Raw genomic sequence first — 144,179 nt, 5'->3', positions numbered from 1 at the left:
GGGCTTGGACTTTGAGGAAAAATATGCACCAATGGCAAGACTTGAAGCAATCCAAATGCTTCTAGCCTATGCCGCTCATCACAATTTCAAGCTATATAAAATGGACATGAAGAGTGCATTCCTCAATGGCCCCATTCAAGAAATTGTCTATGTTGAGCAACCACCGGGTTTTGAAGATCCCAAGTTCCACAACCACATCTACAAACTCCAAAGGGCACTCTATGGGCTTAAGCAAGCACCAAGAGCATGGTATGAATGCCTCAAGGATTTCTTGCTTAAACAAGGCTTTGAAATAGGCAAAGCTGACCCTACCCTTTTCACTCATAAAGTTGGCAAAGATATATTTGTGTGCCAAATATATGTCGATGACATAATATTTGGTAGTACTAATCATTCTTTTTGTGAGGAATTTAGTAGAATCATGACCAAGAGATTTGAGATATCCATGATGGGTGAATTGAAGTTCTTCCTTGGATTTCAAATCAAGCAAGTGAAGGATAAAACTTTTATTAGTCAAACGAAGTACACCCATGATATGCTTAAGAAGTTTGACATGGTGAATGCCAAGCCTATCAAAACTCCCATGCCAACCAATAGACATCTAGATCTCAATGATGAAGGGAAAGCCATGGATACCAAGGCATATCATTCTATGATCGGCTCTCTACTTTATTTGTGCGCATCTAGGCCCGATATTATGCTTAGCGTGTGCGTGTGTGCTAGATTTCAAGCTAACCCGAGTGTCACTTGGTGGCCATTAAGAGAATCCTGAGATATTTAGTATACACTCCTAACCTTGGTTTGTGGTATCCTAAGGGCTCTAAGTTTGATCTACTTGGGTATTCAGATTCCGATTACATCGGTTGCAAAGTAGATTGAAAAAGCACTTTAGGGACATGTCAATTCCTTGGACAATCCCTAGTGTCTTGGAGTTCTAAAAAGCAAAATTGTGTAGCCCTTTCCACTACCAAGGCTAAGTACATTGCAGCCGGTGCACGTTGTGCCCAACTACTTAGGAAGAGGCAAACTCTTTGTGATTTTGGATGTCATTTTACCAAAATCCCATTATTATGTGATAATGAGAGTGCCATTAAGCTTGCAAACAATCACGTAAGACACTCTAGAACCAAGCACATAGACATCTGTCATCACTTCTTGAGAGACCACGAAACCAAAGGAGATATCGAAATTTGTTATGTGAGCACCAAAAAGCAACTAATCGATATCTTCACAAAGCCCCTCGATGAGTCAAGGTTTTATGCTTTGCGTAGTGAGCTAAATATACTTGATTCTCGTAATGTGGTTTGAATTTTAGCATGCCTCTATTTGATAAACTAGCATCTAGGCAAAAGAGTTGTAAATTTTCATATTGTGCACAAAAATGATTTATAAAAGGCAACTTATGTATCATGATCAAGGTCTATATTGATTGTTTGTTTCTGGTCATGATATATAGGTGATATGTGTCCATATCTTATACAGAGAAAGTCATATAGATTATAGCTAACTCCCACTGTTTTGGGAAGCGCGGTAGTGCCGCGCCTGCCGTGCAGAAGTGCCGCTATGCGGTAGTGCCGGGCTAGGCATGTGGCAGTACCGCACTTTGAATCTCAATTGAGATTCCGCCCAAATGGTTTTACTGCGAGGCCCATTTGTTCTTCATCTTATCATAAGGTCTGCAGCAACTTATTTTCCTCTCTCTCTTCCCCCCAACACCGATGCCTACGTCTCTCTCTCCTCTCGGGCCCACACCGTTATCGTTGTTTGGCCACGTGTTGTCGATCTTTGGCAGTGTCGCAGCAGCTACCAGCCCTCCCTCAACTTTGCTACTACCCCTGGCCAAGTAGTTTCTTCCCTCTTGTCTCCATTCCTTGTTTGAGAAGATGGAGCATGGAGACAATGACCGAAGGGGGAAAAGGAAGATGAATGAGCAAAGAGAAAAGGATCCACCTCGCCATGGTCGAGGAAGGTCAAAAGCAGTAGGCAGTAGTGCAGCTCCAAGGGGACTTGGTGATAGGGGGAGGTGCGAGCAATACATTGAAGATGAGGAGAGGCTGGAGATGATAGGTCATATCATTGATGCCATTTCTAACACCCCACAGCATCTCTCTGAGTTTGATGGCAAATACATGAGAGATTTTGAGGGTGAGATCATCATGAGACCTGCTGATGACTCCCGCCAACATGTAGTTGTCAACTATTCCAAGAGTTGGAAGCTGGTGGAAGAGGCAAGGAGGATCAATCCCTATGTAGTGCATAAGGATTTGGGCATTGATTATAGATTCTAGAATGAGTTTCATTCCAACTTTTATGCCATTGCCATTCTTGCATCCAAGAAAACCAAGATAATCAAGATGTAGTACATTGATTGGGATGAGATGCAGGAGAAGGAGCCTGAGTTTGATAAGGTAATCAAAATTTGTGATAGGTTCTAGCTTTCAGACATCATGGGTTTCTAGTATAACTAGAATGAGGAGGTCCTTGCACAGTTTCATTCCACATACTTCTATGACTAGACCTCTAATGAGATTCACTGGATGACTAATGGTCGACACTACCAAGTCGACTTTGTCACTTTCAGCTGGATTTTTGGCTTTGGGGAGGAGCACAGAGGTTACACTTACATTCATGATGAGCGTTGAGCTGAGATCCATGACATCAGTTACATGTGGAGAGATAGAAGGATTGCAGATGGCAAGAGAAGTGGTCTACATAGCTTCTATTACATCCTCAACAACCTCATCAGGAACACCATCAACCCAAAGGATGAAGCAGCCTTCGATATTAATGGTTATGTGAGAAATGTGTTGGCTAGATTTGCTCTAGGTGGGGATAGGTTCAATGTCCCTAGATTCATGTGGACTAAGTTGAGATTTGCAGTGGGGTCTACCCTATGCCCCTTACCTCATGTTCATGATTGAGAGGGTCACTGGATTTTATTTTCTAAAGGACGGGATGCATACCGTCTACAAAATTGCAAAGACCCAGCCAGCTGTAGCTACTCAGGGAGTGGGGAGCTCTTATGCTCATGTAGATATCCCTAAGTCTTCCCACTCTAGACCTCACAGAGGAGGCAAGATGAAGAAGTTTGGCAAGTGGTTGAAGGCAATCTTTGTCAAGTGCACCTATGTAGCCGATAGAGCGTATGAGACATAGCTTGAGCAATGTCAGCAGCGTGGACAAGACCTTCCACCACTTCCTCCTATTCCACCTCTTCCACAATATGACCTTCCGAGTCTCTCCGACATAGATTCAGATGATGAGGATGATGATGAGGAGGAGGAGCAGCAGGGACGAGCAGCAGATTGGGATGAGACCCTAGAGGGATACCATCAAAGACAAGAGCCAAGGCATTCCACTCGTTCCACTCGCTACACCACCACTACTTACCATCAGGGCCATGCATGTATTGACTCTGACAATGATAATGGTGATGGTGGTGCCGACACTGCTACAGGAGGTGATGATATTGATTGGACGAACATCCAGGGAGATGACGAGTAGTTGTTGATCTTTCTTCTCTTCTTCTCTTTTTGGTGCTTTATGCCAAAGGGGGGGAAATTAGAGATGTCAACAACTTTTCAAAGCCATGGTCAGCAGCTGCGTTTCATGTCCTATTCAATGAGTGTTAGTCCTCGCTAGGTGGAAAGTTTGAGAGTCGCTCAAAACTCTAAATTGTGAAATAATGCTACTATTTGACTCTTTGTTTATCGAATATGGACATGTGATCGTTTGTGTGGATTAGAAGCCATCTTATTGTGCTAGGTTGCACTTTTTATCTAAGCTAGCTGTGTGGTGCTTGACTCTATGTTGCTCGTACAGTCAAGTGCAGTAGTGCCGCACTTAGCTGCAGCAGCAAACACATGTGTGCATAAACTGTCATACGCATCATGTATATATTTTCTTGACATGATATGCAACACCCCAAAGGAGCATGGATGTATGGGGAGCCCCATCACTTTCACTAAAATGTGAATTTTGGCTTCTTATGCCAATTTGAGAATTCAATTCCCTATTCACATACTTAGGGGAAGTCTCAACACCCATGGCTCAAAAATCTCAGTATTTATTTCATATCTTTTGTAAGCTCTAATTGGGTTGTCATCAATCACCAAAAAGGGGGAGATTGAAAGTGCAATCAAGCCCTAGTTGTGGGTTTTGGTGATAATGACCACGCAATTAGAGATCTAATAAAATTTATCGAGATGACAAGTAGTGAATTTATATTCGAGGATGCTATACGAAATGGAGGAGCCCCCAATTAGAAATATAGATGGCTTCAAACTCAAAGGAGGTTTAAATTCTTTTATATATTGAATTTGAGTATAAGAAAAGTCGTACTATAAAGGGGGCACAATGCTTAAGCTAATATGTGCTACCAAGTGCTCAAACAACCCAAGCATCCTTAGATTCACAGCCAAGACAGTCTACACTTCACTATTACCCTTACTGTCTTGCGGGATGTAAGCTCCAACTCGCCTGACCCCTTGGGTGCGAGCTCCGACTCGCCCGACCCCTTGGGTGCTAGCACTGACTCGCCTGACCCCTTGGGTGTGAGCTCTGACTCCCCCAACCCCTTAGGTGCGAGCTCCGTCTCGCTTGACCGTTTGGTCGTGGGCTCCGGCTCGCCCGACCCCAACGTCACGGGCTCCGTCTCACCTGACCCTTTGGTCGTAGGATCCGTCTTGGCCGACCCCAAGGTCACGGGCTCTGTCTCGCTCGACCCTAAGGTCGCAGGCTCTGTCTCACCTGACCCCAAGGTCGCAGGCTCTGGCTCGCCCGACACTTTGGTCACGGTCTCATCTCGCCTAACCTCTTGGATGCAGTGTCCATTGAGGGATGGGGGTATATATATTTTTCCCTTTCCTCACCGACAGCTATCTATGATTTAAAGTGACCATTGGGGGCTAGGGGTATATATACCTTTCCCCTTCCTCCCCAATGGTATAAAAAATGAACCAACCTACTCTCTTCTTCCTCACCTAAGCACGCCTAATAAGGAGCAGGAGCTCTCTCTCTCTGTCTCTAACTCCATTGTTGACCTAAGCCCCCAAGAAAATCCATTGATTTCCCCATCAATCCTTGAGGGAAAAAGGGTCCAAAACTTGATTAGAGAGCAACTCCATTGATTCCCAAATTCTAAAGAGCACTTGGTTCATATTTTAGCTGGCGGTTGTGTTTGTTACTCTTGGAGCTTGGCTCCTAGCCGGCTAGAGTGTCACCCGTGGTTCTTGCCAACTTGAGTGGCAGCCCCGGGAGGTTTGTAACCACCTCTTATAGCAAGTAAAATCACCCCTCATCTCAAGAGTTCACTCTCTTGACATGAGAATGAGATAGGGTTGCACAGCCCTAACACCTTAGTGGTATACCTCAACAACATGGACTTAGGTAAGCCTTAGTGGCGAGCTGAACCACAGGATAAATCCTTGTGTTATCTTATGCTTGTGTTGCTACACTTGTGTTCTTGTTGTTTTTAGGTGATTTCTAGGATTGAGGTCAATCTACTTGTGTGTGGTGTTCCCACCACTTTCAGCTATCGATCTGTGATCTACTACTCTACAGGAAGCTAAGAAATTTGCTCGATCTAAATTTTGTTGGGAAGATTTTGAACTATGAACTAATCTCTCCTATAGGTGCGATAGTGCCATGCTCACAAAGCAGTAGTGTCGTGGGTGAATTTGACTTCGGTTTGAGTTGAATTTTTTATAGGCCTATTCCCCCCTCTAGGCGTACCAAAGATCCTTCATTAAGGACTCCCAACAACTATGAATTTACATTCATGGGTCTAAATAAAACAATATCAAATGATTATCATGGTGTTTTCTCCTTTATTTTTTCATTGGGTTTTTAGTGAGTTTTATCCTAATATATCGAAGTATTCCTTAGTTTTTCCCACAAGATGTTGAAGGAATTATAATGGTTATAATTATGATGAACATTAGAGTTCTAGGGGCATGGGGATCATGGGAGCGGGGCTCTCCCATGAGTCTAAAAACTATCCAAAGTGGGGCTTGCCTGGGCCGCTATTCAAGCCTAATAAGCATAGCATCCATCCACCAAACACCCTAACCCTATCATTATTGTAAGTCAAAGTGTCTATTGGGACTCACATCTATCCCTAATACTAAAGAGGCAAAATTTCTAGCATAATTTTTCATCCAACCCCCACTTTCCTAATCTTTTAGGATCTAAAAGTACGGCTTCAAGATTTCCTATAGGTCACAAAGGTGTGTTGGAGTTAAACTTAAAATAGAGTTAGAGAACAAGTTGGAGACAGACAAGGTGTCTCATATACAACATGTACAAATCAAACCATCTAAAAGGATCAAGATGCCAAAGAGGGGGGTGAATTGGGCTAATCTCAAATTTCTTGCAATAATTCTAAGACTTCTTTCACCTCTACCTAAATGTGTTCTCTATTGTTCTACCACACAAAAGTTTTGCACCCTAGGTTCCAATTCTACTCTACCACAACAATTCTAAGAATGTAAAGACATGAATTGAATTGCTCAAAAGTAAATGGTCAAAGTAAAGAGAGAGAGGAATGTGGCGATGTTTTTCTGAAGTATCAGAGAGTCGCCACTCCCCACTAGTCCTCATTGGAGCACCCGCACAAGCATGTAGCTCCCCCTTGATCCGCGCAAGGATTAAGTGCTCTCTACGGGCTGATTCTTTGACACTCCATTGTGGTGAATCGCCCACAACCGCTCACACCATGACTTGGGTCATCCATAAGCTCCGCCGGATGATCACCAAGCTTCCAATCACCACTGAGCCATCTAGGTGATGGCAATCACCATGACTAACAAGCATGAACTCTCACTTGACCCAACCAAGCCTAATGAAAAGAGTGCATGCACAATTGCTACTCTCTATGCACTAATGAGGTCCTTATTCTTAGATTAGCAAATCTCAATCACCCCACTAGGCTCTTGCTCTCCCTTGCACTCTAAAGTGTTTCCTCAGCTAAAAAATGGGTAGAGAGCTAAGTTAAATGAGTAGTAGAAGTATTTATACCCCCCAATTCAAAACACACCCGTTGGGGTCCAACTTAGCAAATTTGGGGTGACCGGACGCACCTGTCAAAGTGACCAGACGTGTTCAGTCAGTAGCCAATGGCTATAGTGACGCTAGCCTCAAAAGTTGACCTTTAGAGTGACCAAACTCATTGCAGAGTTCGGTCCACCCTTACCTGACACATCAAGTCCACAAAAATGCTCTTTGGTGCCTTTCTGATGTTGACTGGACTCGAGGTACTCAGCGTCTGGTCACTTACCTCCCCTATATCATGTCCTCCTTAATACTAAAGCTCTGCTGCTATAGTTGAAGCCAGCTGCACGTCCGGTCGTGGCCCTGCCCCTAGCATCCGGTCCTAGCTAAGGCCTCCACTACGCTGACTATCAACTGACCTGACTGTGTCCGGACCTACCAGGACCAGCATTTGGTCCCTCTGTCACACCTCCATTCACCTCCAAATCAAAACACTTTGTTAACGAAGTTGACTCCAAATGATCTTTGGGCTGTCCCTATGCTACCTGGTGCTAAATTTGATAAGTGTGCATCACACCAACACCATTAGACTCACCTAGGTGAAGCTACTAGGTCAAACCCCTTAATAGTATGGCCAAAGGAAAAACAAAGTCCTAAACTACATTAAATGTCTCTCCAATGCCAAATGACACTTAGAACTAGTCCATCCTTAACATTGTCATCCATCCTTTGAAAACTGAAACGATTTCCATAGATAGGGGCATGAAAACCATAGATTACCCAATCAATCATCATTACCATGACATAACTCTAATTGCCTCTGAAAAACTCACGTTAGTCAAAGTAATCTTGTGTCATCATTAATCACCTGAAACCCAACTAGGGGCCTCAATGCTTTCAATCTCCCCCTTTTTCATGATTGATGACAACAAAATCTCGAGTATGAGTAAAAGAGAGATTTGAGGTTTTCAACCACTTGGTTTGCATGAACTTGTGGCAATAAGATCACAAACATTAGAACAAGTTCATGCATACCAAGTCCACAACATGTACTCAAAATATATGAAATAAGCACGAGTATGAAACATAGATCTCATTTGAATCAAAATATAACACGGAAGCAAAACAAATGAGCAAAAACAAGTGACATGACACATATTAGTCAAAGTAGAGAGCACACAGTGTAACATAAGTCTCATAATCACACACATATCACATATATCACAATGCATGAAAGTAAAAAAGATATGCATGAAAGTATCACACACAAAAGAACTGAGTCCATCTCACACGCTCCCCCTAAGTCTAACATACTCGCTCCCTCTCCCCCTTTGGCTTCAAGCATCAAAACCTAAGGGTCGGTCAGAGGGATAGGAGCTGGCGAGTCAAGCACTAAGGTACTGGTGAGAGATCTAAAACTGAGTAGCACCATCATCTAACTCTGGACTCCAAACTATCAAACCTACTAGAGCTAGCTGAGGACCCTCTGACTCTGAATGTGCAAGTGAAGCAGGTCTAAGTCTGCTCCATGGTCTCGGTAACTAGGTCGGCTAGCTATGAAGTGGAGGTTGATACTATAGCCTGACCCTATGGCTCTAAAGCTATCTCTGTAGGAGCCATAATTGTCATTGTCTCTATCGCTAAGGCCTCAAGTGTAGGAGTGACTATCAGAGGTAGCTCAGACAAAGCAATAGAAGATGGAATCATCTATGTAGCCCCTATGACTAGGAGCTGCTATAGAAGTAAGAGCCACTTGGAACTCTAGAGGTGTGGGCTGCCTAGTAATCTCACTTAAAGTAGCACCCAAACACCATGAAACTAGAGTGTCTATCACTAGCATGGCCTCTGACTGATTAGAGTGAAACCCATGACAATCAGAGTGAAATCCTGAGCCTCTGTCCCTAATGTAGCAAACCACTATGAAACCTGCTTGGTGGGCGAGGCAAACTAGTGCAGCCATCTGTCCCTGACTCTAAAGCCCACTAGGACTATAACTGCTAGAGTCACTAGGGTAGTAGTAATTGTCAGCAACTAGCTGCCGCATCAGCAAATAAGTGGCAACACCTATAGAGGTGAGGACTGCACTACATGAATCCAAAGGCCATCTGCTGAAAAGAGAAAACTACAGCTAAATGGCCTACTGCTGCTGCTGCAGTGGCCTATGCCTAGGTGTGTCTGCTCTAGCTGCATCCTATCAAGTATGGCTATTAGAGCAGGATCTGTCTATGATGGTTGAGGTGGAGCTAAGCTAGAGCCACTAGCCTCTCTATCCGTGTGCTTATGGAGGCATCTTTGAAATAGGCTAGTAGTCCTTATCTATGCTATTAGACAGTGTCGTCCTCGACCTAGGTCGTCCTGTTGTGCCTCTAACTGCTCAAGCTCTATGTCAGCAACAGTCCTGATAGCCTCATCCTGCTCTACCTCTATCTCTGGCACCTCTAGTCTTTGATGGTGCTGCTGCCTTGGTGTACTACCCCTAATACTAGAACCCATCAGCTAGTGCATGTTGTACTCAAGGAACTCAGTAGTACTACCACTCAACTCAACCTGCAACCTCAGGAGGTATATAAAAAACTGCCTTATAGATGAGGAAGCAAATCCAATGTGCATACGGTAGCTAACGGTGGCCCTTTAAACCCTTCGCTAGAGTATCCTCTATCTTTGAGAGTATCACATCCCAAATATCAAACTCTATCTGAGAGATCAGATGGTGAACTAACCACAACTATATGCGAGTCAATCCCTCATGGAAGCCACTCCTCAGGAGAAAAGTCCTCCTCATGACTGCATCTAGGAGATGAGCCATAGGTGTAAGGTCACTCAAAGTACATCTCGAACCCTCTTCCGAATGGCTCATGAAGGTAGGCTCTGACTGTCTCTAGTAGGTGGCACTTCTCCACCATGGGGTACGTCTTGATGGTTGTGTCTGTCCATAGCAGATCTAGTGGATCCTGGTAGGAGACTCTAGAATCCTCAGTATCTCTCTGACCCTATTACTGTACAACCTACAGTCACATCCTCTAAATGTGAAGTGAATATATCTATGACCTAGATCAATCCACAACAAAGCATAGAACTCTCTGACCCAAGATGCAACATATCTGCCAATTCGCCCTAAGAGATCTTCCAAGCCAGGCTAGGTAGGTGAGGTGGGGATGGACCTGCTCTCCTCTAGCTACCACTATAGCCTCTAGGGGGCACACTCGCTGAGATCTAAAGAAAACACCACTGTTAACATAGGCATTATAGAAATCCTCCTGCAACACTATGTAGAAGCCCTTTGAAGCTCTCTCATCTCGCTGAGGTGGGAACCACTACTCGACCTCCATAAAGCAAAGCTGCTAAACCTACCGAGCTATGGTTGACCTCAAGTCTAGGTGGGTCACTGGCAGCGGGCCTCGTGACCTAGGAGGTGCACGAGAACCATGTATCTATCCCTCTAACCTACGTGTCACCTGAGCAGTGAACATGACCTGAGTGTCATAGCAGCTGCTTGGATTACGACTGCTCAGTCTCCTAAACTAGGATCAGCAAGAGAGACAAGCCTACCACTAAGCATGGTAGTCCCACATGTACTACCACTCATTGTCGCATCCTCCTCCAATGCTCTCCTCTGAGCTGGTGTCAAGTGATCACCAATACGAACACCAACACCTCCCTTAGCACGCTTAGCTACTACTACCTCTATTGCTGCCATCTCTGCATCTATGTCACCATGCTTGCACTTCTTTGCATGTTTCTTCATTTTTCCCTTCGCCTTCTCCTGTGCTGATAGACAGGACAACCGTCTCTCATCGTTGTCGGGATCACGAAAGGCATTCCTACATCAAACCATACTGCCACTGCAAGAGATCAACTATCACAACCCAACCAATCAAGCAAGTACTTCCCCTAACTCAGAGAAACACTACCAAGACCAATTGCCCACTGACAAGAAGTCCACTATCATTGAGAATCAATCACTGACTCCATCTATCGCTGACAATCACTGCCTAATTGACACTCGTGAGGCTTGGCCTCAATCCATACTCATGGGCTTAGCCCAAGTTTATCTACCACTAAAACACTGACCAAGTCACCTCACTACCACATAGACCATGACTCGCTACAATAGATAGATAGGAGGATATATATAAGCAACAACAATATAGAGATAAGCGAGCCCTAATGAGAATCAAGCAATTGGGATAAGAAAATAGAAACAAAGGCTTGCTACCTTTAGATAGGGTGAGGACCTATGAAGAGGAAAGTCGTTAAGCACGGGGGCACCATGAGGTCAAGTAAAGGCACTACAGGAAGATATAGCGAGGAAATAGAGTGAGAACATGGTTGCTGGTGCCATTCAGACAAGTCATCGAGGAATTTGAAATGCAGAGGGGGTGCCCACCAAGGGAAATGGAGCAGTCGGCCAAGGATTTGCCGAAGAGGAGCCCTGGACACAAAAGAAACACCACAAGGAGTCGACAATAGTCCCTACATTAGCAAGGGCAAAGAGCAAGATCAGAGAATTAGAGTCTAGGCCGGTTTAGACAAAACACCGAACACCTGGTGGGTAGAGGGGTTGCTCACCTTGGTGGAAACTGTTGTGGACCATGAAATCGTTGTAGATGAGGCTCTAGAAGCTAAGGTGATGAGCATGGGGTTGCTAGTGTCGAAGGAAACAATGGTAAGGTCAAAGGAGGAACTCCTAACAATGGTGGTGAATGCCCACTGGTGAGCAAGGGCACGGCTAGGCGCAGACGTGGCACAGGCGCTGAGGGCACAGTGAGAGCATAGATGACTATGGTGGTGAGGGCATGAGCTTTGAGAAGGCAAGGGCACAGCAGAGCATGAAGGTGCAGGCTTGATGGCGTGGATGGAATTGCACGACTGCGGTTAGGGTTAGGACCAATGGTGTAACACCCAAAAATTCCTACTACAAATTAGCAATTTATTCATAACCTTTATTACATTTTCTAGATATTTTTAACTTAGGCCAAATAATAAATATTACATAAATAAAATACACTATAAGGATTAGAAACAATGGTTGTTGCATTCATGTCGAAGCATATGGTTTTGATTGAGTGTAGGGTTAGATGATTTGAAGTTGAATTCAAATCCCATTTGAATTTGGCTTAGAATTGAAAATAGAGGAAATAGATTTGGAAAAGGATTTGATTTTTAAAAAAAATTCATCTTCTTCCATTCTGGCCCAACCCTGGGTTTAGGCCCAGGCCTTTTCTTTTTTTTTTTTGCCTGCCCACACTGGCCCACAGGCAGCCCAGCAGCGCCCTTCCTCCCTTCTCTCTTTTCCCCGCACCGGCCTGCTACCGCACGCGACCCAGCCAGGCGCACCAGCCCACTTGGTGGCCTGCCGCACCGGCCTTCTCCCATGTGCTACGCGCCCTCCTCCGCAGTGCACCGCACGCTAGCACCAGCCCAGCTGGGCATCGCGGCCCGCAACGCTGCGCTCACCGCTCTCTTTCTTCTCTCCCTCACTACCCCACAGGACCCTCTCGTCAGCGCCGGCCCTTTCCTTCTTCCTCATGCTGCTTCTTTCCTTTCTTGCTCCTAGTAATGGCGCTCCCAAATGGCAAGCCACCACGTCGTCGCCCATAGAAGGAAAGCGGCAAATCCCACCCGTATCCACCCGAGAATGCCCCCATCCGACTCGCGGTGAGCTCCCGACCCTTCCCGTACCTTCCATTCTCGGTTTCACACCCTAGAACACCATACTGGCAATCCCCAATCATTGCTGGCCATGGCGCCGCCATCAGGTATTTCTTCCCCGGTGACCCGCTGCCCCCGTACATGCCTGCGCCATCAGATCGTAAAGGAGCGGTCCAGATTAGATACCCCTTCGGGGAGTATAACCGATCCACCAGATGGGCCATGGACCCGGTCCACCCTACCACATCAGCCCGCCCACGCGTGCGTGGTGCACCACGCCAACTAGAGGGCGCCACGCATTCGCCCAGTCCGCCGCAGGTCAAACACGCAGTCAGCCGCACGCATTTTGCAGAAAAACCCCTCTATTTTTGTAGAATCAACCCGCGGTACTCATCAGTTCAAAAGAATTTCTATTCAGTCCTATTTTTATTCAATTTAGACCCTATACTTTCTAGATTTAGTGCCTATAGTCCTATAACCGTGAGTATTTATATTTTTAATTATTTTAATTCAAAAATAGGTTCAGTTTATTTATATAAATGCCATTACATCTTATTTCATGCATAACTTTCACGTTTTTAAGTCTGATTTGAGTGATTCTTTTGCTCACGTGTTTCGTAGCAATGCGTAGAATAGATTTATAAGCTTTTCAACTTATGTTTTTACTATTTGGTGTACTGTTCTAATGAAAGTCTATCTTGTATGCATGTAATGATTGGTATGATGCCTTGATTGATGATTGGATCACGATTAGAGGGTGAGCCATTTGAGGTGACTGAGGACCCCCAGCAGCATCAGCAGTACTTCCAGGATGACTTTGAGGAAGGCAAGTGTACCAAAGGCCCCTTGTTACCTATGAACTATTAACATTCATATTCATGCATGTGTTTAATTTGAAATGCCTTTAAGGACTTTACCTAGATGATTACTTGTACCACATATCCTTGATACCTAGGATTATTGGGTAGGCATTTTGGATAGATGCTGTAGCGCTTAACATGAAATAATTGTTAAACATGATTAAAGGCCATTTGCAATGTGATAAAATGGAGCTTTTTAGCAACAGGTAGGGGGCTAGAGTACGGGGTTGAGTACTCTAGTGTCTCTCCATAAGGACTTAATCCTGAAGCGGCAACCCAGGAGGGACCGTACAACCCCGAGTCTTACATGGCTCTAACTTTAACCTATTAACTAGATTGTACTAGCTCGTCTGTAGCTCTAGTAAGGGGTAAGAGGGTATCTTTCCTTTTTCTGTTAGGGTGTGCACCGTGCTGTGATGCCCACATGTGCCATTCCTTTGTAGCTATGACCTATTAGTGCAACTAGCTAAGGGTTTCATAGTGAAACTCTGCCACACTTCCTAGGAAGAGGTGTAGTGGGTCTTGTGAACCTCGGCATTGGGAATCATAGCTCGATGGGTAAAGTTGTATAATTTCTACAGAAATAATTAACCTGTTATAACAGCCGTGCTCACGGATACGAGCGGTCTGGATCCTTTGAGATTAGTGGTTACTGTGGATGATGTATGGTTGGGAATTGAGAGAAACATGACTATACTTTGATATCACTTGGGAATTGGGACTTTTCATTAAAGTAGTGAATCAGGATGCTAAAATTTGATCAACTAAAATTGTGAACCACTAGTCAAACAGTGTCAAGCCTTTTTGAGCCTCATAGATCCCTTTGATATACTTGCTAAGCATGGTGAGCTTACACTTGCTTTACATCCAATGAAAATCCCAGATGGGTAACAGATAATGGATATGAAGAGTTTCCGGAGGATGTCCAGGACTACTAGGGAGACGTTCACCAGTTGGAGTCCCTATGGCAGTTGGGCTAGTTATTCACTATGATTGTAATAATATTGCCTTTGAGCAAACATTGTATTAACTTTATGATGAGATATGCGATGTAATAAGTACTTTACTTTGATACTATTGCAATTTGTGATATATGTGTGTGTTTGGACATCATGGGCGCATATATATGAGTACTTGGTTTTGCTATGCAAAATTGGGTGCGTTACAAATTGGTATCAGAGCTATAACTGACTGTAGGACGAACAACCTAGTTAGAAATGGACATTTCTAGGATCACATTATCTTTATTTTACTACCTTTAATTTGCTATAAAATTTTGCTTATATTCTATTCTTTATCTGTTGCCAAAAATTATTTTGTTCTAATACTCAACCTTTTCATTCTTGTAGATGGCCTGTACCAAGCAGACCCCGCGCAAGAGGACCATCCTGATGCCCACTAGGAGGACTAGGTTCACATTGGGCAAGCGTGTCCCGGCACATCTGGTGGAAGCTCTGAGGAACCAGGAGGAGGAACAACCTGTGGAGGTGCCCATGGGGGAACCTCTGGAGGACTTGCTGGAGGATCCAATGGATGAAGAAATAGAAGAGGGACCCATGTTCGAGGAGCCCATTGAGATAGAGGAGTCTGATGAGGATCCTGTGGAGGAGCATGAACAAGGTGGCCAGGAGGGAGCTGGTGACCCCGACGATGGAGATGACTCTGATGATTCTGATGCTGATGGAGGTGATGATGGTGGAGATGGTGGAGACGATGGAGATGGTGGTGGTGATGGAGGAGACGGTGGAAATGGGGGTGATGACAGCGATGATGATCACAATGCACTGTTGGCTCAAGGATGGACCGTGGAGATCCACTATGACTTGGAGGGTGATGCCTACTACCACCCCAAGCTTCTCACACTTGTGCATCGCTACCACCCCGGAGGCACTGTTTAGTATAGGACGGAGCATTGGACCCACCCCGACTACACCGGCTTCTAGGAGACAGAAGTGTACATCCAAGAGGGGACTCAGGTGCACTACATCCACTGTGCCACCACTACATAGCTCACACGTGTGGCCATCATCAGGGACGCAGCTCGACAGGCATTGATGGTGAACCGCGACCGCCACTTTGACGACATCGCCTGGGAGGACGACCACTATCTTCCCCGCCGTCGGAGCGGCCAGTCTACATGCAACATCGCTGCACCACTTGGAGAGGCGAACCTAAGGCTGAGGCCTACCTTGTTGTGCTTGGCTGAGACCAACACTGACTTGGATCAGACCCTAGATGAGCTCGATGTCATGGGGAAGGCCTACATGCAGCTGGCCCATGAAAACGCTACACTGAAGCAGCAGCTAGGAGGTTCAGATGTGGAAGAGCCAGGAGTACCTACTCAGTCACCCCTGAGGAACAGAGGAGAGTTTGGGGACCCTAGCACTAGAACCAACGTCGACCCGTACCCATAGGAGAGTTTTAAAATATGTAATAAACACGCGTAGTTACATGAGAGAGTGTTTAGTTTCTTTTAATGGTTGAACAAGTGTTAGTTGCATGGTTGGATGTTTATCATTATGAATAATGTTTGATTTGGATCTTTGATATGATTGTGATGACTTGTGGGTATGTCCACGGTCATTTAGTTAAGGTTTAAGGATATAATGAATAAATAGTTGGGTTTCATTTTATCATGCTGTCCATTCTGTATCATTCTGAGCAGTCTGTCTTTATCAGTTCATATTTCATAATCTAGATGTCCAATGATCATGAAATTTTTATGGAGATAAGTAGACTTCAACATATTTCTTTTGGCTATGGAATCACCTCAATACCTATTATAAATTGTGAGATACAGCTGTTGTAAGTTGAGGTTTCTGTGCTGTCAGAATTCTAGAACAGTACTGCTTATCGTCTGTATTTTACTAAGTAAACGTCAGAATCTAGAAAAGTGTTCTAAATGAAAGTTGTAGAGAATTTCATAAGCTTTCCAGAAAGGTAAAATAGAAATCATATGATAAACAGAGAGTGGGATATGCTTGTTTTACTGCACTGCTGATTCCAACTCGCCGGAAAAATCAGCACAATTATCCTCTTGTATACCCTACATATATCTCTTGTCTACACCTACTCTTGTTACACAAGTATCTTTTAAGAGTTATATGCTTGGACATGTGAGACTTATATGATGCATCTACAGATGGTGAACACCAGGAGGAACAACCAGGGAGGCGAGGAACTGCCACCACCACCCCCAATCACCATGGAGCAGCTGATGATGATGCAGACACAGTTGCTTCAGTAGATGGCCTAGAACATGTAGAACATGGGGCAAGGGAATGGGAATGCACCCCCTCATGCTAGAGATAAGAGGGGAGAGTTCTTGAAAGGACACCCACCTATATTCAAGCACTCTACCGACCCACTCTAGGCTAATGACTAGCTACGTGCCATTGAGAGACAACTGGAGATTGCCTAGTGTGACGATAAGGAGAAGGTTTTATATGCTTCTGGACAGTTGCAAGGAGCTGCACTAGATTGGTGGGACTCATTCTACTTCGGCCATACCGAAGCTAATCCCATCGCTTGGGCTGAGTTCCATAGTGCCTTTCACTCTCACCACTGTGCCTACGGGACTGATGAAGCTAAAGAAGAAGGAGTTCTTGGCTCTCAAGCAGGGAAGCATGACTGTTGCTGAATATCATGACAAGTTCATACAATTGTCACTGGTATGCACCGATGGAGGTAGATGAGGACGGAAAGAGGTAGGAGCTATTTATGGAGGGCTTGAATGATGGTCTCTAGTACCTAGTTGTTGTCTCACACTTTTGCTAACTTCCAGCAGCTGGTGGATAAGGCTTTAGTGATCGAGAACAAGCGCCGCCAGATGGAGGACAAAAAGAGGAAATTCTAAGGACAGCAATCCGGGAGCAACTCTCGCTTCTGTGCCAACCCTCAACAAGCTCAACCTCAGTAGCGCTATCAAGGTCAGATAGATCCCAACCGCAACCGGCAACCCCAGCGTGCATAGCAGCAGCAGCTGTTCAAGGCACCAGCTCAGCACCAGCAGTAGCCCAACAATGTACCTGTGAGGAACAATGCCCCCAATGCTCCACAGAGGAATGGCACACCAAAAGTGCCAAATGCAGTTAATGATAATAAATGCTTTAATTGTGGAGAGCTAGGACATTACTCCAACAGATGCCCTAAGAAGACGGCTAACTCATAGCAGAATTATGTTCGGGGAAAGGTGAACCATATGACTGCTAAAACAGCTCAGGAGGCACCAGATGTGGTGATCGGTACGTTTCTGATCAACTCAAACTTAGCTACAGTACTTTTTGATTCTGGTGCTTCGCATTCCTTCATAGCATATACATTCATAAAGAAGCATGGTATTCCAGTAAGTGTTATGAAGAAACACATGTTAGTAAGCTCACTTGGAGGGGTAATGAAAGCAGAGTGGATATGCTTAGCTGCTAGTCTCAGCATAAGGGGGTAGAATTTCAAGCAAATCTTGTAGTCATAAACTCCACTGGTATTGATGTCATCTTGGGTATGGATTGGTTAAGGTTGTAGAAAGCAGTTATTAATTGTGGTAATAGTTCTATGAATCTTACCACTTCATCTAGAGAGGAAGTTGTGTATATGGCAACTCAGTCAGCTACAGAAATTTGTCAGGTTAATCAGTTGGAGGGCACAACCTTAGAAGATATAAGGATAGTAAATGAGTACCCAGATGTCTTCCTTGAGGAATTGCCTAGGTATGCCACCTGAATAAGACATCGAGTTTATAATTGAACTTTTACCTAGAACTGTACCCATAGCTAAGAGACCCTATAGAATGGGAGTGAATGAATTAGCAGAACTTAAGAAACAATTAAGGGAATTGTTAGATAAGGGTTATGTTCAACCTAGTTCTTCACCTTGGGGTGCACCAGTACTATTTGTAGAAAAGAAGGATGGTACACAGAGGATGTGCATAGATTACAGGTCACTTAATGAGGTCACAATTAAGAACAAGTACCCACTGCCTAGAATTGATGACCTATTTGACCAGTTGAAAGGGGCTTGTGTGTTTTCCAAGATCGACCTTTCGATCTGGATACCATCAGTTGAGGATAAGACGTACTGACATCCCCAAGACTGCTTTTGTGACCCGATATGGACTATATGAGTTCACAGTCATATCTTTTGGTCTGACAAATGCACCTGCTTACTTCATGTATCTGATGAACAAAGTGTTCATGGAGTACCTTGACAAGTTTGTCGTCGTGTTCATTGATGACATATTAGTGTACTCTAAGAATGAAGAAGAACATGAAGAACATTTGAGGTTGGTGTTGTAGAAGCTCAGAGAACATCAGCTTTATGCCAAGTTTAGCAAATGTGAGTTCTGGCTAAAAGAAGTATCTTTCCTTGGTCACATAATCTCTAATGGGGGAGTAGCAGTAGATCCCAAGAAAGTTAGAGATGTGTTGAGTTGGAAGCCACCTAAGGATGTTAGTGAGATTTGGAGTTTTCTAGGTATGGCTGGGTACTACAGGAGATTCATCGAGGGATTCTCTAAGTTAGCCAAGCCCATGACTGCCTTGTTAGAAAAGAATGCCAAATTTGTATGGACTAAGCAATGTCAGGACAGTTTTGAGGAGTTGAAGAAGAGATTGACTTCTACCCTAGTGCTCATCTTACCTGATCTCACCAAAAGCTTCTCTATCTACTGTGATGCCTCATGGCAAGGTCTAGGTGGTGTTCTTATGCAAGAAGGCAGAGTTGTTGCCTATGCATCCAGATAGCTGAGAAAACATGAGCTAAATTATCCAACTCATGATCTAGAATTAGCAGCTGTGGTGCATGCTCTCAAGATTTGGAGGCATTACTTGATTGGTCATAAGTGTGAGATTTATACGGATCATAAGAGTTTGAAGTACATATTCACATAGTTAGATCTAAATCTGAGGCAACGTAGATGGCTAGAGTTAATCAAGGATTATGATTTGGATATACACTATCACCCGAGAAAGGCTAATGTTGTAGCAGACGCCTTGAGTAGAAGGAGTTATGTGAATATGGCCTATACAACTCAACTACCTGAAGAGTTGTGTGAGGAGTTCAAATACCTGAATTTGGGTATTGTGGCCAACACCATGGAGTTAGAGGTAGAACCTACTCTGGAACAAGAGATTCGTAAGGGACAGCTGAATGATGAGAGGATCAAGGATATTGTGGAGCATATAGTGATTGGTAAAGCCCTAGGATTCCACATGGATGATCAAGGGATAGTATGGTTTGGCAAAAGGATTTCTGTGCCAGAAGTAAAATCTATTAGGGAGTCTATCTTGAGGGAAGCTCATGACTCAGCCTATTCCATACACCCAGGAAGTACTAAAATGTATCTTGATCTTAAAGAGAGATACTGGTGGTATGGACTAAAGAGAGATGTAGCTGAACATGTGGCCATATGTGACACAGTCCCAAAGAGTAAAAGCAGAACATCAGAGGCCAGCAAGTTTGCTACAGCCTATGAAGATACCCGAGTGGAAATGGGAAGAAGTTGGAATGGACTTTATAGTTGGATTACCCCGTACACAGAGAGGATTTGACTCTATTTGGGTGATTGTAGACCGTCTGACAAAAGTGGCACATTTCATTTCGGTCAAGGTAACTTATTGGGTGCAAAGTTAGCAGAGTTATATATGGAAAGGATTGTATGTTTACATGGAGTACCAAAGAAGATTGTTTCGGATAGGGGTACACAGTTCACATCACATTTTTGGTAGAAATTGCATGAGTCCATGGATACAAAGTTGAACTTTAGCTCAGCTTACCATCCACAAATAGATGGACTAGACCGAGAGAACAAATTAGATCTTAGAGGATATGCTAAGAGCTTGTGCTCTATAGTATGGGACAAGTTGGGATAAGAGTTTACCTTATGCCGAATTCTCCTATAATAATAGCTACCAAAAGAGTCTTCAGATGGCACCGTTTGAAGCATTGTATGGTAGAAAGTGCAGAACCCCATTGTTTTGGAATCAAACGGGGGAAAGTCAAGTCTTTGGACCAGATGTTTTGCAACTGGCAGAAAAACAAGTACAAACAATAAGGCAAAACTTGAAGGTTGCACAGTCTCGATAAAAAAGCTATGCAGACACGAGGAGAAGAGATTTGGTGTTTGAAATCGGTGACTTTGTCTATCTCAAAGTCTCACCTATGAAAGGAGTTAAGAGATTTCATACCAAGGGAAAGTTGTCACCCAGGTTTGTGGGACCATTCAAGATCATCAACAGGAGAGGGGAAGTTGCTTACCAGCTAGAATTACTAGAGCAGCTCTCAGGTGTTCATGATGTCTTCCATGTGTCGCAACTTAAGAAATGTTTGAGAGTACCTGAGGAACAACTACCTTTGAAGAACTGGATATCTAAGGGGATCTATCATACAAAGAATACCTAGTGAGAATCTTGGAAACTAGCGGAGAGAATCACAAGGAGCAAAATAATAAGAATGTGCAAGGTTCAGTGGAATAGACATTCGGTGGATGAGGCAACTTGGGAAAGAGAGGAAGATCTAAGAACTGACTATCCCTAATCTCTTTGAACCATCTAAATCTCGAGGATAAGATTCATCTTAAGGGGGTAGGTTTGTAACACCCAAAAATTCTACTACAAATTAGCAATTTATTCTTAACCTTTATTACATTTTCTAGATATTTTTAACTTAGGGCCAAATAATAAATATTGGATAAATAAAATACACTATAAGGATTAGAAACAATGGCTTGTTGCATTCATGCCGAAGCATATGGTTTTTGGATTGAGTGTAGGGTTAGATGATTTGAAGTTGAATTCAAATCCCATTTGAATTTGGCTTAGAATTGAAAATAGAGGAAATAGATTTGGAAAAGGATTTGATTTTTTTTTTGAAAAAATTCATCTTCTTCCATTCTGGCCCAACCCTAGGTTCAGGCCCGGCCTTTTCTTTTTTTCCCTACCCGCACTGGCCCATAGGCAGCCCTAGCAGCACCATTCCTCCCTTCTCTCTTTTCCCCACACCGGCCTGCTACCGCACGCAGCCCAGCCAGGCGCACCAACCCACTCGGTGGCCTACCGCACCGGCCCTCTCCCACGCGCTACGCGCCCTCCTCCGCAGCACACCTGCACGCTAGCATCAGGCCCAGCTGGGCATCCGCGGCCCGCAATGCTGCTCTCACCACTCTCTTTCTTCTCTCCCTCACTGCCCCATGGGACCCGCCCGTCAGCACCAGCCCTTTCCTTCTTCCTCGCGCTGCTTCTTTCCTTTCTTGCTCCCGGTAAATGGCGCTCCCGTATGGCAAGCCACCGCACCATAGCCCACAGAAGGAAAGCGGCAAATCCCGCCCGTATCTGCCCGCTTCCCTTCCTTCTAGCGCTCACCGCCCAGCCTATAAATTCCTACGCCATCCTTTCTCCCTCTCCCATCCTCTGCCCATGGCTGAACTTCACCGCCGTCGTAGCACTCCCTCACCCGTGCCTCAAAGCTCGACGCCGACACTACTCGAAGCCCCGCAGTGACCTCCCATGCCCATAGGTACCTTCTATTTGAAGTTTTGGTTGTAGATTCCTTGGATTCCCCTTACTTGTGTGTACTTTCTCTCTCCAGAGCTTCGCCACCGTTGACCTAGCCCCCTGGAGCCCGTCCCGAACGCCAAGAACGCCCCCATCCGACTCGCAGTGAGCTCCCGACCCTCCCCGTACCTTCTATTCTCGATTTCACACCCTGGAACACCGTACCGGCGATCCCCAGTCATCGTCGGCCATGGTGCCGCTGTCGAGTATTTCTTCATCGGTGACCCACTGCCCCCATACATGCCTACGCCATCAGATCGTAAAGGAGCGGTCCAGATTAGATACCCCTTCGGGGAGTATAACCGATCCACCAGATGGGCTATGGACCCGGTCCACCCTACCACATCAGCGCGCCCACGCGTGCGTGGTGCACCATGCCAACCAGAGGGCGCCACGTGTTCTCCTAGTCAGCCACAGGTCAAACACGCAGTCAGCCACATGCATTTTGCAAAAAAAACCCCTCTGTTTTCGTAGAATCTACCCACGGTATGATGCTTGATTGATGATTGGATCATGATTAGAGGGTGAGCCATTTGAGGTGACTGAGGACCCCTAGCAGGATCAGCAGTACATCTAGGATGACTTTGAGGAAGGCAAGTGTACCAAAGGCCCCTTGTTACCTATGAACATTACCATTCATATTCATGCATGTGTTTAATTTGAAATGCCTTTAAGGGCTTTACCTAGATGATTACTTGTACCACATATCCTTGATACTTAGGATTATTGGGTAGGCATTTTGGATAGATGTTGTAGTGCTTAACATGAAATAATTGTTAAACATGATTAAAGGCTATAAGTAATGTGATAAAATGGAACTTTTTAGTAACAGATCGGGGGCTAGAGTACGGGGTTGAGTACTCTAGTGTCCTCTCCATAAGGACTTAATCCTGAAGCGGCAACCTAGGAGGGACCATACAACTCCGAGTGTCACATGGCTCTGACTTTAACCTATTAACTAGATTGTACTAGCTTGTCTATAGCTCTAGTAAGGGGTAAGAGGGTATCTTTCCTTTTTCTATTAGGGTGTGCACCAGTGATGCGATGCCCACGTGTGCCATTCCTTTGTAGCTACGACCTGTTAGTGCAACTAGCTAAGGTTTCATAGTGAAACTCTGCCACACTTCCTAGGAAGAGGTGTAGTGGGTCTCAGCGAACCTCAGCATTGGGAATCATGGCTCGGTGGGTAAAGTTATACAATTTCTGTTAGAAATAATTAACCTATTATAACAGCCGTGCTCACTGGATATGAGCGATCTAGATCCTTTGAGATTAGTGGTTACTGTGGATGATGGATGGTTGGGAATTGAGATAAACATGACTATACTTTGATATCACTTGGGAATTGGGACTGTTCTTTAAAGTAGTGAATCAGGATGCTAAAATTTGATCAACTAAAATTGTGAACCATAGTCAAACAGTGTCAAGCCTTTTTGAGCCTCATAGATCCCTTTGATATACTTGCTAAGCATGGTGAGCTTACACTTGCTTTACATCCAATGAAAATCCCAGATGGGTAACAGATAATGGATATGAAGAGTTTCCAGAGGATGTCCAGGACTACTAGGGAGACGTTCACCAGTTGGAGTCCCTGTGGCAGTTGGGCTAGTTATTCCGCTGTGATTGTAATAATATTGCCTTTGAGCAAACTTTGTATTAACTTTATGATGAGATATGCGATGTAATAAGTACTTTACTTTGATACTATTGCAATTTGTGATATATGTGTGTGTTTGGACATCCTAGGCGCACATATATGAGTACTTGGTTTTGCTATGCAAAATTAGGTGCGTTACAGATGGTGGCGTGACATACGAGTGAGAAGCCAGGCATGGGTGGGAGCCAATTACCAGATGAGGTAGGGAGATAGTGTGGCCCCACTTGATAGACAGAGATGGAGCACAGTGGAAGTTGCCAAAATGGGAAGGCATGGGCCCCATGCGTCAGCAAAAACTTTCAAACACCTTGCGCCTTTATTGTTATGACCAGACGCGATGGTGGAAATGACCTGATGTGGATGTTGCAAAGTTCGATCAACAACAGAGAGCCCCAAATGGCCTTTGCGATGACCTAATGTGTCTGACGCATGTGACCGGATGCTAGGTAGAGTCTGGTCATGTCCTGCGTTCCTTCCTCGTGATGACCGGACGCTACATCATTGACCGAATGGATGCTAACAAAACATTATTCACACATCAGTTCAATGGAGCACTGACCGGACGCTGCTGCTGTTGAGTCCGGTCCTAAGTATAGTCATCTTCCTACAACTGATTCTCCTCCCTTCTTCGTGGCACTTTCTCCTAATCGAGTCCCAACTTCAATAAGAGCCAAATAACCACCAATTGGGACTGATATGAGAGACCTCTCTCAAACTCTCAAAAATTTCAAAATAATTTGCCTTTGGTTGTAATCTTTTTAGCAAAATAAGCAACAAAAGGGATGAGGAGACATCATGTGGCCACCACATAGGGGACGTAATAATTAGGAGCTTCAAATGCTCCCCCTATTGGTGGATGAACACAACAGACGCTCAAAACTTAACCAAAAAGAAATGACAAAGCAACACAGATGCATATGTAATGCAATACAAGTAAAGTAGATCTAGTCACTTGTCAAGTTTGATCCAAGGTTAAACTTCTTCACATGCATTGAGTGTTATCTTAACCATGTTAGACAAGCCCTAAGTGCACTGCTAAAAATTATATATGTTTTATATTACAATGCAATGCATGGGTCAACACAAGCTCATTTTTTAGTGCAGTTACTTAGGTCAAGCACCTTCCATTCTCGGTTTCACACCCTAGAACACCATACCGGCAATCCCCAATCATCGCCGGCCATGGCGCCGCCGTCAGGTATTTCTTCCCCGGCGACCCGCTGCCCCCGTACATGCCTGCACCGTCAGATCGTAAAGGAGCGGTCCAGATTAGATACCCCTTCGGGGAGTATAACCGATCCACCAGATGGGCCATGGACCCGGTCCACCCCGCCACATCAGCCCGCCCACGCGTGCGTGGTGCACCACGCCAACCAGAGGGCGCCACGCATTTGCCCAGTCCGCCGTAGGTCAAACACGCAGTCAGCCGCATGCATTTTGCACAAAAACCCCTCTATTTTTGTAGAATCAACCCGCGGTACTCATCAGTTCAAAAGAATTTCTATTCAGTCCTATTTGTATTCAATTTAGACCCTATACTTTCCAGATTTAGTGCCTGCAGTCCTATAACCATGAGTATTTATATTTTTAATTGTTTTAATTCAAAAATAGGTTCAGTTTATTTATAGAAATGCCATTACATCTTATTTCATGTATAACTTTCGTGTTTTAAGTCCGATTTGAGTGATTCTTTTGCTCACGTGTTCGTAGCAATGCGTAGAATAGATTTATAAGCTTTTCAACTTATGTTTTTACTATTTGGTGTACTATTCTAATGAAAGTCTATCTTGTATGCATGTAATGATTGGTATGATGCTTGATTGATGATTGGATCATGATTAGAGGGTGAGCCATTTGAGGTGACTGAGGACCCCCAACAGCATCAGCAGTACTTCCAGGATGACTTTGAGGAAGGCAAGTGTACCAAAGGCCCCTTGTTACTTATGAACTATTAACATTCATATTCATGCATGTGTTTAATTTGAAATGCCTTTAAGGACTTTACCTAGATGATTACTTGTACCACATATCCTCGATACCTAGGATTATTGGGTAGGCATTTTGGATAGATGTTGTAGCGCTTAACATGAAATAATTGTTAAACATGATTAAAGGCCATTTGCAATGTGATAAAATGGAGCTTTTTAGCAACAGGTAGGGGGCTAGAGTACGGGGTTGAGTACTCTAGTGTCTCTCCATAAGGACTTAATCCTGAAGTGGCAACCCAGGAGGGACCATACAACCCTGAGTCTCACATGGCTCTGACTTTAACCTATTAACTAGATTGTACTAGCTCGTCTGTAGCTCTAGTAAGGGGTAAGAGGGTATCTTTCCTTTTTCTGTTAGGGTGTGCACCGTGCTGCGATGCCCACATGTGCCATTCCTTTGTAGCTACGACCTGTTAGTGCAACTAGCTAAGGGTTTCATAGTGAAACTCTACCACACTTTCTGGGAAGAGGTGTAGTGGGTCTTGTCAACCTCGGCATTGGGAATCACAGCTCGATGGGTAAAGTTGTATAATTTCTACAGAAATAATTAACCTGTTATAACAGCCGTGCTCACGGATACGAGCGGTCTGGATCCTTTGAGATTAGTGGTTACTGTGGATGATGGATGGTTGGGAATTGAGATAAACATGACTATACTTTGATATCACTTGGGAATTGGGACTTTTCATTAAAGTAGTGAATCAGGATGCTAAAATTTGATCAACTAAAATTGTGAACCACTGTCAAACAGTGTCAAGCCTTTTTGAGCCTCATAGATCCCTTTGATATACTTGCTAAGCATGGTGAGCTTACACTTGCTTTACATCCAATGAAAATCCCAGATGGGTAACAGATAATGGATATGAAGAGTTTCCGGAGGATGTCCAGGACTACTAGGGAGACGTTCACCAGTTGGAGTCCCTATGGCAGTTGGGCTAGTTATTCCAATGTGATTGTAATAATTTTGCCTTTGAGCAAACATTGTATTAACTTTATGATGAGATATGTGATGTAATAAGTACTTTACTTTGATACTATTGCAATTTGTGATATATGTGTGTGTTTGGACATCATGGGCGCATATATATGAGTACTTGGTTTTGCTATGCAAAATTGGGTGCGTTATAAATTGGTATCAGAGCTATAACTGACTGTAGGACAGACAACCTAGTTAGAAATGGACGTTTCTAGGATCACATTATCTTTATTTTACTACCTTTAATTTGCTATAAAATTTTGCTTATATTCTATTCTTTATCTGTTGCCAAAAATTATTTTGTTCTAATACTCAACCTTTTCATTCTTGTAGATGGCCTATACCAAGCAGACCCCGCGCAAGAGGACCATCCTGATGCCCACTAGGAGGACTAGGTTCACATTGGGCAAGCGTGTCTCGGCACATCTAGTGGAAGCTCTGAGGAACCAGGAGGAGGAACAACCTGTGGAGGTGCCCATGGGGGAACCTCTAGAGGACTTGCTGGAGGATCCAATGGATGAAGAAATAGAAGAGGGACCCATGTTCGAGGAGCCCATTGAGATAGAGGAGTCTGAGGAGGATCCTGTGGAGGAGCATGAACAAGGTGGCCAGGAGGGAGCTGGTGACCCCGATGATGGAGATGACTCTAATGATTCTGATGCTGATGGAGGTGATGATGGTGGAGATGGTGGTGGTGATGGAGGAGACGGTGGAAATGGGGGTGATGACAGTGATGATGATCACAATGCACTGTTAGCTCAGGGATGGACCGCGGAGATCCACTATGACTTGGAGGGTGATGCCTACTACCACCCTAAGCTTCTCACACTTGTGCATCACTACCACCCCAGAGGCACTGTTTAGTACAGGACAGAGCATTGGACCCACCCCGACTACACCGGCTTCTGGGAGACAGAAGTGTACATCCAAGAGGGGACTCGGGTGCACTACATCCACTATGCCACCACTACATGGCTCACACGTGTGGTCGTCATCAGGGACGCAGCTCGATAGCTGTTGATGGTGAACCGTGACCGCCACTTTGACGACATCGCCTGGGAGGACGACCACTATCTTCCCCATCGTTGGAGCAGCCAGTCTACATGCAACATCGCTGCACCACTTGGAGAGGCAAACCTAAGGCTGAGGCCTACCTTGTTGTGCTTGGCTGAGACCAACACCGACTTGGATCAGACCCTGGATGAGCTCGATGTCATGGGGAAGGCCTACATGCAGCTGGCCCATGAAAACGCTACACTGAAGCAGCAACTAGGAGGTTCAGATGTGGAAGAGCCAGGAGTACCTACTTAGTCACCCCTGAGGAATAGAGGAGAGTTTGGGGACCCTAGCACAAGAACCAACGTCGACCCGTACCCATAGGAGAGTTTTAAAATATGTAATAAACACGCGTAGTTACGTGAGAGAGTGTTTAGTTTCTTTTAATGGTTGAACAAGTGTTAGTTGCATGGTTGGATGTTTATCATTATGAATAATGTTTGATTTGGATCTTTGATATGATTGTGATGACTTGTGGGTATGTCCACGGTCATTTAGTTAATGTTTAAGGATATAATGAATAAATAGTTGGGTTTCATTTTATCATGCTGTCCATTCTGTATCATTCTGAGCAGTCTATCTTTATCAGTTCATATCTCATAATCTAGATGTCCAATGATCATGAAATTTTTATGGAGATAAGTAGACTTCAACATATTTCTTTTGGCTATGGAATCACCTCAATACCTATTATAAATTGTGAGATACAGCTGTTGTAAGTTGAGGTTTCTGTGCTGTCATAATTCTAGAACAGTACTGCTTATCGTCTGTATTTTACTAAGTAAACGTCAGAATCTAGAAAAGTGTTCTAAATGAAAGTTGTAGAGAATTTCATAAGCTTTCCAGAAAGGTAAAATAGAAATCATATGATAAACAGAGAGTGGGATATGCTTGTTTTACTGCACTGCTGATTCCAACTCGCCGGAAAAATCAGCACAATTATCCTCTTGTATACCCTACATATATCTCTTGTCTACACCTACTTTTGTTACACAAGTATCTTTTAAGAGTTATATTCTTGGACATGTGAGACTTATATGATGCATCTACAGACGGTGAACACCAGGAGGAACAACCAGGGAGGCGAGGAACTGCCACCACCACCCCCAGTCACCATGGAGCAGCTGATGATGATGCAAACATAGTTGCTTCAACAGATGGCCCAGAACATGCAGAACATGGGGCAAGGGAATGGGAATGCACCCCCTCATGCCAGAGATAAGAGGGGAGAGTTCTTGAAAGGACACCCACCTGTATTCAAGCACTCTACCGACCCACTCCAGGCTGATGACTGGCTACGTGCCATTGAGAGGCAACTGGAGATTGCCTAGTGTGACGATAAGGAGAAGGTTTTATATGCTTCTGGACAGTTGCAAGGAGCTGCACTAGATTGGTGGGACTCATTCCGCTTCGGCCATACCGAAGCTAATCCCATCGCTTGGGCTGAGTTCCATAGTGCCTTTCGCTCTCACCACGTGCCTACGGGACTGATGAAGCTAAAGAAGAAGTTCTTGGCTCTCAAGCAGGGAAGCATGACTGTTGCTGAATATCGTGACAAGTTCATACAATTGTCACGGTATGCACCGATGGAGGTAGATGAGGACGGAAAGAGGTAGGAGCTATTTATGGAGTGCTTGAATGATGGTCTCTAGTACCAGTTGTTGTCTCACACTTTTGCTAACTTCCAGCTGCTGGTGGATAAGGCTTTAGTGATCGAGAACAAGCACCGCCAGATGGAGGACAAAAAGAGGAAATTCCAAGGATAGCAATCCAGGAGCAACTCTCGCTTCCATGCCAACCCTCAACAAGCTCAACCTCAGCAGCGCTATCAAGGTCAGATAGGTCCCAACCGCAACTGGCAACCCCAGCGTGCACAGCAGCAGCAGCTGTTCAAGGCACCAGCTCAGCGCCAGCAGTAGCCCAACAATATACCTATGAGGAACAATGCCCCCAATGCTCCATAGAGGAATGGTGCACCAAAAGCGCCAAATGCAGTTAATGATAATAAATGCTTTAATTGTGGAGAGCCAGGACATTACTCCAACAGATGCCCTAAGAAGACGGCTAACTCATAGCAAAATTATGTTCAGGGAAAGGTGAACCATATGACTGCTAAAACAGCTCAGGAGGCACCAGATGTGGTGATCGGTACGTTTCCGATCAACTCAAACTCAGCTACAGTACTTTTGATTCTGGTGCTTTGCATTCCTTCATAGCATATACATTCATAAAGAAGCATGGTATTCCAGTAAGTGTTATGAAGAAACACATGTTAGTAAGCTCACTTGGAGGGGTAATGAAAGCAGAGTGGATATGCTTAGCTGCTAGTCTCAGCATAAGGGGGTAGAATTTCAAGCAAATCTTGTAGTCATAAACTCCACTGGTATTGATGTCATCTTGGGTATGGATTGGTTAAGGTTGCAGAAAGCAGTTATTAATTGTGGTAATAGTTCTATGAATCTTACCACTTCATCTGGAGAGGAACTTGTGTATATGGCAACTCAGTCAGCTATAGAAATTTGTCAAGTTAATCAGTTGGAGGCCACAACCTTAGAAGATATAAGGATAGTAAATGAGTACCTAGATGTCTTCCCTGAGGAATTGCCAGGTATGCCACCTGAACAAGACATCGAGTTTATAATTGAACTTTTACCTAGAACTGTACCCATAGCTAAGAGACCCTATAGAATGGGAGTAAATGAATTAGCAGAACTTAAGAAACAATTAAGGGAATTGTTAGATAAGGGTTATGTTCAACCTAGTTCTTCACCTTGGGGTGCACCAGTACTATTTGTAGAAAAGAAGGATGGTACATAGAGGATGTGCATAGATTACAGGTCACTTAATGAGGTCATAATTAAGAACAAGTACCCACTGCCTAGAATTGATGACCTATTTGACCAGTTGAAAGGGGCTTGTGTGTTTTCCAAGATTGACCTTCGATCTGGATACCATCAGTTAAGGATAAGATGTACTGACATCCCCAAGACTGCTTTTGTGACCCAATATGGACTATATGAGTTCACAGTCATATCTTTTGGTCTGACAAATGCACCTGCTTACTTCATGTATCTGATGAACAAAGTGTTCATGGGGTACCTTGACAAGTTTGTCGTCGTGTTCCTTGATGACATATTAGTGTACTCTAAGAATGAAGAACATGAAGAACATTTGAGGTTGGTGTTGTAGAAGCTCAGAGAACATCAGCTTTATGCCAAGTTTAGCAAATGTGAGTTCTGGCTAAAAGAAGTATCTTTCCTTGGTCACATAATCTCTAATGGGGGAGTAGCAGTAGATCCCAAGAAAGTTAGAGATGTGTTGAGTTGGAAGCCACCTAAGGATGTTAGTGAGATTTGGAGTTTTCTGGGTATGGCTGGGTACTACAGGAGATTCATCGAGGGATTCTCTAAGTTAGCCAAGCCCATGACAGCCTTGTTAGAAAAGAATGCCAAATTTGTATGGACTAAACAATGTCAGGACAGTTTTGAGGAGTTGAAGAAGAGATTGACTTCTACCCTAGTGCTCATCTTACCTGATCTCACCAAAAGCTTCTCTATCTACTGTGATGCCTCATGGCAAGGTCTAGGTGGTGTTCTTATGCAAGAAGGCAGAGTTGCTGCCTATGCATCCAGATAGCTGAGAAAACATGAGCTAAATTATCCAACTCATGATCTAGAATTAGCAGCTGTGGTGCATGCTCTCAAGATTTGGAGGCATTACTTGATTGGTCATAAGTGTGAGATTTATACGGATCATAAGAGTTTGAAGTACATATTCACATAGTTAGATCTAAATCTGAGGCAACGTAGATGGCTAGAGTTAATCAAGGATTATGATTTGGATATACACTATCACCCGAGAAAGGCTAATGTTGTAGCAGACGCCTTGAGTAGAAGGAGTTATGTGAATATGGCCTATACAACTCAACTACCTGAAGAGTTGTGTGAGGAGTTCAAATACCTGAATTTGGGTATTGTGGCCAACACCATGGAGTTAGAGGTAGAACCTACTCTGGAACAAGAGATTCGTAAGGGACAGCTGAATGATGAGAGGATCAAGGATATTGCGGAGCGTATAGTGATTGGTAAAGCTCTAGGATTCCACATGGATGATCAAGGGATAATATGGTTTGGCAAAAGGATTTCTATGCCAGAAGTAAAATCTATTAGGGAGTCTATCTTGAGGGAAGCTCATGACTCAGCCTATTCCATACACCCAGGAAGTACTAAAATGTATCTTGATCTTAAAGAGAGATACTGGTGGTATGGACTAAAGAGAGATGTAGCTGAACATGTGGCCATATGTGACACGTCCCAAAGAGTAAAAGCAGAACATCAGAGGCCAGCAAGTTTGCTACAGCCTATGAAGATACCCGAGTGGAAATAGGAAGAAGTTGGAATGGACTTTATAGTTGGATTACCCCGTACACAGAGAGGATTTGACTCTATTTGGGTGATTGTAGATCGTCTGACAAAAGTGGCACATTTCATTTTGGTCAAGGTAACTTATTTGGGTGCAAAGTTAGCAGAGATATATATGGAAAGGATTGTATGTTTACATGGAGTACCAAAGAAGATTGTTTCGGATAGGGGTACACAGTTCACATCACATTTTTGGCAAAAATTGCATGAGTCCATGGATACAAAGTTGAACGTTAGCTCAGCTTACCATCCACAAATAGATGGACAGACCGAGAGAACAAATCAGATCTTAGAGGATATGCTAAGAGCTTGTGCTCTATAGTATGGGACAAGTTGGGATAAGAGTTTACCTTATGCCGAATTCTCCTATAATAATAGCTACCAAAAGAGTCTTCAGATGGCACCGTTTGAAGCATTGTATGGTAGAAAGTGCAGAACCCCATTGTTTTGGAATCAAACGGGGGAAAGTCAAGTCTTTGGACCAGATGTTTTGCAACTGGCAGAAAAACAAGTACAAACAATAAGGCAAAACTTGAAGGTTGCACAGTCTCGACAAAAAAGCTATGTAGACACGAGGAGAAGAGATTTGGTGTTTGAAATCGGTGACTTTGTCTATCTCAAAGTCTCACCTATGAAAGGAGTTAAGAGATTTCATACCAAGGGAAAGTTGTCACCCAGGTTTGTGGGACCATTCAAGATCATCAACAGGAGAGGGGAAGTTGCTTACCAGCTAGAATTACTGGAGCAGCTCTCAGGTGTTCATGATGTCTTCCATGTGTCGCAACTTAAGAAATGTTTGAGAGTACCTGAGGAACAACTACCTTTGGAAGAACTAGATATCTAAGGGGATCTATCATACAAAGAATACCTAGTGAGAATCTTGGAAACTGTGGAGAGAATCACAAGGAGCAAAATAATAAGAATGTACAAGGTTCAGTGGAATAGACATTCGGTGGATGAGGCAACTTGGGAAAGAGAGGAAGATCTGAAAACTGACTATCCCAATCTCTTTGAACCATCTAAATCTCGAGGATAAGATTCATCTTAAGGGGGTAGGTTTGTAACACCCAAAAATTCTACTACAAATTAGCAATTTATTCTTAACCTTTATTACATTTTCTAGATATTTTTAACTTAGGCCAAATAATAAATATTGGATAAATAAAATACACTATAAGGATTAGAAACAATGGCTATTGCATTCATGCCAAAGCATATGGTTTTGATTGAGTGTAGGGTTAGATGATTTGAAGTTGAATTCAAATCCCATTTGAATTTGGCTTAGAATTGAAAATAGAGGAAATAGATTTGGAAAAGGATTTGATTTTTTTTTTGAAAAAAATTCATCTTCTTCCATTCTGGCCCAACCCTAGGTTCAGGCCCGGCCTTTTCTTTTTTTCCCTACCCGCACTGGCCCATAGGCAGCCTAGCAGCACCATTCCTCCCTTCTCTCTTTTCCCCACACCGGCCTGCTACCGCACGCAGCCCAGCCAGGCGCACCAACCCACTCGGTGGCCTACCGCACCGGCCCTCTCCCACGCGCTACGCGCCCTCCTCCGCAGCACACTGCACGCTAGCATCAGCCCAGCTGGGCACCGCGGCCCGCAATGCTGCTCTCACCACTCTCTTTCTTCTCTCCCTCACTGCCCCATGGGACCCGCCCGTCAGCACCGGCCCTTTCCTTCTTCCTCGCGCTGCTTCTTTCCTTTCTTGCTCCCGGTAATGGCGCTCCCGTATGGCAAGCCACCGCACCATCGCCCACAGAAGGAAAGCGGCAAATCCCGCCCGTATCTGCCCGCTTCCCTTCCTTCTAGCGCTCACCGCCCGGCCTATAAATTCCTACACCATACTTTCTCCCTCTCCCATCCTCTGCCCGTGGCCGAACTTCACCGCCGTCGTAGCACTCCCTCGCCCATGCCTCGAAGCTCGACGCCGACGCTACTCGAAGCCCCGCAGTGACCTCCCGCGCCCATAGGTACCTTCTATTTGAAGTTTTGGTTGTAGATTCCTTGGATTCCCCCTTACTTGTGTGTACTTTCTCTCTCCAAAGTTCCACCGCCATTGACCTAGCCCTGGAGCCCGTCCCGAACGCCGAGAACGCCCCCATCCGACTCGCGGTGAGCTCCCGACCCTCCCCATACCTTCTATTCTCGATTTCACACCCTGGAACGCCGTACCGGCGATCCCAGTCGTCGCCGGCCATGGTGCCACCGTCGGGTATTTCTTCACCGGTGACCCACTGCCCCCATACATGCCTGCGCCGTCAGATCGTAAAGGAGCGGTCCAGATTAGATACCCCTTCGGGGAGTATAACCGGTCCACCAGATGGGCTATGGACTTGGTCCACCCTGCCACATCAGTGCGCCCACGCGTGCGTGGTGCACCGCGCCAACCAGAGGGCGCCACGTGTTCTCCTAGTCAGCCGTAGGTCAAACACGCAGTCAGCCACACGCATTTTGTAGAAAACCCCCTCTGTTTTTGTAGAATCTACCCGCGGTACTCATCAGTTCAAAAGAATTTCTATTGAGTCCTGTTTTTATTCAATTTAGACCCTGTACTTTCCAGATTTAGTGCCCATAGTCCTATAACCGTGAGTATTTATATTTTTAATTGTTTTAATTCAAAAATACGTTTAGTTTATTTATAGAACTGCCATTACATCTTATTTCATGCATAACTTTCGTGTTTTAAGTCTGATTTGAGTGATTCTTTCGCTCACGTGTTCGTAGCAATGCGTAGAATAGATTTATAAGCTTTTCAACTTATGTTTTTACTCTTTTGTGTACTATTCTAATGAAAGTCTATCTTGTATGCATGTAATGATTGGTATGATGCTTGATTGATGATTGGATCACAATTAGAGGGTGAGCCATTTGAGGTGACTGAGGACCCCTAGCAGGATCAGCAGTACATCTAGGATGACTTTGAGGAAGGCAAGTGTACCAAAGGCCCCTTGTTACCTATGAACTATTACCATTCATATTCATGCATGTGTTTAATTTGAAATGCCTTTAAGGGCTTTACCTAGATGATTACTTGTACCACATATCCTTGATACTTGGGATTATTGGGTAGGCATTTTGGATAGATGTTGTAGTGCTTAACATGAAATAATTGTTAAACATGATTAAAGGCTATATGCAATGTGATAAAATGGAGCTTTTTAGTAACAGATCGAGGGCTAGAGTATGGGGTTGAGTACTCTAGTGCCTCTCCATAAGGACTTAACCCTAAAGCGGCAACCTAGGAGGGACCGTACAACTCCGAGTGTCACATGGCTCTGACTTTAACCTGTTAACTAGATTGTACTAGCTTGTCTATAGCTCTAGTAAGGGGTAAGAGGGTATCTTTCCTTTTTCTATTAGGGTGTGCACCATGCTGTGATGCCCACGTGTGCCATTCCTTTGTAGCTACGACCTGTTAGTGCAACTAGCTAAGGTTTCATAGTGAAACTCTGCCACACTTCCTAGGAAGAGGTGTAGTGGGTCTCGCGAACCTCAGCATTGGGAATCATGGCTCAGTGGGTAAAGTTATACAATTTCTGTAGAAATAATTAACCTGTTATAACAGCCGTGCTCACGGATATGAGCGATCTAGATCCTTTGAGATTAGTGGTTACCGTGGATGATGGATGGTTGGGAATTAAGATAAACATGACTATACTTTGATATCACTTGGGAATTGGGACTGTTCTTTAAAGTAGTGAATCAGGATGCTAAAATTTGATCAACTAAAATTGCGAACCATAGTCAAACAGTGTCAAGCCTTTTTGAGCCTCATAGATCCCTTTGATATACTTGCTAAGCATGGTGAGCTTACACTTGCTTTACATCCAATGAAAATCCCAGATGGGTAACAGATAATGGATATGAAGAGTTTCTAGAGGATGTCCAGGGCTACTAGGGAGATGTTCACCAGTTGGAGTCCCTGTGGCAGTTGGGCTAGTTATTCCACTGTGATTGTAATAATATTGCCTTTGAGCAAACTTTGTATTAACTTTATGATGAGATATGCGATGTAATAAGTACTTTACTTTGATACTATTGTAATTTGTGATATATGTGTGTGTTTGGACATCCTAGGCGCACATATATGAGTACTTGGTTTTGCTATGCAAAATTGGGTGTGTTACAGACGGTGGCGTGACATACGAGTGAGAAGCCAGGCACGGGTGGGAGCCAATTACCAAATGAGGTAGGGAGATAGTGTGGCCCCACTTGATAGACAGAGAGGGAGCATAGTGGAAGTTGCCAAAACAGGAAGGCATAGGCCCCATGCGTCAGCAAAAACTTTCAAACACCTTGCGCCTTTATTGTTACGACCAGACGCGATGGTGGAAATGACCTGACGTGGATGTTGCAAAGTTCGATCAACAACAGAGAGCCCCAAAATGGCCTTTGCGATGACCTAATGTGTCTGACGCATGTGACCGGATGCTAGGTAGAGTCTGGTCATGTCCTGCATTCCTTCCTCGTGATGACCGGACGCTGCATCATTGACCGAATGGATGCTAACAAAACATTATTCACACATCAGTTCAATGGAGCATTGACCGAACGCTACTGCTGTTGAGTCCAGTCCTGAGTATAGTCATCTTCCTACAACTGATTCTCCTCCCTTCTTCGTGGCACTTTCTCCTAATCGAGTCCCAACTTCAATAAGAGCCAAATAACCACCAATTGGGACTGATATGAGAGACCTCTCTCAAACTCTCAAAAATTTCAAAATAATTTGCCTTTGGTTGTAATCTTTTTAGCAAAATAAGCAACAAAAGGGATGAGGAGACATCATGTGGCCACCACATAGGGGACGTAATAATTAGGAGCTTCAAATGCTCCCCCTATCGGTGGATGAACACAACGGACGCTCAAAACTTAACCAAAAAGAAATGACAAAGCAACACAGATGCATATGCAATGCAATATAAGTAAAGTAGATCTAGTCACTTGTCAAGTTTGATCCAAGGTTAAACTTCTTCACATGCATTGAGCGTTATCTTAACCATGTTAGACAAGCCCTAAGTGCACTGCTAAAAATTATATATGTTTTATATTACAATGCAATGCATGGGTCAACACAAGCTCATTTTTTAGTGCAGTTACTTAGGTCAAGCACATTGAGCTCATTCCTCAACCTACAAAATGTAGCCTCATCCAATGGTTTTGTGAATATATCCGCCAATTGATCCTCAGTCCTTACACCTTCTAGTGAAATGTCATTTTTAGCAACATGATCTCTAAGAAAGTGATGACGGATATCTATGTGCTTGGTGCTAGAGTGTTGAACTGGGTTATTAGCAAGTTTTACCGCGCTCTCATTTTCACACAAAAGGGGTACCTTTTCTAGAACTACACCATAGTCTAGAAGAGTTTGCTTCATATAAAGGATTTATGCATAACAAGCACCCGCGGCAATGTATTCCACCTCAGCGGTGGAGAAGGCAACACTATTTTGCTTCTTAAAGGTCCAAGACACTAGTGATCTACCAAGCAAATGACACCCTCTGGATGTGCTTTTTCTATCAATCTTACAACCCGCGTAATCCGAATCAGAATAGCCAACTAGTTGGAATCTTGCTCCTTTGGGATACCAAAGACCAATGCTTGGTGTGTGCTTAAGGTACCTAAGGATTCTCTTAACGGCAACTAAGTGAGCTTCCTTAGGACTAGCTTGGAATATAGCACACATACACACACTAAACAAGATGTCGGGCCTAGATGCGGTTAGGTATAACAAGCTACCAATCATAGAACGGTAGAGAGTTTGATCAACCAATTTACCTCCCTCATCTCGGTTGAGATGTCCATTTGACATTGGTGTCTTGATTGGCTTACATTCATCCATTTTAAACCTCTTAAGAAGATCCTTGGTATACTTTTCTTGAGAGATAAAAATCCCTTCTCTTATTTGCATGATCTAAAAACCAAGAAAGAATGTAAGATCCCCAATCATAGACATCTCGAACTCCTTCGACGTTGATTCACCAAACCCTTTGCAATAATCTTCATTCATGGAGCCAAATAAGATATCATCAACATACACTTGACAAATGAAGATCTCTTCATTAAGCTTCTTGGTGAATAGTATGGTGTCAACCTTCCTAGTGGTGAAGCCCTTCTCAATGAGGAAATCCCGAAAACACTCATACCATGCTCTTGGGGCTTGCTTTAGCCCATATAGCGCCTTGGACAACCTATAAACATGATTAGCATATCTAGGGTCTTCAAACTTGGGAGGTTGATCAACATAGACTATTCATTTATGAATCCATTCAAAAAATGCACTTTTAACATCCATTTGAAATAATTTCATTTTATGATGAGATGCATATGCAAGGATGATATGAATGGCTTCAAGTTCTACAATCGGTGCAAAGGTCTCTCCAAAATCCAAAACTTCAACTTGAGAGAACCCCTTTGCAACTAGCCTTGCCTTGTTCCTCACAACAATGCCTTGATCATCTTGCTTGTTGCGGAACACCCACTTTGTTCCAATAACTCTTGCATCTTGTGGTCACTTTTTAAGTGTCCAAACTTCATTGCAGGTGAAGTTGTTTAATTCTTCATGCATGTCATTTATCCAATCCAGATCTTGAAGAGCTTCATCTACACTTTTAGGCTAAATGCAAGAAACAAATAAGTGATATTCAATAAATAAGGCAAGTGTTTGAAGAGCGAGTCAGTACACCCTTTGAAGGACTCCCTAAGATAAGAACTTGTGGATGTGCTTGAAGTAGAGGCGAATTTCTTCTATCAACCACTTAAGGAGGAGGTTGTGGAGCATCAACATCTTGAGATTATGCCACCATTTGGTCATAGGAGACACGAGTTTCTTTATTTTCTACTCTCTCATCTTTATCATCATCTTGTGGCACATTTGATGGAGAAGGTAGGATCAATCACTTGCACTTCATTTTCATCATCTTTAGGCTTGATGTCTCCAACCGGAATGTTCTTCATGGCCTCCATCAATGGTTCATCACCTACATCAACAAGATTCTTATGTGCTCCTTGGGAGCCATTAGATTCATCAAACTCCACATCATATGTTTCTTCTACCAAGCCGGTGGCATGGTTGAATATTCTATATGCTTTGGATTTTGATGAGTAACCAACAAGAAAACCAATACCACAACGTCTTTGAAACTTCCCTAGGTGTTGACACTTCTTGTAGATGTAGCATTTGCAACCAAACACCCAGAAGAATGAGACGCCAGGCTTCTTTCCATTGAGCAACTCATAAGGGGTCTTGCCAAGAAACTTTTAAAGAAATAGGCGGTTGGATGCATAGCATGCAGTGTTGATAGCTTTCGCCCATAAATCTTGTGGTGTATTCACTACTATAGATTGACCAATCACTAATGCATCTATCACTACTGGTATCATTAAAAATGATGGTGATAGCTATCACCAATGGACCATTGGTGATGAGAGTATCACCGCCGGTTCATAAGAAAGTCCGAGTCGATAACTATCATCGCCGCTTCGTCTTACCAACTGATGGTGATAGTCCATCATCATAGCTGGTTTTCACCACCAGCCAGTGGTGATCATGTGCTCCTCATCACTGCTGCCTCGTCTTATGAACCAGCGGTGAAGACATTTTCACCGCCAGCTCGTTGTATGATACAACGGTGATAACCATGTTGTAGTATAAATAAATTCATAACTTTTTCAAATAAAGTCAGATAAAAACAACCTTTATATCAAAGTTGTATATCTCAATGCAATCAACAACTTTGTAGTTGATGACTTTTTCATTTGAAACCTTGTACGGTCCTAGAATTCTATTTGAAGCGCTCAAATTTTGAAATTAATTTTTTTTGAATTGTACAAATGACCCTAGATGGAAAAACAACCAAAAGCAAAGTTGTAGATCTTGATGAGATATACAACTTTGTAGTTGACAACTATTTCATTAGAAATCACTTATAGTCTCAAATTTGTATATGAAGTTTTAAAATTTTAAAAAAAACAAATTTTTCAAACAACCTCGAATGAAAAATCGACCAAAACCAAAGTTGTAGATCTCCATGAGAACACCCAAGTGTATCTTGAATAATCATCAACTATCATAAGACAATAGAGGTTGCCTCCCAAACTCTTATAAGTTGTTGGTCCAAATAGATCCATGTAAAGAACCTCTAGCACTCTTGTCGTTGACATGTAAGCTTTGGTTGGATGAGTGTTAGCATCTTGCTTGCCAGCTTGACATGCACTACATAGTTTATCCATCTCAAAACTTCACATCCTTCAAACATCTCACCAACTTATTCTTCATTAACTTCTTGAGTGAGCTCATCCCAACATGTGCAAGCCTTCTATACCAAAGCCACCCAAGTGATGTCTTGGTGAATAAGCATGTTTTTAAGTTAGCATCTTCAGAGGTGAAATCCAATAGATATAGGTTGTTGTATCTAAAACCCTTGAATATAACTTGATCATCATCTTTCTTTTACACAACCACTTCCTTCTTGGTGAACAAACATTAAAAGCCAAGATCACACAATTGGCCAACGAATAGCAAGTTAAAGCTCAATGAAGCAACATATAGTACATTTGATATTGAGTAGTCATTTGATATTGCAAATTTGTCCAACCCTTGTACTTTGCCCTTTGAATTGTCACCAAATGTAATCCTTTCTTGACCATCTACATCTTCATCTAGTGAGGTGAACATATAAGGATCACCAGTCATATGTTGAGTGCAACCACTATCAATTACCTAATGACTTCCACCGGTCTTATAGTTCACCTACACATAAGAGATTAAGCTTGATTTTTAGGCATCCACACTTGATGGGGGCTATCGTAGAACCGACCAATTTATAAGAGCACAAGTACAATGGCAGCCCGCAAGCGGTCGTACTATCATACTTGAGCCCATATAAACCTGGTAGTCTATTGAGTACCATGACGGGTCTCGATAAACGATCCACAACAACCAAGATCGGACATGATTCAACATACATGTCACATACTACATAAAGTTCACAGATACATTTCCATCATTAGAGTATGAAACAAAGTTATTACAAACCAAGTTTGATAGATAATAGCAGAAGAAAATTAAGTTTGAAAGTAGCATTTGCCAACATAGTTTAATACAGTGCCAACATATGATCACAATCCACAAAAGCATGTAGAGGGATTAGTAAAGAAGCCTGCCCAAGGCTTACTCCTCATCCATAGTGGGATAGAAGCAACTCTTGCAATAACCATGATACACAGTGCCATCTGCAACAATGGGAAATAAAACCCTGAGTACGAGAAGGTACTCAGCTAGACTTACCCATCATAAACCAGAAATAAATTGACTCCAAGGATTATGCAAGGTTGTATAAGTGGAGATAGCTTGACAACATTTTGCATAAAAAGCAATTAACTCAGTTATACAATTATAATTATGTTATCAAGTTAATTATGACTATCCATCTCTAAATTAGCAACTATCCTGCGCAAACATGTGGTATATCATTTTAAGAGCATGCAATAGTAACCATAGCAAGTATTGTAATTCCATGTTTATCCGAACCATCATATTCCATAATACAATTACTACGTTGTTGGGGCTAGCCAAGTTTCTCACTATCTGGGAGCAATAGTGATTTGAATCGATTTCAACCAGTTGGGAATTTATTCCTAACACAAACCTAGGTCTACCAGCCATGGTAGCCTTAGGTCACCTTTGGTACAACTCAAGTACACATTTCGCGGGTTTGCCTAGTGCCGCACAATCAGGGACACCAAATGCTAGGACATTCAGGCCCAGCCGGCCCTTGGGCTTAGTCTGGCTCCCCGCACATCCTTACTACCATCCAGAGTGCGCACTCTTACAAAGCGGGGCCAAGCCTGAGTTGAACTACTCGGCTTCACAGTCGGAACGAGTTATCTGGCCAGCTAAGTGATAGGCATGCGTTCAATCTTATCAGAAGTGCCAACAACGGTACGGTTCTTAATCGGCATAGACGGAATCACATGAGTCAACCAACCATAGACTCCATCCGGCCTCGATTTACATCACCTCATGGTTCTTTTCCACGATAGCAAATATAGCCAACCGTGCTTCGATATCCACCTATATCTCGCAGGTGACAGGAAATCACCTGACTTCTACCGGTCTAAGCATGGCTAAGCATATATTCGATCCTGGACCTACATAGGGTTAAAGGTAGTATTTCTAGACAAGGAAATTATATGCATCGAGTGGTTCCAATCAACTCTTATAAATTAATGCATCAATCATAAAGTTCTCGAGTAAAATTTTGTAAAACACTGGGAGACTTAGAATGCTCCGAGGCTTGCCTTTCAGAAAGGAAGTGGGGCGGTGGTCAGGGCACTCCGGAAGCTCTTCTAGGGTCTACTCCTCGCCTTCGGGAGCTTCGGCTTGAGGAATCTCTTGCTGGTCCCCTTCCTCTCCCTCATTGAACTCCAGCAACGTTATCTCCTCTGTCGAACCAATATGCATGGATATGGCATAAGACATTGCGAATGCATACTTGCTGACAAGTATAGTATGATAATACATGATGAATGGATTCTTATAAGTATTCTTAACAGTATGGTGTTAAAGTAATGACAAGTGCATCACATTTTACTAAGTATGTGCATATCTCTTCTTGATTACTTAATCAAACACTTCAACAATTCATTTACTATACCACAAAATAGCAGCTACTCGTTTTACTCATAACTAAAGTTCTACTTATACAAATGTTGTGATCTTGGACTTTCTAGAAAGCTTATACAATTGTCTACAACTCTTATTTAATCACCAAAAGCTATTTCACAATCCATCTTAGCCAAAACAGACAATCAATCCAGTGCTGTCCAGAAATTCTAGAGAGCGAGCATTTTGGAATACTAACTTTAAATAGCTATAACTCCTAAACCCTTTGGCCTATTGTCCTAAAATTTTGACACAAGATATATGAAGAAGTTACCTACAACTTTGTTATTAACCATTTTTACAGCAAACATCATTCTTACTATGCAACATACCAAACCACAGAATCTGTCCGAAAACTCTTCTATTTCTATTGCAAATAAACCTTCCAAATTTGACCTCACCAATCAAACCAACAGTACAAGGACATCAAATACACTTAAGAAAACATAATGGCCAGGCCCAAACTATTTATTTAAATACCTTTATCAATTTACTAAGATACTTAGGTTAAATAATAAACATATACTAAATGTGCATCATAAATTCTCAGAAATTTACAGTGGCTTACTAGTGCCACCAATAGACCACTATAAACGTTTCATGCCATTTTACCAAGTAAAACATCCTATGCAAAAATGGAAAGGCATAAAGGCTTAAAATAACATAAATAGGAAACCCTAGTGAAAAGTGTCAAGCAATAGATTTTATATTTTTCATAGCATCCATAAGGTACTAGGACAACCTCCAATAAATTTCATGAGCATTGGATTCATAGATAATTTATAAAAATTCACACAAGGATCACCTAATTATAAAAGGAAAATCTATAACTCAAAAAATATTCATGCACTGACCCTCAAATTTTTACCAGAGCGTATACTTGTCAAGAAAAGCTCACCATATAAATTTCATAATTTTTGGAGCAAAGGAACTCTAGATATAAATTAAACAAGTTTGCATATATTTAAAAACACATTTCAAGTTTCATTTTAATTCTTCTAGAAACTCTACTACAAGTGCTAATATTATATTTTTTTATAAATACTACACTTCACCAAGATCCTAACAAAATTTGAATCACCAAATTTGGATCTACCAAACTCCAGATATAAATTTTACAAAACAGCATGAAGTCTTGAATTAATTGAGCTATCTTTCTGAACTGAGTCACCGACAGACTAGACCCGCTGGTCAGTTGACCCTACGTGTCAGCAAAACAAAATAGGGCAGCAGCGCTGGATCGATGCAGCATGGCTAGAGTTCGTCTCCGGTGAGTCGTCCGATGAAGACAAGTGGACCGACGTGATCTACAGAGCATAACGCGTCTAGTGACCTAGGTGGTGGTAGTGCAGGTGTGGCGGAGCGTGCTCGTCGTCAGCCATGGCAGCATGATGGCGCTACTCTACGATGCGCTGGCCATCACCGGCCATGGTGAAGCCAGCCGAGGAGTGCACGAGATCCGTGGTGACCTAGTGACGCTATTTCTACTTCAAAAGCCCGACAAAAGGCTCTGACGAGCTCCGGCCATGGTGTGGTGGCGCGGAGGTGAGAGCGCGGCGACGCGGGTCACTGTGTTCCATGCTAGCGAGAACACTAATGGCGGTAACACCATAACATGAGCTAACACCTATCCTAACCAATCCCTAACACAAATAATCGGAAGCAACGCGCGCGTGAGCCAAGCGGTGGCGAGTTCGCCGTGGAGGTGGCCATGGCGGCCGAGATCTCCGGCGAGAGGGAAATGGTGAATACACCCTCACCAAAGCTCTTCTGATGCTGCAAACATGTCAAGGTGGTGGAGGTGGATGTGGCGCAGCTATGGATGAGATGGAGGTCATGGTGGTGTGGTGGAGCGCACGCGAGGCGACGGCAGAGGTGGTGCTGTGCTCGGCGGTGTTGCTTGGTTCCACGGCATGAACAAGGGAGTGCTCTAGAGAGGTAGAGAGCGGGCGGGAGTGAGTGGAAATGAAGCACAGGTCATGCAGATATTGGCTGCCAGTGCATGGCGGTGAGAGCCAGGCGTCGACCGATGGTGGCCACGGGCGGCCATGCTCTGTCCATGGTCGGCCATGACAGAGTGCGGCACGGCGTCCATCAGGGCCTGAACCCGAGCCTAACAATGGGATTTGATGAAGCTCGATCTCCTAATCCATGGAGCATTAGTGCACACAAGCTAAATCAAAGTTGTAGCTCTATGTACCAGCTAAAATTCGTATTTAAGGATCAAGGCCTAATTCTAATTGGTTAGTGAGTAAAATCATCTCAAAGCTGGCTGCGTTCTTAGCAAGTCTTCTAAGATTTGGTTCACTCACTCTGTCTGTCCTGAAGTTTGTGGATGGTATGCCAAACTTCTAATTAGCTTAGTTCCCAAAGCCTGGTGCAAGTGCTCCCAGAAACAGGCTATAAATTGTGGTCCTTGATCTGAGATTATGGTCCTGGGTACTCCATGTAGTCTCACAATCTGAGAAACATACAGCTTAGCGTACTTCCCCACGTGATACCTTATGTTCACAGGTATAAAATGTGCTGATTTGGTGAGACGATCTACAATGACCCATATTGAATCGTGACCTTGTTGTGTCATTGGAAGGCCTATGATAAAGTCCATACTGATTTCTTCCCATTTCCAACCTGGAATAGGTAATGGCTGAAGTAACCTGGCAGATTTCATATGAACAGCTTTTACTCTACTGCAATTATCGCACCTAGCGACATAGGCTACGATCTCCTTCTTCATCTTAGTCCACCAAAAATGAGTTTTCAAATCTTGATACATCTTACTACTACCCAGATGGATAGACAATTTGGACAAATGAGCTTTCTCTAGATTTTGATTTCTAAGCTCACGGTCTTTCGGTACCACAAGTCGGTCCTCAAACCATAGCACACCCCTTTGTCCAATCTGAAATGCTTGGTTTCTTATTCTTGCATCTTTCTCTTGATGTGACTTATACCTACATCTGTCTACTGTAGCTCTATGATTTTGCTCTCAAGTGAACAACTGATAGTGATATTATGCAGTACAACAGGATGTAACAAATTGAATCCATCTTCCAATAATGCTTCCATAGTGTTGCAATGAGCTTTTTGACTAAGTGCATTGGCTACAACATTGGCTTTTTCCAGATGGTAGTGCACTTCCAAATTGTAGTACTTAATCAGCTCTAGCCATCTTCATTGTCTCATGTTTAGCTCTGGTTAGGTAAAGATATACTTGAGACTTTTGTGGTCAGAATATATATGACATACATTGCCCAACAAATAATGTCTCCATATCTTTAATGCATGAACAACTGTTGCAAGTTCTAAATCATGTGTGGGGTAGTTGACTTCATGTTTTCTCAACTGCTGAGAAGCAGATGCAATAACTCTTCTTTCTTACATGAGCACACACCCCAAACCTATACCTGATGCATCACAAAATACATCAAAAGGCTTTTCAATGTCAGGTTGTGCTAAAACAGGGGTTGTAGTTAACAGAGTCCTGAGGGTGTGAAAAGTTGCTTCACATTCTGGTGTCCAATTGTACTTCTCATCTTTTTGAAGTAGCCTAGTCATGGACTTAGCTATCTTGGAGAAATCTGGGATGAAACGACGATAATATCCTGCTAACCCTAGAAAACTCCGAACTTCATGAACCAAAGTCGGGGCCTTCCAATCCATGACCTCTTGTACTTTCGATGGGTCTATAGAGATTCCATCTCTTGATAAGATATGACCTAAGAAAGGTACTTTGCTCAACCAAAATTCACACTTGCTAAACTTTGTATATAGCTTATGCTCCCTCAATCTAGATAGAACAATCCTTAGATGCTTTGCATGATCTTCCTCATTTTCTGAATAAATCAATATATCATTGATAAACACGACCATGAACTTGTCGAGCTCAGGCATGAATACCGAATTCATCAGGTACATGAAGTAGGCAGGAGCATTTGTTAGTCCAAAAGACATAACCAAATACTCATATAAGCCATACCTAGTGGAGAAAGCAGTTTTAGGTATATCCTCTGGCCTAATCTTTATCTGAAGATAGCCTGATCTCAAATCGATCTTGGAGAATACCTTTGCCTTTGCCAACTGATCGAATAAGATGTCGATGCGGGGCAACGGGTACTTGTTCTTGATGGTCACAGCATTGAGTGGTCTGTAATCCACACACATTCTCAAGGACTTGTCCTTCTTCTTTACAAACAATGTTGGACAGCCCCATGGAGATGAACTAGGTTGAATGAGACCTTTGTCCAATAGATCCTGTAACTGAATCTTAAGTTCTGCTAATTCATTTGGTGGCATCCTATAAGGCCTTCTTGAGATAGGTGTTGTACCTGGCACCAACTCAATCTTAAATTCCACATCCCTATTAGGTGGTAAACCTGGTAACTCCTCTGGGAATACATCCGAAAACTCACAAACCACTAGGATATCACAAAGGGTAGTGGTTTGGATAGCACAAGCTAAGTGTTGGAGTTCAAAATTTTGGGAGAGTGGTACTAGAAAAGCATTTCCTCCCTTGGGTTCTCTCAACATAATAGTATGAGTGCTAGTGTCAATGAGAACACCATGATCCTTCATCCAATTCATGCCTAAGATTACACTTATGGATAACCCAGGCAATATTATCAAATCTGTTGTATACTCCCTCTCTAATATAGAGATGAGCATGTTCCTGACTATCTTATTTGTAGAAATAGTAGCCCCAGCTGAACTTATATTATAGCCACCCTTGCTTACTTCAATGATTTTCTGATCATGTCTAGATGCAAATGCTTGACTCATAAATGAATGAGAAGCTCCCAAATCAAATAAAACAATAGCAGGATGCTTGTTGACAAGAAACATACCAGCCGTGACAACTTCTCCTATGGGCACTTCCTCAATAGTGGTATAGTGCACGTATCTAGGACGTGCCCTCGAGTTTGCCTGCCTCTGATTGTTCTGATTCTAATTGCCATTCTTCTTAGGGTGGGGGCATTCCTTGGCCCAATGACCCACTTGATTGCAGTTGTAGCAAGGTTGATTACTCCTAGGTCCTATGGAGTTTCCTTGACCACCATTCCCTTTAGGTAAGGAAATAGTGAATGCCTTACGGAACACTTTCTGAGGCCTACCATTCTAAGCTTTAGGGGGTGGAGGCCTAAACTTAGGTGCAGGTGGGTAGAACTATGGCCTAGCTGTGATAGGAGCTCTGGACTGTGTAGATCTAGAGGCACCTGCCTTAATTGCCCTCTTGCAGCCCTTAGTTGTTGCATGCATGTTGTTATGGTTTTCCTGAGTTAGAGCATCACTAAAAACTTGTTATAGGTGGTGTGCACTTGGAATTGGCCATGGTCTTCATCAGTTTTGTGCCAAGACCCCGCTTGAAGCTCTCTATCTTCTTCTCTTCGATATCAACAAAACCTGGAGCATACCTAGACAGGTTGTTGAACGCATGCATATATTCTGTAAGGGTCTTTGTCCCTTGTGTGAGCCTCATAAATTCAGCCGCCTTCATGTGCATTAGGCCTGGGGGAATGTGATGTCCCCGAAAGGCCAACTTGAACTGCTCCCATGTTACTCATGCATTAGCAGGTAGAGAGGACAAGAAATGTGTCCACTAGATCCCTGCTGGTCCCTGCAACTAATGGGACACATACTCAGCTTTTAGGAGCTTGGTGACTTTAGCAGACGAAACTTCCACTCAATGGTGTTGAGCCACTCGTCTGCCTATAGTGGTTCCTCTACCACCTTGAAGATAGGAGGCTTTGTATCTAGAAATTCCTTGAAGGTATTGTGCTAATTAGGCTCGGGCCCTTATTGCTGTGGGTGGGCACGAGCTGGTGTTTTGCGTAATGAGGTGTAGAGCTTCCTCCATTGTTCTTTGGCTCCCTAAGAATTGGGCAAGAACTCCTGAGCAGATGGTGATGGCGGTGGTGGTAAGTCACCATCATTGCCATCATGGCTGCTACTAGCTCCTACATGGGTGCGAGTCATCTGTGAGGTTGCAACAATAAGCGATTATTGGTTGATGTCAAGAGATTGCAGATGAATTTATAATCATGCCAAACTAAAATTACTGGAGATAATCTCAAATTCATACAATTAAAATAGAGGCATAATAATTCATTCTCACAACATGACACCACCAATTTGATCACTTATCGGACTCATAGCACGTTAACATTCAAATCATAATCACTGATAAATGAACTGGAACCGCATTATCGTTTAACCAAATGTGATATAACATGCAATTACCAATATTACATTATAGTCCAATCACCAACACCAAATTCAACTATAGGTCCTTTACATAACTAGCGATGATACATCTAGTGTTTCCACTAGTACCGAGCGATCTAATCCTCATCATGATCACTATCGAGGTCAGAGATAGGATCATCTCCCTCCTCTAGCTCCACTTCTTCCTCATCCTCATCTTCATCTTCCTCCAAATTTGGAAGATCTTCTTCCCCATCAAGGATTGGGTTCAGCTGGTTGTTCAAATAATGCACCTCATGCTGAAGGTCCATCACTTGAAGCTGAGCTTGTGCAAGCTACTAACATAAGCCCCTTTCAGCACGGTCCTGCGCGTTACTCATGTCGCGGTGCCTATCTCATTCTATCCTCGCTGCAGCGGTATGGTTGTTTGCTGCGTCTCGCTAGCGTATAGCTATGGACGCCTCGGCATGGGTGGCCTCCAACTGCTCCTGTAGTCCTGCAAGCAATGCTTGATCATCAGCTCTTGCTTCTTGGGCTGCTGCTCTCTGTTGATCCACTTACTCCATTTGGGTATGGAGATTGCCCAATGCTGCATAGGCTTGGTCAGATTCCCATCGGGCTTCACTTGCTGCTTTCTTATGCCTGCGCACACACTTCTTGAGCTTGCATTGTGCGGCTTCAGCTCTCATGAGCTTGTCCATGCAAGTGGTGTATGATTCCTGCCAGAAATCCCTAGTGTCCTAGTGTGTACAAAACATCTTCATCACCACAAACATGGCACTCATAGCGGGACTAGAGCTATTTGCCCGCTCATCCCGATCTTGGATCAATGTATTTTGGTTGTGTTGTGCCCATATTGCTGTGGATGGATCCACCTAAGGAAACATACCTGCAGCACTGCCAGTAAGTGCATCCCCATGCTGCTGACATATTTGACTCAAAACCTCAAAGGCCACTACTTGGGCAGCCTCCCAAGGAGCTTTCCCTTTAGATTCTGCCTTCCACTCCTGCTAGAAGGATGCCTATGTGTGGGCTGGTATAGTTAGCCGCACTTTGTACCATGGCTGTCCCTCCAAGTACTCTTCATTCTAATGAAAAAGGGGCAGTTTATGGTACCCCACAAAGTGCAAAACTATCCACAGTAGAGTAGGAGTTCCAAAAAACCATCAGGAAATTCTCACATCTAACTGGTGCTGCCATCTATACCATCAACATGTACACTTTTGTGAGACAATGCCATAATGGATAAGAGTTATATAACCGAGTAAGAAATTTATAAGGGGAGGAACAATGTAATTAATTGAATGATGACTATCATGATGCATGCACGTTCCGTATGTCCTCACAAACTTAGGAAAAATTATTTCTAACGACATATACGGTGGCATACATACGTTCTCTCATATATAGCGTAACTAGTCGAGCTACACGTTTCGTTGTTAGTGTACCTACATAAGAGTTTCATTTTAGCCCAATCCTGTAATTAAATATGCAGAATGTAAATCTAAATACTTTCATATATGTATACCCATACATATACTTCTGTATCAAAGCTACCCGATAATAGTTTATACCCACAATTAAATACGCACCACATACACATGCAAGCATGCATACATAGTCGTACCAAAGCTAACTCTCCCTGACCGCATGCTCACATCTTGCGGTCATGCCACTCATCAACTTACATTGGCATAGAGGCATTTGATCCATACATTACCATTCAAATGAATGGCATCCATACAATAGCACGCCATATGGACAATGAAATTAAAACCCCCATGTTAGTACTTAAATAGCCACCTAATAGTCCTTAATTTGGGCATAAGGAAAGTGATCACTGGCACACTTTAGATTTCAAATACCTATTTATATAGCTATTAGTTGCTAGAAAAGGGTTTTGAAAAACAAAAACCTTTGTTTTAAATACACATGTGACAATTAACGTTAAACCTTGCTCTGATGCCAGCTGTCGCAGAACTGACCAATTTATAAGAGCACAAGTACAATGGCAGCCCGTAAGCGGTCGCACTGTCATACTTAAGCCCATATAAACCCGGTAGTCTGTCGAGTACCACGATGGGTCTCGATAAACGATCCACAACAACCAAGATCGTACATGATTCAACATACATGTCACATATCACATAAACTTCATAGATACATTTCCATCATCGGAGTGTGAAACAAAGTTATTACAAACCAAGTTTGATAGATAATAGAGGAAGCAAATTAAGTTTGAAAGTAGCATTTGCCAACATAGTTTAATACAGTGCCAACATACGATCATAGTCCACAAAAGCATGTAGAGGGATTAGTAAAGAAGCCTACCCAAGGCTTACTACTCATCCACAGCGGGAAAGAAGCAACTCTTGCAATAACCATGATACACAGTGCCATCTGCAACAATGGGAAATAAAACCCTAAGTACGAGAAGGTACTCAGCTAGACTTACCCGTCATAAACCAGAAATAAATTGACTCCAAGGATTATGCAAGGCTGTATAAGTGGAGATAGCTTGACAACATTTTGCATAAAAAGCGATTAACTCAGTTATACAATTATAATTCTGTTATCAAGTTAATTATGACTATCCATCTCTAAAAGCAACTATCATGTGCCAAACATGTGGTATATTATTTTAAGAGCATGCAATAGTAACCATATCAAGTATTGTAATTCTATGTTTATCCAAACCATCATATTCCATAATACAATTACTTCGCTATTGGGGCTAGCCAAGTTTCTCACTATCCAGGAGCGACGGTGATTCAAATCAATTTCAACCAGCTGGGAATTTATTCCTAACACAAACCCGGGTCTACAAGCTATGGTAGCCTTAGGTCACCTTTGGTACAACTCAAGTACACATTTTGTGGGTTCGCCCAGCGCAGCACAATCAGGGACACCAAATGCCAGGACGTTCAGGCCTGTCCTGCCCTTGGGCTTAGTCTGGCTCCCCACACATCCTTACTACCATCCAGAGTGTGCACTATTATAGAGCGGGGCCTGACCTAAGTTGAACTACTCGGCTTTATGGTCGGAACGAGTTATCCGGCCAGCTAAGTGATAGACATGCGTTCAATCTGGTCAGAAGTGCCAACAATGGTGCGGTCCTTAATTGGTACAGATGGAATCACATGAGTCAACCAACCATAGACTCCGTCCGGCCTTGATTTACATCACCTCATGGTTCTTTTCCATGATAGCAAACATAGCCAACCGTGCTTCAGTATCCACCTATATCTCGTAGATAACAGGAAATCACCTGACTTCTACCTGTCTAAGCATGGCTAAGCATATATTCGATCCTAGACCAATATAGGGTTAAAGGTAGTATTTCTAGACAAGGAAATTATATGCATCGAGTGGTTCCAATCAACTCTTATAACCTAATGCATCAATCATAAAGGACTCGAGTAAAATTTTGTAAAACACTGAGAGACTTAGAATGCTCTGGGGCTTGCCTTTTAGAAAGGAAGTGGGGCGGTGGTCAGGGCACTCCGAAAGCTCTTCTAGGGTATGCCCCTCGCCTTCAGGAGCTGTGGCTTGAGGAATCTCCTGCTGGTCCCCTTTCTCTCCTTCGTTGAACTCCAGCAACGTTATCTCCTCTATCGATCCTATATGCATGGATATGGCATAAGACATTGTGAATGCATACTTGCTGACAAGTATAGTATGATGATACATGATGAATATATTCTTGTAAGTATTCTTAATAGCATGGTGTTAAAGTTCTACTTATACAAATGCTGTGATCTTGGACTTTCTAGAAAGCTTATACAATTGTCTACAACTCTTATTTAATCACCAAAAGCTATTTCGCAATCTATCTTAGCCAAAACAGACAATCAAACCAGTGCTGTCCAGAAATTCCAGAGAGCGAGCATTTCAGAATACGAACTTTAAACAGCTATAACTCCTAAACCTTTTGGCCTATTGTCCTAAAATTTTGACACAAGATATATGAAGAAGTTACCTACAACTTTGTTATTAACCATTTTTACAGCAAACATCATTCTTACTATGCAGCATACAAAACCACAGAATCTATCCGAAAACTCTTCTCACCCGAATTATAAAGCAATGATATTTCTAGTGCATATAAACATTTCAAATTTGACCTCACCAATCATACCAACAGTACAAGGACATCAAGTACACTCAAGAAAACATAATGGACAGGCCCAAACTATTTATTTAAATGCCTTTATCAATTTACTAAGATACTTAGGTTAAATAATAAACATATACTAAATATGCATCATAAATTCTCAAAAATTTACAATGTCTTACCAATGATACCAATAGACTACTGTAAAAGTTTCATGCCATTTTACCAAGTAAAACATCCTATGCAAAAATGACAAGGCATAAAGGCTTAAAATAACATAAATAGGAAACCCTAGAGAAAAGAGTCAAGCAACAGATTTTATATTTTTCTTAGCATCCATAAGGTATTAAGACAACCTCCAATAAATTTCATGAGCATTGGATACATAGATAATTTATAAAAATGCACACAAGGATCACCTAATTATAAAAAGAAAATCTATAACTCAAAAACCATTCATGCACTAACCCTCAAATTTTTACCAGAGCTTATACTTATCAAGAAAAGCTCACCATATAAATTTCATAATTTTTGGGGAACAGGAACTCTAGATATAAATTAAACAAGTTTGTATACATTTAAAAACACATTTCAACTTTCATTTTAATTCTTCTAGAAACTCTACTACAAGTGCTAATATTATATTTTTTCTAAATACTACACTTCACCAAGATCCTAACAAAATTTGAATCACCAAATTTGGATCTACCAACCTCTAGATATAAATTTTACAAAACAGCATGAAATCTGGAATTAATTGAGCTATCTTTCTGAACTGAGTCACTGACAGACTGGACCCGCTGGTCAGTTGACCCTACATGTCAGCGAAACAAAACAGGGCAGCGGCGCTGGATTGACGCGGCGTGGCCAGAGTTCATCGCCGGTGAGTCCTCCATGCAAAGACAAGTGGACCGACGTGATCTATAGAGCATAACGCGTCTAGTGACCTAGCTGGTGGCAGTGTAGGTGTGGCGGAGCGTGCTCGTCGCCGGCCGTGGCGGTACGGCGGCGCTGCTCTATGGTGCGCCGGCCATCATCAGCCACGGCGAAGCTATCCTCAGCGCATGAGATCCGTGGTGACCTAGTGATGCTATTTCTACTTCAAAAGCCTGACGAAAGGCTTCGATGAGCTCCGGCCACGGCGCGGAGGTGAGAGCGCGGCGGCACGGGTCGTCGTGTTTTGCGCCGGTGAGACCACTAACTGCGGTAACACCATAACACGAGCTAACACCCATCCTAACTAAGCCCTAACACAAATAACTAGAAGCAACGCGCGCATGAGCCAAGCGGTGGCGAGTTCGCCGTGGAGGCGGCCATGGCGGCCGAGATCTCCGGCGAGAGGGAAATGGCGAATATGCCCTCACCGAAGCTCTTCTGACGCTGCAAACGCGTCGAGGCGGTGGAGGTGGACATGGCGTAGCTATGGGCGAGATGGAGGCAATGGCGGTGCGGTGGAGCGCACGTGAAGCGACGGCGGAGGTAGTGCTGTGCTCGGTGGCGTTGCTTGGTTCCACGGCGAGAACAAGGGAGTGCGCTAGAGAGGGAGAGAGTGGGCGGGAGTGAGTGGAAATGGAGCATGGGGCGTGCAAATATTGGCTGCCAGCGTGCGGCAGCGAGAGCCAGGCGTCGGCCGACGGTGGCCATGCGATGGCCATGCTCTGTCCATGGTCGGCCATGACAGAGCACGGCACGGCGTCCATCAGGGCCTGAACCTGAGCCTGACAGTGGGATTTGATGAAGCTCGATCTCCTAATCCGTGGAGCATTAGCGCACACAAGCTAAATCAAAGTTGTAGCTCTATGTACCAGCTAAAATTCGTATTTAAGGATCAAGGCCTAATTCTAATTGGTTAGTGAGTAAAATCATCTCAAAGCTGGCTGCGTCGGCACTGTCACTTAACTGACTTAGAAAAAAATTGCTAAGTGTTGAAAATAGTGAATGGTTAAATCTTGTGAGCCTATTTCAAGCTTGTTAGGAGCTAAACTAGTCTATGACCCAAACATAATAGTTGTTCCTCTCATCAAATACTATAACTTTGCTTTAGTGACTACATCCATGCAAGGTCTCTATGACATAGTTCAAACTAGGTCAAACCTACTTCATTCAAATGATGGCTTGCACTTGAACTATGACTTAGTGACCAATTTAGCCCTAGCCATGAATACCAAAGTTGTTCATAATAACACTCTAAACATGTTTAAGCTATTGATAAGGTCACACAATCATTTCATACATTGGTTACACATAAAGCTTTCCAGGCCAACATATATAGCATTACTTAAGAGTTGAATCATGAAAGTGATTTTCATGAACTATGTTCCATTAGTTATCCTAAGTATAGCTATGATGTTTTAGTGACTCACATCAACCATTTACATGTATTCACTTATGATCATATGCATATGTACAAAGAAACATAAAATAACAAGCATGTTTCATATGTTTCAAATGTAAAAGCTTAAATATGAATGCTTGATGCTCATGCTCATGCAATGCGAGTCAATTTATGCAAGCTTAACACCTAGGGTGTTACAGGGGCCAACAACTTTCTCAATCAAACACTTAGCAACCCAAATTTGCTTAGCCTATTCTTGTTGGGTGGACCAAAGAACATAGCTTTGGCTTTGCCTTTTGCATTCTTTCTAATGATGAAATGAGCATTGTAAGCAAAGGGTCTAGCATGCATGGGCAAGGGTTGTGTGGTGGAATTTCACACTCATGAGCAAAGTGACCTTCTTGTCCACACTCAAAGCATCTCTTTGGCTTAGGCTTTGACTTGTATTATTGACGTTGAGCTTTAGCTTTCTTCCCTTGATTTGATAGGAACCCAATACCACTTCTATGCATCTTCATCACGGTGTTCATTAGTACCTCACTTTGAAGATAGTGGCCTCTTGTGAACTTGCTCAAACCGGTCTTGAGATGTTCCTTCTCCAACTTGAGTTTTTTGTTTTCTTCTTGGAGTGACTCATTGGTTGTTTGCTTCTCAAGAACCTTCTCCATCTTGAGTCTCTTGTTTCTTCTCTAAGCATCTCATTCTCAAGAGCCATGTCATGATCATTGTCAAGGTTCTCTATCACAATTGTGTTGTTGGTTGATAGCTTTTCAAGATCCTTCTTAAGCTTCTCATTCGCATTCTTGAGCTTGACATAATTATCATAGTTGTCGGACTCAACCACTTTTTTGCCTTTGCTACTAGAACCTTGCTCAATGCTCTCAATAATCAAGTCATCACATGATGTGACTATATCAATCTTAACAACTTGGTTAGTAGCATCATGCAGTTCATTGGATAAATACTCATGAGAAAGCACAAGATTATCACGATTAACTTTGAGAGTGGTGTATTCTTCTTTTAACAAGTTGTATCTAGTGGTGAGCTTATTGTGTATCCCCCCAGTTTATCATGTTTTTCTCTAAGCTCCTTTTTAGAAGATTGAGCTCCTTGAGCTTGGATGACACAATTTCATTTTCTTCTCTAAGCTCATCACTAGCTTTTTCGGCTATGTCATATTTTGCTAGAAGAGACTCATTCTCAAGTTTTAGCTTTTCATTTTTAACTCTTGTCTTTCTAATGATTTTAGTGTAGTCATTTAGCAAGACAACTAGATCATCATAAGAAGGTGATTCAAATTCTTCATCACTATCACTACCATTTTCATCACCACTGCTATCATCATCACTTTATACCTTTCGATCACCCTTGGTTATAAGGCATAGGTGTGTAGAGGATGATAACAGTGGTGGCGGTGGAGGAAGTGAAGTCCTAATCACAAGAGCGGCCACCTTCTCCTTCTCATTATCACTTTCAGCACTGGATGATCCACTTGATGATTCAATGTCCATGAGCCAATCACCAACAACGTAAGCCTTGCCATTCTTCTTCTTGTGCTATTTCTACTTCTTGCCATCTTTCTTCTTGTATGGCTTGTTTTTCTTCTTGTCATGTTCATCACTTGAGTCATCTTTCTTGTCCTTGTTCTTCTTTCTGTACTTGTCTTTCTTGGGTTTAGAACATTGATGAGCTAGATGACCAAATTCTCCATAATTGTAGCAATCCATTTCGAAGGGCTTTCTCATGCTACTAGTGAAGAATTTCTTCTTCTTTCCATCAAACTTGACACCATTTTTGTTGAGCTTTTTGAGCATCTTGGCAGTTCTTCTCACCATGAGAGCAAGACTTGCATCATTAATCTCATCATCACTTGAGATACCATGATCAACTTTTGTCTTGCCCTCTTCTCTTAGCTAGCCTTGAATGCCAAATCTTTCTTCTTGGTGGAAGAACAACTATCTTATGGAGTGATGTGCATGTACATCTCATGCGCATTGATCTTTCCCAATATTTGAGTTGGAGTAGCGGTGGAAATATCACCTTGACGAAGCATGGTGACAATATGCCCATATCTATCAATGGGAAGGACACTCAAGATTTTTCTCACAATATTGGATTGTCGCATTTGAGTGAGTCCAAGCCCATTGACCTCCTCTACAAGAACATTCAAGCGAGAATACATTTTATTAGCACATTCATTAGGAAGCATCTCAAATGAATATAGCTTTTTTATCACAAGGTGATAGCGTTCATCACGTTCACTCTTAGTTCCCTCATGGAGAGCACAAATGTCCAACCATAGTGCATGGGAGTCCTTGTGGTTCCACACACGGTTAAAGACATCCTTGCAAAGGCCTCTAAAGAGGGTGTTTCTAGCCTTTATATTCCACTTCTTGTAATTTGCCTCATCACCAACAAGGTTGGCGGGGTCCTTAGGTTTTGGAAAGCCTTGTGTGGAGGCTCTATACACTCTAACATCTATAGCCTCTAAGTATGCCTCCATGCAAATTTTCTAATAAGGAAAATTATCTCCCTCAAAGACGCAAGGGGGTCCACACCCATGGGACATCTTGCTCTAGGCGGTTAAGCCTAAATTAAGGACCACTCGGCTTTGATACCAATTGAAAGGATCAAGATGCTCAAGAGGGGGTTAATTGGGCTAATTCTAAAATTTCTTGCAATAATTAAGCCCTACACTTAGCCCATTTCACCGTCTTGTGCCTAGAAATTTAGAATTAGCCCAATTCACCCCCCCCCCCCTCCTCTTAGGCATCTTGATCCTTTCAATTGGTATTGGAGCCAAGTGCTCCTTAAATTAGGCTTAATCACCTAGAGCAAGATGTCCCATGGGAATGGACCCCCTCCCATCTTTGAGGGAGATGATTTTTCTTATTGGAAAATTCACATGGAGACGTACCTAGAGGCTTTAGATGTTGGAGTGCTTACAACCACTTTACAAGGCTTCCTAAAACCTAAGGATCCCACCAACATTCAAGGTGATGAGGTTCACTATGAGAAGTGGAATGCAAAGGCTAGAAACACTCTTTTTAGAGGCCTTTGCAAGGATGTCTTTAACCATGTGCAAAACCACAAAGACGCCCATTCACTATGGTCGGACATTTGTGCGCTCCATGAGGGAACCAAGAGTGGGCGTGAGGAACGCTATCACCTTGTGATGAAGAAGCTTAATTCATTTGAAATGCTTCCAAGTGAAAGTGCTAATGAAATGTATTATCACTTGAATGTTCTTGTAGAAGAGGTCAATGGGCTTGGACTCACTCAAATGCAACCATCCGATGTTGAGAGAAAGATCTTGAGTGTCCTCCCAATTGACAGGTATGGGCATATTGTGATGGTGCTTCATCAAGGTGATATTTCCACCGCTATGCCAACTTAAATATTGGGGAAGATAAATGCACATGAGATGTACATGCACATCACTCCACAAGATGGCTCTGCTTCCACCAAGAAGAAAGATTTGGCATTCAAGGCTAGCCAAGAGAAGAGGGGCAAAGCAAAAGTTGATCATGATAGCTCAAGTGATGATGAGATTGATGATGCAAGCCTTGCTCTCACGGTGAGAAGAACCGCCAAGATGCTCAAGAAGCTAAACACTCATCCAACCAAAGCTTACATGTCAACAACAAGAGTGCTAGAGCTTGTCCACATGGATCTATTTGGACCAACAACTTATAAGAGTTTGGGAGGCAACCTCTATTGTCTTATGATAGTTGATGATTATTCAAGATACACTTGGGTGTTCTTTCTTCATAACAAGACCAAAGTGGCCGCATGTTTCAAGAAGTTTGCCAAGAGAGCACAAAATAAATTTGAAGTGAAGCTCAAGAAGATAAGAAGTGACAATGGAAAAGAATTTGACAACACAAACATTGAAGTATATTGTGATGAAGTTAGGATCAAGTATGAGGTCTTTGCAACCTACACTCCTCAACAAAATGGTGTAGTAGAGAGAAAGAATCGGACACTAATCACCCTTGCAAGAACAATGCTTGATGAGTACAATTCACCTCAAGATCTATGGGTGGAAGCCATCAATGCCGCATGTTATACATACAACCGCCTATTTCTCCAAAAGTTTCTTAGCAAGACCCCTTATGAGTTGCTCAATGGGAAGAAGCCAAACATCTCATTCTTTCTGGTGTTTGGTTGCAAATGCTGATGAGTACAGGCCCGATCTTCCGAGAGGTAGCTGGTAAGTTCGATTTGTGGAGATCTTGACGTTGGCGATCCGGCTTCAAATCAGACATGATTCGAACCCTGCAATCGTTACACCACTGCTTCGTTGGTTATCAACCAAGCACAACTTGATTGACCTCGCCAAGAAGGCTTTTCCTGCAAGCGAATCAAAGAGCACAAGCAAGAAGGTAAAACACGCAATCTGAAATTGCAAATATGAATGACGCGAATATCAATAAAGGATTCAAGAACTCGGTTCCAAAGGACTAATCGACACAGTGGAGGAGATCAAGAACGGGGGCCCTGGATCACTTTAAAAGGATTTGTCACCACAGTTACAATGAACGATTCAGTTTCTCGATGGAAAACTAAACTCTAAACAAAACCCAATTGTGTAGCAGTGGCGGCGGTTGTGTTTATAGTCTAAGACTCGACCTAGGGTTGGGGACGGCTAGGGGTTGGGCGCCCACAACTTGGGCTTAAGGCCCGACACGATACATGGCCAAGTTGGCCCAAATAGGTGATGCAGCACCTTGCCATGGTCACACAGAATGATCCACGGACCTTCTGGAGCTGGGACTAGATCCAAAACAACGGCGTCGTCGTCCCCTTTCCAACGCATCCAAGAATGGCCCGTTTCGATGTCGTATGAGGAAGTTATGATCGAAACAGTGACAACGTATCTGCTGAATCCGAGGGCGACGTGGCAGCTGAGTTGGGAACGAATTGGAACTTGGGGAAGACCATGGCGTCGGTGTGTCCAGCGTGGCGATGTCCTCATCATCCTCCCCTTCTCGAATTGGAGTCATCCTCTACTCCATCTTGGCGATGTCCTCATCAAATGCTACATCTATAAAAAGCGGCAATGCCTAGGAAAGTTCCAAAGACATTGTGATATTGGGTTTCTTGTTGGTTACTCATCAAAGTCCAAAGCATATCGAGTATTTAATCATTCCACCGGCTTGGTTGAAGAAACATATGATATGAAATTTGATGAATCTAATAGCTCCCAAGGAGTACATGAGAATCTTGATGACGTAGGTGATGAACCATTGAGGGAGGCCATGAAGAACATTTCAGTTGAAGACACCAAGCACAAAGATGATGAAGATGATGTACAAGTGATTGATCCACCCTCTTCATCAATTATGCCACAAGATGATGATAAAGATGGGAGAGTAGAAAATGAAGATACCCATGTCTCTCATGACCAAATGGAGGCACAAGCTCAAGATGTTGATGCTCCACAACATCCTCCTCAAGTGGTTGATAGAAGAAATTCTCCTATACTTCAAGCACATCCACAAAGATCTCATCATAGGGAGTCGTTTAAAGGGTGTAATGACTCTCTCTCAAAAACTTGCTTCTTTTATTGAACATCACTCGTTTGTTTCTTGCATTAAGCCTAAGAATGTAGAAGAGGCTCTTCAAGATCTAGATTGGATAAATGTCATGCATGAAGAATTGAACAACTTCACCCGCAATGAAGTTTGGACACTTAAAGAGCGACCACAAGATGCAAGAGTCATTGGAACAAAGTGGGTGTTCCACAACAAGCAAGATGATCAAGACATTGTTGTGAGGAACAAGGTAAGGCTAGTTGCAAAGGGGTTCTCACAAATTGAAGGGTTGGATTTTAGAGAGACCTTTGCATCGGTTGCAAGACTTGAAGCCATTCATATCCTTCTTGCATATGCATCTTATCATGAAATGAAATTATATCAAATGGATGTAAAAAGTGTATTTTTAAATGGTTTCATAAATGAACTAGTCTATGTTGATCAACTTCCTAGGTTCGAAGACCCTAGATATCCTAATCATGTTTATAGGTTGTCTAAGGCGTTATATGGGCTAAAGCAAGCCCCAAGAGCTTGGTATGAGCGTCTTTAAGATTTCCTCATTGAGACGGGCTTCACCATTAGGAAGATCGATACCACACTATTCTCCAAGAAGCTTGATGGAGAGATCTTTATTTGTCAAGTATATGTTGATGATATCATATTTGGCTCATCAAATGAAGACTATTGCAAAGAATTTGGTGAATTGATGTCGAAGGAGTTCGAGATGTCTATGATTGGAGAGGTTACATTCTTCCTTGGTTTTCAAGTCAAGCAAATGAGAGAAGGGATTTTCATCTCTCAAGAAAAGTATACCAAGGATCTTCTCAAGAGGTTTAAAAATGGATGAATGTAAGCCAATCAAGACACCAATGCCATCTAATGGACATCTCGACTTAGATGAGGGAGGTATATTGGTTGATCAAACTCTCTATCATTTTATGATTGGTAGCTTGTTATATTTGACCGTATCTAGGCCCAACACCATATTTAGTGTGTGTATGTGTGCTAGATTTCAAGCTAGTCCTAAGGAAGCTCACTTAGTTGTCATTAAGAGAATCCTTAGGTACCTTAAGCACACACCAAGCATTGGTCTTTGGTATCCTAAATGATCTAGATTTCAACTAGTTGACTATTCTAATTCAGATTATGCCGGTTGCAAAATTGATAGAAAAAACACATCTGGAGGGTGCCACTTGCTTGGTAGATCACTAGTGCATTGGACCTCTAAGAAGCAAAATAGTGTTTCCTTGTCCACTACGGAGGCGGAGTACATTGCTACAGGTGCTTGTTGTGCATAAATTCTTTACATGAAGCAAACTCTTCTAGACTATGGTGTAGTTCTAGAAAAGGTATCTCTTTTATGTGATAATGAGAGCGCGGTAAAACTTGCAAATAACCTGGTTCAACACTCTCGCACCAAGCACATAGATATCTGTCATCACTTTCTTAGAGATCATGTTGCTAAAAATGATATATCCCTAGAAGGTGTAAGGACAAGGATCAATTGGTGGATATCTTCACAAAACCGCTAGATGAGGCTACGTTTTGTTGGTTGAGGAATGAGATCAATGTGCTTGATCTAAGTAACGTCATAAAAATGAGCTTGTATTGTCTCTTGCATTGCGTTGTAATATAAAACATGTTTAATTTTTAGTAATGCACTTAGGGCTTATCTAACATGATTAAGATAACCGCCGAAAAGCATGTGAAAAAGCTTAACCTTGGATCAAACTTGACAAGCAACTAGCTTTACCTTTCTCGTATTGCATTGCATATGCATGTGTGTTGCTTTGTCATTTTTTCGGTTATTGTTTGATCATCCGCTGTGTTCATCCACCGATAGGGGGAGCATTTGACGCTCCTAATGGTTATGACCCCTATGTGGTGGCCACATGATGTCTCCTTGCTCCTTTATTCTCTTAAAATTTAATTAAGCCTATGGCAAAATTATTTTGGAAATGAGAGCTTGAGTGAGGATGACTCATACTAGTCCCAACTGGTGTTTAGTTGCTTTTCTTTGTGATTGGGACTTGGTTGGGTGCAGGTTCGGTGAAGTCAAAATTCAAAATAGGAGTCTAGAGGGCACTAGATCAGTCACCGGATAGGTACTATTCATGTGGCAGTGCCAGCTCAAATAGGGTAAAATTCACCGCGGTCATCGCCCCTACCGGTGTACACCAGACAAGACATGGCGGTGCACCGCCCTTGTCACCGCCTCATGCATAGTCTGTGTCTGGTGCCAGATTGAAAAGCACAGTTCATTATTCTATCACGTGGGTCCAGCGTGTCATGCCTCCTTCCTTCTTCTTTTCACTCCACGCCCGCGCTCAACTCCAAATCCATCCACGCCCTCATCTGTACGCGAGTGCTCTACTCTCCAACTCTAACCGCCATGTGCCTCCTCCCTAGCTGCCGTGTCACCACTCACCCATGTTCTGTCTCACCCCAACCGTGCCCCCACTCGCTCACGCATGCACACGCCTATTTCCTCGCCGTCGCAGCCCCTACAACCCTAGCCGCCACTGTATGCTCACCTTCTCTGGCTGTCGTGCCACCAATCCCATGCCACTACGGCCGCTTTTCTCCTACACATAGTCGTCCTCATCCGTGTGCACCATGCCTTGGGGGCTCTGCTCACCAGTGCATCTCCTAGGGACTGAGTTCATTGGCATTGCTGCTGGACATCATGTCAGAGCCCGTGCCTCATCTGCTGCTTCTCGGCAACTGCCTGTGTGTGCTCCTATGTCCATTCTTCAATTGGTAGTTTCCTTGGCCAGCCTCAGTCTCTCCCTTGGTGAGCACCTTCGTTGTCCAGCATGTGTTCATCAAAATGTCGATAATGACTCCCTTTGCTGATTTGCTTACCCTCGTCTATCAATTCTCGCTGGAGTGATGTACCGGCCCCCGTGACTACTTATCTCTATTGATTTGTGGTCAATTTGTTATTAGTTGATAGGTAGTAAAGCCCTCTTCCTTCTAACTCTTATCCAACTTGCTTTCCTTCACTTAGGTATTCTCATCTCTAGCAATACATTGCTTATATATTCCTTTCTATATATATCATTGCAGCAGTGTCAGTGGTTGAGGTGACTTGGTCAGTGGCCATTGGTAGTGACCTTGGGGCCAAGCCCATGAGTATGGAATAGAGGCCAAGCCTCTTCAGTGTTAGTTGGGTAGGATGACTTGAGTCGGGGGAGTTCTGTTCACTGGCAGTTGATCTTGCAGTGTCAGTGAGTGCTTGATTTTAGAGGTATTCTTATTAGTGGCAGCCATGGCATGTTCAAAGCGCACTAGTCCCACTCCTCTAGCTGGACAGAATGGTGGTGGCCAAGACCCTCGTCGTTCGTTAGGAGACAAGGGAAGGCCAAGGTGATTGAGTAGACAAAGAAGCAAAAGCGGCACCACAGGGAGGTTGAGCAGGCACTTGCAGTAGCTGTAGCTTATGATAGAGGTGTGAGAAGTGGTAGGGGTGGATCTCTATGTATGGGACCTTTAGCTATAGAGACTTAGTCTTTAGAGCCCCAGCAGACAGAGACACCTTGGCCTAGTTGGTCATCATGTGCACACACCACTGTGCACCCGACGCCGAGTTAGCATCAGCAGGAGGAGGAGGAGCTAGAGGACCCTGAGGAGGACTTGCCTCCTATGCCACCACAATGACACTTCCGAGGGCATGATGAGCAGGGACCTTAGTAGGTTCAGGACGACCCTCACCTAATTGAGCTCTGTACAGCCACAGCCGGATGTGTCCATCACTTTTGGAACATCTCACTCGAGGTGTGGCTACCTGCATAGAGAGAGGAGCTTGCCTCAGCACCATTTAGCATGACTATTCAGGAGTCATTCTACATAGCATAGAGGCTTGAGCGAGTTGGTTTGAGGCCCCATAGAGTTCTAGACTTAGCCTATTTGAGGAAAGCAGCAGGTACTCATGAGATTTCATAGTGCATCACCTACTTGCTAGGACTAGAGGAGCTAATGTGCAGATCAGGGTTGTACATGGATGAGTGGGTCAGAGTGTTCTACGCCACAGTTTGGGTTGACCCAAGCCATGAGTTTATTCAGTTCTGTTTTGAGGGTGAGACCTACAAGATCTTAGCTTCTGAGATTAGACAATTGTACAGGTTTCCAGAGATGCCAGTCAGACTACACAATTTGTGCTATGGTACAGCTGACCCTCCTCGACGACCTCACAGTGGGACACAGCCACTGGCAGCGCATGTGGCTGCTATCTTTCATCCACCATTTGATTAGGGTTCTAGACGGAGTCCGAGGTACATGACCCATCTTGCTTAGGTGCTTGAGACAGTGATGAGGAAGACCTTGCTACCATGAGTAGGTTTCAGAGAGGCCTTGACACACCTATAGCAGTGGCTTCTTAGGGCACTAGTCTCTCACATAGTGTTTGATGTTGTAGACTTTTTGCTTTGTGAGATTGAGGACGTAGTGATGGTGGATGCAGAGCTCGTCGTCAGCTTCCCTACACTCACTACTTGTCTCATATCTTTGAGAGGCTGATCCACCACCCCCAGTACGTCATGACTCGAGACACTCATGCCAGAGCCTTTGGGACTTATAGGCTAGTTACCCATGAGGCAGATGAGCGACATAGAGAGCTTGAGCCTATCCAGCAGCCAAAGGCAGAGGACCCTCAAAACAAGTTAGTTTGTGACACTGAGTAGGAGTTTGGTGGAGATTATGATGATGATTTTGACGATGATGAGGACAAGCCGACACGAGCACCTCCATATCCATGACCCCACAACTGTGAGGGTAGTGGTTCCTGATGAGTACATCACTCCTTCAGATGTACCCGCTGATCCTCCAACCGTCATGCAAGGTCCAATGACCCGAGCTCGAATGCGTCAACTCAATTTAGAGGTGAGCTCGTTCTTAAGCGATCCTTTTTATACTTTTGAGAATAGACTACTACCTAATGATGTTATCTTACTTAGGAACATTGGAGAGGGTCATGAGGGACTTAGAGGAAGAGGTGGAGGTGTTGATGACCAGCAAGGACATTCAACAGAAACTGGAGGCCCGGTCCAACATGATTTCGAGTCTGCCTCGGCCTCTAGGACTAGTCTACCTTAAACTGGTCACCCCGGACGCATCTGGACTCTGTTTTCGATGATCCACATATGGTTGGAAATCTAATTTGATAAGGAAGCCAATCCAAGTGGTCTCACATCAAAAGGCCTCCAAAATCAATGGATATCATTGAAACAAGTCAGCATCCAGAATCTGCTAGGGTGCTGCGACACCGTCTTTTGGTCCAATGGATCGTGTATCGTGTTTGGGCCCATTAGGGGGCGTGTCCAGGGTAGGCGATGACCCTAAGACCTTTATAATCATATGCCACTGCCATCATTAGGTTTTGGGTTTTGCTTAGATTAATCTGTCCAGAACAATTTCGCCGTTCATTAGTTTGTGAGACCCCAATTTCATGAGATTAATCATTCATCTGCAATTTGGTTGCTTTCTTTCTTGTTCTTGCTTGTGTTCTTCATTGCGCAGGCAGGGATTAGCCTTCTTGGTGAGGTCAACCAGATTCATGTCTCAGTTGATAACCAGAGGAGTTGTGGTGCGAAGATTGTAGGATTCGATCTTTCAATCTGAAGCCGGATCGGTGTGTCATTCTCTGCCACAACAATAGTATCACTACCTGATGGAAGATCGGGATCCCTATTTCCATTAGTTCTCGCTTTGCTCCGCTAGTTCCTCCAGCGATAGACCCCACTCTGGCAGCTTTACTTTAGCAGATGATCTCTGAGCAGCAGAGATAGGCCGTCGAGATTTAGAGGATAGCAGCTAATCAGGAATGACGTGACGCAGAGGCACGTACCGAGCAGGCAAGGCTAGGCCAATAGATGCTTACTTTATTTGAGAACATCTAGGCTCAATAGGATTCCTTCTAGGACCACTTGTTTGCTAGTGAGGCGCGTCACCTTCACTACTTTGACCACATTCTACAGCAGACATGCATCTCACCTCCACCGCCTCTAGTCCAGATAGCAGCTCCTACGCTGGTTCAGCAGGTCTCTTTGGCCCTAGCTATATAGTACAGTGTACTTTAGGGCCAGAGCTTCCCCTAGGTGTCTCTGATCCACCCCATGACCCTTGACTTTTCCACTCTAGCAGCTCAAGGTGTGGATCCGAGGATTATCGGCGTGTCTCAGCCTCTCCCGCTTATAGCTACTTAAACACCATCGGTGATCGTGGTGACTATAGTAGTTTAGACTTCTTAGACAGTCTCTACCACACACAACTAGGTGACAGGAGAGTCTTCACAGGCAGTGCCATCCACTCTAGCTCCTGTGCTACCTACAACTCCACCTTAGACAGGCACCGGTGACACTATACCTTCTTTAGTTGCCTCGTCTAACCCACAACAGTAGGTAGTCCTAGTGAGTCAGCCTCCTCCACCTGCTACTTTAGAGGCTCTAGTGATAGTTGCAGCTACAGTGCCCGTCGGTCAGCAAGAGAGACAGAGTTTAGATTTAGACTTTGACTACGACCAGTTCAAGCTTACACCACGCACCTCTGCACCTGACACTACTGCACCTACCCCAACTTTGGACCCTTAGGTTTTGGTGCTTGACGCCAAAGGGGGAAAAGGTGAGAGTATGTGAGATAGGGGGAGAGCTTTGTGAGAGGGTTTTGATACCTTTGTGTGCTACTCCCATACTTTGTTGCATGCATGTTTACATTTCCGCTATGCATTGTATTATATGTGTGCTTGCATGTGTGATGTCTTGTGAGACATGTTGACTTATCGTATCATTTTATTTATATATCATATCTCTTTGTTGCTTGTTTATTATGCTTCCACCATACTCTGATGTTAAACAAGCAATTACTTTCTTGTACTCGCGCTTAATTCTTATATATTGAGTACATATTGTGGACTTGGTATGCATAAACTTGCTCTAACCCCTTTGCTCTTATTGCCACAAGTTCATGCAAACCAAGCGGTTGAAAACCTAAAATCTCTCTTATACACATACTCGAGGTTGTGTTGTCATCAATCACCAAAAGGGGGAGATTGAAAGCATCTAGGCCCTTAGTTGGTTTTTGGTGATTAATGACTACACAAGATTACCGTGACTAACGTGTGTTTTATAGAGGCATTATAAGTTAGGTCATGGTAATGGTGATTGATTGGGCACTTATGGTATTCATGCCCCTGATGATGGAATTCGTTTTGATTTTCAAAGGATGGATAACAAGGTTAAGGACGGACTAGTTCTAAGTGTCGTTTGACGTTGAGAGACACTCGGATTAGTTGTAGGACTTTGTTTTTCCTTTAGCCATACTATAAAGGGGGGCATGGATGGGTAGCTTGACCTAGGCGTGTCTAGTGAGAAGAATGTGGTGCACATTTGTTAAAGCTCATGCTAGGTAGCTCAGAGGAAGCCCAAGATCATCGAAAGTTGGAAAGCGATTTGAAACGGCGATCGAATTGAAAGTTTGTAGCGCTGGTGGCAGCGGATAGGGCGGTGTGCACCGCCCTAGTTACCGCCATGGGGTGATGGTGCCACCGCCCCTTTTATCTAGAGGCTAGGTACTCGGGCTCAGTCATCGGACAGGGCACCGCCCTAGGGTGGTGGTGCCACTGCCATTTATTTCCAGAGAGGGTGCATAGGGGGCTTGGTCACCGGCCCTAGGGTGGCGGTGCCACCGCCATGAGGGTGGTGTTGCAAGCCCAGCAATGGTCACTTGAAAATAGTTGTTGGAGTGGCACTAGATAGGGGGTGGCTGTGTGCTACTGTGGCAGAACCTCCTAAGGAATCGGGCCCATATGCACCTATCGTTGTCTTAACAGACCTCGGATAGCGTACATGAGTTCCCAACAACTCAACGGGTCTGTCGGGTGTCCTCGAGAAACCCGAATCATCCACGTTTCTCTTTTCAAACAGGATCCCAATCATAGTCATTGTAGATTACAACAGTTTATTCAAATATATACCAGAGTAAAAGATAGCAGAAGTCTTAAGATAACATAGTTACAAACCAGTTGTTTTCAAACTTACAATACCAAAAGTGTCATACAACCATAGTAGCGGGATAATATTACATTAACTTTATTTATCATACAAACTAACGCCTTGTCCAAAGGCCATTCATTAATCCTCATCATCGTTGACTTCAAACACCGAACATGCAGCAGGGACCAAAACAAGCCTGCGCATGCGACTCACCTGCAACAAGGGTTAACAAACCCTGAGTACAAAAGTACTCAACAAGACTAACCCAATGTAACGGGGTTAAAGACTTTGGAGATGCAAGGGGTTTGGGGCAAGGTAAGGATGTAGCAAGATTCAAAAGTTCATTGCCAAAAGCTTACTATTCTTCATTCTATTTTCAAGTTTTACCACTAAGTACCTTTTGTTCATTATCTCAAACTAAATGTACATTTCTCGTATTCCATTCATTCTCATTCTATTCTTTTCTCATATTTTAGTAATTCACTAGTACTACATTGCTTCTGTAATGAATCGAGTCTCCATAACCGTGGAGCACCGGCAATTCGAATTGATTCAAGTCCCAGCTAGGGATTCCTTATCACACGACATATGTAGAACTCAGTCTTGCATATATCAACCTTGCTACCAGATCCTCCTATACTAAGCCATCTCCACGCCACCCGAGAGTACAGCACACCTCAAATCTAGCCACATTCTAGCCACGAGGGTACACGCTACTCCCGCCATCTCTCCACTCCCAGTGCGCGGGCATTCGTCTTAGTATCGGATTAGCCAAAGTAGGCTTACTGGAGTATGTGACCAGTACTACAAAGTGTCTCGTTCAGAAGATCCACAATGAGTGGCCTTTAAGCGACATAGTCAGCAACATTACCCAAAATTCAAGATAAGTCACCCGACTAGTCTCTAGTTCATTCAACCTTCTTTCTTTCTTTGGCTAGTATGCCATCGTTGATTGTATCGAAACTTTTACTTTGAAAGCCTACCATAAAGCATACTAAGCATCCTACGCCTTTGTAAATGAAAACATCTTCAAGGATGGTAAACAATTATCAAGGTAGATAATGCATCAAGTAGGTAACATTTGAATTAAACATCTTAATGCAATAAGTAACATAGGAGATAAACTTTTCAAAGTAAACAAGGTAAGGGCTTAATGCATAAACCGGGGCTTGCCTTCGTTGATGATTTCAGGTTCCGGGTTAGTACCACAAATATCGAATCCCGAGAAAATTGGGGATTCTTCTAGAACTTGCTCAACTAGAATCATTTCACTCTTGGGTTCTACACGAAATAATAGCATATGCTTCAACATGATGATAATGTAAACATGATGCTTTTATGGTGCATGAAATATAACAACACATTGATTACAACTTTCCTTCATGGTACAATTACAAGCCAAACTAACCAAACCATATTCGTAACGGATGTGACCATGCCAGCACCGACCACTTCGGCGAGCTTTCCGACCACTTCGGTGAACTCTCCGACCACTATGATGAACTCTCCGACCACTACGGTGAACTCTCCGACCACTATGGTGAACTCTCCGACCACTACGGTGAACTCTCCGACCACTATAGATCTTGAAACCCTACTGGTCACAAAACATGACCAAAACAAGATCAAATACTAATCAAACACTTAGGGTTTGCTTCTATTTATTTTTGAATTAATTTGGAAATAAGTCCAAAAATGAACTTGTTCCAAATGACCTCAAAATTTTATGTAAGATTCCTCATGACAAATTAGTGTACCAAAACAAATTTCATGATTTTTGGAATTATACAGTGACCTACAAAAATCATGGAAATTGCATTTTTCAATTAATGGACTGAATATTTGAACATTAAAAATATATTCAAATTTCAAGTTTCAAATTTTTGAACCATAGTAGAGCATGTACAGAAGCTACACACAAAATTTCAGAATTTTTGGGGCTATCATGAATTTCCTACAAATTCCCAAAGTTTCAGCACTATTCACAAATTCAGAAAATAAAAATCATCACTCTTCTTCTTCCTCACTCGCACTGACAGGCTGACCCCACTGTCAGTGACTCAAAGCAAACACGACAGCGCTACCCTCACTGACCGGCCGCAAAATGCGCCGACGGTGAGGCTCCGGTGAAACAGACCTCACCAAAATGATCTACTACTTCCCCTGAACCGAACCCAGCTATCAGAAAGGAACAAGGTGCACAGGAGACACCTCCACGCCGGGCATGGCGGGCTGAGCACGTCGGTGAATGGCGTAACCACAGTGTCGGTGTAGTAGGGACTAAAGCGAAATAGTCTTCACATTTAGGAGCTCACCGTGATCACGTAGGTAGACTCAGTGATGGCAGAGGCGCACTGGATCGACGGGACCACGTGAGACCAAGGATGGCGGAGCTCCGGCCGGACTCGGGGAAGACGACGTCGCGCGGCGGCGCTGGACTTCCAGGAGCGACACGATCAGGCTTGGGAGGAGCAGGAAGACGAGGCGGAGCTTCTGGCCAAAGCAATTGGCCCTAGATACTATGGCGAGAACGAATTGCGCGAGTGCGGGCCTATCTCCCGGCGGCGAGCAGTCGACGGGAAAACTCCGAATGACGACGGCGTACTCCTATTTATAGCAAGATGGAGGGCGTACGGTGTTGACAGCACACGGGCGAACTCGCCATGGAGATATTGGCATGTCACTGCACGTGAAAGCGGTGAAACCCGATCGGCGGTGATCTCCGCGTGGCGCCGGCGGTAAGCAGAGAGGTGGAGATAGATTTTTGAAAAATTTACAGAACTGCCACTGCATCCATTTTTCAAATTACTCACAAACTTTCTAAAGAAGTTGAAAATCTCCAAAAATGAAAGTTGTTCAATTTTTCAAACTCTACAACTTTGCTTCTAGGAACATTTTCAAATTCTGCCTCCATTTTGAAATTTGAATTTGGGGTGCATTTGAGCATTTGAATCATTTCAAAATTACTCCAAATTTTATATGTAAACTTGAAAAACTTTGAATACCAAAGTTGATCTACATAAAATAATCTCCAACTTTGCTTTTTGCCTCAACCCCAAATTCCTCATGGATTTTGAATTAGTCAAAAGGGGCAAAAGGACTTTTATAATTTGAAAATGAATTCAAATTTGATTTGTCTTCCTTTTACTTAGATTTTGATTTTTGACCAGTAACATGGCCCATTAGGGTTATTTGAGTCAAATGACACATGGCCTCACATGATCACATGAAATTTGACCCTTGTGGTCATGATCTTTATTTATGGTTTTTGAAACACATCACATGAAATAACAACATTATGAAATAAAGCTTATATAGTGAATGCATTCAAAATTTTCTACTATATGAATGCTTTGCAATGCACATGATGACATGTCAAATTTTAGTATTAGGTCAAAACACTAGAGGTGTATAACCCTTCCCTTAAAGAAATCTCGTCCCGGAGATTTAAAAAAAACGTATGGCTAAGTAATGTGAAAAGGAAAATGGTGTCAAGCTAACACATCATAACTTTATTCAAAAGGCGGGGGGTTTTCCATTCTGTTAACAACAAGACAAGTTACAATATAGACAAGGTATTGCAACTAGATAGAAGCGAAGAAGTCAGGAAAGTTCTCTTCTAAGTAATCCTCGGACTCCCAAGTAGCTTCATCTTCAGTGTGTTGATTCCATTGTACTTTGTAGAACTTGATTGTACTCTCGAGTGACTCGATCTTTCTGATCTAAGACTCTAATGGGGTACTCGGCATAAGTCAAATCAGGTTCTAGTTCTACACCACCAAAGTCAATCTCCCTGGTCAGGTACTTGAAGACACTTCGTTTAACTGAGATACATGAAAGATATCATGTACCGCTGACATGTGATCTGGTAGCCTTGACGCGATAGGCGACTGGTCCACATCGTTGTTGGATCTGAAAAGGACCGACATAACGGGGCGCCAACTTTCCCCGAATCCCAAAACGATGAACTCCTTTCATCGGTGATACCTTGAGGTAGACATAATCTCCCACTTTGAATTCTAGCGGTCGTCTCCTCTTATCAGCATAGCTTTTCTGTCGGGATTGAGCTCTTCATATTGGCTTGTATGAGTTTAACTTTCTCTTCAGCTTCCTTGACCACATCCGGTCCAAAGAACCAACGTTCTCCAGCTTCTGACCAATTTAAAGGTGTTTGGCACCTACGGCCATACAGTGCTTCGAATGGTGCCATTTTAATGCTCTCTTGATGGCTATTGTTATATGAGAATTCAGCTAAGGGAAGGCATTCATCCCATTTAGCACCAAAGGAAAGACACATGCTCTTAACATATCTTCAAGAATTTGATTTACCCTTTCAGTCTGTCCGTCTGTTTGCGGATGATAAGCAGAACTACGGATAAGTTTAGTTCCTAAAGACTCATGTAGACTTTTCCAAAACTTGGATATGAACAATGACCCTCTGTCAGAGACAATGGTCTTGGGTGCCCCATGCAGACTGAAGATTCTATCAAGATAAAGCTTTGCATACTGTTCCGCTCGATATTTATCTCTGACTGGTAAGAAATGAGCTATCTTGGTTAGACGATCAACAATAACCCATATTGAATTGTAGCCTGCAGATGTCCTAGGCAACCCACGATGAAGTCCATACAATATCTTCCCACTTCCAAGATGGAACTGGCAACGAATGTAATGGACCTGCAGTCTTCATATGAACTGCTTTGACTCTCTGACAAATATCACACTTGGCTACATATTGAGCTATTTCTATTTTCATTTTGGTCCACCAATATCTCTTTTTCAGATCATGATACATTTTGTTGCTACCTGGATGAATGGAGTATCTTGTAGAATGAGCTTCATCGAGAATCTGCTTTCGTAGCTCCAGATTTTTGGGTACTACCAACCTATCCTTGAACCATACGACATCTGATTCATCAATCTTGAAACATGTTGGTCTCCCAGATCTAACTTTATCCTTAATATGGGCTATTCCCTTACTTTTCTGTTGAGCAGCAATGATCTGATCTTTGATAGTGGACTCAACTACAATATTGGACAAGGAATCTCGTTCTATGATTTGTAAATTCAGATGCTCCATCTCTTGACACAATGTTCGCTGCATAGGTTCTACAATTAGGCAATGACAATGACTCTTGCGACTTAGGGCATCGGCAACCACATTAGCCTTGCCCGGATGATAATGCACTTCTAAATCATAATCTTTGATAAGTTCTAACCATCTTCTTTGCCTCATATTCAACCCTGACTGAGTGAAGATGTATTTCAAACTTTTGTGATCCGTATAGATATGACAGATATTGCCCAATAAATAATGTCGCCAAATCTTGAGTGAATGGACAACAGCAGCTAATTCAAGATCATGGGTGGGATAATGTTCCTCATGCTTCTTGAGTTGTCTGGAAGCGTATGCTATGACTCTGCCTTCTTGCATAAGAACACAGCCAATACCAATTCTAGATGCATCACAATAGATATCAAACGGCCTTTCGATATCAGGTTGTGCTAATACTGGTGCAGTTGTCAGCAACTTCTTCAATGTCTGAAAGGCCTCTTCACATTCTGTTGACCATACAAACTTAGTTTGATTTTTCAACAGTCCAGTAATTGGCTTCGCAATTCTGGAGAAGTCAGGGATAAACCAACGGTAATACCCTGCCAACCCTAGGAAACTACGAACTTGATGAACAGTTGTAGGTGCTTTCCAGTTAAGGACTTCTTCTACCTTGCTTGGATCAACAGCTATACCTTCAGTAGATAGCACATGACCTAGAAATTGTACTTCCTCCAACCAAAATGCACATTTGTTGAACTTCGCATATAGTTGGTGATCTCTTAATCTTTGTAGAACAATACGGAGATGTTCCGCATGTTCCTCTTTGCTCTTAGAGTAGCTAAGAATGTCATCAATAAACACCATGACAAACTTATCCAACTCAGGCATGAAAATTGAGTTCATCAGGTACATGAAATGAGTCGGGGCATTGGTTAGCCCAAAAGACATGACTAGATACTCATATAGTCCATATCGGGTAGTAAACGCTGTCTTCGGCACATCTGCACGTCTTATCTTAATCTGATGGTAGCCTAATCTTAAGTCTATCTTTGAGAATACCTTAGCCCCCGCAAGTTGATCAAAAAGCAAATCTATTCGGGGTAAGGGATATTTGTTCTTGATGGTGACTTTATTTAATGGCCGATAGTCAACACATAACCTTAAGGTTTGGTCCTTCTTCTTCACGAAAATAGCAGGACATCCCTAAGGTGATGAACTGGGTTGAATGAAACCCTTGTCTAACAACTCTTGTAGTTGCATTTTTAATTCTGCTAATTCTTTCGGTGGCATCCTATATGCTCTTCTAGACACTGGTACTGTCCCTGGTTTTAGATCAATCCTGAACTCTATGTCTCGGTCTGGTGGCAGACCAGGCAGGTCATCGGGAAAAACATCCGTAAACTCACATACCACTAAAATTTCCTTGGCTCCTTCAACAACAGTTGCACAGACTGTTTCCACTGTACTCTTAGGAAAGGGAAGTTGGATGAGAAGTTGGGTTTTGCTGTCAGGTGTATTTACCCTTATGGTTCTACGCAGGACATCTATGATAGCCCCGTGTTGAGTTAACCAGTTCATACCAAGGATCACATCTATATCTTGATCCTTTAATATTAGCATATTGGTAGGGAACTCATAACCTCCCAAATCAATAGGTACATGCTGAACTACCTCCCTTGTACAGATTCATCCCCCAGGCGATTGTATATGATAGGGTTCTTTTGTTTCCCCAATAGCTATCCCATGCTTCACAACAAATATACGATTGATGAATATATGGGATGCACTAGAATCAAATAAGGTAATTGCAGGATGCTTAGCAATGGGAAACATACCCATCATAACTGGTTCTCCATCTGGAATAGATTCCACTTGCGTATAGAATATCCTTCCAGTTTTCTTGTCAGCCGGACCCTTTTGATGGTTCTGAACATTGCCCTTGTACTGATTCTGAGATTGATTAACAGGGGCTTTGGGTGCATCAGGATTGTTCTTCCTAGGATACGGACATTCTTAGGAAAAATGTCCGGGTTTACCACAATTATAGCATGGAAAATTGTGATTCTGGGGAGTAGCATTGCGGTTTGCATTATTTGTATTGTTTTGCTGCTACGATGCTTGATGAGTGTAAGGCGTATTAGTTGCAGGGCGAATGAAGATTTGCTGCCTGCTTTGGCCTTGCTATGGGCGGAATGGCGTATGGCCATGATTCCGAGGATGGTATACTATCTTCTGACGCTTGCCACTTGATGATCCGGAAGCAAATATTTTCTTCTTCTTCGCCTCTTTGTGTCGGCGGTAATTCTCTTCCGAAGCAATAGCAATGTTGATTGTCTCATGGTAAGTTGCATTACCACAGGCTGTCATCATTGTCTGAAGTTTAGTGTTCAAGCCTCTAAGAAAATGATTCTTTTTCTTCCTGTTAGTATTCACATACTCAATAGCATACTGCGATAGGTGGTTGAAACGCCCAACATAATGCATCACCGGGTGCTCCCCTTGCTTAAGAGCCAAGAACTCTTCCAACTTCATGGTCATTACACCGTCCAGAATATAATGTGCCCTGAAGGCATCCTTGAACTCCCTCCAGTTGATTTGGTGACCAACGGGCTGTACTGCTACCAAATTTGCCCACCAGGCACCAGCAGCTCCTCGGAGTTGCTGTGCCATAAACCTTGGTTTCTGAACCTCGGTACAGTGAATTAGCTCGAACTTTTGCTCTATTGTCCTAAGCCAATCGTCAGCTTCTAAAGGTTCTTCTGCCTTAGAGAACACAGGCGGACGTGTGTCAGTAAAATCCACATAGGTTGACTCGTCATTTCCATTATTATGACGGCCATGATTAGGGTATGGTGCCTGCTGGTTCTGTGCCAACTCCCTTAATAGCCTAGCATTCTCTGCCATTGTGTTGATGAGTGCGGCTATGGCATCTGCCATAGTCGAGGGCATTGGTGGAGGATTTGGGCACTCATCATCGTCATGCGAGCCACTAGCACCAGTTCGGGTGATAGGACGAGGCATCTGTTAGAGAAACACATTTATTTACATTATTCTTTATTGAAAGCTTTTAAAAGGTTTCATGCTACAAAGGGTCCTTATTTATATTACATGTCTTGTATCCCACAAGACAACCCTGGTTTTCTAAGAAAGCAGTAACGGAACTACTTCTACTCCAAGCTCTTAGTCTTTGGCATTCGTGCCCATATCAGATGAAACCTCATCTTCATCTGAGAAGTACACTAACTCCTCAGGATCCTCCTCCTCTTCTTCATTCTTGACTTCTCCTGGATCTACAATCATTTCTTCATCGGTAACTTCACCATCCCCATGAGGAGGATGAAGTTGAGCATACAGCATATGGACATTCTCATGCAGAATGGCATTGTCCATTTCTAGGTCCTCTACGTAGAACTCCAACTCATTGACGCGTTCATTGGCCGCATCTTCTCGTGTCCAGGCTTCATTCCACAGCTCCATGGTCATGGTGATACCCCTTTGCATTTTCGCCAGCTCTTCTTGGTCTTTGGCATGAGCTCGACGAAGAGTGTTGAGCTCCTTGTTAAGGTTCTCGACATTGGTGGGGTTGCTCGAAGATCCTTCCCCTCCTAGGTTCTTGGAACTTCCCTCACCAAGCTCGTGGCTTCTTGGTGCCAATTGGTGACGAGGGACTCCATGAGGTCCGGTGGACTTGCGTGCGGTTTTCTTGGTCTTTGCCATAGCCTGTAGAGTTTAGGGTAGGACTATAAGAATAGCTTGAGGATAACGGAGGTTAGCAAGAATGGGATTGACATTACTTACCCAACCACTATTAAGGGGAATTATTATGCAATGTGCTCAAGCATGGTGCATGAATCGATCTTACGAATCTCAGTACAAAAGATTTATATAATCATAAGTACTAGATTTTTAATACATAGGACAAACCTAATCATATTATCCACCACAAACTTTCAAATAAGACAAGATTGAGACTAGATCAAAGGTAAGAAGAAAGAAATTTGAACTTTAAAATATCAAGTTTACTTTCTTTGATCCAAATCATTTTGAAGGTTTTTCCAAAGTAACCTACAATGATCTTAGATGGGAACCGCTCTGATACCAGCTATGGCAGAACCTCCTAAGGAATCAGGCCCACATGCACCTATCGTTGTCTTAACAAACCTCGGATAGCATACACGAGTTCCCAACAACTCAATGGGTCTGTCGGGTGTCCTCGAGAAACCCGAATCATCCACGTTTCTCTTTTCAAACAGGATCCCAATCACAGTCATTGCAGATTACAACAGTTTATTCAAATATATACCAGAGTAAAAGATAGCGGAAGTCTTAAGATAACATAGTTACAAACCAGTTGTTTTCAAACTTACAATACCAAAAGTGTCATACAACCATAGTAGCGGGATAATATTACATTAACTTTATTTATCATACAAACTAACGCCTTGTCCAAAGGCCATTCATTAATCCTCATCATCGTTGACTTCAAACACCAACATGCAGTAGGGACCAAAACAAGCCTGCACATGCGACTCACCTGCAACAAGGGTTAACAAACCCTGAGTACAAAAGTACTCAACAAGACTAACCCGACGTAACGGGGTTAAAGACTTTGGAGATGCAGGGGTTTGGGGCAAGGTAAGGATGTAGCAAGATTCAAAAGTTCATTGCCAAAAGCTTACTATTCTTCATTCTATTTTCAAGTTTTACCACTAAGTACCTTTTGTTCATTATCTCAAACTAAATGTACATTTCTCGTATTCCATTCAATCTCATTCTATTCTTTTCTCATATTTTAGTAATTCACCAGTACTACATTGCTTCTATAATGAATTGAGTCTCCATAACCGTGGAGCACCAGCAATTCGAATTGATTCAAATCCTAGCTGGGGATTCCTTATCACATGACATATATAGAACTCAATCTTGCATATATCAACCTCGCTACCGGATCCTCCTATACTAAGCCGTCTCCATGCCACCCGAGAGTACAGCACACCTCAAATCCGGCCACATTCCAGCCACGAGGGTACACGCTACTCCCGCCATCTCTCCACTCCCAGTGCGCGGGCATTCGTCTTAGTATCGGATTAGCCGAAGTAGGCTTACCAGAGTATGTGACCAGTACTACAAAGTGTCTCGTTCAAAAGATCCACAATGAGTGGCCTTTAAGCGACATAGTCGGCAACATTACCCAAAATTCAAGATAAGTCACCCGACTAGTCTCTAGTTCATTCAACCTTCTTTCTTTCTTTGGCCAGTATGCCATCTTTGATTGTATCAAAACTTTTACTTTGAAAGCCTACCATAAAGCATACTAAGCATCCTACGCCTTTGTAAATGAAAACATCTTCAAGGATGGTAAACAATTATCAAGGTAGATAATGCATCAAGTAGGTAACATTTGAATTAAACATCTTAATGCAATAAGTAACATAGGTGATAAACTTTTCAAAGTAAACAAGGTAAGGGCTTAATGCATAAACCGGGGCTTGCCTTCATTGACGATTTCAGGTTCTAGGTTAGTACCACAATTATCGAATCCCGTGACAATCGGGGATTCTTCCAGAACTTGCTCAACTAGAATCGTTTCGCTCTCGGGTTCTACACGAAATAATAGCATATGCTTCAACATGATGATAATGTAAACATGATGCTTTTATGGTGCATGAAATATAACAACACATTGATTACAACTTTCCTTCATGGTACAATTACAAGCCAAACTAACCAAACCATATTCGTAACGGATGTGACCATGCCAGCACCGACCACTTCGGTGAGCTCTCTGACCACTTCGGTGAACTCTCCGACCACTACGGTGAACTCTCTGACCACTACGATGAACTCTCCGACCACTACAGTGAACTCTCCGACCACTACGGTGAACTCTCCGACCACTACGGTGAACTCTCCGACCACTACGGTGAACTCTTCGACCACTACGGTAAACTCTTCGACCACTATGGTGAACTCTCCGACCACTATGGATCTTGAAACCCTACTGGTCACAAAACATGACCAAAACAAGATCAAACACTAATCAAACACTTAGGGTTTGCTTTTATTTATTTTTGAATTAATTTGGAAATAAGCCCAAAAATGAACTTGTTCCAAATGACCTCAAAATTTTATGTAAGATTCCTCATGACAAATTAGTGTACCAAAACAAATTTCATGATTTTTGGAATTATACAGTGACCTACAAAAATCATGGAAATTGCATTTTTTAATTAATGGACTGAATATTTGAACATTAAAATATATTAAAATTTCAAGTTTCAAATTTTTTAACCATAGTAGAGCATGTACAGAAGCTACACACAAAATTTCAGAATTTTTGGAGCTATCATGAATTTCCTACAAATTCCCAAAGTTTCAGCACTATTCACAAATTCAGAAAATAAAAATCATCACTGTTCTTCTTTCTCACTCGCACTGACAGGCTGACCCCACTGTTAGTGACTCAAAGCAAACACGGTGGCGCTACCCTCACTGACCGGCCACAAAATGCGCCGACGGTGACGCTTCGGTGAAACAGACCTCACCAAAATGATCTACTACTTCCCCTGAACCAAACTCAGCTATCAGAAAGGAACAAGGTGCACAGGAGACACCTCCACGCCGGGCATGGCGGGCTGAGCACGTCGGTGAACGGCGTAACCATGGTGACGGTGTAGTAGGGACTAAAGCGAAACGGTCTTCACATTTAGGAGCTCACCGTGATCACGTAGGTAGACTCGGTGATGGCAGAGACGCACTGGATCGACGAGACCACGTGAGACCGAGGATGGCGGAGCTCCGGCCGGACTCGGGGAAGACGATGTCGCGCGGCGGCGCTGGACTTCCAGGAGCGACACGATCAGGCTTAGGAGGAGCAGGAAGATGAGGCGGAGCTTCTGGCCAAAGCAATTGACCCTAGATACTACGGCGAGAACGAATTGCGCGAGTACGGGCCTATCTCCCGGCGGCGAGGAGTCAACGGGAAAACTCCGAATGACGACGGCGTACTCCTATTTATAGCAAGATAGAGGGCGTACAGTGTTGATAGCACACGGGCGAACTCGCCACGGAGATATTGGCGTGTCACTACATGTGAAAGCGGTGAAACCCGATCGGTGGTGATCTCCGCGTGGCACCGGTGGTAAGCAGAGAGGTGGAGATAGATTTTTGAAAAATTTACAGAACTGCCACTGTATCCATTTTTCAAATTACTCACAAACTTTCTAAAGAAGTTGAAAATCTCCAAAAATGAAAGTTGTTCAATTTTTCAAACTCTACAACTTTGCTTCTAGAAATATTTTCAAATTCTGCCTCCATTTTGAAATTTGAATTTGGGGTGCATTTGAGCATTTGAAACATTTCAAAATTACTCCAAATTTTATATGTAAACTTGAAAAACTTTGAATACCAAAGTTGATCTACATAAAATAATCTCCAACTTTGCTTTTTGCCCCAACCCCAAATTCCTCATGGATTTTGATTTAGTCAAAAGGGGCAAAAGGGACCTTTATAATTTGAATATGAATTCAAATTTGATTTGTCTTTCTTTTACTTAGATTTTGATTTTTGACCAGTAACATGGCCCATTAGGGTTATTTGAGTCGAATGACACATGACCTCACATGATCACATGAAATTTGACCCTTGTGGTCATGATCTATATTTAGGGTTTTTGAAACACATTACATGAAATAACAACATTATGAAATAAACCTTATTTAGTGAATGCATTCAGAACTTTATACTATATGAATGCTTTGCAATGCACATGATGACATGTCAAATTTTAGTATTAGGTCAAAACACCAGAGGTGTTACAGCTACCTTGCTGTTTGGTGACCCCGACTTTGCTGAGTTGGAGGGTAACGGCTAGTTTCTTGGCTTGGGCCTATTTATACCCCTCCATCTCGTGTATTGAGGATCTCTTACCCATTTGTTCAGCTGAGAAAATCATTTGGTGTGCAAGGGAGAGTAAGAGACTAGTGGGGTGATTGAAATTTGCTAATCCAAGATTAAGGATATTATTAGTGCACAGAGAGTAGCAAGTGTGCATCCACTCTTCTCATTAGGCTTGGTTAGGTCAAGTGAGAGTTTGTGCTTGTTACTCTTGATGATCGCCATCACCTAGACGGCTCGGTGGTGATTGAAAGCTTGGTGATCATTCAGAGGAGCTTGTGGATGACCCAAGTCATGGTGTGAGCGGTTGTGGGCGATTCATCGCGACGGAGTGTCAAAGAATCAGCCTGTAGAGAGCACTTGATCCTTGTGTGAATCAAGGGGAGCTACACCCTTGTGTGGGAGCTCCAACGAGGACTAGTGGGAGTGGCGACTCTCTAATACCTCGGAAAACATCACCGCATTCTTCTCCTTCTCTTTACCTTGAGCATTTATATTTGAGCAATTTAATTCATGTCTTTACATTCTTAGAATTGTCATGCTAGAGTGGGATTAGAACCTAGTATGCAAAACTTTTGTGCGGTAGAACAATAGAAACACTTCTAGGCACAAAGAGGGTGAAATTGGCTAATCGTAGGGCTTAATTATTACAAGAAATTTAGAATTAACCCAATTCACCTCATTCTTGGACATCTTGATCCTTTAACACCTCTCTTCTCCTACCTCTTTCCCTTAACTTACACACCCCATTATAAGAAACTTCAGAGCATTCAACCGAGGAACACGCGCTCAAACTCTCTCTAAGATTGGATGTAGAGCTCTGGCCTGAACCAGTATAATTCCTTGTGTCTTTGGATGCTACCATCGTTTTCCTAAAGCAACGCGACACATATATAAATTCACTAGCCGGTCGATAAAACACCGACAATATACGTTCCGTAGCAACGCACGGACATGTTTGCTATTTTTTTATAAAAAAGGTATTTTTAGGTCTTGTTTAATAGTTTTATTGAGTTTGAATGCATTTGTGTTTTTTCTTCCGTTGCAATGCACAAGCATATTTGCTAGTAATTATAAAGTATCAATTTAGTAATGAATTCAAAAATTATCTTGGTGCTTACTCCCTCTGTTCCACAGAGAATGTAAATCTCACCAAGGTAAGATTAGTGTAGGTGCTAAATTACACATTTACCTCTACTCTATCATTCTAGAAATTAAAAAAAATAATGATTCCATTCCAGAACGTTCTTCTTGTAGATGAATAGAATATGATAGTTTTTAGATATACAGTGGTATTTTTAATAGGTGGGTTCTATTGGAAAAGTTAATTTTAAGTCTATATTTACCTTCTTTTTGAGACAAGATTTGAAGCTTAGGATTACATTCTTTTTGGCTGAGGGAGTATTAGGGTCTGTTTGGTTTCTACATACGCTCATAAAATTTCTGTCACATCGAATATTTAGACACATGCATGGAGTATTAAATATAGACTAATTACAAAACTAATTACACAACTTACGACTAATTTGCAAGACGAATCTTTTAAGCCTAATTAGTTCATGATTTGACAACGTGGTGCTACAGTAAATATATGCTAATGACAGATTAATTAGGCTTAAAAAATCACCTCGCAAATTAGCCTTCATCTATATAATTGGTTTTGTAATTAATCTATATTTAATGCTCTTTATTAGTATTTAAACATTTGATGTGACATAAATTTTAGAAGCGACTAAACAACCAAACATCCTCTTAGTGTCATTTTATTAAAATACTTATTTTTATATTTTAATTAATGTTAATGGCTGAAAATAACCAAAGGAAAGCTACCTGCTGGTGTGCTGGTGGATTGGAACGGGGACAGTTGGGACAAGATGAGAGAAAAAGGGAGGAACCGGTGGTCATTCGGAGACCAAGCAGGCTAGGCACGAAAAGACCAAGCAAGCTAGGCACCAAAAGACCCTACTCACTGGTCATTCGGAGACGGATGGAGAGGCACTAGCCTAGCGTGCAGCGTGCAGCGTGCAGCGTGCAGAGTGCAGTGCAGCTGCTGCGAGTCGCGGCTCCTGCCTGGGGAACCCAAAAAGATGTTGGAGGGAAGCCCAAAAAATCAAAGGCCTGAACTGGACACAAGCGCCCCTCGGCCCCTCCCCCTCACCACGCCGCGGCAATAAAGAAGCCGCTGTGCTGCATGCGTGTCACTCTCTCGCTCCTCCCTCCCCCGTTCTTTCCCCGGCTTCGCTCAAAAATTGGCTAAAAGTACTGTTTATTAATTTAGGGTGAGAGAACTGTTCAAACAGTACGGATCAATTCACAAGCCAACATGCCTGTCTCTTCGTCTTCCTCACCTCTCAAACCCCAATAAAACCAGCTTTCCCTCCTCTCCACTTCGGATTCTCCTGTCTTCGCCGTGTCACTCCCCACGCCACGCCAAAGACCAAGAAAAAAGGACGAATTTTTCCTAGCTGCAAGCAACCTCACGCCATGGAGGAGGAGATGCCGCTGCCGCTGCCGCTGCCGCTGCTCTCCTCTTCCTCCGCCGCCGTCGCCGCCTGAGCTCTCCCTTCGCTCGCTGTCTCCATCGGGCCTACGGTACCTCTCCCAGTCCCAGTGCAGCAAGGCATGACAGCTTTCGCCGCGCTGTTCGACCCCCTCTACTGCCCGGAGGAGCACCTCGATCTGTACCAGGAAGAACCCGGCGAGGGTGCGGACGAGCAGTGGCCGGACCAGCACGGACAGCAGCAGCAGCCGGCGGCTCTTGACGACGAGCTGCCGGCGCTGTTCGAGGCGCTCCGGGCCAAGGAGGGCGTGGTGCTGGCGGGCGAGGGGGAGGAGGACGGGTACGGCGGCGCGGCGGGCCGGGAGGCCGCGATCGGCTGGGCGTCACGCGCCGCGGCGCGGCTGGGCTTCTCCGCGCTCACCGCCGCGCTCGCCGCCGCCTACCTTGACCGCTGCTTCCTCCCCGGGGGCGCGCTCCGGCTCGGCGACCAGCCCTGGATTGCGCGCCTCGCCGCCGTCTCCTGCGTCGCGCTCGCCGCCAAGGTCGAGGAGACGCACGTGCCGCTGCTTCCGGACCTCCAGCTCTGTGCCGCTGCCATCTCCGACGCCGACGCCGCGGATCCGTACGTGTTCGAGGCCAAGACGGTGCGCCGGATGGAGCTGCTCGTGCTCTCCGCGCTTGGGTGGCGGATGCACCCTGTCACGCCCTTCTCCTACCTCCAGCCCGTCCTCGCCGACGCTGCGATGCGCCTGCGCAACTGCGAGGGCGTCCTGCTCGCGGTCATGGCCGGTGCGTGCTGCTTCATCTTTCTCTGCGAGTTCCAGGCTTCCACAGCCAGTGTAGTGTAGTAGTTGCATTTCCGTGCCAAAGACTTGATTTTTATGCATATTCCAAAAAAATATGGCAGATTGGAGGTGGCCTCGGCACCGGCCTTCGGCGTGGGCCGCTGCAGCGCTGCAGAGCACAGCCGGCGGCGACGACGGCGACACGGAGCTCCTGGCGCTCATCAATGCCCCCGAGGTCAGCGCAGCACAATGCCATTGCATCAGCATAATACTGTAGGTGGCTCGATCCTTGTTGCTTACCAGCCCCTGGACGCGTCGCAGGACGAGACCGCGGAGTGCGCCAAGATCATCTCCGAGGTGACGCGTAAGAGCTTCCTGGCCTGCGATGTCAGCGTGAGCGCCGGGAATAAGCGCAAGCACGCGGCGGCACGGATGTACTCGCCGCCGCTGAGCCCGCGCGGCGTGATCGGCGCGCTGTCCTGCTTCAGCTGCGAGAGCTCGACGTCCACCGCTACTACGGCTGCGGGGTTCGGCCCGTCGTGGGCACCGTCGGCGCCCGTGTCCGTGTCGTCCTCCCCGGAGCCCTCCGGTCGGGCCCCCAAGCGCGCTGCGGCGGCGGGGGTCGCGGTCCCGGTTCCGCACCCGCTTCCCCCCGACGAGGAGAGCCGCGACGCCTGGCCGTCCACCTGCGCCGCGTGACGCACCGTGCCGGAACGGTGCCTATGGCGAGACCCCCGCTCCTCAGGTGGCGGAGGTAAAGGAGCATCATCAGATCAGAGGCTCGCGCCGGTGACCAGAAGAACGAACCATTTTGCCCATTGCCGTGAGAGATGGGGGGCAGCAAGAAGATAAGAAAAAGATGTATAATGTTTGCATGCTTATGGCAGCACATTTTGCAATGATGGTTCTTGTTCGTTACTGTAAGGTGGGATCGGAGAACTGAACTGGAGGTGGAAGATGATTAGCGGATAATTTGCCGGCGAGATGGATGGCGATTTCTTATTAAGATTCAGCCTGTCCGTCTTAAGTTGCAATTCTTGTTGCCATGTTCTTGTTGGTTCTTGGCATTCCTTGCTTGGAAGGGCAATGGCAGGGGCCTCCCTGCGACCACTACTGTAGCTGTAGCAGCACTGCTCTCCCCCTGTGGCTGCACTGCGCTGCGTCGCCGTCGCGTCTCTCTCCACTGCTATCTCGATTTCATTTCCCTCCTCTCTCTCCTCTCTCGACCTTTCTTTGTTCCTTCCTTCGATGCAAATGCTGCAGCTCCCCGCTACCCCTCATGAAAATGCAATGCAACGCTCGGGAGATGAGCCTCCATTAATGTTACTGCTCTCCCTGGTTTCATGGTAGTAGTACTACTACTAGCTCCGTCATATCCTTGTAACGATAATCAAGGCCATGTTTAGTTCTAAAATTTTTTTCTAAAAAATGCTATAGTCGCTATCCTAATAAAAAAACTAGCAACACGGTAGCAGAAGCCGGTTTTCTCTCTGGCGAAAAGCTCGAAAATGGCTTCTCCGACTTTGATGAACAGTGCGAGCGTCACAGGGAGGGAGAAAACCGGCCTCGTGCTACAGTGTCACTACAGTCTATAATGGCGGTCCTAATGAAAGAAACTAGCCGTTTCTATAATATATGATACCGCACAAAAAAAAAGTATTGTTTTTCAACCCATGGTTTTTATAAGTAATAATTATTTTCTCTTTCTCTCTCAACTCTATCTTCTTCCTCCAATGGGAGTGCGACAAAATTCCCTGAAAACTGGTGGTTTCTCCCCAATTGTGATTTCATAGTTTCTTGGTGCATTGGGTCAAAAGAAGACCTGATTTTTTCATGAGAAAACAATTTCTAAGATTTTTGCTCTCTTTCTTTGTTAACTAAGTTGCCATGTCAGCATTTTACCTACGTGGCAAGTTATTTAATAAGGATAGAAATCATCATCAATACATCATTGGAACTGCCCTAAGTACTCTTTGATGGGAATGTGTCTCTTAAGAGCGTGTTTAGTTCCAAGAAGTTGGAATTTTGGGTTACTGTAGCACTTTCGTTTTTATTTGGTAATTAGTGTTCAAACATGGACTAATTAGGCTCAAAACGTTCGTCTCGTAATTTCCCACCAAACTGTGCAATTAGTTTTTTTCGTCTACATTTAATACTCCATGCACGGACCGCAAACATTCGATGTGATAGGTACTGCACCTTTTGGGATTTTGGGGCGAAACTGAACACGCGCTAAATGTGAAGAGCGCATGTGCTGGGCGTAGTAATGAGGGAGGGAAATAAAAATTATCACACGAGGGAGATGTTTCTTGTGTCATTAGTGCTTTGTCAATTTGATTGTAGTAACACTGTGGTTCCATAAATAAATGTACTAGGATCAAACACATGATGGCGCCTGAATTGCTTACAATAAGTTCTGAAATCTTGGATAAATCCTCGCGTTACTTGAACGTACGAACATCAACTTTTACCTAGTCAATTTACAGGAGTAAGTATTTTTTTTATGTTGATGATCAAATCAAAAAGTTTTTAAGATCAGAGGGTGTAATATATTGTGCTTAATCTGTTTCACTAATTGAAGTACATATAGTATTAGGTATTGAGTTGACAAGACCCTCCCGAAAAAGCAATGGCAAAAAAAACAGCCTTGGTTGATGAGTCATCAGGCCTGTTGCACACCTGACGTGTGAGATGAGGTGGCGTTCAACGTGGATTTTTTTTTTACTTTTCTCGCACCAACCCAAAAAATGTCTAGATGAACACATGAATAGAATTCGTCTTATTGAACATACTAATCGTGACCAACTAGAAAAAATCTCGTGTTTCAACTAACTGTGTAAAGTTTTTTTTTACTTAAACTCCAGCAAGCAGCTATGTTGAATAAAGAGGTAAAAAACTCTTTACTAAACAGAGACGAAGATATAGTGGACAAAACGCCGATAATATAACGTAGATTATATCAGAACATATTTTACTCTTACACCAAATTAGACAGCAGTAATAGTCCATGACCGTTTCAGTCGAAACAAAAAGGCTGAAAAGTTGTAGAGAGAGAACGAGAAACAGCGTATAAAAGAGTACTGTAGCTCTAGTGCTGCTGCGCCACGAGAGGGAGAGAGAAACCATTTTTGTGATCTTTATTTTTTTGCAAAGGCACAAAGGCAAAGTGGGGAAATGTTGGGGAAGATCCACTTCCTATATCCATGGTATGGTGGTGGCAATGATTTCGAGTATCTTGGTGGATTAGTTTCTTATTATTGCCAAATCTGGAGGGATTTGCCGCTAGTATCTTCATGCCATCAATATGCAAAGTAGGATAGTTCCTGACGGAATCATGATCAACTCATTTACTTCTTGTCCCAAAGAAAATGCTGCTATTTGTTTATGATGAAATTAAACCTGGTAAGTTTTGTCTTATATAAAAATCTCTCTCGGCTGTAGTCGTCGTACAAGAGTATCCACAATGATCAATAAAAATGGATCAGTTCCATAAAAGATTCTGGCGTCTATACCACACCACCCAACTGTTCTAATAAAACTTCTAACATTTGATTTTTGGTGTATTCCCTTTAGGGTTTTTTTTGGAACACATGAATTTCATATGAATAAATATATAAAAAATTCCGTTTGGATCCTTGGAATTGAATTTATTTTAATAATCATAATTTAGACACATATTACTTAAGTTAATATGGTTATATATGGATTATATGTGTATATTATTATTGGCTATACGAGAAAGATACTTATGTGTTGTATTTCTAACATAGAGAAGCGAGTTGAAGAGCGTGTTATAAGTTACAAAGTACAAACATAGCATGGTAATCTATAGAATCAATTTTCATCTCTCACCCTATGAATTTAAGATAGACTTATATGTGAACTTTGGAAAATGGTGGAATGCAAAATTTCAAGTCAAATAGCCTAATTTATTAAGTAGATTTCAATTCCTCCAAATGAAAGAATCCAAACGATCCCTTATAGGAATTCATTCCATTTCACAGGGGAAAATCCCACCTTTCAAATGGGCTTAGGACCTACGACTCTCCAATTTGATTTTACCATTTCATTTCGTGTTGAACACTCGCCTTTCGTGTGAATATTTCTACAAATAGACAAAAACATATGACATGCTTAAAATAATTTTGATGACAAATGCATTATACTTTTCTCACCCTACTTAACTAAATACTTAAATATTGCTAGGCAATGTGTGTATATAATACATGTCAAATTTGTCAATTATTTTGGAAATTATGTTAATACATGTTTTATTCGTCGAGCTTACTTAAATATGGAGTAAACTAACACTAATGAAATTTCTTTTCTATCCCCAGCCTCCTACAATTTGATCTTTAAGTTTAAATTTGTGCAAAGAAGGATGACATCCTGATCAATGTTAGGAGGGGAAAGAGAAAAACACCAAGACAACTTTTTGTGCATTTTCATATCCCAGCGATTCAAATAGTAAAAGGAATACACCATTGGGGTGAATAATTTTGAAAAAAAAATTAAATACATGTACTGATATATACATTCGGGTGAATAATACAACTACTGAAAAATGTTTTTTAATCAAGGCTGAAAAGGAATGGTTAGTAGCAAATTCGTTGTCTACTGATGGTCACTCTTGCTGTGCATTCAGTTCAGTAGTTAAGTATATTTGTTCAGGATTACCGACTAGATATAGAATGTTATCCTACTATCTGTATGTAAATATTATATTGGGCTTTTTCAAGAAAAAGCTATATTTTTCAAAATATTAATTTTTTATGCAGTTTCACAATTGAGACCTATCGATGCTTAAAATGTTATATTACCTCCGGTCAAACAAAGATGACATATCAATAACAAAAAAAAATGTTTTTAATGCTGAATTTCTTTTATGTGAAAGGTCATGTTTCAAATAAGACGCAAGTACTGTGGTACATTTATAGTTTTGAAAAAAGAGCTATTCCCTCTGTTTTATTATAAGTCGTTTTGATTTTTTTAGTACATCAAATTTGATATGTCTAGATACATAGTTAGAGCGATTTATAATTTGAAATGGAAGAATCAGTACATTTCTGATGAGGCATGTAGTACTACTACTAGCAGTACAGGATTAGTTGTGCAAAGTATAGTTTAGGTAACCGTTCAGACAAAAGCAAAGCTAACTAGAAAGGAAAAAAAAAAGAGGAGCTGCAAATTGAGCTTTGAGCTTGACTTGGGCCTTGGGAATCGACCATTTTATTTGCAATGCATGTGAAAGAGCACACAGGGACAGAGACGACGACGTCGCTTGCAATCCACGAAGAACACACATATACATAAATACACTAGCATGTCCATGTGTGGTAGACGACGATGGATCAAAGCTAAAGCAACGTGTAAACAAAAGAGCAAGTAGGCTAGGTAGACGAGCTGCATGGTTACGTTTTTAGCCGGATCAGCATGTCCAAAGGGAAACCGTCCGGATTTGCGAAGGACTTTGCTCGTAGTCTCCTGCTTGGACTCTTGTAGTAGGCTTTGACCTCGATGGCAGAGCGTGAGCGATGGTGGTGCCGAGGCGAGGAGGCTGAGGCTGAGGCTGAGGCTGAGGGGAGGGGCCTTGCTTGCTTGCTGCTCGGATGCATGGATCGCTTTCCTCCAGAGACAAAGAGCGTGTTCGGCTGGCTTAAAGCCAGCCGGCTGGCTTAAAGCCAGCCGACTGGCTTGTTTTTCCTCTCACAGAATCACTGTTCACGTCCTGCCAGAACAGTATTTTTTCTTACAGTAATCAACCGGAACAGTATTTTTCAGTCCTGCCGAACAGGCCCTAGACGCCTGCCTCAAAGGAGTGAGTGTCATCCTGTCCCCCTCTCTCCATGATGCCTTCTCGGTGGTGGTGTGGTACTGCTACACACACATGACACATGACACGAGCTATGCTAGCAACATTTGGTTTGGCAAGTTGCCCCTGGAGGCTGGAGTGGTTGTGGTATCTTTTTTGTTTGCCTTTGGAGAGCATATACGGAGTACTTATGAAATCACAAGGATAAAAAGAAGAGTGTGGATATCAAGACAAAGTGCATGTTGCCACTAAACAACTTTAATTTGCCAGTCATTCACCCCACCGGATCCACCATCAAAGGCAGTACAGCAGTAGTATAAACCAATGCCTGAACGTTTTCTTCTCTTGGCGCCCTCACAAGTCACAATTGCCCAAATGTTGCTTGCTTCTCCTCACTTTTTATGCAAACTATTGAGTTCAAGACAGTCACCACCTTCATCCTCGATCTTCTTCCTTTCCACACTGCTCCTACTACACTACAACACATCATATCATTATTTCTTCAATTGAAGCATGGAATGATTGACAAATATGTGAGTCATGTTGTTGACTGCAAGACCATGCCTTGAGAGCAAGTATTACAAGGTTGACTCAGCCGGCTGAATCCACGCCACGTAGGAAAAACATATGACGCGGCAGAGAGAGAAACGGAGAGAGAAAGCGAGCCGGCGCTCTACTCTCCGTCCGGCTGAATAGCCCGACATCGCCCGTTCCCAGCCAGTAGCAGGCGATAAGCCTCGACGTTTTTCTCCCAGCTGTTTGATAGAGCATTAAATACATGCATGTTTGATAGATCCAAGCTCCCAGCTAGCTTGTTAGAGCAAGTATAATAGCAGGCTGTAAGCCGACTAAATGCTGAGGTGGAGGAGAGAGGGGAGGAGAGAGAGGAGAAGCGGGCTATAAGCTTACAGCCGACTTAGGCACAAGAACCAAGAAAATCTGTGAGAGAGACAAGTGGGCCATGTATTAACTGTAAAGAGCTAACTACTATATGAGTGGGCTGAGAGAAGGCTACAAGGAACCTTACAGCCAGCAAGCCGGCTGTATTATTAACCTTACTCTTATATATACAAACTGTATTACTTACTATATGTGACATGGCACAATCTCTCAGCCGGCAGTCGGCTGGCTTATTAGCCATGCTCTGACCAATGTTTCCATGATGTGTGTTGATTGGTACTGTATTTCTACATCAGTCGGCGGTTTAATTTGTCCGACATCCTACTCTTTCTGTCAACAACCTTGCAAGGTTTCCCACAGTTGAGTTGAGAGCACCTACACCTACTCCTTCCAGTGCAACTGCACATAGTACAAAATTACTTTCAAGGGAACGATCATGGAGACATTTGCACATGCGCACACAAAACAACTTGGTCCTGATTGTATATACAACTGCACGATTCACCTAGGCCTGAACGTGATTTGTGGAAAAGCTCATGCTACACACATTAGGGCATTTGAACCAAAATAGAGCATGAAACTACTACTAACTACTGTGTGCAATTGGCATTGAGAAAGACAAACCAAAGCTTCTCCCTAGTTTGAAGTCTGAACTCTGAATTGAGAAGGACCGAGGACCTGGTAGAGAAGGCAAAGGCATACACAGAACACACATAGGGGCTGTTTGGTTACCGCAGTAACTCCTAAAATTCCTATCACATTGAATGTTTGGACACATGTATAGAGTATTAAATATGGATTAATTACGAAACTAATTACATAACTTACGACTAATTTGCGAGATGAATCTTTTAAGCATAATTAGTCCATGATTTGACAACGTGCTGCTACAGTAAACATGTGCTAATGACAGATTAATTAGACTTAAAAATTTCATCTCGGAAATTAGCCTCCATCTATGTAATTGGTTTTATAAGGGCAGTTCCAATGGTGTATTGATGATGGTTTCTATCCTTATTAAATGACTTGCCACGTAGATAAAATGCTGACATGGCAACGTAATTAATGAAGAAAGAGAGCAAAAATCCTAGAAATGGTTTCCTCATGAAGAAATCAGGTCTTCTCTTGACCTAATTCACCAAGAAACCATGAAATCGCCATTGAAGAAAAACCACTAGTTTCCAGTGGGCTCATGCCACACTACCATTGGAGGAAGAAGATAGAGTTGGGAGAGAGAAAGAGAAAATAATTATTACTCATAGAAATCATGGGTTGAAAAGGAGTACTTTTTTGGTGCAGTATCCTATATTATAGAAACTATTAGTTTTTTTTCATTGGGACTGTCCTAATTAATCTATATTTAATGCTTGTTATTAGTATCTAAATATTTAATGTGACATAAATTTTAAAAACGACTAAATAACCAAATACTCCTGTAATAGAGAGATAGAGAAGTCTTCTTCCCACGTGCTAGCTAGCTGCTTTCCCTCTACCTTTTTCCCTCTCAAATCATGTGTTTGTCTTTACCTGCTTCCAAGGCATTATTGTATACCCAGTCACCATTTGTCCATGGATAAATCACCACTTGTCACAGCTGGTTGGTGCTTTACTTGGACTAATTAAACAAATGCTACTACTCCTAGGCTAGGTTTAGATTGCAAAAAATTTCAACCCGATAAATAGTAGCATTTTCGTCTTATTTGATAAATATTATCCAATCGTGGATCAACTAAGCTCAAAAGATTCATCTCGTGATTTCCAACTAAACTGTGCAATTAGTTATTTTTTTACCTACATTTAATGCTCCATACAAACGGCTAAAAATTGATATGATGGAGAGAGTGAAAAAAATTAGAATTTGGAGGTGATCTAAACAAGGCCCTGGTTTCTTTTATGATAATAAAAGGTGCAGCTTTGGCCTTGTTTAGATTGAAAAAAATTTCAAACCGATGAATAGTAGCACTTTCGTCTTATTTGGTAAATATTGTCCAATCGTGGACCAACTAAGCTTAAAAGATTCATCTCGTGATTTTCAACTAAACTGTATAATTAGTTATTTTTTTTATCTACATTTAATGCTTCATGCAAATAGTTAAAAATTGATATGATGGAGAGAGAGTGAAAAAACTTGGAATTTTGAGGGTATCTAAACAAGCCCTTTGTTTTGTCCTGTGACGGAGCAGACCAGACACGTCAGTACTCAGGAAGAAGGGAAGAGGAAAAACTAGAAAGGCAGTGCAGTGAGCAGAGCATGCATGCAGGAGGAAGTGGGCACAGGCGCCTCTGCCTGCCTGCCCTGCAAAGCTGCTGGTCAGCTGCGCTGCACTGCTTTAGACGTACCAGCACACTCCAGGAGTAAACTCTTGGCCTATTTTCAACTCTCTTCCTAAATAACTGTCCAAAAATAATTTAGATTAATTTTATATTAAAAATATTAATATTTATAGTATATAATTAATATCTAGATGGATCATTAAATTTATTTTCATAATAAATGTATTTAGAGATATAAATATTATACGTATTTTTTATAAATCTAGTTAAACTTACGGCACAAACAAAAAATAGTTATTTAGAGATGAAGAGAACAGTATGGAGTAAGAGTACAGCAGGCAGGCCCCTACAGCTCCTAGGGGGAAATACTGACATTTTTTTTATTAAGCCATTGTTTAGTTCTCACTCTAAAATTTTACGCTCTGTCACATTAAATATTTGGATACATGTATGGAGTATTAAATATAGACTAAAAAAATAACTAATTGTATAGTTTACGACTAATTTGCGAGACAAATATTTTAAGCCTAATTAGTTCATAATTTGACAATAAAGTACTACAGTAACACATGTGCTAATGACGGATTAATTAGGCTTAATAAATTCATCTCACGGTTTTACTAGCGGATTCTGTAATTTGTTTTTTATGAGTATCCGAACACCCCATACGACACCGTTATGTAACATCTGATGTGACATTCTAAAACTTTACACGGTGGATCTAAACAAGGCCTTAAGTGGTGACGAGAATACTGTTCTCATTTGTTTCAAAAACAAAGTACTGTATCTTCCGGTATCAGAAACAAAACTATTCCACGGTTAAGTAATCAAGTATATGATATAACCATCCTGGAATGGATCGAGGCCATTTCCTCTGCTCAATTCTAACCATTATGTTGCTCAACATATATATATTTAGAAAAATGGTAAAGTTGAGGTGGCCTTCAAGTTCTTTTTGTTTTAAGTTCCAAATGATTTACATGTAAATTAGACTACACACTGATGACAGCACAAATGTGCTGAAGTGCATAAAGGACTCCACCATTATATCCCTCTTGTCAAGCCGATCAGAAAATATATATGATCGTCCTATTTAGAGTTCAAACGGAGGAGATACGATTTTGCGCATTGAACCAGCCAAAACCGGCCTCGTCAGATTCCAAAACCAGCCAGGCTGTTCTCCTAAACATTCAATCATCAAAAAATACATCTACTACCCATTTCTTCTAGCCCTAATTTTTCCAACTCTTGTTGTTCAGGTCTTCTCTCGACAAACACCCTGTTCGCTTGAGCTTATTTAGAACTACTTTTCAGCCATGTAACAGTATTTTTCTCTCACAACATTTTAGCATAAGCATCAGCATAAGCCAAATTTCAGCATAAGCGAACAGGGTAATTTATTGGCGTTATAGGTGGCCTTGCCGACCCTAGAGCAACCTCATTGTGCACCTCCTCGACGGGTCTTCCCGGAAGATGTACAGGAGCTTATCAGGCTAAGAACGGGTGTCGGGTCGACGTGACCAACTTGCTCATTGGTCTTTTTTTGGTACAGGAAGGTTTTATTAATTCACAATCATTACATCGAGTTGATACAATAATTGTGAACCCACTTCCGTCCTCTGCATACAAGCATACAACCTAAAAAAACAAGATCCTGGTATACTAATGACTATCAATCCTAAGACTAGATCGTCACCCATGTGTCCAGAGAAGATATCCTTGGCCACCTGCAACAAATGTTGAAACCATCTAGGCCCCCAGTTGGGTTTCGGTGATTAATGACGACGTGAGATCACTATGACTAACGTATGTTTTGGAGAGGCAATTTGAGTTATGTCATGGTAATGGAAATTGATTGGGCAATCATGGTTGTCATGCCCCTGCCGATGGAAATCATTTCGGTTTTCAAAGGATGAACGATAAGGTTAAGGACGGACTAGTTCTAAGTATCGTTTGGTGTTGGAGAGACACTTAGAATAGTATATGACTTTGTTTTTCTTTTGGCCGTACTATTAAGGGGGGTATGGACTAGTAGCTTAACCTAGGTGAGTCTAATGAATTAGGTGTGGTGCACACTTATCAAACTTAGTACTAGGTAGCTTAGGAATAGCCCTAAGATCGATAGAAGTCAACTTCATTCACAAAGAATTTTGAATTGAAAGTAAATGGAGAGTGAAATGACTGACCAAACGCTGGTTTGGTTATGATCGGACGCAGCTTGGAGAGTCCAATCAGTTCATTTGATCAATAGCAGCAGTTAGAGTGTGACCGGACGCTGGACACCAGTGCTCACTGAACACAACGCTAGCCGTTTCCATAGCAACATGGATAGGTTGTTGACCACGGACTAGACGCTGAACAGAGAAATGATCGAACTCTGGGTGCTAGTGTCCGATCAACATCAATAAGGTTCTAGAGAGGGGTTTTAATGATCAGACACGTCCAGTGGGTGCTAACCAAATGCAGGCTAGAGTCCGGTCAGAGCAAACAGCTCTTTCTGACACACTGACATATTTCATTGACCGGTGTGTCCGGTCACCTTGATCGGAGCGTCCGATCATCCCGATACTTGCTGAGTTGGATCTCAACCGTTATGTTTTGAATGGGGGGGTATAAATACATATCCCACTCATCCATTTGAGGTCTCTTGCCCATTTATTCAGCTGAGAAACACTTTTGGAGTGCAAGGGAGAGCAAGAGCATAGTGGGATGATTGAGATTTGATAATTCAAGATTAAGGACATCATTAGTGTATAGGGAGTAGCAAGTGTGCATCCACCTTTCTCATTAGGCTTGTCTTGGTCAAGTGAGAGTTTGTGCTTGTTAGTCTTGGTGATCGCCATCACCTAGACGGTTTGGTGGTTCGGAGCTTGGTGATCATCCGGTGGAGCTTGTGGATGACCCAAATCATGTTGTGAGCGGTTGTGGGCGATTCATCATGACGGAGTGTCAAAGAATCAGACCGTAGAGAGCCCTTGATCCTTGCATGGATCAAGGGGGGGGGGGCTACACCCTTGTGCGGGTGATCCAACAAGGACTAGTGGGGAGTGGTGACTCTCTAATACCTCAGAAAAACATCGCCGTGTTCCTTTCCCTCTCTTTATTTTGAGCATTTACATTTGAGCAATTCATTTCATGTCTTTACATTCCTAGAATTACCATGCTAGAGTAGGATTGGAACCTAGGGTGCAAAACTTTTGTACTGGAGAAGAATAGAAACACATTCTAGACACAAGGGGTGAAATGGGCTAACTGTAGGCTTAATTATTGAAAAAATTTAGAATTAGCCCAATTCACCCCTCTCTTGGGCATCTTGATCCTTTTAATTGGTTTCGGAGCCTCATGCTTCCTAAATTAGGCTTAACCGCCTAGAGCAAGATATCCCATGGGGATGGACTCCCTCCCATCTTTGAGGGAGATGATTTTCCTTATTGGAAAATTCACATAGAGGCATACCTAGAGGCTTTAAATGTTGGAGTTCTTAGAGTCGTCTCACAAGGTTTCCCAAAACCTAAGGATCCCGCCAACCTTCAAGGCGATGAGGTTAACTATGAGAAGTGGAATGCAAAGGCTAGAAACGCCCTCTTTAGAGACCTTTGCAAGGATGTTTTTAACCATGAGCGGAACCACAAAGACGCCCATGCACTATGGTCGGACATTTGTGTGCTCCATGAGGGAACCAAGAGTGAGCGTGAGGAACACTACCACCTTGTGATGAAAAAGCTTAATTTATTTGAGATGCTTCCTAGAGAAAGTGCCAATGAGATGTATTCACGCTTGAATGTTCTTGTAGACGAAGTCAATGGGCTTGGACTCACACAAATGCAATCCTCCGATGTTGTGAGAAAGATCTTGAGTGTCCTCCCCATTGACAAATATGGGCATATTGTGATTGTGCTTCATCAAGGTGATCTTTCCACCGCTACACCAACTCAAATATTGGGGAAGATCAGTGCACATGAGATGTACATGCATATCACTCCACAAGATGGCTCTTCTTCCACCAAGAAGAAAGATTTGGCATTCAAGGCTAGCCAAGAGAAGAGGGGCAAAGCAATAGTTGATCATGATAGCTCAAGTGATGATGAGATTGATGATGCAAGTCTTGCTCTCATGGTGAGAAGAACTGCCAAGATGCTCAAGAAGCTAACCAAAAATGGTGTCAAGTTTGATGGCAAGAAGAAGAAAAATTCTTCACTAGTAATAGAAGGAAGCCCATCTTCGAAATGGATTGCTATAATTGTGGAGAACTTGGTCATCTAGCTCATCAATGCCCTAAACCCAAGAAAGACAAGTACAAAAAGAAGTACAAGGTCAAGAAAGATGACTCAAGTGATGAAAATGATGATGAGAAGAAGAAGAACAAGCTATACAAGAAGAAGGATGGCAAGAAGTAGGAATTGCACAAGAAGAAGAAGAATGGCAAGACATACATTGTTGGTGATTGGCTCACGGACATTGAATTATCAAGTGGCTCATCTAATGATGAAAGTGAGAATGTGAAGGAGAAGATGACCGCTCTTGTGATTGATTCTTCACTATCTTCACCAACACCACCGTCGTCATCCTCTACACACCTATGCCTTATGGCCAAGGGTGAACGAAAGGTACAAAATGATGATGATAGTAGTGGTGATGATAATGTCAGCAATGATAAAAGTGGTAGTGATAGTGATGAAGAATTTGAATCACCTTCTTATGATGATCTTGTCAAGTTGCTAAACCAATACTCTAAAATCATTAGAAAGACAAGAGCTAAAAATGAAAAGCTAGAACTTGAGAAGGACTCACTCTTAGCAAAGTATGACATAGCCAAAAAAGCTAGTGTTGAGCTTAGAGAAGAAAATAAAATTGTGTCATCCAAACTCAAGGAGCTCAAATCCTCTAAAAAGGAGCTTAGAGAAAAATACGATAAACTTGAGGGGATACATAATGAGGTCACCACTAGTTATAATTTGCTGAAAGAAGAGTACACCAATCTTAAGATTAATCATGACAATCTTGTTCTTTCTCATGAGTTATTATTCAAAGAGCCACATGATGCTACTAACAATGTTGTTAAGATTGATATAGCTACATCATGTGATGACTTAATTGTTGAGAGCATTGAGCAAGGTTCTAGTAGCAAAGGCAAGAAAGTGGTTGAGTCCGACAACTATGATAATTATGTCAAGCTCAAGAAAGAGAATGAAAAGCTCAAGAAAGATCTTAAAAAGCTATCAACCACCAACACAATTGTGATAGAGAATCTTGACAATGATTATGACATAGCTCTTGAGAATGAGATGCTTAAAGAAGAGAACAAGAGACTCAAGATGGAGAAAAATCATGACGAACTTAAAGAAGAAAACAAAAAGCTCAAGTTGGAGAAAGAACATCTCAAGACCAGTTTGAGCAAGTTCACAAGAGGCCAATATCTCTAATGTGAGCTACTCATGAACACCGTGATAAAGTGGATAGAAAGTGGTATTGGGTACTTGGCAAATCAAGAGAAGAAAGCTCAAGCTCAACATCAACAACAATAAAAGTCAAAGCCTAAGCCAAAGAGATGTTTTAAGTGTGGATAAGAAGGTCACTTTTCTCATGAGTGTCAAACTCCACAACCCTTGCCCAAGCATGCTAGACCCTTTACCTTCAATGCTCACTACATGCTTAGAAAGGATTCTAGTGGAAAAATAAAACTCATGTTCTTAGGTCCACCCAACAAGAATAGGCCTAAGCAAATTTAGGTTGCAAAGTCACTAGTTGAGAAAGTCAAGGGCCCTCATCATGTTTGGGTCCCTAAACAACAAGCTTGATCTCTTGTGTGTAGGTGAACTACAAGACCGGTGGAAGTCATTAGGTTATTGATAGTGGTTGCACTCAACATATGACCGGTGATCCTCGTATGTTCACCTCACTAAATGAAGAAGTAGAAGGTCAAGAAAGGATTATATTTGGTGATAATTCAAAGGGCAAAGTTTAAGGATTGGGCAAAGTTGCAATATCAAATGATCATTCAATATCAAATGTGCTATATGTTGCTTCATTGAGTTTCAACTTGCTATTCGTTGGTCAATTGTGTGATCTTGGCTTTCAATGTTTGTTTACCGAGAAGGAAGTGGTTGTGTCAAAGAAAGATGATGATCAAGTTATATTCAAGGGTTTTAGATACAACAACCTATATCTAATTGATTTCACATCCAAAGATGCAAACTTGAAGATGTGCTTATTCAACAAAACTTCACTTGGGTGGCTATGGCATAGAAGATTTGCACATATTGGGATGAGCTCACTCAAGAAGCTAATGAAGAATGAATTGGTGAGAGGTTTGAAGGATGTGAAATTTGAGAAAGACAAGCTTTGTAGTGCTTGTCAAGCCGGCAAGCAAGTTGCAAACACTCATCCAACAAAAGCTTACATGTCAATAACAAGAGTGCTAGAGCTTCTTCATATGGATCTATTTGGACCAACAACTTACAAGAGTTTAGGAGGAAATCTACATTGTCTTGTGATAGTTGATGACTACTCTAGATATACTTGGGTGTTCTTCCTTCATGACAAGACCAAAGTGGTCGCATGTTTCAAGAAGTTTGCCAAGAGAGCACAAAATGAATTTGAAGTGAAGCTCAAGAAGATAAGAAGTGACAATGGAAAATAATTTGACAACACAAACATTGAAGCATATTGTGATGAAGTAGGGATCAAGCATGAGGTCTCCACAACATACACTCGTCAACAAAATGGTGTAGTAGAGAGAAAGAACCGGACATTTATCACCCTTGCAAGAACAATGCTTGATGAGTACAATACACCCAAAGCTCTATGGGCGGAAGCTATCAACACCGCATGTTATGCATCCAATCGCCTATTTCTTCAAAAGTTTCTTGGCAAGACCCCTTATGAGTTGCTCAATGGGAAGAAGCCGAACGTATCATTCTTTTGGGTGTTTGGTTACAAATGCTACATCTACAAGAAGCGGCAACACCTAGGGAAGTTCCAAAGATATTGTGATATTGGTTTTCTTGTTGGTTACTCATCAAAGCCCAAAGCATATCGAGTATTTAATCGTGCCACCAGCTTGGTTGAAGAAACATATGATGTGGAATTTGATGAATCTAACAGCTCCCAAGGAGCACATGAGAATCTTGATGATGTAGGTGATGAACCATTGAGGGAGGCCATGAAGAACATTCTGGTTGGAGACATCAAGCCCAAGGATGATGAAGATGATGTACAAGTGATTAATCCACCCTCTTCATCAAATGTGCCACAAGATGATGATAAAGATGGGAGAGTAGAAAATGAAGATACTCATGTCTCCCATAATCAAATGGTGGCACAAGCTCAAGATGTTGATGCTCCCAACCTCCCTCTCAAGTGGTTGATAGAAGAAATTAACCCCTACTACAAGCACATCCACAAGATCTCATCATAGGGAGTCCTTCAAAAGGTGTAATGACTCGCTCTCAAAAACTTGCTTCATTTATTGAACATCACTCGTTTGTTTCTTGCATTGAGCCTAAAAATGTAGAGGAAGCTCTTCAAGATCCGGATTAGATAAATGCCATGCATGAAGAGTTGAACAACTTCACCCAAAATGAAGTTTGGACACTTGAAGAGCGACCACAAGATGCAAGAGTCATTGAAACAAAGTGGGTGTTCCGCAACAAACAAGATGATCAAGGCATCATTGTGAGGAAGATGTCAAGGCTAGTTATAAAGGGGTTCTCCTAAGTTGAAGGATTGGATTTTGGAGAGACCTTTGCACCGGTTGCAAGACTTGAAGCCATTCGTATCCTTTTTGCATATGCATCCCATCATGAAATGAAATTATGTCAAATGGATGTTAAAAGTGCATTTTTAAATGGTTTCATAAATGAACTAGTCTATGTTGATCAACCTCCCAGGTTAAAGACCCTAGATATCCTAAACATGTCTATAGGTTGTCCAAGGCGCTATATGGGCTTAAGCAAGCCCCAAGAGCTTGGTATGAGCGCCTTTGGGATTTCGGCATTGAGAAGGGCTTCACCATTAGGAAGGTTGATACCACACTATTCACCAAGAAGCTCGATGGAGAAATCTTTATTTGTCAAGTATATGTTGATGATATCATATTTGGCTCATCAAATGAAGACTATTGCAAAGAGTTTGGTGAATTAATGTCAAACGAGTTCGAGATGTGTATGATTGGAGAACTTACATTCTTTCTTGGTTTTCAAGTCAAACAAATAAGAGAGGGGATTTTCATCTCTCAAGAAAAATATACCAAGGACCTTCTCAAGAGGTTCACAATGGATGAATGTAAGCCAATCAAGACACCAATGCCATCTAATGGACATCTCGACCTAGATGAGGGAGGTAAATCGATTGATCAAACTCTGTACCGTTCTATGATTGGTAGTTTATTATATTTAACCGCTTCTAGGCCTAACATCATATTTAGTATGTGTATGTGTGCTAGATATCAAGCTAATCTTAAGGAGGCTCACATGGTTGCTTTTAAAAGAATCCTTTGGTACCTTAAACACACACCAAGCATTGGTCTTTGGTATCCCAAAGGAGCTAGATTCCAACTAGTTGGCTATTCCGATTCGGATTATGCTGGTTGCAAAATTGATAGAAAAAACACATCCGGAGGGTGCCATTTGCTTGGTAGATCACTAGTGTCTTGGACCTCCAAGAAGCAAAATAGCATGGCATTGTCCACCACCGAGGCAGAGTACATTGCCACAGGTGCTTGTTGTGCACAAATTCTTTACATGAAGCAAACTCTTCTAGACTATGGTGTAGTTCTAGAAAAGGTACCTCACTTGTGTGACAATAAGAGCACGATAAAGCTTGCTAATAATTCGGTTCAACACTCTCGCACCAAGCACATAGATATCCGCTATCATTTTCTTAGAAATCATGTTGCTAAAAATGATATATCACTAGAAGGTGTAAGGACCGAGGATCAATTGGTGGATATGTTCACTAAACCACTAGATTAGGCTGCATTTTGTCAATTGAGGAATGAGCTAAATGTGCTTGATTTTAGTAACTTCACTAGAAAATGAGCTTGTGTTGTCCCTTGCATTGCACTGTAATATAAAACATGTTTAAATTTTAGTAATGCACTTAGGGCTTGTCTAATATGGTTAAGGTAACCGCCAAAAAGTGTGTGAAGAAGCTTAACCTTGGATCAAACTTGACAAGCAACTAGACTTATTTTCAAGTATTGCATTGCATGTGCATGTGTGTTGCTTTGTCGTTTCTTTTCGGTTATCTTTTGAGCACCTGCTGTGTTTATCCACAAATAGGGAGAGCATTTGAAGCTCCTATTGGTCATAAAACCCTCTTGTGTGGTCACATAGTGCTCCTCGCCCCTTTTTGTTGCCTATTTTCTTAAAGAGAATTATAGCCAAAGACAAATTATTTAGAAAACTTGAGGGTTTGAGAGAGGTCTCTCATATCAGTCCAAATTAGTGTTTATTTGGGTCCTATTAAAGTTTGGGACTTGATTGGGAGAAAGCTTTGTGAAGAAAGGAGGAGTATCTGTAGTTGAAGAGGGACCGGATGTAGGGACCGGACTCACCTGTTGCAGCGTCCGGTCAGTACATCAGGAGGAGATACAATTGCTGAAGAAAGACCAGAAAATAATCAATATTTCACGCGTGTTAGTTGTGAAGTTGAATGCGCGTCCGGTCAACACGATGAAGTTAACAGAAAAGGATCAGACTCAGGGCTGCATCCAGTCATAGTGCATCGGACGCGTCCGATCGCCATTTGGGCATCTCTGGACCTCTCTGTACTCGACCGGACTCTGGTTTTCTGCATTCGGTCATTTTCACCGGAGCGTCTGGTCGCTTCAACTCATGTGGATTAGGTCCATTTCTTCTATAACTATTACGAGGGCCCTCATTTATTTTACCATGCCACCTTGCCCTCACCGTGCCTGCATCTCCACTGCCACGCCCGCACATGCATCTTCGACGCCGCGCCTACATCTCCACCACCGTGCCCATGCCTGCATCTCCGCCGCTGTGCCTATGCCAATGCCTCCACTCACCGTGCCACGACGCTGCTCACCATGCCCAAGCTCGGCTCATCACCGCCGCCGGACTTCTTCTCCACACCAGCTCATCATCATCACCACTCTCTCCTGTGCTCCCACCCCGACCTTGCTCATCCTCCAAAGTAGTTGCTCCATCAAATTCATTGGCCGGCAGTGCCTTTCCCTTTTATCCTTGTCGTGACATCTTGGTGCCCTATTGTGCTCAATATACTCATCTTTTCATAGGAGTTTTTCCAGGTAGCAAGATGTTCTTCTATCTCTTACCCAATTGCTTGCTCCAATATGATTACTCTCTTATCTCTAGTTACATAATGTTCTTAATTATTTCCATCTATTCCATCTATGCAGTGAGTCGATGTGCTTGAGGTTGCTTGGTAGTTGATAGTGGTAGCTTTACTTGGGGCCAAGCCCACGAGTATAGATTGAGGCCAAACCTCATGAGTGTCAGTTGATAGTTGTTTCTTGTTAGTGGCAGTGATTCTTGTCAGCTTCAGAGATGGCACATTGCAAGAATGTTGGGGTGGTCCCAGCGATGAGGATCCAATGCCTCCGCCTCGCCTGATTGCTCAGCAAAAAGAAAAGGCAAAAAAGACTACAAAGAAGAAGGACAAGAGAGATGATGTTGAGGCAAAGAGAGCAGCAGCAGTGGTAGCCGCCGTAGAGCGAGCCGAGATAGGTGGATCTAGCAGTGGCATTCGCATATGCAATCTATTGTCACTACCTCAGAAGGCCGCCGTTGAGAGGATTGAGGCTAGTCTTGGTAGCCCACCCGGGACCATCATGCTTAGAGGACAGTGTGTCTCTTTAGAGAAGAGTCAGACTCAGGGGGTGACTGAGCAGCAGACACAGTCAATAGAGCAGACAGAGGATGCTCAACAGGGATAGCAGGTTGAGGAGGTAGAGCATGCAACATAGCCACAGCTTCAACGTTCTAGTTGCACACGCACTCATGTGTCACCGAAGCCTCAGACATAGAGGCGGGACTCTCGTCCACCTCCCAGACCATAGGGTCCACCTCCAGTTGTTCACCTTAACCTAAGGGCAGTTACAACTAGATAGGTGCAGTAGCTACGGTTTGTATAGTTTGAGGATTGGTTTCTATTGAGGCAGGATAAGCATGCCTCAGAGCACTTCTACACTGTGTTGCAGGAGGACTTCTATAGTGTATATCTCAACAACAATGTTCCTTTAGATCTCAGCGGATCTGCTCCTTAGAGTCTCTAGTTGTAGCTACAGGCGAGCAAATCCATCCTCACCTCACTTATTTGCCAGGCTTATCAGATCTCCTTGGATGGACTGGTCGGTATGTTCTATCTTGGGTTCGTGAGTTCTACTCCTCCTTGTGGATTGACCTGAGACATAGGTTTATTCATTTTGTTTTCTGAGGGCGTGACTATAGGCTCTAGAGCTCGAGGGTCAGATAGATACTGAGGATTCCAAAGTCACCTATTTGTCTTCATGAGGCATGCTATGGATAGACAGATCCTCTGAGATGCTCTCACGGTGGACTTGTTGGTTACTCATCAAAGCCCAAAGCATATCGAGTATTTAATCGTGCCACCGGCTTGGTTGAAGAAACATATGATGTGGAATTTGATGAATCTAACAGCTTCCAAGGAGCACATGAGAATCTTGATGATGTAGGTGATGAACCATTGAGGGAGGCCATGAAGAACATTCTGGTTGGAGACATCAAGCCCAAGGATGATGAAGATGATGTACAAGTGATTAATCCACCCTCTTCATCAAATGTGCCACAAGATGATGATAAAGATGGGAGAGTAGAAAATGAAGATACTCATGTCTCCCATGATCAAATGGTGGCACAAGCTCAAGATGTTGATGCTCCCAACCTCCCTCTCAAGTGGTTGATAGAAGAAATTAACCCCTACTACAAGCACATCCACAAGATCTCATCATAGGGAGTCCTTCAAAAGGTGTAATGACTCGCTCTCAAAAACTTGCTTCATTTATTGAACATCACTCGTTTGTTTCTTGCATTGAGCCTAAATATGTAGAGGAAGCTCTTCAAGATCCGGATTAGATAAATGCCATGCATGAAGAGTTGAACAACTTCACCCAAAATGAAGTTTGGACACTTGAAGAGCGACCACAAGATGCAAGAGTCATTGAAACAAAGTGGGTGTTCCACAACAAACAAGATGATCAAGGCATCATTGTGAGGAAGATGTCAAGGCTAGTTATAAAGGGGTTCTCCAAAGTTGAAGGATTGGATTTTGAAGAGACCTTTGCACCGGTTGCAAGACTTGAAGCCATTCGTATCCTTTTTGCATATGCATCCCATCATGAAATGAAATTATGTCAAATGGATGTTAAAAGTGCATTTTTAAATGGTTTCATAAATGAACTAGTCTATGTTGATCAACCTCCCAGGTTGAAGACCCTAGATATCCTAAACATGTCTATAGGTTGTCCAAGGCGCTATATGGGCTTAAGCAAGCCCCAAGAGCTTGGTATGAGCGCCTTTGGGATTTCGGCATTGAGAAGGGCTTCACCATTAGGAAGGTTGATACCACACTATTCACCAAGAAGCTCGATGGAGAAATCTTTATTTGTCAAGTATATGTTGATGATATCATATTTGGCTCATCAAATGAAGACTATTGCAAAGAGTTTGGTGAATTAATGTCAAACGAGTTCGAGATGTGTATGATTGGAGAACTTACATTCTTTCTTGGTTTTCAAGTCAAACAAATAAGAGAGGGGATTTTCATCTCTCAAGAAAAATATACCAAGGACCTTCTCAAGAGGTTCACAATGGATGAATGTAAGCCAATCAAGACACCAATGCCATCTAATGGACATCTCGACCTAGATGAGGGAGGTAAATTGATTGATCAAACTCTGTACCGTTCTATGATTGATAGTTTATTATATTTAACCGCTTCTAGGCCTAACATCATATTTAGTGTGTGTATGTGTGCTAGATATCAAGCTAATCTTAAGGAGGCTCACATGGTTGCTTTTAAAAGAATCCTTTGGTACCTTAAACACACACCAAGCATTGGTCTTTGGTATCCCAAAGGAGCAAGATTCCAACTAGTTGGCTATTCCGATTCGGATTATGCTGGTTGCAAAATTGATAGAAAAAACACATCCGGAGGGTGCCATTTGCTTGGTAGATCACTAGTGTCTTGGACCTCCAAGAAGCAAAATAGCATGGCATTGTCCACCACCGAGGCAGAGTACATTGTCACAGGTGCTTGTTGTGCACAAATTCTTTACATGAAGCAAACTCTTCTAGACTATGGTGTAGTTCTAGAAAAGGTACCTCACTTGTGTGACAATAAGAGCACGATAAAGCTTGCTAATAATTCGGTTCAACACTCTCGCACCAAGCACATAGATATCCGCTATCATTTTCTTAGAAATCATGTTGCTAAAAATGATATATCACTAGAAGGTGTAAGGACCGAGGATCAATTGGTGGATATGTTCACTAAACCACTAGATTAGGCTGCATTTTGTCAGTTGAGGAATGAGCTAAATGTGCTTGATTTTAGTAACTTCACTAGAAAATGAGCTTGTGTTGTCCCTTGCATTGCACTGTAATATAAAACATGTTTAAATTTTAGTAATGCACTTAGGGCTTGTCTAATATGGTTAAGATAACCGCCAAAAAGTGTGTGAAGAAGCTTAACCTTGGATCAAACTTGACAAGCAACTAGACTTATTTTCAAGTATTGCATTGCATGTGCATGTGTGTTGCTTTGTCGTTTCTTTTCGGTTATCTTTTGAGCACCTGCTGTGTTTATCCACAAATAGGGAGAGCATTTGAAGCTCCTATTGGTCATAAAACCCTCTTGTGTGGTCACATAGTGCTCCTCGCCCCTTTTTGTTGCCTATTTTCTTAAAGAGAATTATAGCCAAAGACAAATTATTTAGAAAACTTGAGGGTTTGAGAGAGGTCTCTCATATCAGTCCAAATTAGTGTTTATTTGGGTCCTATTAAAGTTTGGGACTTGATTGGGAGAAAGCTTTGTGAAGAAAGGAGGAGTATCTGCAGTTGAAGAGGGACCGGATGTAGGGACCGGACTCACCTGTTGCAGCGTCCGGTCAGTACATCAGGAGGAGATACAATTGCTGAAGAAAGACCAGAAAATAATCAATATTTCATGCGTGTCAGTCGTGAAGTTGAATGCGCGTCCGGTCAACACGACGAAGTTAACAGAAAAGGATCAGACTCAGGGCTGCATCCAGTCATAGTGCATCGGACGCGTCCGATCGCCATTTGGGCATCTCTGGACCTCTCTATACTCGACCGGACTCTGGTTTTCTGCATTTGGTCATTTTCACCGGAGCGTCTGGTCGCTTCAACTCATGTGGATTAGGTCCATTTCTTCTATAACTGTTACGAGGGCCCTCATTTATTTTACCATGCCACCTTGCCCTCACCGTGCCTGCATCTCCGCTGCCACGCCCGCACATGCATCTCCAACGCCGCGCCTACATCTCCACCACCGTGCCCATGCCTGCATCTCCGCCGCTGCGCCTATGCCAATGCCTCCACTCACCGTGCCACGACGCTGCTCACCATGCCCAAGCTCGGCTCATCACCGCCGCCGGACTTCTTCTCCACACCAGCTCATCATCATCACCACTCTCTCCTGCACTCCCACCCCGGCCTTGCTCATCCTCCAAAGTAGTTGCTCCGTCAAATTCATTGGCCGGCAGTGCCTTTCCCTTTTATCCTTGTCGTGACATCTTGGTGCCCTATTGTGCTCAATATACTCATCTTTTCATAGGAGTTTTTCCAGGTAGCAAGACGTTCTTCTATCTCTTACCCAATTGCTTGCTCCAATATGATTACTCTCTTATCTCTAGTTACATAATGTTCTTAATTATTTCCATCTATTCCATCTATGCAGTGAGTCGATGTGCTTGAGGTTGCTTGGTAGTTGATAGTGGTAGCTTTACTTGGGGCCAAGCCCACGAGTACAGATTGAGGCCAAACCTCATGAGTGTCAGTTGATAGTTGTTTCTTGTTAGTGGCAGTGATTCTTGTCAGCTTCAGAGATGGCACATTGCAAGAATGTTGGGGTGGTCCCAGCGATGAGGATCCAATGCCTCCGCCTCGCCTGATTGCTTAGCAAAAAGAAAAGGCAAAAAAGACTACAAAGAAGAAGGACAAGAGAGATGATGTTGAGGCAAAGAGAGCAGCAGCAGTGGTAGCCGCCGTAGAGCGAGCCGAGATAGGTGGATCTAGCAGTGGCATTCGCATAGGCAATCTATTGTCACTGCCTCAGAAGGCCGCCGTTGAGAGGATTGAGGCTAGTCTTGGTAGCCCACCCGGGACCATCATGCTTAGAGGACAGTGTGTCTCTTTAGAGAAGAGTCAGACTCAGGGGGTGACTGAGCAGCAGACACAGTCAATAGAGCAGACAGAGGATGCTCAGCAGGGATAGCAGGTTGAGGAGGTAGAGCATGCAGCATAGCCACAGCTTCAACGTTCCAGTTGCACACGCACTCATGTGTTACCGAAGCCTCAGACATAGAGGTGGGGCTCTCGTCCACCTCCTAGACCATAGGGTCCACCTCCAGTTGTTCACCTTAACCTAAGGGCAGTTACAACCAGATAGGTGCAGTAGCTACGGTTTGTATAGTTTGAGGATTGGTTTCTATTGAGGCAGGATAAGCATGCCTCAGAGCACTTCTACACTGTGTTGTAGGAGGACTTCTATAGTGTATATCTCAACAACAATGTTCCTTTAGATCTCAGCGGATCTGCTCCTTAGAGTCTCTAGTTGTAGCTGCAGGCGAGCAAATCCATCCTCACCTCACTTATTTGCCAGGCTTATCAGATCTCCTTGGATGGACTGGTCGGTATGTTCTATCTTGGGTTCGTGAGTTCTACTCCTCCTTGTGGATTGACCTAAGACATAGGTTTATTCATTTTGTTTTCTGAGGGCGTGACTATAGGCTCTAGAGCTCGAGGGTCAGATAGATACTGAGGATTCCAAAGTCACCTATTTGTCTTCATGAGGCATGCTATGGATAGACAGAGCCTCTGAGATGCTCTCACGGTGGACTTGTGCCACCTACAAATCTTATCAGACTGTGCTTCACAGAGCTATATGGCAAGGGGTCAAGCAGGACACCACGTGACCTTACACCTATAGCTCGGCTCCTTGATGCTATTATGAGGAGGACTCTGCTTCCGAGGATGGGCTACCGCGAGGGTTTGACTCGAATTTAGCTATGGCTAGTGCATTACCTAGTGTCTCAGACTGTCTTTGATATTTGGGATGTGATGCTTTTAGAGATGCAGAACACACTGACAGAGGGCTTCAGAGGTCACCGTCAGCTGCCTTATGCTCATTGGACCACTTTCTTACTCCAAAAGGTAGTTCCACACAAGTCCCCAGAGATAATGGCAGAGTGGATAGGTGCTACTACTGAGTTTCCATAGTATTACATGTGCCAGATGCTACATCATAGTCATGCGAGGACACCTCACTAGCCGAGTCATCACCCAGAGGTACCAGAGACAACAGCTCAACAGGATGAGATCATCAGGGGCATCATAGAGATAGAGGAGGAGCAGCATGATGCACTACCAAAAGATGTGGTCAAGAGCGATCCAAGTGACAGCTCAGACAATGACTATCAGCTGATTCCACAGATGGGACCTTGTCCACACGACAGAGAGGCAAGTGGCTCTAGCTTAGCTCCACCACAACAACCATAGATAGACCTGACACTCATAGCTGTACTTGAGCGGATGAGGCAGGACCAGGCACGCAAGGCACAGGAGACCGCAACTGCCCTTGCTCAGGTTCAAGCACGATAGGATAAGTTTCAGCGGCAGTAGCAGGCCATGTAGCAGTAGCAGCTTATGATTCAGCAGCAGTTACTTGGCTTCATGTAGCATGTATTCACTGCTATTGGGGTGGGTCCTCAGCAGTCTACATTTCAGATAGGCTAGCCTACCACCACCACTCTAGTGACTCCAGCTGTACAACCCAGTGAGCTTTTGAGTCAGAGACAGCCAACTCCTCTCTTTGCCTCACCTACAGTACAGGTATCTCAATGGTTTGCTTCACTAGGGATAGCTCAGGGTTAGCACTTTACTCCTATTGTTACGACCTTCACTCCAACTCAAACTTCTTCGGCATTAGTGACGGACACCCCAGTCTCCAGGGGTCTCGATGCTACCTTTAGTGAGCTTATAGGGCAGCCTACACCTCCAGTGTTCTGAGTCTCTGTCCCTACCACAGCTGCTCTAGTTACCGGGACTACTGAGACGATTTCGTCATCTGTTGCATCATCCGAGCCACCTCAGACAGTCACTCCTACACTTGAGGCTTCAGCGACAGTGACAGCGATAGATGTGGCTCCCCTTCCTATAGTGACACCTACAGAGTTATAGGCCACGCCAGTTACTGACTAGACCTAGACTGCTTCACCTTCACTTCCAGCTATAGAGGGTCAGACTCCTCAGAGTTTGGGGTCAAAGGATGATGTAGCTCAGTTCTAGGTCTCTCACTGCACCTCGGCGCCTGACTTGACTACTCCTGTCCCGCCATTCGACCTTTAGGTTTTGGTGCTTGATGCCAAAGGGGGAGAGGGACCGAGTATGTTAGGGACCGAGTATGTTAGATTTAGGAGGAGCGTGTGAGATGGACTTGATTGTTTTGGTCTTTCGTGTGTGATACTTCATGCATTCATGTTTACTTTCATGCATTGTATTATATACATGTGATGGTGAGACTTATGTGACATGTGTGCTCTCTACATTGTTTTATATATGTCATGTCGCTTGGTTATGCTCATTGGCTTTGCTTCTATGTTTTACTCTGATTCAAATGAGCTTTACTTCATGTACTCATACTTAATTCATATCTTTTGAGTACACAATGTTGGCTTGGGTCATATAAGCATGCCTAATCCTTTTGTTCTTATTGTCAAAAGCTTATATGAATCAAGCATGTTGAAAACCTCACTCATCTCTTTTACATACTCGAGGTATGTTGCCATCAATCAGTAAAAAGGGGGAGATTGAAAACATCTAGGCCCCCAGTTGGGTTTCGGTGATTAATGACGACACGAGATCACTATGACTAACGTATGTTTTATAGAGGCAATTTGAGTTATGTCATGGTAATGGAAACTGATTAGGCAATCATGGTTGTCATGCCCCTACCGATGGAAATCGTTTCGGTTTGCAAAGGATGGATGACAAGGTTAAGGACGGACTAGTTCTAAGTATCGTTTGGTGTTGGAGAGACACTTAGAGTAGTATAGGACTTTGTTTTTCCCTTGACCATACTATTAAGGGGGGTATGGACTAGTAGCTTAACCTAGGTGAATCTAATGGATTAGGTGTGGTGCACACTTGTCAAACTTAGCACAAGGTAGCTTAGGAATAGCCCTAAGATCGATAGAAGTCAACTTCATTCACAAACAATTTCGAATTGGATGTAAATGGAGAGTCAAATGACTGACCGGACGCTAGTTTGGTTGTGATCGGACGTAGCTTGGAGAGTCTGGTTAGTTCATTTGTTCAGCAGCAGCAGTCAGAGTGCGACCGAATGCTGGACACCAGTGCCCACCGAACACGATGCTAGCCATATCTGTAGCAGCGTGGACATGCTGTTGACCATGGACAAGACGCTGAATAGAGAAATGACCAGACTCTGGGTGCCAGCGTCCGATCAACATCAGTAAGGTTCTAGAGAGGGTTTTTTATGGCCGGACGCAGGCCAAAGTTCGGTCAGATCAAACGGCTTTTTGACACGCTGACGTATTTCACTGACTGGTGCGTCCGGTCACCTTGACCGGAGCGTCTGGTCATCCCGATACTTGCTGAGTTGGACCTCAACCATTATGTTTTGAATGGGGGGGTATAAAGACATATCCCACTCGTCCATTTGAGGTCTCTTGCCCATTTATTCAGCTAAGAAACACCTTTGGAGTGCAAGGGAGAGCAAGAGCCTAGTGGGGTGATTGAGATTTGATAATTCAAGATTAAGGACCTCATTAGTGCATAGAGAGTAGCAAGTGTGCATCCACCTTTCTCATTAGGCTTGTCTTGGTCAAGTCAGAGTTTGCGCTTGTTACACTTGGTGATCGCCATCACCTAGATGGCTTGGTGGTTAGGAGCTTGGTGATCATCCGACGGAGCTTGTGGATGACCAAAGTCATGTTGTGAGCGGTTATGGGCGATTCACCGTGATGGAGTGTCAAAGAATCAACCCGTAGAGAGCACTTGATCCTTGCGTGGATCAAGGGGGAGCTACACCCTTGTGCGGATGCTCCAACGAGGACTAGTGTGGAATGGTGACTCTCTGATACTTTAGGAAAACATCGCCGCATTCCTTTCTCTCTCTTTATTTTGTGCATTTACATTTGAATAATTTATTTCATGTCTTTACATTCCTAGAATTGCCATGCTAGAGTAGGATTGGAACCTAGGGTGTAAAACTTTTGTACGGGAGAATAATAGAAGCACATTCTAGACATAAGTGGTGAAATAGGCTAAGTGTAGGACTTAATCATTGCAAAAATTTAGAATTAGCCCAATTCACCCCCTCTTGGACATCTTGATCCTTTCAAACGTCATGAAGCCGCCACAACCAAATCCTACGAGTCCCGCCTCTAGAGGATAGCCCAAGTATGAAGCCAGTGAGCAATCCAGAATATAACCTACAATGGAGTTGGGAACGTTTTCTTTTCAAAATCATGATCGTTCCTGCATAACCAAAGTGACCAACGAGCGGTGGCCACCAGTCCTAGTAGAACTAAAGGTTTGAACACTTTATTACACCCTCCTAGCCATGTCCCAAACATATGTCACACACTTCTTGGTTGTGGAAGAACTAAAAAGTCACCTAAATTATTGACCAAATTTGTCTTACAAAACGGCAATAAAAAACTTGTGCCTAATTGTCTCATCTTTTTGTGACAAAAGCCATCAACGGTTGTCAAATGGTAAGTATATTGTTTAGTTCACATTAACAATTATTAAAATTTTAAACAATGTCCTATGAAATAAATTGGCAATATATAAGTAGATCCATAATTTTCAAAGTACTTTCACAACTAAATTTTTTGTAGATATAAGTATAGGGTCTGTCTAGCCAACAACTGAGTGATTTGGAAGCTTTGTCACCTTATTTTTGCCCATGCATTTACACTGTCTTTTAGCTATACTTACACTGTCTTATTACCATACTTACACTAATTTCTTCAGTGTAATTTATTTAATAGAGTGATGTAATTTGGGGATAAGACAACTTTTGAGCCAAAATTTTTAGAAAAAAATTACAAATTATTTCTATAGATTGCAGATAGCAGAGAAATATATGTCAAATTGATCACAAATTTTAGAAAAAAAATACAAATTCTTCACACAAATTACATATATCATAGCACCAGGCTGAGGAGTGGAGGCCTGTCGAGGGAGCCGTGGCCGGCCTTTGCGGCGGTGACGGAGGGCTGGCCTAGGGGAGGTGGGCTCCGGCGGGGAGGCCGCAGTCACCGGCTGGTCCCTCGGCCCCCAACCCCCTGCAAAGTCGCGCAACGATGGGGAGGTCGCAGGGAGGCCACGACGGCTAAGCGGGCGAGGGCCGATGAGGCGGGCGGGCGCGATGGGAAGGCAAGCAGGCTGTGGCGAGGTGGCAGGTGGCTGGGCTGCGGTGAGAAGGCAGGTGGACGGTGAGGGGGCAGGCATGCTCGGTGGGGAGGCGCGGTGGGGAGGCGAACGGCGTGCGAGGAGGCGCCGCAGAGACGGAGGAGGTGACGTAGAAACGCCCCTAAGATGAACTACGCGTGGCCCATCCAACGGCCCAAAAATCGAGTGACATAAGGGTTTAAGGGGGTGTTTGGTTCTTTCGTCGCTCCTAAAATGCATGTCACATCAAATGTTTAGATAATAATAAGGAGTATTAAATATAGATTAATTATAAAACCAATTACATAGATGAAGGCTAATTTGCGAGACGAATTTTTTAAGCCTAATTAATCCGTCATTAGCACATGTTTGCTGTAGTACCACGTTGTCAAATCATGGACTAATTAGGCTTAAAAGATTCGTCTCACAAATTAGTCGCAAGTTGTGCAATTAGTTTCGTAATTAGTCTATATTTAATGCTCCATGCATCTGTCCAAACATTCGATGTGACAGGAATTTTAGAAGGTACTGCAGAAACTAAACATGCCTTAAATCACCCAAGTGAGAGTTAGCTTTACTGTAAGTATATGTCATATAATTGAACAATAGTCTAAGTTTGACATCAAATACCATGCCAAAACAAAATGCTCCTGTGCAGTACCGGACTTGGAAACTAAACATGGAGTATCTTTTTTTTTATTTCGTCACATTGAGCCATTCTATTTTCTGCCTGTGAACAAAAGGTAAGTAACCAATGCTTTTCTCAGGGTTACTCATGGCTAGAGAAACATTTGCTCTTTTTGGTTTTTGAGATTATGGTAGCAGTAGCACTGATTGGAACGGTGCTGTGTGTAGGCTCTCTTGGTGGTGCATTCAATTTTTTAGTGGGTGGGGGCATGGGGCAGTTGAGTCTGGATTTTATTCAGGCCTGTAGGAGTGTACGTATTTTTTTTCTTTGCAGTGGAAGTGAAAGAACGAAGAGAGGGCCACACTGCCCAGCAGCAGTAGGCGGCCAGCATACGCTGCAAGCAGCCTGTTGGTTGGATCGTATTTGGCTTATAAATTATGTCTTATCAATCAACGAATAGTATTTTTTTTCACACCAAACTTATCAATAGTACTTTTAGTCATGACTTATAAACCAAATCAGCTCAGAAAAATAGGGCGAAAGACCACACCACAGTGGTTGGGCACAGGGAAACAGTGCCCAAAGCGAAGGGAGGAGCGCTACCTTCAAAGCAAACAAGCACAGTGTGCTGTGTGCAGGACCAACCAACCAAATCTTCCTCCCTCCATGGCTCCATTGCTGGGCTCCATCCGAATTAAGCGGGACGAGACGAGACGATGCATGCTGCCGTCGAGTTGGCATGCAGAAGAGCCAGAGAAACTCCATTCGAATGGCTCCAGCTCCTGCTCTTCAGACTTCACGAGCAGGAGGAGCCTCACTCGATCACCACTCCATCACCAGTAGACAGCAAGAAGCATGCAGTAGGACAGCACAACAAAACAAAGGCTATGCGATGCATGCACTGCCCGAGCCGTGCGTCAGTGTGCCAATGCCATGGGCAGCCAGCCAGGCAGTTCCAAGCTTCTCCAGTCTGCATGTTAAGTTCTTAACTGGTTATACTGTTGTATGATTTTGTATATATCTAACTACCTGGTGTCACATGACTTGGGTGGTCCTGGTTGGATCTCATACCGAATTTATTATCAAAATATGCATATAAAGTGGTTATAGATTATAAAATTCTGTGTTAAGAAATATAAATCGTTTGGCTGTTTGGATTCTTCGATTTTTAGGTTGCTGGATTGTTGGTTGTGTTTACAGTAGTTTCAAAATAACCCAGAGTGGACTGTGGGATCATAAGAATACGGGTGGTTGGATTCTATGATCCACACAAGAATCAGGGCTATTTGAACCAGCTGTGGATTTTTTTTCTTAATATGGATTTCATAATCCATAGGTGATTTTGACAGGGCTGGATCGAGTTGACGATAGGAGGGGTCTATCTATTGGCGACTCAAAACTATATATTTATGGATTGGCAAAGACCTAAAATATCACTACTAGAAATATCCACTTCTATAACAAATAACTTTCGTCATTGAAGGAGCCAAATTCGTCATAATTTTAGTTTTATGACGAGTTTATGACGGAAAACGGTTCATCATAAAAGTCACATCATTCCTTAACTTCTATGACGATCGTTATAGAACTGCTTTGGCATGCGTGGTAAGGGGGCATCCACGCTGGCGGTTGCTTTCGTTGAAGATGCTTTTGACATGTACCTACTATAACCGGTTGCATTGTAGATGATTCAGGTATGTGTCACCTTGTTATTGAACAACGTGGCCATCTCTGGTTCTTGCACATTTCAGGTTCTTAATGGACCACGTGTCAAGCCCCTGTTGTTCCACATATCAGTTTTCTATTGGCACACGTGTCATGTTGCAGTTGGGTCACATGTCATTTCTTCATTGGACCATGTGTCGTATTTTTATTGGTCCACATGTCCATTTCTTATTCGACCACGTGTCACGGTGATATCCATCCATGTTTCATTTTTTGATTCGGCCACATGGCTTGACGACTTCCTTCCACATGTTGGATTTTTATTAGCCCACGTGTCGTGCCATGGCTATTTCACGTGTCATGCACTGGTTCGTCCACGTGTCGTATTTTTATTTGATCACGTGACCTGCCCTGGTTCTACCACGTACCCAACAATCAATTTATCATAAAAGAAATTCAAGATCGTCACTGCTGCACAGATGGACTACATAATTATTCAGCATGACAATCAAATACAACAAATTACTGTTTACACATCAGCAGCAACCCACTGATAGTTTCACTTTCACCACATCAAACTAGCACACAAGCACACACATCAAACCACAAATGTTCGCTGCATCAAGCCAACAGAGTTGATGACTGAGAGTTACCAAAAGAAGAGCTGAAGCACATGATATCCTTATGTAGCATATTGTACTCCTCCTGTTGTTGTATCTTGAACTCCTCAAACTCCCTTTCAGTCTTTTCTGTCTTCCTCTTCAGTTCATCCACTTGTTCAACGAGGTTAGCGGAACTTTCCTGTTCAGCAATAAGCTGTTCCCGAAGCATTCTCTCTACCGATGTCTCTGTTCTGGCGGAGCTTATCGGGATACTAGCATTCTTCAAAAAAAGGGTGTTGTCGCTGACCTAGGAGTGGACCTAGCCATGGGAGAGGCAAAGGACTGCGGGAACAACATCAGCACTTGTCATTGGTTCGTGTCTATCAGGAATAGGTTCTTCTTGCATAGTTTCCATAGCTTCCTATGAAATTCAAGCAGTAAACATTAGGTTACAGATAATGGAAGATGACTTTAATTGGAAACTCAAGATATTAGTTCATAACAAGTAACGTAGGTTTCATATTGATATGGATTACATAAGCACAACGCACAGGTACTGATATGGATTACATACTGCGAAATTCAAGCAGTAAATAATAGGTTACAGATATGGATTACATAAGCACAATGCACAGGTATTACAACTTCAAAATTAAATGATGATACCAAATTTAGGGCCCCTTTAGTTCATATGATTTCCAAAGAAAAATTATTGGAGTAATCCTATGGAAACAGCACCGTAGAGGCCTTGGGTTCACTGGAAGAAATGGGGGAAGGAAAACCATAGGAAAGTTTCCTATCCTTCAACTTTCATAGGAAAAACAAAGGAAAAAACATGAAACCTTATTGTATTAGTTTCCTATGTTTTTCCTATACAAAACCAAACACCTCTTCTAACAAAATTCCTCTATTTTTTATTCCTCTATTTTTCACATGCATTTTTCTTGTTCTACATTTTTCCGATCCTGCGTTCCAAAGGGAGCCTTAGGCTCCTGCCACTATTGCTTCTATTAACAGTGCACATGAGTTTCTATTTATAAAAAGGCCAAAGTAATAATAAAATACAACCATCACTTACAAATGATTGCAACTGTACAACATAGGAGTGAGATCTTGTAGCCTGGTGGCACTTCACTTTTGCACGGTTTTGCTTGTTCTTCTAAGATCCATGAGTCAACTCTCCAGGTCGTGTTGACTTCACTCTTTGACTGTCTTCCTCTAGGACTGATATCAGCGCTACCTTTTGTTCTGCTGGCTGAGCTTGCTCTGCGGCTTCTTTGAACTGGACATTAAAATTGGAGAAATGAATTTAAGCAGGTAGCATGTACAAATTGCATTGCTACCTAGACAACAAAGCATTGCATTGCTATCTACACCCCACCCTCCCACTCCACCCCTTCGGCCCTCCTGCCTAAACTCAATACAAGGTAGGACAAGCACCTCAACTACAAGCGCCACTAGCTCATCTTGTAAATCTGAATATGTTTTATCTATATCACCAAATCCCTCAACCACCACCCCTAGTTCTTCCATCTTCTATGATTCTTTGTGACTTTGTCTCCCACTCTCGTTTAAAAGCAGTTAGTGGCTATTCATCTAGATTACAAAAGTATTTATTAACTAAAGCTTCTAGCGAATATCAACATAACAGAGAGCAAGAGTATGCAAATAAGTGCCTAACTAGTAACTATAGCTTATATGGAAGTCATTAATCCAATAAAGCACATGTCAGTTGCACTCAACTATAGAAAATATGCAACCCCATCACTATCTACACATCATAGGTTGAACCACTACAATATAGCACACATCATAAAAGGAATTTGGGTACCTCTTCCTCTGCGTACCCTAGCTATGCTTCGTTGTCGGCACAACCATCATGTCATCGTGGTCGCAGAACTAGTGCGACCAGTGTTGACAAAGGGGTACCAGATTCGGCCCTGACTAGGGTTTGAATCCGGCTGGTCATGATAGATGCCGAAGTAGGGGACCCGGATCTACCTATACCATCGTCGAGGCGGTCCTTCTGCCATTAGCTGACCTGCTATCGACGTATCAAAGGGGATCTGGCTCTGGCCAGGGTTTGGAAAGCTATGAGAGAGGGTGTGGCTGAAGAGTGGAGATTGATGAGTCGAGCTGCTGTGCCGATGGTGCCTAGGATCTAGAGAGGGGTGGCAGAGGGGCAGTTGGAGAGTGGAGAGGAGGGCCATGGGGCTAGGATTTGGAGCAGGAGGAGAGACGGTGGCAGCTGGAGGATGGAGATGGAGGCAGAGATGGTGACTCCTTGCGCTTTTATGTGGCCATCACAGTACCACAAATGCCCTTGTCTGAAATCGATGGCATGGTAAACCTAATTTTTGAGTGAATGGCAAAAGAGAGATATCTAATTTTCGGTGCGTGTTGGCGGTACTTCTCGGTGCGGTGCAAATTTTTTGCTGAAAATCAAATTTTCGTGCCGGCAGATCTCCCCGTCTGTTCGGGGCCCACCAACAATACAAAATGGAATTCTGAGAAATGGAGAAAACAAACTCAAAAACTTATGGCTCCTTTGGAATGGAGGAGAAACAACATTTTTTAAGGATCCAAATCCTATAGGAAAAAAATCCTATGAACCCCTTTCGACCGGCAGCTCCTGCAAGAACCCTGGCTCCACCACATGCAAGTCCGCGTCTGAATGGAGGTGGGCGGTGGCCAGGGCTGACGTAGCCCCATGGTGAACACCATGGGTCACTACCTCCTGGATCCACGCTGGCAGAGCATAGACGTGCTCAAGGAAGTTTGGCCCCGCCGGTAGCACGGACGTGGCGTTCAGCTGCTCCATGATGGCTGAAAGAGCAAGAACAAAGAAAACCCTACCAATTAATAAGATGTGGTGTGACACAAAACAAGAAGATACGGTAATGACAATGCCTTACCAGCGAGCTGCGCTTGCGGTTAACCTATGGCGGCTTCAGCCATGGCTGGCTCCCTATCGGCTGTGGCGAGTGCCGTCTCCACAATGGAGAGGCATAACCACAGCTGCTCTGCCTCGTGGTTCTCTGCGTGGAGAGCCAGCCTGGTCATGTCTAGGTCCCGCACCATCATCTCCTCCCTTAGATGCTTCTCTATGGCCATGGTTCAAGTTTGAAGAACGAGGTCCTAGGAAGGAGGCGATGAGCAGGAAAGGTGAGTTTGCAAGGTTACAAGGCAACTATACTGACTCCCCTATTTTTTCTCTATTTTTATAGCAGGCGACGCACACAACTTATGGAGTTCCAGCAGATGCCAGGCGATAGCAGGAGGTAAGGCGAGGCCACATCTCCATGATCTTTGAGGAGCACGCCTTCTAAGAAATACGCGTCGAGAAACGAGCCACCAAAATGGAGTAGCCAGATAGCTATTCATATTTTACTACCCTCGCAAGAAATTCCGGATGCAGCACATTTGATCTCATCAGACACTATACAGTACAGAGCTATGAGTAAAGCTATTGCCAATGGAGTGCACTAGGTCACAACATTTGTATTTGTAGTAGTAGTCATGAGTGGCTTTGATCTATATTGAACCCAACTCATCTTATTTTCGTGTGTTTGATAAGATTTGTTGAACTTGCAAGAACCATCCATCAAAGATAATTTTATTTAGAATTTGCTTTTTGTAATCTGATGCATGCCTCTGCAAACCAAGAGAAATTGAAGCAAGTCCTCAGTCTGCCCCTCGACTGTCGTGACTGCTTGAATTAGGCCGCATTGTCTATACTTCATAGGATCACACAAGGTCTGCCCGTTTGAAATCTTGACTACCTGAATAGTGTAATTGATGAATGACGTGCTCCTGCATTCCCCCGTAGGCGCGCACACTTGGGTGGCGTCAGCAGCCTGTTACAGTAGGGGATGCACCTCTAGGCCCATCGCATTGACGTGATGGGGCAAAGCCCCATCGCCCACCCACACAAACGTGGGGTGGTCGATGGCCCTAAACTATAGCAGCAGAGACAAGGGGCGAGAGGGAAGGTTATACCTGCTGCCTTCTTTCTCTAGAGCCCTTGATTCCAAGCCAAAGCTTTTGCCTTCTACCCTACTACGCCATCGATGCCTCCTGTCGGGACCATGGCAGAGTGGACGAGGTCGTCTATCGATCAGGCTGAGTTCAACTAGTTGCGAGAGGGGGGTGATCTCAGAGGCCACCGAGGAGCTTGGGTGGAGAGTCCCGTCGAGAAGTGAAGTGGAGCTGAGGCCGAAGGAAAATGAGGTCATCTCTTTCATCCCTTTCCACCTTCTTGGGTTTGAGCTATTAGCGCACCCCTTACTCAGGTGGTTGCCCTACTACTATGGGCTCCACCTCCATGACTTAACCCAGAGGGGATCCTCCACCTCTCGATCTTCATCATGCTGTGTGAGGGCTTCCTAGGAATACTTGCCCATTATGATCTATGGTAGATTCTTTTCTGGGTGGTTCCATCAGCATGCTCTTGGCACCATCATTGTTCGATGGGGGGTGCCTCGATCGAAGTTTGTCCTAGATTGGAGGAGCGCTACCTAAGCCTTGACCGCCTCTATGCCATAGACCTAGATTGCGAGCATAGGTGACTCTATGTCGCCAACAATGAGCGATAACCATTGATGACTTTTTCTCATGACCGGCTGTGTCCTAACACGCCGGAATCATGGGCGAGGACGCCAACCCTATCAGAACCACAACATTTGTGCTTATTGCTTGGTGCAATCGAGGAACTGAAGGACCCAGGACTAACAGTGTCAAGGGTGATCTGTACCTTCTTTAGCCATCGGGTACTCCCCTTGAAAATGAGGGGCCACCCCTATTGGGAGTTCCATGGCATGAGGGACGCTACAATCGAGTTGAGCATCCCCATCCATGTGGAGGAGGTAGACGATCTGATGATGATAGCTATTGGAGTATCCACGTCGGATCATGGCGATGGGGAGGCCCTGGATGCCTACACAATGGCAATCCTCCTTCAATAGATGGACCTCTCGTCAGTGTGGTCTCTCACCCACCACCAGTTCCCCCTTTGAAGGTGGATCATCATTGTACCTCTATCCATATTCTTTATCTTCATTTAACTGAATATGCGAGCAATGCTCACACTAGCTAGTATGTGTTCATGCTATTTAATTTAACTAGTATTTGGAATTTGCCTACTTTCTCAATAGGTGAACATGGACGTGACGATGTCCCGAGCCTCATTGGCCCTAGAGCCTAGATTTTCATCCACGGTCGCGCTCAGAAAGCATCCCCACGAGGTATCCCCCAATGGGGGCAGCCACCCATGATTTTGTGGCATGCTGCATTAGTCAGTTTGGTAAGACGTTTGTATTATCAATCCGATTGCTATCCCCCTTATCCTATATGGGATTAAACTTGGCTTGCATTGTATAGCGCTTTCTCCATGACTGTGCCATCCCCAGTCATAGGGCTTGCACCCGGTGTTGCCAGAGAGTCATCCCATCACCGTATGATGGCGCCATCCCTAGTTGTGGAACTAAGGACATAGGTCTAGACCCTGCAGTTGTGCGCACAAGCCGCCTATGACATGGGGAGGCCCCGGATGCCTTACACGACGGCAATCCTCCTTCAATAGATGGACCTCTCATCAACGTGGTCTCTCACCCACCACCAGTTCTCCCTTTGAAGGTGGATCATCACTGTACCTCTATTCATATTCTTTATCTTCATTTAACTGAATATGCAAGCAATGCTCACACTAGCTAGTATGTGTTCATGCTGTTTAATTTAACTAGTATTTGGAATTTGCCTACTTTCTCAATAGGTGAACGTGGGTGTGACGGCGTCCCGAGCCTCGTTGGCCCTGGAGCCTAGATTTTCATCCACGGTCGTGCTTAGAAAGCATCCTCACGAGGTATCCCTCGATGGGGGCAGCCACCCGTGATTCCGTGCCATGCTGCATTGGTCAGTTTGGTAAGTCGTTTGTATTCTCAATTTGATCGCTCTCCCCCTTATCCTATATGGGCTTGAACTTGGCTTGCATTGTGTAGCGCTTTCTCCATGACTGTGCCATCCCCAGTCATGGGGCTTGCACCCGGTGTTGCCAGAGAGTCGTCTCGTCGCCGCATGACGGCACCATCCCCGGCTGTGGAACTGAGGACATAGGTCCAGACCCTGTAGCTGTGCGCACAAGCCACCTATGACGTAGCCTTCCTCGTGGAAACAACAGACAATCTGGTCACTACAGTGGAGCACCTCCGAGCTCTGTCGGCCCGCCATCAAGCCATGGTGACCGAATCCATTTGTTAGGGGGCTACCTATCAACATAGAATTTTTGTCCCATACCGAGGACACATGCAGCAAGCTAGAAGGGTCTGCTTGATGGAGCTATAGATCCACCTAGCTTCAGCGCAGGGATGGTCGATCCTACACACTCCTCCCAAGACGTGCTAGTCAATTTGTCCCTGTAATTGACAAGGAGAGAAAACTTATCAGTAATTAAGGGCGAAACTTGCCGGTGTTGCTAGATAGTCCCGAATGTGTGGCTCTGAGAGCCGATATGAAAGGAGATCGACTAAATAGTCGATTCCAACATATTCATGAGAATAAATCAGTTAAAGCTCATTGGGCTATATAAGAAGAATCGGTTATGATTCAAGATAAATGTTGTTATTTGAGCAGATATTAATCAATGGTAATAAGATGTCAACAATGATTGATTTATGCTGAGCCAATGATTACAAGCAACCGAACCCCTTTTATATAAAGAAACAATTCAACACCATTTAACCGTTTAATAAAGATAAATCTCATAAACATGTTAGATCTCATCTATCGCTATGACCAGTGGGGCATGAGACCAAATCATGCAGGCCGTAGAAATAACAATAGACTCAATGACCCTAAGTCATTACTAATATCAGTGGGACATGAGGCAGAATCATGCAGGCCATAATACAATAATAAGATCATGGGGCTAACACATCTTTCAACCTATCTTTACTTCAATGGTCTCATGATGTGAACTGTTCGTGAAAGCACTCAATATCGGCTAAAACAACTGATTCAGGCATCGCGCATAGTTAAAGTTATGCCTTATCAGGAATAGATCTACCGAATAACGATCTCCACTTCACGGTGCTAATAGTGGGGTGTGAGACAGAATCACATAGGCCATGATAACGGGCCATGGAACGGTTTTCGCTAGCCAATAAATCTACTCAAGACGCAACATGCTTTAACCGCACGCTATGCACGATCAAGCTTGATGTAAAACAACCATTCAAACGTAACTCATCATTTAATGTAGAGATTAGATCAATTTTAGATTAACAAACGATGGGCTAAACAGGATATAAGGCCAATCTAGATCAATCCCAATCGGGCAGAGTGATATTGCTGTAATTTAAATAAATAATGAAAGCAATAAGCAATATCGGTAACTTAATGAATCTACCAAAGACTGCCATTCTAAGGTAGAGCCAATAACTTGACCTTGATCTAGTTCATGTAGTGGGGGTTGACCGGATCGATGCAGCCATACTTGAACTAGGCAAGAATTGATAACTAACTTATACCAGAGTCGCAGTGGAGGTTGACCGGATTGATGCAGCTGTACAAACAGAGGTATAAGCCATGACGGTACTTACAACAAGCAGTGGAGGTCGACCGGATCGATGCCGCTGTACTTGCTGAAGAACTCCTCAAGATCTACTCTACTCCTACTCCTAAGGGGTGGTCGGAGCTGAAAAAGTAAATGACTTGTATATTGGATTGATTGTTGTCTTTACAATAGCCGGGGTTTGATATTTATACCCGGGCCCTATGCATGACTCCTGTCTAAACATGACTCATTACAATTTTTAACCCTAGAGAAAATATTCCTAATTTAAGATAACTTGGACCCTAATCTTTCCCTTTTTGTAGAGTCCAGCATTTCTTGTCCTGGCGCTGATCATAACCTTTGTCATTATCCGCTGGCGCTATCTGAAGAAAGTCGATTCTAGTTTTGCGTTCGAATTAGCTGGTTCTGATCTGCACGCAATTGATTCCTTGATGACATGATCTTGGGAGCCTTTCGAGTCCTTGCGACTCTCCTTCCAAATTTTGGTGTAAACACATGCTCCCCAATTTTGGGATAAAAATAATTTTATTCCAAAATTATCACGTCTGTGCCCCCTATAGGTCTGCACTCACGGGTAAAGAATCTTGATCTGGGGTCTACTGTTTGTCGCTGTCCATGCCAACTCATGAGCCCATGCTTCAAAACTTTTATAAGAGCATCATTTCTTTATGGGCACTTGGATTCATCCTTCTAGGCCAGCTATAAAATGTCTATCTGATCCTGGCGAGAACAACTCAACAATTTAGCCATGTTTCTCTTCTATCTGCCTCCTCGGGTGCTCCCGACTCCACTGGACCCTCCATGGTGTATCCTTTTGCTATGAAGATCTTGAGCGGTTAGAGGAATTCTTGTGCATAGGGTGATTGTGTCGCTCATCTTAGCATCTTGTCAAGCAAGAGAATCAGTTGCTGCAATTAGAAGAACTCTTGTGACATCACCTGGGTCTTCTGTCCATGCTCGTAGAGTTGTTCTAGTGTTTGCAAGGGCTAAAATGTGTGGACACCTTCCCCTTGTTTGCTCGATCAAATGCCCATTGGGAAAGCCACAAGCTTCTTTCCAGCGGTTTCCCAGTCACCGAGAAATCAGTTTGGTAGGCGGCTTTTCCATCATAATTTTCCTAACGGGCCGATGTGACTCATTTTACTATAACTTTTGGCCCTGTGGAGATTCAAACTTCCTTCAATCCAAAGTAATCTTGGGCTGATCGTTGGTCAATGCAGATCTTTTGTATCCACCCCACGATATCCTGCAACTTGGGGATGCAATAGTCCGAATTCGCTACCTCTTTGTTATCTATCCCCTGAATTTCTGGAGCATTGATCTGTTTCCGTATCTGGCGCCATTTTCACATCCTTGGCGAAATCTATCTCCTTGCCTTCTCGGGCTATATATACGGGCCATGGTTGGGGATTGAAAAGCAGCTCGCTTCATCTCAAACCTTCCATGTCTTTAGCATAGTTCCTTCTTTTTTGTAGGTTTTGAGACTATGGAGAATAGCAAGAGGTTTGTGTAGAAGACCCTCAATGGATCTGTACCACGGTGTCAGCGCCTTCATCGTCAGGAGGGTATAACTCATGATGCCCCCACTACTTTGGGAAATAGGGCCGACTCCGTTTGGCCTTTAGGGTCCTTTTCATCGATAGCTCGTCGTCAGCTCCCTTGTTACCAAAGGAGGTGGATTGGCAACAATGATCTGCTTGCCTCCATTGATTGGCATGGCCAGATTCTTGTTGAGTGCCTCTCTCTTGCAGAATCGACTCTGGCCACGGTTCGATGTCCGCCACCTCCCGAGGCCGATTCAGTGGAGGATAGGTTGGCCAAGGCCGAGGCCAGAATTACGGGTGAGATATCTGTCATAACCTTTGCTTCCTTTTGATTTCCATCATTGAGATTCTGATCATCTCTCCCTTGAATCTTTTTAGATGTATCTGTCCAACTGGAGAGCCTCCGATTGGCTATGGAGCATGCAGCAGGATTTGTCAACGCCAGAGATGCCATCCCAGTGGTTCACCTGCACGACGTCCCAAATCGTTTCAAGGAGGTTGCTTTGCATGGTGTCCACCATGGTGCTACCATGGCATTACCTTCTGCGCAAGCCCATTCTAGCCATGAACTTCAGCTCCTTCCCCATGGTTTTCCAGCCGCAGTGCACCCTAAGGATTACGAATGCCTGATCGAGGATTTCTTTAGTGCTTCTAATTTCGTAGCCCTTATCTCCTAGGCTGATGATATAGTAGCCAAAGTGTATTCTGGCCTGTAGTTTGTAATAGGTGATGTTAGCAAACAATTTCGCCGTCTTCAGTGATTTTTCTTTTGTCTCATACTTTATACCATATGTATCACCTTGTCCATATTTGCTTTTGTTTCTGTGGGTGATACACATTGTACTGGCTTTTACCCCTTTGGGTTTATTTTCGTACCAGAAGTGATACCCTTCTGATATCGTCTATTAGAGCCAACAAACGAGCAAATTGGTCGCCAAGTATTCATCCAAATGTTAGGGCAATATTCCTTCAAATATTCCCTATTTGATTGCTCTGCCAAATTCCTTTTCCTCACTCAGCGTTTCTAAAAATATAAATGTTACTAGGTGCGCATCATTTGATCCGATAAGGTCCTTCCCAGTTAGGTGACCATTTGTCAGATTTACTGCCTTTTGACCCAATCGACAGTTTCACTTTCTAGACCAAGTCTCCTTCAGAGAATTGCTTAATCTTGACCTTTTTATTGTAATATTTTGCAACCCTCAGTTTACTAGCTTCAATGTTTTTCAAGAGCATGCAGCCAAAGGCAACTCAAGTCTTTTAAATCATCCATCACAAAATTCTGGTAGACTTTGGCTGATAAATCATTCTGCAACATAACATGCCTTGATCAACTTTGAACTTCCCAAGGAAAGACTGCATTGTGTCTATGCACAAGTTCATAAGGTGATCACATCAGCTCCTTTGCTCTTGGTCATCAAGGGCAACCTATTCTCATCCTTCCCCAAAGTCTTGTCTCCCTCTTACATTTTTGAAGATCAGGTCCTAAAGGTGAAATAGGCTTAGAGGAGTTTGTTTGATCGTGAAACCTTTTGGCCAAGGGGAACTCGAACATGCAAGAGGCTTAAAGAACCGCTACAGTCGATTGATCACATCCATTTCGTCTAAACAACCAATTTTTAAAAATAGCCAATTCCAGACTCCCGATCTTGATCCTACTTAGGTCTGAAAACACGGCCTTTATTAAGAGAGCCCTTCGATCTTCCATCCTTAGTCATCTGGCGCCGCATTCTCTTTGACATTGGTGAAGTGGTGTTTCACCTTCTATTAATTGTGGTTGCCTTTTGCGCGTCCCGAGGCATCCGCCTCTTCGCTTCATGTCTTCAAATACCAGTCGATGGCTTCGGCCTCAAACACATCTCTATTCGCAACTGTTCCTTCACTCTCTTCTGCCTACAAAACCCTACAACAGTTTTCTTCCTTTCTTCCATAGATCTAATCATTCCTCATGGCCGATGAAGACAATCGAGGTAAGCACGCGGTAGAGGAGATCCTGATAGAAGACATGCTGATGAACCAGCATCTCTGATGCAAGAGGTGAGATTAGCAACCTCTGTTCATGATGGTGACCTGTTCTGACTCGCCTATAGGTTCATTGTGAATGACAGCCTTCATCCTTTCCCTAGGACCGGCAAACCCACTGATGTTGCATCTTCCGCGCTGGCTTCATCGTCAGGTTCTTCCAACTCATATGATGGCGATGATGCCCAGTGCTTCTTCCGAGAATGGAGGGTGGCCGAGGAGTGCTATTCCGAGGTGATTCGGAATAACGACCAGCTTGAGATTTGTCTAGGGGTCTTCCAAGTGGCCCTTAATACGGCTGAGGAGGAGGCCAGCGCCATTCAAGCGTGGCTAGCTAAGTCTGACACCAAGGTAGCAGGTAAGATGAGTTCCATGAATGTTGCTATTCTGGTTTCCATTGCCTTTGTCTTGACATTCTTCTGCAATTGCCAGCTCAAACGGTGCAATTGGAGTCTCTCCAATTGGTGGCAAACGCGGCCATAGACACCGTCAATGCTAGGGGTTCCCTCATTGACGCTCGTCTCCAAGACATCCCGGTCCGTGTCTAGGAGATTACCCTTCATGGTGTTCATCATAGCGCACTGGTGGTGCTAACTGCAACACAGGTCCAAATCGGGCATGATCTCCACGCCATGGAGGTTGGCTTCCCGATTGGCGATGGCCCTGAGAGACATGAAGATTTGATAGAAGATTTCACCACAGCGATGGAGGCCATCGTGGACATGACATCCGCTCAGGACGTGGTGAACAAAGTCTTTGACTAGATTGTACTTAGGGGAACCAATGAACAAAGACTTCTCTTTCATGAATGCGCCTCAGTGCAATGCCCTTGTGTATGATTGTTTTTGCTTTTTGTTTTTGCTCTATAGGCGACACATATCATATCGGCTTTCATTGTCTTTGAAGATTTTCATTTTTTGAACTAGAGGCGATACCCTTCTGGTTCCGGCTATTAGAGCCGAGAACGAATTGGTTAAGTGTTGATCAAATGTTAGGATAACACCCCGTAGAACTTTTCATATCTAAGGTCAAACGATTAATCAACCTAGGTCAAGCGTCCTATTAAGCGAAATAGAACTTGTTTAAGAAATCCATTAACTCTGAATCACACTTGCACTTTGACTTAGCATTCAAATATGTTGGCCTAAATCCATCTCCGAGACTCAATGTTTATTTTTCCTTTAATCCAACGGCTGACGTGAAGCCATGACTTTTCTACTAAAACAAACTCTCAGAGCCAATCGCTTGCATCAGCTATTGGCTTTCATTGTTGATCTTAATGAAGCCTCCTTCCCATGACTTGCTAGAAAAACATTCAAAGTCTCCTAGTTCCCAAAAGACTAGATCGGCTATTGCGATGCTCATGGACTCATCAGCACGAACTAGTTCGACATCATCTCCATGCCATTGAATCAAACACTGATGCATGGTTGATGGTATACATCAGTTCAAATGAATCCAATCGCGATCGAGGAGCAAACTGTATGACCCTTTTCCATCGATGACGAAGGATGTTGTGAGCAGAGTCTTGCTTCTGATTGTTAGTTCGGTGTTTATTGCCCCTCGGGTCTTAGACGTATTACCTCCGAAGTCTTTAAGTATCATGTCAGTCTCCATCAGATCTTCTGGTCCTTTGTCAAGTCTACAAAAAGTAGTGTAAGGCATAAGATTGACAGAAGCACCTCCGTCCACCAACATCTTGTTCATCGGCTTTCCATCAACAAGACCTTTCATATATAAAGCTTTTAAGTGCCGATGTTTGACTGGTTTGTCAAATATTGCTTGTTGTACAACCATTAACTTGGCAACTATCTCCTCATACTCCAATTCATCGAAATTAGAATAAACTTCTTGATCTATCAGAGCTCTGAATTCTAATGGCAATAGAAAATCCATTTGGATATTAGCCAATGGTTGCTTTCTATCGGCTATCTGCTTGGTACACCATAGTTGAGGTTTACCAGATGCCTGAGCCTGTTCCATCTCTTTATTCCTTAGGTGTTGCACCCTTCTCTTCTGGCTTCTTATTAAACCTCTTGGACACCATTGGCCCTCCCGCCAATCATATTTTCTTTCATTGCTTTTCTCTTCATGATCAGCCCAGTCCTGGTCAACAACTCTTTTTCCAAGCCGATCATGAACACTTTTATTTTTTAAGCGTGATCCATGTTATTATGATCATATGCATCTTGAGCATGGATAGATCGGCGGCTGGTTTGAGACTGCCTATACTCCTGATATTGATTGCTACATTCTAGACATTTATGTCTGGTAGGCAACTTCGAACCTTCATTCCAGCAATGTCTGAAGAAAGGACAATTCCAATGTAATTCAGCTTGTTTCCTTTCATACCTCTCTTCTTTCAGTTGATGCTGGTACGCTTGATCCTTTAACCAACACTGATAATCCTTTTCTTTTTGTCACTGCCACTTATTCAACAAAATCCGAGATGTAACCCACGACTTCGTCGTCTCTGCTTTTGACATCTCCCCCTGCTCGTATCAACTCTTTTGCTTAGCACAACGTCTTCTAATCTCTCTGTACTCATCAGCCAATATTTGCATCTTGGGATCGACTGTTCCAGCTTCTTTTGATTTGGTTGATGTTAAGACCTTAGTTTTTCCTTTGAATAGCCCAGCATCAACCATGTTTTGATCTCCTAGGAAAGGATTATCATCAACTTTCATTTTCCGAGGCGTATCAAATTTGAGCCTCCCCTGCTGAATAGCCCTCTGTATATGCTGCTGAAAAATTCTGCATTCATTGCTTGAATGAGAAGTAGCATTATGGAATTTGTAGAACTTCTTATTCTTTAATTGATCAGGGGCAACTATCGATGCGGGACCCATGGGATACCCCTTAAGGAAGGGAGAAGATCTAGTCTAACTAGGATTCTTTCCATGTAATCTTAGTAGTAGTATTATTCTGTAACCCTACTAGGAACTCTCATTGTAAACTGACTAGGACTCTGGCCTCCTAACTATATAAAGGAGGGCGGAGTTCCCAGAGAAGAGAGTTAGAGACAACACTTTACAATCAATCCAACGCAAAGGCTAACGTCGACTGGACATAGGGCTATTACTCGATCATGGTCGAGGGCCCGAACTAGGATAAATTGACTGTCTCTTGCATTTACCGTCGAGTTCTGCATACGTTAAAGTCCGAACAAACTGCCCCAGGTACCCCCGTGGTAGGCTATCGGTGGTGAAACATCGACAGCTGGCGTGGCAGCAGAATCGGCTACTCCAAGATATCTCAATTGGTCATAGTATCCAATCCAGTTTTCAAGAGAAGACTAATGGTCTAGTGTAGAAACGCAGGCCATTATCCACTGGTTCTAGATCCAACTATTGCCAGTATGACTGTCACAAAAGCACTAATCGATGGGGGAGCCGGACTCAACATCATTTTTTTCAGAAACGCTAAGGAAGATGGGACTACAACTCGCCGAGATGATTACACCAACGAGCACCCCTTTTTATGGGATAGTACCCGGCAAGGCAGCCATGCCACTTGGACAAATCACTCTACCGATTACTTTTGGAACTCCCTCAAACTACCGAATAAAGTTCATCAAGTTTGAAGTTGTAGACTTTGATTCATCATATCACGCAATCCTCGGGCGCCTAGCACTAGCAAAATTCATGGTGATACCGCATTACCCGTACCTATTGCTTAAGATGCTAGGGCCTAACGGTGTCCTTTCCCTTTGAAGTGATTTGAAGCGCGCTTTTGACTGCGACGTTCAGGTAATTCAAATTGCAGCCAAAGCACAAGCCGCCAATGGTAGAAAAGAAATAGCCACTATTGCCGTAGAAATGAGCCCAGAAGAACTAGAGATACTAGCTAAGAAGCCCAACATGCTCACACCACCAAAAGAAGCCGATGTCAAGCAAATTGACCTGGGCACCGGTGATCCCTCCAAAATGGCAACCATCAGTGCCCACCTCTTGGCAAAATAGGAACTCGCGCTCACCAACTTTCTTTGGGACAACAAGGATATCTTCGCTTGGAAGCCGACCGACATGCCATGTGTCCCAAGAGAGTTGGCTGAGCACAGAATTGATATCAATGAAGGCTCCAAGCCTATGAAGCAACGACTACGATGATTCTCACCCGACAAGAAGGCAGCAATTAAAAAAGAAATCACAAAGCTAATGGCAGCCGGATTCATCAGAGAAATCCTTCATCCAGATTGGCTAGCAACCCCAGTTCTAGTACAAAAAAGAATATGGACGAGTGGCGCATGTGCGTCGACTACACAAATCTCAACAAACACTGCCCGAAAGATACATTTGGGCTACCACGCATTGATCAGATAGTTGATTCAAAAGCAGGATCTGCCCTATTATCCTTTCTTGATTGCTATTCAGGATATCACCAGATCGCATTAAAGGAACAAGACCAGAGCAATACATCTTTCATCACTCCGTTCGGTGCCTACAGCTACAAGACCATGTCGTTTGGACTCAAGAATGCTAGAGCCACTTACCAAAGAGCTATCCAAACGTGCCTTGGTGAACAGATCAGCAAAAATGTAGAGGCATACGTGGATGACATAGTAGTAAAAACAAAGAACCCGGACACACTAATTGAAGACTTAAAACAAACCTTCAAAAACCTGAAAAGGTGGAGGTGGAAATTGAACCCAAACAAGTGTCTATTCGGTGTTCCTTTAGGACAACTACTCGGATTCTTGGTCAGTCATTGTGGAATCGAAGCCAGCGCCAAGCAAATTCGAGCCATAACAGAGATGGACCCTCCTCGAAATGTCAAAGATGTGTAGAAACTAACAGGCTACATGGCGGCCCTCAATCGTTTCATATCAAGACTCAGCGAAAAAGGGTTACCTTTCTTTAAACTACTAAAGAAGACAGACAAGTTCGAGTGGACAGAAGAAACCAATGAAGCTTTCAAAAGACTTAAGGCATACCTCACCTCCTCACCCATTCACACACCTCCAAAGAAATACGAACACATGATGCTGTACATTGCGACAACTTCTACTGTGATCAGCACAGCGATAGTCGTAGAAAGAGAAGAAGAAGGACACGTATATAAAGTACAATGCCCTGTATACTACATCAGCGAAGTACTGTCAGAATAAAAAATCCGGTACCCACATGTGCAAAAACTACTCTACGCCCTCCAAATCACTTGACGCAAACTTTGCCACTATTTTGAAAGCCACAAGATTACCATGGTGACAGATTTCCCACTCGGAGACATCCTTCATAATAGAGACGCAACAGGGCGCATATCTAAGTGGGCAGTTGAACTTGGTGCTCTCAATATCGATTTCACCCCACAGAAGGCAATTAAATCTCAAGCCCTTGCCGATTTTGTTGCCGAGTGGACAGAAATTCAACAACCTATGTCAAATACCATCCTTGACCATTAGAAGATGTACTTTGATGGATCGCTCAAGCTAGGCGGAGCCGGTGCAGGTGTTCTCTTCATTTCTCTAGACGAAAAACAACTCAAGTATGTCCTTCAAATATTATGGCAAGCTACAAACAATGAAGCAGAATACGAAGCCCTCATCCATGGGCTCCGAGTAGCAATTACCCTTAGAATCAAGCGATTACTCGTATACGGCGATTTGGCAGTAGTCATCAACCAAGTCAATAAAGATTGGGACTACACCAAAGAAAACATGGGCGCTTACTGTACTGAAATACAAAAACTCAAAAACATTTTCATGGATTGGAAATTCTACATGTCCTGTGTGATTCTAATATTGTGGCAGACGTCCTCGCCAAGCTTGGATCAGACAGGGCGAAGGTCCCACCCGGCGTATTCATAGAGGATATATCAGCTCCCTCTATCAAATAACCTGGTGAGATAACCCCTGAACTCCTAGCTAAAGGCACCTAGATTTTGGTAATCATCACCTCATGGACCTAGGTTTTTATTGATTATATCAAAGAGAATAAGTTGTCAGCAGAAAAAGAGGAGGCTACCCGGGTTGTTCGTAGAAGCAAGAACTATGTCCTAGTAGGGGACAAGCTGTATAGAAGAGCCGCATCATCAGGTGTACTCCTAAAATGTGTCTCATTTGAAAAAGGCAAAGAGATCTTAGACAAAATACACCTAGGTTGCTGTGGAAATCATGCTGCTTCAAGAACACTAGTCGGCAAAGCATTCTGCATTGGATTTTACTAGCCAACCGCTTTGAAAGATGTAGAAGAACTCATCAGAAAATGCAAAGGTTGTCAAATGTTCACAAGACAAGCTCATGTACCAGCTCACAATCTCATCTGCATCCCACCCGTTTGGACTTTCTCCTGCTGGGGGCTAGATCAAGTAGGACCTCTCAAGAAAGCAAAGGGTGGTTTTGAGTACATCTTTGTAGCAATTGACAAGTTCACCAAGTGGATTGAATACAAACCACTCGCAAAATATAGCATAGCCAAAGCAGTCGAGTTCATCCAAGACATTATGCACCGCTTTAGCATGCCCAATCGAATCATCACAGATTTGGGTTCTCCCTTCACAGCTACATAATTCCAAAGTTGGGTATAGTATTGTGGCTTTGGCATAGATTACGCATCAGTCGCACATCCAAAAGCCAATGGATAGGTAGAAAGGGCTAACGGACTCATACTAGCTAGATTAAAACCAAGATTGTATGAAGAACTAGTGGACTATGGATCCAAATGGATTGAAGAATTACCCAAAGTAGTATGGGGGCTATGAACTCAAATAAGCAGAGCCACTGGATACTCACCTTTCTTCCTAGTTTATGGATTAGAAGCTATACAACCTGCTGACTTGATCTGGACGTCACCAAGGATAGAACAATATGACGAAGGAGAAGCAGAACACACCCAAAGATTAGAACTCAACTATACAGAAGAAGTCAGAGTAAATGCTACCCTTCAATCAGCCAGATACCTCCAAGGTTTAAGATGCCACTACAACAAGAATACACAGCCTTGATCACTCCAAATCGAAGACCTAGTTCTAAGAAGAATACAAAAAATTGACGGACGCCATAAACTACTCAGTCCATGGGAAGGTCCTTTTATTGTCACAAAAGTCACCGGACCAGGCACGTACAAGTTGATAACTGAAGATGGAAAAGAAGTCAACAATACATGGCACATCAGCCAACTAAGAATATTCTACGCATGAAAACAACTCAAGGAAGAATATATATACAAGCCACAAGAGATCAACGTTCATGATCAATAAAGATGGTGTTCCTCGACAACATATGTCTTATTATGGCTTTCCCAAAGTTGTTTTCACTAAGCATATCAACGTTCATGATCAATAAAGATGGTGTACCTCGACAACATATGTATTATTATGGCTTTCCCCTAGTTGTTTTCACTGAGCATACCGGCCGAGAGCAAAAGAGCTGAAAAGATGCTTGAGCCTGCCGATGAGGGTAGCTAATAAGCTAACACCTGAACCAAAAAGCAAAATGGCTAAAATTATGTATGAGCATACCGGCCGAGAGCAAAAGAGCTAAAAAGATGCTTGAGCCCGCCAATGAGGGTAGCTAATAAGCTAACACCCGAACCAAAAAGCAAAATGGCTGAAATTATGCCTGAGCATACCGGCCGAGAGCAAAAGAGCTGAAAAGATGCTTGAGCCCACTGATGAGGGTAGCTAATAAGCTAACACCCAAACCAAAAAGTAAAATGGCTGAAATTATGCCTGAGCATACTGGCCGAGAGCAAAAGAGCTAAAAAGATGCTTGAGCCCGCTGATGAGGGTAGCTAATAAGCTAACACCCAAACCAAAAAGCAAAATGGCTGAAATTATGCCTGAGCATACCAACCGAGAGCAAAAGAGCTGAAAAGATGGTTGAGCCCGCCGATGAGGGTAGCTAATAAGCTAACACCTGAACCAAAAAGCAAAATGGCTAAAATTATGCCTGAGCATACCAGCTGAGAGCAAAAGAGCTGAAAAGATGCTTGAGCCCGCCGATGAGGGTAGCTAATAAGCTAACACCTGAACCAAAAAGCAAAATGGCTGAAATTATGCCTAAGCATACCGGCCGAGAGCAAAAGAGCTGAAAAGTTGGTTGAGCCCGCCGATGAGGGTAGCTAATAAGCTAACACCTGAACCAAAAAGCAAAATGGCTGAAATTATGCCTGAGCATACCGGCCGAGAGCAAAAAAGCTAAAAAGATGCTTGAGCCTGCCGATGAGGGTAGCTAATAAGCTAACACCCGAACAAAAAGCAAATGGCTGAAATTATGCCTGAGCATACTGGCCGTGAACAAAAAAGCCAAAAAGATGCTTGAGCCTACCGATGAGGGTAGCTGATAAGCCAACACCTGAACTGATCCTATGATGTTTTTACAACTAGGGAAAGAGCCAGATGCTGGCCACATCTCGAGTTGAGCAAAAAAGCTAAAAAGAAGAAGCTAAAGATACTTGAGATCGCTGGTCCTAAGTCTCTTCAGTACTAATAAGAACAAAAAGGTTGTCAGGACAAAGATCTACTTAACCCGAGTTGTTTACACGGCAGCCAGACAAGCACTTGACAAATCAAGAAAGTTTGTCAAGACAATGATCTGTGCACATGGACCGGGAGCACCAACGGAACAAACCTAACAAAGGACACAGTGAAAAGACAGAATTCAATGAAAGAGGTCTCAGGTGTAAAGGAACAGTACTCAAGAACAAGCATATTCGGAAGAATATTCCAACACTGTACAACTCGTGAACAAACAACATTTACACTCAACCACCACCATACAACTAATCTGACAATAGCAGACTACCAGAGAATATGCCAAGATCCAGTTCTTTTTTAATAAAAGAACCCAGATATATGCTCGGGGGCTACAACAGGAGAGGTTTTTAGTTCTTTGAACAACTCAGATTCAAGACCCTCCAACTCTTGGTTCCAAATAGCAAGAGGCTCAGGGGCAACACTCAGTGAGTGCACTTTTTCTTCAAAAAAGCACACATCACTCAGAAGAATTCTTCAAGACAGGAGTTTTCAAAAAACATAAGATTCAAGACCCTCCAACTTTTTGTTCCAAATAGCAAGAGGCTCGGGGGCTACACTCAATGAGTGCACTTTTTTCTTCAAAAAAGCACACATCACCAAGAATACTTCTTCAAGATAGACCACTTCAAGGCCTTAAGACAAAAAGAACCCAAACTGAGCTATATCCGAGTTCTTTTTGATAAAGAACCTGGGTATATGCTCGGGAGCCCTTCGATGAAGAATCAGAGCAATTTCAAGACAAGACCCTCTAGCTCCTTGTTCCAAATAGCAAGAGGCTTAGGGGCTACATCCAGATGGGAGTACTTTTTCTTCAAAAAAAGGGTACACACCACCCAAAGATCTCACGAAGCGCTACACAGTTTCACTCAAGAAAGCACTCGGACGACGCTTGTTCCTACTCGGCAAGACCTGAAGGATCAAGACGAGGCTTCCAGAGCTTAACCATGAAGTGCTCGGGGGCTTGTCGATGTGGGACCCATGGGATACCCCTCAAGGAAGGGAGAAGATCTAGTCTAACTAGGATTCTTTCCATGTAATCTTAGTAGTAGTATTATTCTGTAATCCTACTAGGAACTCTCATTGTAAACCGACTAGGACTCTGGCCTCCTAACTATATAAAGGAGGGCGGAGTTCCCGGAGAAGAGAGTTAGAGACAACACTTTACAATCAATCCAATGCAAAGGCTAACGCCGACTGGACGTAGGGCTATTATTCGATCACGGTCGAGGGCCTGAACTAGGATAAATCGACTGTCTCTTACGTTTACCATTGAGTTCTACATATACTGAAGCCTGAACAAACTACCCCAGATACCCCTGTGGTAGGCTATCGGTGGTGAAACATCGACAGCAACATGACATGACCATCGGGCAACTTAATCTTCCCTTTCTCAAGTAAGAAATCGAAGAGCTTGTCTGATTTGGTGACATCAAAGTCATAGCTCTCCTTAACTCCTCTTCCCCAAGGATTTGGCACTATTACTGTCTTCTTGCCCCAATTCCATTCAGCTGTAGCAACCTCTTCTTCTTCATCTTCATAGCCATCATTGACTGAGTATGGATCATAAGCTTTGGCTACTATGGTACTCTTCTAGAAGCGGGTATCTCTACGCATACTCTGGAATTAGCTATTGAGTGTTGCTACTTGTTGATCCAATTGACCCAAGTTGTCAAATTCTTGTCCCAGCAGCTTTTCTTTCCACATTGGCAGCATTCCTTGAACAGCTAAAGCAGCTAGTTGATCATCAGCTAAGTTTAAGGAGAAGCACAAGTTCCTGGTTTCTTGGAACCTCTAAAGAAATTTATTGCCCGATTCATTAGTCTTTTGTCTTATAGTTGTCAGATCGATGATCTTCTTTTCTCCAGTCCTAGTGTAAAAATATGTATGAAACTTCTTCTTCAAGTCAGCCTAATTGACAATGGAATTGACTAGCAATGATGAAAACCAAGTGAAGGCTGGCCCTGATAAGAATAGAGAGAAGAAACGAACTCGATGGGCATCCTCAATTGATGCTTCGCCTAATTGTTAAGATACCGACTGATATGTTCTATCGTGCTTGTACTGTCATAGCCAGTGAACTTAGTGAATTCTAGGAGCCTATAATTTGTTAGAAGAGCGACCAAATCATACCATTCTGGATATGGGCGTTTGTACGAAAAGGTCAGCCCTTTTGGCTTCAGATCGAACTGATTCTTCATCATCTCGGTCACCCTTAGCAGTAATTCATTAGCTTGTGGATTTGGATTTCTTTGCACCTGCTTACCCATCTGTGGATTAAAATCCTGTGTGACTTGGTATCCTAGATTTGGCATCATGTGAAGGGTGTTATAATCCATGCCATAGTGATACCCTTGTGGAATCTCGATCTGCTGAGTTCTTTGCTAACTTGCTGCTTGAAGTCTCTGATTGTAAACAAGGATCTATATCCCTACAGATCCTTTGAATTGATGGCGCTATTTTTTGAGCCAACGACGATATGTGGCCTGATGTGCCAAAATTGATCACCTAGTTCTGACTTTGCCCCGCTGGCTGTTGCACATGCTGTACTGATGGTCTAGGATTGTACTGTATCTGATTCGTAGTAGTTCCTTGAGCCTGTCCAGATGAACCCTGAACTATTTGGACATCACCATTACTAGCTGGTGCTGCTTTTTGATGGCTGGTACCGACTTGATTAGTCCATTGGGTCGACGGATCTAGAATGTTGTAATAAGCCAGTTCGCCTTGACCAACTAGAAATCCATGAATCGCCTCTCTCATGACATTGTGGAATATGTCCACAAAAGCTTCATTATGGCTTGATATGGTATCACGAATAGATTTGTCTACAACTTTCTTAAAGAAACGCCTATCTTCATCTTTAGTTGTATCTGTCTGCCCATGTAGTAGAACTCTTGGTAGTGGAAATTTTTGAACAATTGTGTTGTCATGTGTTTTGGTGTAGGACAACAAACAATTGTTCTGAAACTCTTTTGTAGCTTTGCTGATGATACCCTTATCCCCATCAGGTAGATCTTCATAATGCAGCATAAGGATGTCGTTGTTGTTGTGAACTGTCATGATGATTGTGGGGTCCCACCAGGTGTGCCAGAAATGTGTTTTGACATAGAATTTTCGTCCCATGCCAAGGACATATGCAGCAAGCCAGAAGGGTCTGCTCGATGGAGCTATAGATCCGCCTAGCTTCAGCGCAGGGATGGTTGATCCTGCGCACTCCTCCTGAGACGTGCCAGTCAATTTGACCTTATAATTGTTTGACCCTATAATTGACAAGGAGAGAAAGCTTATCAATAATTAAGGGTGGAACTTGCCGGTGTTGCCAGATAGTCCCGGATGTGCGGCTCTGAGAGCTGATATGAAAGGAGATCGACTAAATAGTCGATTCCAGCATATTCATGAGAATAAATTGGTTAAAGCTCATTGGGTTGTATAAGAAGAATCAATTATCATTCAAGATAAATGTCATTATTTGAGCAGATATTAATCAATGGCAATAAGATGTCAACAATGATTGGTTTATGCTGAGCCAATGATTACAAGCAACCAAACCCCATTTATATAAAGAAACAATTCAACACCATTTAACCATTTAATAAAGATAAATCTAATAAACATGTTAGATCTCATCTATCGCTATGACCAGTGGGGCATGAGGCAAAATCATGCAGTCCATAGAAATAACAATAGACTCAATGACCCTAAGTCATTACTAATATCAGTGGGGCATGAGGCCGAATCATGTAGGCTGTAATACAATAATAAGATCATGGGGCTAACACATCTTTCAACCTATCTTTACTTCAATGGTCTCGTGATGTGAACTGTTCATGAAAGTACTCGATATTGGCTAAAACAGCCGATTTAGGCATAGCGCACAATTAAAGTCATGCCTTATCAGGAATAGATCTACCGAATAACGATCCCCACTTCACGGTGCTAACAGTGGGATGTGAGGCAGAATCACACAGGCCATGATAACATGCCATGGAACAGTTTTCGCTAGCCAATAAATCTACTCAAGACGCAACATGCTTTAACCACACGCTATGGACGATCAAGATTGATGTAAAACAGCCGATAAAACATAACACATCGTTTAATGTACATATTAGATCAATTTTAGATTAACAAACGATAGGTTAAATAGGATATAAGGCCGATCTAGATCAATCATAATCGGAAAGAGTGATATTGCTATAATTTAAATAAATAATGAAAGCAATAAGCAATATCGGTAACTTAATGAATCTACCAAAGACTGCCATTCTAAGGTAGAGCCGATAACTTGACCTTGATCTAGTTCATGCAGTGGGGGTCGACCGAATCGATGTAGCCATACTTGAACTAGGCAAGAATCGATAACTAACTTATACCAGAGTTGCACTGGAGGTCGACCGGATCGATGCAGCCGTACGAACAGAGGTATAAGCCATGACGGTACTTACAACAAGCAGTGGAAGTCGACCGGATTGATGCAGCCGTACTTGCTAAAGAACTCGCTAAGATCTACTCTACTCCTACTCCTAAGGGGTGGCCGGAGCCGAAAAAGTAAATGACTTGTATATTGGATTGATTGTTGTCTTTACAATAGCCGGGGTTTGATATTTATACCCTGGCCCTGTGCATGACTCCTATCTAAACATGACTCTTTACAATTTTTGACCCTAGAGAAAACATTCCTAATTTAAGATAACTTGGACCCTAATCTTTCCCTTTTTGTAGAGTCCAGCATGTCTCATCCTGGCGCCGATCATAACCTTTGTCATTAACTGCTGGCGCTATCAGAAGAAAGCCGATTCTAGTTTTGCATTCGAATCTGCTGGTTCCGATCTGCACTCAATTGATTCCTTGATGACATGATCTTGGGAGCCTTGCAAGTCCCTGCGACTCTCCTTCCAAATTTTGGTGTAAACACTACCATAGCATTGGCTGCTACATAGTTTTAGATTGGTACAGCGGTGAATGTCCGGGTGGAGGAGCAGGGTTTTTTGTTGGGTTCAATGGACGATGACCTCGCTGATCTAATCGAGAGTTTTGAGCTGTCCACCAACGCCATCTTACCAAGGTGGACGTGGAGCTGATCCTACATGCCAACCTCGACCATTGATCTATGGGACATATCAGTAGTATTAGTAGTCATGAATAGGTTTGATCTGTGGGACGTCCTTGGAAATATGTGAACTCTTATTTGCATGATGGTGTTAACTTTTGTTGAACTTTGTATTATGTGGGTTAAACTCTATTGAGCATGGTGTAGCTCAGGTCCTTTGGTCATTTTGTAGTTGGTTTCTAGCCCCTGTTGGTTGCTTTTCGCTATAGATTTCTTTCTAGTTGCCTTTGATCTAGTCTATAATATGCTAAACATTCATGAGTGCCTTTGATCACTGTTGAAGCCAACTCGTGTCTACGATAAATTATGTTGACATTGAAAGAACCATGCAGCAAGGAGTTCATCTGAACAAGTCTCGCTTTGATGTAATGCAGAATAGAGGAGCCATAGCTGTTGACTTTTACTACGAATGCAAGAAAGTCCGCCCGCTGAGTATTTGATCTTGTAGGATAGAATAAAGTGTTGTACAGAGTAGAAATTAGTCTGCCCCTCGACTGCCGTGACTACTTGGATTGGAGTGAAATAAGTACAGAAAAGACTAATCATAATTGCACTAGGTATTCAGGTGTCAAGCGTATCATGGTGGTCAAAAGCTCTATCTCCAGATTCAGTTCTTATGTCTAGCTTTCCAGCCACATTCGCTTCACTCTTGTGGGTAACCGCCACATTAATCCACCTAAATCGAGTGTCGACCACTTGACCCCTCAATTTAAACAAACCAACAATGAGGTCCCTAGGAGCGCACATAGCAACTCCTCTTCAGGATCAGTTTGAGAGAGAGAATACATCACAACTATGCATAGATCATATTACAAGTACAAGCATTAAAGTTTACAAGTCTTGGTTCACACACTTAGTTCATCACACGGTCACACATTGCAATCTACATCAAAGTCTAGCGGAAGTATTTCAACATAACATAGTTCATGATAACAGATACATGGGTGTGCCACAACCATGTATCTACAGAACACAAGACCCTTCACCACTCTAGATTTGGCGAGGGGTCAAGAGCATAGAAATATTCATGCACATGGACTATGGTACCAGCAAAACTTAAGATCACACAGGGTGAGTACTCGAGTGTACTCTGTAGGACTTACCCAATATAATAAACATGGATTATGCATTTGGGTAGTAGCAAGGAATGCGTAACTTTGCATAAAAGAATTTATACTGTAAAGTAAGGGGGATCTTTGACGTAGCAGTTATTAATTATAGCAAAGGTAATCAAGTTAAGCATTAACAAGTAGGAACTTGATCTTCCATGAGTCTTGATCTCCAAGCCCAACTCTAGTCCATATCTAGAAGTAGAACTTATTGCTTTCAATGTTTTATACTCTGTAGAGGGGTACAAGTTAACCCAACTTGAAATAAGGGATATTGCCCATAAGACCCATCGGTACAGAAGGGATATCTCGTTCCCTCAACCTTTCCCTAACTCGGCCAAGATGTCTGATGAAAGGTTTGACTACGATGCCCGATCAATGTCCTAGACATTCCTGATTGACACCATCCCCCTTGCCAGTTTCACGGATAAGATGGTCACAATCAGTTACTTGGCTTGTCACCCCCATTGGCAACAAGTGGTCTGTACAGTTTTATATTTGTACTCACTACCATGGATACACGGTCCTTAACCGGTAAGCAAGCTATGTCATCCAAGAATTTCCCATCTTGCC

General features: G+C 43.2%; 1 protein-coding gene across 1 annotated transcript; it reads left to right on the top strand.

The window, feature by feature from the left end:
- Positions 1 to 84,252: 84,252 nt before the first annotated feature.
- On the top strand, positions 84,253 to 86,278 carry LOC136551505 (cyclin-D3-2-like). The gene is made up of 3 exons (XM_066543052.1): positions 84,253 to 85,230; positions 85,349 to 85,461; positions 85,548 to 86,278. The coding sequence occupies exons 1-3, from the start codon at positions 84,564 to 84,566 to the stop codon at positions 85,923 to 85,925; spliced, it is 1,158 nt and encodes a 385-aa protein (XP_066399149.1). The 5' UTR covers positions 84,253 to 84,563; the 3' UTR covers positions 85,926 to 86,278.
- Positions 86,279 to 144,179: the final 57,901 nt, after the last annotated feature.

Source organism: Miscanthus floridulus, chromosome 4 (genome assembly GCF_019320115.1).
Source record: "Miscanthus floridulus cultivar M001 chromosome 4, ASM1932011v1, whole genome shotgun sequence".
NCBI classification, from domain to species: Eukaryota; Viridiplantae; Streptophyta; class Magnoliopsida; order Poales; family Poaceae; genus Miscanthus; species Miscanthus floridulus.
The sequence above is the reverse complement of the archived record's forward strand: the minus strand, read 5'-3'. Positions and strand labels throughout refer to the sequence as shown.

Excerpts from the sequence above, each read along its gene's own strand:
- LOC136551505 (XM_066543052.1), top strand. The coding sequence starts at position 84,564 with ATGACAGCTTTCGCCGCGCTGTTCGACCCCCTCTACTGCCCGGAGGAG. Across the intron at positions 85,231-85,348 it reads CCTGCTCGCGGTCATGGCCG|ATTGGAGGTGGCCTCGGCAC; the intron begins GTGCGTGCTGCT and ends AAAATATGGCAG. Across the intron at positions 85,462-85,547 it reads CGCTCATCAATGCCCCCGAG|GACGAGACCGCGGAGTGCGC; the intron begins GTCAGCGCAGCA and ends GACGCGTCGCAG.